Source organism: Spinacia oleracea, chromosome 5 (assembly GCF_020520425.1).
Source record: "Spinacia oleracea cultivar Varoflay chromosome 5, BTI_SOV_V1, whole genome shotgun sequence".
Taxonomy (NCBI): domain Eukaryota; kingdom Viridiplantae; phylum Streptophyta; class Magnoliopsida; order Caryophyllales; family Amaranthaceae; genus Spinacia; species Spinacia oleracea.
In genome coordinates, this window is record NC_079491.1 from 21,694,903 (window position 1) to 21,839,081 (window position 144,179).

Genomic DNA, 144,179 nt, shown 5'->3' on the forward strand with positions numbered 1-144,179 from the left:
TAACGACTAATTAATGTGCATTGATATTCCTCTATTTTTTTATTTAAACAAGAAAAGTTACGTTTATTTATAATGTTTTCGCTCTTATCAAAATTCTGATATTGGAAAAATGAAAAAAAAAAATTAATGTCTCAATAGAAAAGTGTGATAGATTAAATGACTCAATAAATTAAATTGGTTAAAATAATCATTTGACACAAATTTGGGTAGAATATTAAAACATTTATGTGATAATATAAAAGGAAATGTAAAGAACATTTGAGACACCCAAAAAGAAAAACGTAAAAAACAAAAACAAACAGATGGAGTATTCAATAATTTCTCATGAAACATTCTTACGAATTTCTTTGTCTTTTTTAATAACTAATTGTTGGACGGCACGCTAGCGCACGCCGGACCCCAAGTTATCAAAATCTTTATCGTGAAATGATGATTGATGTAGTTTGTGAAATTATCATTTGTTTTTGCCAAAAAAAAAATGTTTACAAGTTATTCTAAGTATGTTCCTCAAATTAATCCTCATACTTGATCTTGATAGTTGTTTAGCCACGAGCACCCCCAAGGTAGTAAAATTGAATTAATAAAGTCAATGATATTTATTTTAGCTAAAGTATCTAAATTAAGATTGATTAATTGTTTTTTTTTTTTTGAACAAAAAATCATTTTGCCTTATTGTTACTCTTGTTCGCAAGTAAAACATTCTATTTAAATACATTTTTAATATATTGCTTATGTTTGATATTGATTATAAATCCGAACTATTAATTATTATAACCATTCCAAAAAAAGAACGAGGTAGAAGGAATTTGTCAATCTTTGAAGAGGAATTAAAAAAAAAAAAAACTTTTCTCACAAATCAATCCAAAACTACAACATCCACATGGAAATACATCTTTACATTATCAAGAAAATCATCTAATTCTCAGGGGCACAATTTTTTGCAGCACCTTAGCATCTAGCATTTCACATCAGATTCACCAAAGGGAGTCTCAATTAAAGACTCAATTGTGTCCAATTTAGCAGTCTCTTTAACTACAACTACAAGAACCTCAAGTTCTCCCTCCTTCAAGAGCTGAAATATGAAATGAGATTTCACAAGTCAATTAAGCATGAACTTAGAAGTCATTGTCACCGCCAATAATAAATTAGTAGCAAACTCACTGTTGTTGAATCAATCAACACTCTGACCTTAAGATTTGCATGATCGAAACAACGAACATGCAGTTTGTATAATGTTATAGGGGTAATCCTATACTGCATGTTCCGGTGTTGTAAAGATGGAAACAATGGGCTTCGAATGAAGGCCCTTTTGTATGTGTTGAAGATCTTGCTTGTTTGAATGAGTAGAGTCCGAATTCACCTGCACAAGAGCAAAGTCACTAGCCTCGGGGGTGTTTCCGAGGAAAGCCCCTCCGATGCCTAAGTAAGAACGATGCTCGGATTCTAGAGAGAAGTTCTCTAGAAGAGTAGTCTTAAGGCGATAAATTGGACGTACCTTGAGGTGTGAGCCTTGGCGGCCTATTTATAGTGTTTGCATAGTAAATGCCCATAGGTCATTTATTGCTTTTGGGCCTTGGGCCTTGATAGATGGCTGACTAGCCATTGGTAGGTTTGATGCTGTTTGTTTAGAGCCATTGGGCTTTGGACTTAGTGGCCCAATTGAGAATCAATTGGGAGCCCAAACAACATGCCCCCCAGACCCGGTCCATTTAGAATTAAATGGGTGGGTTTCCAGCTGTCAGAAGTCCGAAAGTTCCCTCTCTTTTTCGAAAAGGGATGATTTGCATTGATGACAAGTGTTGGGAGTTGTATTGTGTCGTGGAGATCGTGGGTTGAGGAAGTTGATGCGCCCCTTTTCTTTTCTATAAATATGGGGTGCATTGCTCTTTTCGAACTTTTTACTCCTTCTTTCAAACCCATTCTCTCTCTAAATTCCGGCGATCGCAGTGCAATTTGTTTCTTCAGATCTACGAAATTCGGCCAACTTTAGACTTCGGGAACTTGTGTTGTTCGTTTTATCGGCGAATTCCGCTTCGGAAAAAGGTAATTTGTTTTTGAATTCTCCTCTTTTTCTTCGTTTTTCCTTCTACCCCTCAATCTCAACCCTAGACCGAGAATTCGCGGCCATGGCAAAGAATAGGGGCAAAAGCAAGTTCGTCGTTGGCTCCTCTAGTGAAAGGGAGAACGTGCCTTCGGGAAGGTTACCGAAAACTTCGAGGGGTCGGCCTTCGGAGAGGCCGGTGGAGAGGCGTTCGACTGGTTGGGATGCTTCCAAAGATGATGTTGTTGGCGGGTCTAGCGTGTCTGAACGCGCAACTTCTGGTAAGAAAGCTGGTTCTTCGGGTGTGCGCCGCTCTTACCCTGAGTTTCCAGTTCATTGGACTGAAGCTGATCCGCAGGGCAAGTATGCCCCGATTCTGCATGAGACCACTAAGATCGATGGTCCTTTGGAAAAATCGGTCAGTGGTGACTGGTTGGTGGAGGCGAAGCTGGAGAATTACCATCGGAGGGCCGAAGAGTTATACGGAATCCAGCACGCCTTGGGGTACTGGTGCGAGCTTCCCGACCAGGAGCGTCCTCGGGTGACTCATCCGCCGAGGGGGTTCATCTCTGTGTATACTCATCATTTGGAGAACGGTCTCCGCTTTCCTTTGGATCCCTTCATTTCCGAGCTCCTGGTGTCGTACAACATCAGTTTGGCCCAACTTACCCCCAAATCTATGAGGCACATCATCGGATTTAGATGGGTGTGCGATTTTATTAACTTTCCCTGTTCTGTTGCCGTGTTTCGGGATCTGCACGATCTGTCTTTCAACCACGCTTCCAAGGGGGATGGGTATGGTTGGTGGACCATCATCAACAAAAGGTCCCGAAGGAAGGGGGAGCCGAACTACATTACGGCCTACCCTTACCTCAGCTCTGATCATAATTGGAAGACGGAGTGGTTGTTCGTTCGTGTGCCGACAGATCCGAAGCATCCGCATTTTTACCGCCCTCCGAAGTGGTTTGTGACTCCTGATCCTGATATGCGAAGCGTGGCTGCTCCGGATCGGAACCATCACCACTACGTGGATCTCCTCCAGTGGTTTTTGGCTCGGGAGGACAACTACAAACTGCCGTCCAACTGGCTCCCGAACCTCAACTATATCCTGCGGGAGGACATTCTTGCTGTTGCCGGTCTCAGCAGGATTTTTGACAGGGGTAGGTGTCTTTCGGCTGGGACCGTGCTTTAGTAAGTTTGTCTTCCTCCTTTTTGTCTCGTTTTATTGACTTTGTTTTGTGCTTTGTTTCTGCAGAGTACGGCTTTAGCTGCGTTGATCCTGTGGTCTTGGGCATTTCTTTGGATCTGAAGACCATTCACGACTCGGCTCCTGATTACAAGTTCGGAAAAGAGAATCCTCGTAATCCTCGCTTGAAGGATTACGTGTTGTCTCCGTCGGGTGTCGCTCGGATATCTGAAGTTCGAGCTGATCCGTGGGATTCTGCCTCTTCTCCCGAAGCTGTTCCAGTGAAGGTCGTGCTCCCTGATTTGAGGACAACCTCGGATCCGGTGAGTGTTTTTATATCTCGAAGTCTTTTGTTTGTCTTTCTTTCTGGTTGGCCGTCGGCTAACGTCTTGGTCCTGGACCATCTTTTTAGGGTCCTGGGACTGACGCTGTGCCGCGTGCCGTTCCTTCGGTTTCATCTCCGGCTCGGATAGATATCTCTTTATCTAGGAACCGGGTACTTCACGGTTTTATCTTTATTCCTTCCTTTGTCTTCTTTTACATTTATTGACCCTTGGTCTCCTCTGTTTAGGATCAGCGCAAAAGGAAGGGCAGCACTCTTTTGAGGCCTTCTGCGCATCCGAAGAAAGCGAAAGCTTCTCAGTCTTCGGAGAAGGTATTTGTTCTGACTTGGAGCTCTTTTTTTTTTTTGTAGTCCGTTCTCTCCTTTTCTGAAACTGACCTTTGAGCGTTTGCCCTGTAGGAAGCGGTTTCGGAAGTCATGCCTCCTCCCAAGAATCTCCTTCACTTCATGCCCTTGCCAGGGCAGAAGTTGAAGAGTGTGGTGGTTGCGGAACTGCCGCCCGTGGACCAACCGTTGGCTGAGGAAGATACCATCCCCTCTCCGCTGAAGCCGTCTGCTGCTTTAGGGATCGAGATCCAGGATATAACCAAGGTGATGGAGGCGATTGAAGCCGACCTTGTTCCTGGCTCGGATGTCCCTATTGTGGCCGAGCAGAAGGAGGAATCTGCTGACGTTTCTCTCGAAAGGGAGAAAAGTCCAGATAAGGAGATGGTGGATCTCACCGAAGCTCACATGGAGGTTCCCGAAGCTGAGAAGGAGGTCCCTTCTGCTGAGGAGGAGCAACCCGAACAGGGTCTGACGAGGAAGAGGCGCCACTCGACCTTGGGCTCTACTTCGACCTCGGCCCTGGATAGACTGATCCACGCTGACCCTTGCTCGGATGTTCCGCTGAAAAGGATCCCCGAGGAGGTAAGGGAGGCGATGGCTCGCTATGCTAGAGCTCCGGTTTTGGGGGAGAACCCCATGGCTCATGTGGGATCTTTGGTGGGACCCGAAGCTGCACGGGAGAATCTTCTTCGGGCCAACCCGCAGTGGAGGGTTCCTGGAGCTGAGGAGAGGAACCCAGCTATGATGGCTCAATACTATCTGAATGAGGTAAGTGTTGGATTTTCAATTTTTTGAGTTTCGTTTGTTCTTTCTCATCTTTTTCTCATCTACTTTTCCTCATCTTTTTCTTCTTTCCCTAGGCTGTTTTCTGGTCCTCGTTCGCTTCCGAGTGTAGCTCGGTTGAGGAGAGACAACTGAGGAGATATCAGGAGGCTTATGCTCGTGATATCCCTATTTTGGACCAGAAGGCTGGGCAGCTCTTCGCCGAGCTGGTGGAGGTCAAGCAACTGTACCTTCAGTACAGTCGTGAGGCTAGGGAGTCGGCTGAGCGGATCGGGGCCGAAGTTGGGAAGCTCACTTTCCAAGTCGAGGAGGATGCTGAAAAGATAGCTTCCTTCGACAAGGAGAGGAAAGAAATGGCCGCCAAGTTTGCGAGCGAACTTGAAGAAAAAGACAGTCTTCTCAAGGAGATGACGTCTAAATTTGAGGCGGCCATTAAGCAGAGCCAGGAAGCGGAGGCGAGGCTTCAGCAGTTTATCAAGCATCGGGAGATTGTTCAGAATCAAGCTGACAAGGTGCCCGTTCTCCAGCTGAAGATCCGAGAGAAGGACGCGGCCATCCGGAAGTTGGAGCAAGAGAGAGTTGACCTCTACACTGCTGATCAGTGTAGAGAGCAATACTGGAATGGCATCCTGGGCGCTCGGCGCATGTTTGCGAAGCACATGCCTCATTTCCCTTGGAATGAGAAGGTTCCGCTCTGGATGAGGGCCCAGGATCACTTGGTGGAGTGCCAGGCCGATCGAGACGAAGCTGAAGCTGAACGTCAAGCTGCTCTTGCAGAGGCTCGGGCCCAGAAGGCGTCTTCCGAAGGTGACACTACTGCTGGGGGTTCTTCGAAGGACGCTCCCCTAGGGGCTGCTCCCGAGACCCCCAAGAGTTAGGGATTCGGGCAGTCGTCTTCTTCAGAGTCGGTCGGTTCCAGTTGAGGACTTCCGAACATGTGCTTGCCTTTCCCCCCTTTTGCCTCGGCGCTGCGTTGTACTCATTTCTTTTTGTTTTCTTTAGTACTTCGGTAGGCCGGTATTGTCTGTTGATGGCTGCCGATTTTAACTGTTTCATTTTGTTTTCAATTTTTGAGGTTTTCAATGTATTTGTACTCCCCCCAAATATTGAATAAAAAATGAATGTTTGTTACTTGGCTGCTTCTTTTCAACTTGTACTTTCGCAATTTTAGGTCCTTAAATCCGTAGATTTCTCGAGCTCCTCTTTCTGTAGACTTGCTAAAAACCTTTTGATCTTGCGAGCTCTTTAAATCCGTAGATCTGTTAAGAGACTTTTTAACTTTGCGAGTTCTTCAAATCCGTAGATCTGCTAAGAGACTCTTTGATTTTGTGAGTTCTTCAAATCCGTAGATCTGCTAAGAGACTCTTTAGTTTTGCGAGTTCTTCAAATCCGTAGATCTGCTAAGAGACTCTTTAGTTTTGCGAGTTCTTCAAATCCGTAGATCTGCTAAGAGACTCTTTAGTTTCCAGACTCTTCAAATCCGTCGATCTGCTCAGAGGTTTGGATTGTTCTTCCGATCCCTTGTGGTTCGGAAACCTGGGCAAGGAGATCGCTAGTCTGCCTCTTAGTTATGCCTTCGGCGATCCGTGGATCTGAGCCGGAGTTTTATAACTTGATTCGAGCGACTGTTTGTTGCGAACAAATTTTATTAGGGTACCGCGAATCCGAGGATTCTGGACGATTCCCTGAAGTGTATGATTTGGTCATTTCTTGCATTTTATCAAGGAATGGGCAAAGTCAATCCTGTTTTTAGTCTCGGATTGATCAGATCCGAGGCTGCATGTATATATAAAAGGACAATAAATATAGAGATAGGTTTAATGAAACTCATGGTGCCAATGGCTTTCCTCTTCTCATTAAACAACTTACTTGGTTTACAGACAGAGATCATACAAAATATTTCTTGAGAACATCGGTATTCCAATGGTTCTTCAAAATTGTTCCATCTAACTGTTTCAGCATAAACGCGCCTGGCCTTTTTTCGGAATGGATGATGTATGGTCCTTCCCAAGTGGCTGAGAGTTTGCCATGGATCCGTCCTTTCTGAACCGAGGCGGCGTTTCTGAGTACTAGATCACCGACTTTTAGGGGTCTGGCGTTGACTCTTCGGTTGTAATGCTTGTTGACCCTCTGCAAATAGGCTGCGTTGAGTGTCCTTGCATCGTTCCGAGCTTCGTCCAGTAGATCGAGAGCTTCGGATAGAAGTTGGTTGTTGCTTTCTCCTTGGAGCCCATCATACCTGTTGTATGCCTGGATCCTCAGGCTTTCTGTTCCGATTTCCACAGGGATTACAGCTTCGGATCCGTATACAAGGTGGAACGGTGTTTGCCCGGTAGCTTCTTTCTCAGTGGTCCGAAGGGACCATAGCGTTCCGGGTAGCTCTTCTAACCATTTGTTTTTGTCATCCTCGACTCTTTTCTTGAGTGCATTGAGGATGAGTTTGTTAGCAGCTTCGGCTTGTTCGTTGCTTTGTGGGTGACAGACTGCCGAGTAAGCTAGGTGTATGCCGAACTGTTTGCACCACTTTTGCAATGGGGTGTTGTCGAACTGTTTCCCGTGGTCGAAGACCATCAGTCTTGGTATGCCGAACCTTGTGATGATGTTCTGCCATATGAACTTGCGGACCTGAGGTTCGGTGATGGAGGAGACAGCTTCGGCTTCGATCCATTTGCTAAAATAGTCGACTCCTACAATCAACCACTTCTTCTGGTTCGTCGCTGAGGGGAAGGGACCAATGATGTCTAACCCCCACTGTGCGAATGGTAAGGGATACAGTGTTGATTGTAGGGTTTGAGCTGGTTGATGGATGGCTGGTGCGAACTTTTGGCATTTCTCGCATTTCCTTGCCATCTGCTTTGCCTCGGAAACCATAGTGGGCCACCAGTACCCAGCCCGAAGGGCTTTATGTGCCAATGTCCTACCTCCGACGTGATTTCCGCATATCCCGAGGTGGATTTCCCTTAGGATGTAGTCAGCGTCTGTTGGACCCACACATTTTAGCAGCGGAGCAGAGAATGATTTCCTCATGAGTTCTCCTTCGGCGCTGATGATGAACCATTTGTTGAATCTTTTCAGTTTTCTCGCTTGCATCTTATCTTCGGGAAGTTCTCCCCTTTCTTTGTATGCAACTACTGCGTCCATCCAGCTGGGTTCGGTACGTAAGCTGCATACTGTGGTGGGTAGCAAGTCAATGCTTCTCTCTTGGTGAACTTCCACGTGGACCGACCTGTTTAGGTCGATGAGTGTTGAGCTTGCGAGTTTTGACAGTGCGTCTGCTTGCGTGTTTTGTCCTCGGGGAATGAGAATGACTTCAAAGGATCTTAACTTTGACGTTAAGGACTTAATTTTTGCTAAGTAAGCTGTCATGCTGGGCCATTTGGCCTCATACTCCCCTCGGATCTGGTTGGCTACAAGCTGGGAGTCAGTTTTGAGGCGAACATGCTCGGCTTCCAGGGATAAGCAAAGTTCTATCCCTGCGATTGCGGCCTCATACTCGGCCTCGTTGTTAGTTGCTTTGAAGCCGAACTTCAATGCATACTCTATGCTTTTCCCCGTCGGGGGAATTAGTACAACTCCTGCTCCTGAGCCGTTTACTGTGGAAGATCCGTCAGTGAAGACCTCCCAAGTGCTTTTCGTGTCATCCAGCATTTCTTGGTATGAGCATTCGGCCAAGAAGTCGGCCAACGCTTGTGCTTTGATTGCTGTCCTCGGCTGATATTTGATGCCGAACTCTGATAATTCGAAGGCCCAGGCAGCCAATCTTCCTGACCTCTCTATTTTGTCGAGTACTTTCTCGAGCGGTTGGTCAGTTAGCACTGTGATCTGGTGGGAGTCGAAGTATGGCCTCAGTTTTCGTGCAGCTACCACTACTGCATATGCGACTTTCTCGATGAGCGGGTACCGGGTTTCGGCCCCTGTGAGTGTTCGGCTGGTGAAGTAGATTGGCTGTTGCTTCTTTTCTTCTTCTCGAAGAAGCACTGCGCTGACGGTTCCAGGGCTAACTGCGACATATAGGTACAGGGTTTCCCCCTCCTTTGGTCTGGCCAGTGTCGGCAGTTGAGCTAGGTGGGCTCTGAGTTGCTGAAAAGCTTCTTTTTGCTCCTGTTCCCATATCAGTTCGGGATCCACTTTCCTCGGGACCCCCTTTTTCTTGACTGGTTCTGCTTCTCCCCCGGGGAGGTTCTTTGGTTTCAGTGCTTTGAAGAAGGGGGCTCCCTTGTCCGAGGCTTTTGATATGAACCTTGTCAGTGCGGCTAACCTGCCGGTTAGCCTCTGCACATCTCTCTTGGTCTTCGGCTCGGGTAAATCCAATGCCGCTTGGACTTTGTCTGGGTTCGCATCAATTCCTCTTTCGCTCACCATGAATCCGAGGAACTTCCCTGACTTCACCCCGAAGACGCACTTTTTTGGGTTCAGCTTCATGCTGTATTTCCGCAGATTTCCGAAGGTCTCTGCCAAATCTTTGACATGGTCTTCCTCCTTGATGCTTTTTACGATGGAGTCATCCACATAGACCTCCACATTCCTCCCTTTCTGGTCGGCGAAGACGTGATCAACTAGCCTCTGGTAGGTGGCTCCGGCATTTTTCAAGCCGAAAGGCATCATTTTGTAGTTGAACACTCCTGCGCTTGTGATGAACGCTGTCTTTGCCCTGTCATCGGGGTGCATGAATACTTGGTGGTAGCCTGAAAAGGCATCCATGAAGCTGAGCAGTGCATGGCCGCTGGTGGAGTCAACCAATTGATCTATCCTTGGCAGGGGATAGCAGTCTTTGGGGCAGGCTCGGTTCAGATCTGTGAAATCTACGCACATTCGCCATGAGCCGTTCGCTTTTTTGACCATCACCACGTTGGCCAGCCACTTCGGATACATGCATGGTTCGATGAATCCGGCCTCTTGCAACTTTTTTACCTCCTCGGCGATGGCTTTGTTTTTCTCCGAGGAGTAATTTCTCTTTTTTTGCTTTATTGGCCGAGCTTCAGCGTTGACATCCAGCTTGTGACAAATCAGCTTCGGATTTATCCCTGGCATATCTGCTGCTGACCATGCAAAGATGTCTTTGTGATCCCTGAGTAGTCGGATCAAATCGATTCGGAGCCCCGAGCTTAGGCCTTTGCCTATTCGGACGCTCCTGTCTGAATCCTCTTCGAGGAAGATATCCTCCATTTCTTGATCCGGTTCGGGAGATAGGGTTTCGGGGCGGGCATCAACTTCTGCGGGAGACAAGCTGCTCGTGCTTGCTCTTCTCCTTTTTGCCTCGCTTTCCTCTCCCGTAGCTCCTTTTTCTTCCTCGGGGCCGTCCCCTAGTTTGGGCTTTCGGACAGCAGTGTGGCAGGTTCTTCTCGCCACTTCTTGATCACCTCTGATTCGTTCGGCGAATCCTGCATCCGAGACGTATATCATCAGCTGATGGTATGTGGAGGGGACTGCTTGCATCTTGTGAATCATGGTTCTTCCCATGATCACGTTGTATACGGAGTCGCAGTCCATCACCAGAAATTCGTCCCGAAGGGTTTTTGCTGCTTGGCCTTCACCCACCGTGACTGGCAGGGTGATTTTTCCTCGAGGGATAGCTGCGGATCCGTTGAATCCGATCAGAGGATAACTGACTTTCGTCAGTGCTTCCTCTGGTTCTTCGAGGATCAGCTGCTCGAAGCAGTTTCGGAAGATGATATTGACGGCACTTCCTCCGTCGACTAACACTCGATGTACGTTGTGGTTATTGAGGTCCATGGAAATGACTAGTGGATCGTCATGTTTGTACTGGACTCCGAAGCAATCATCAGCAGTGAAGGTCATGTTCGGGGGATGTGGCTGGTTGTCTCCCACCGCGCTGAAGTTGACCCGATGGGAGAGGGCTCTTAGGTGTTTCTTGCTGGCCTGGCCAGACTTCTGTCCCCCGAACACCACTAGGATGTCGTTTTTCTTGTGTCCCGTTGCTTCGTAGACCCTCTTCTGGGGTTGCTCATGTTGTTTGCCACTGGCGGCTTTTTCTTTTTCCTCCCTTCGGTCTAACAAGTACTGTTTCAGGTAGCCTCGACGAACGAGGTCCTCAATGTTGTCTTTCAGCGAGTTGCATTCCTCGGTGTGGTGACCGAAGTCATCATGAAACTCGCACCACTTGTTCTTGTTTCTCCGAGCTGGGTTGGACTTGAGCTTCCCCGGTAGTTTCCACTTTTCATCATTTCTATTGAGGCTAAAGATCTCTTTTCGGGGCAGAGCTAGTGGAGTGTAGTTAGTGTATTTGGGTTGAAGTTCACCCCTTCTCCCGTCTTTCTTCGGGCTCATCTCTCTAGCTCCTACTTTCTCCTTCCCCTTCCTTGAGCTGCCCTCGGGCTTGCTCTGGGTATTCTTTGTGTCTCTCGGATCCGACGATCCTTTCAATCTTGCAGCGGCCTTGTTGAACTCTTCGGTTCTGATGAACGCATCGGCCATTTGGAGCACGTCAGCTATTCTGGAGGGGTTCTTCATTGAGAGTTCGTCACGGAACTTCCCTTCCTGGAGCGCGTGCTTCAAAGCGAAGATGGCCACGTCTGGCTGCAAGTTTGGTATGTTTGTTGATTCCTTCATGAATCTGGCCATGAATTCTCTTAGACTTTCGTCTCTTTCTTGTTGGATTGAGGTCAGTTCTGCTGTGGTTCGCTCGGGGCGATTGTTGCTCACGAACTGTGTGCAGAATCTCTTTTTCAGCTTTTTCCAGCTCTTGATCGATCCCTTCGGCAGCGATCTGAACCACTCTCCCGCCACTCCGGTTAGCGTGGTTGGGAAATATTTACACCAACATGCTTCGGAGTAGGGACTCAAGAACACTTGCTGCTCGTAGGAGATGACATGATCCCTCGGATCTGTGATTCCGCTGTAGGTTAGGTGCGCTGGCAGTCTTACCTTCGGTATTTCTTCCATGATCAGCTCGTCCGAGAAAGGGGATGACGTGGGAGTCATGATTCTTTTCCCGAGTCTAGCCCTGATGCCTTCGTTTGCCGAGGTTCTGTGATTAGAACGTTCGGGCGTACGATGGGGGCTAGGGGTTCGATCATGCCTCCTGTCTCTTCTTCTTTCTCGGCTACTGACCTCGGGTCGTTCGCCAGATCTGCTTGACTCACCTACCCCGAGTCTCGTATGGATCGAAGGTCTTAACCTTGAGTGGACCGAGGGCCTCAACCTGCTGAGCACCGAGCTTCGGATCCGAGTGTTACGAGTAGTCGATTCGCTTTGGAGAGCTGTTGGAGTAGGCGATGGTCTCGCAAACCAATCTGGTTGCTGTTGTGCCCTTTTTTGGGTGTCCCACGTGCTTTCCATCCACCTCGATGTCAAGTGTGTACCTGTCAAGGGAAGGAGTTCTCGTTCGGGTCTGGACACTTCTACACTGGGTGGCTCGTTCAGCCTTCGCCTGGTCCTCCTCTCTTCTCTGCGGTCCTTTGCCAATCCTTGCTGCTTCTCATTGAAGAGGAAGTTTTGCATGATGGTCATGGCCGCAGTGAGCTCTTCCCTAGTTGGAATCGGAGGTCCTGCGTTTGCGGCGGTCGTAGCTCTGCTTGGCTGTGACCTCGCCATCGATTGAGGGTGCTCCTCTTGGTCAGATTCTGAATCTGACCGCACCATCATATCGTCGTCATTGTTGTTAACAACATCATTAACCATTTTCGCGGAAAGAGGTGATTGATGTCTTTCAAAGGCTTTGAAGTGTTCTTCCCCACAGACGGCGCCAAATTGTTCCGGTGTTGTAAAGATGGAAACAATGGGCTTCGAATGAAGGCCCTTTTGTATGTGTTGAAGATCTTGCTTGTTTGAATGAGTAGAGTCCGAATTCACCTGCACAAGAGCAAAGTCACTAGCCTCGGGGGTGTTTCCGAGGAAAGCCCCTCCGATGCCTAAGTAAGAACGATGCTCGGATTCTAGAGAGAAGTTCTCTAGAAGAGTAGTCTTAAGGCGATAAATTGGACGTACCTTGAGGTGTGAGCCTTGGCGGCCTATTTATAGTGTTTGCATAGTAAATGCCCATAGGTCATTTATTGCTTTTGGGCCTTGGGCCTTGATAGATGGCTGACTAGCCATTGGTAGGTTTGATGCTGTTTGTTTAGAGCCATTGGGCTTTGGACTTAGTGGCCCAATTGAGAATCAATTGGGAGCCCAAACACTGCATATTGTACAAATAAAATGAAAAAAATAAACAGGATTGTAATAATACAGTTACTAATGGTTCTTCAAAGCTATATTCTCAAGTGGAAGTTAACATAAATTAAGAGAACGACTCAAAAAGCATTTTAATACAATTAACCCTTACAATCTAACATCAAGCAGGTCACACACGATAAAACGTGATACTGTGTGTTGACCCTGAAGTTTTGATGATGACAAAGCAAACTCCTGACTATTGGTTAAGTTATGTTGCATAATAGGTTCCGAGATCCTTAGAGAGATAATGCTAAGTTAGGGAGATCCTGAGTTGGATAAACTAAGCAAAGTGGAATATATGCAAGTCACTTGATCCATGTCAGACACTACGTTGAATAATTAATCATCTAGCAAGTTTACAAGGCGAGATCCTTAGGCGAGTTCCTAAGGCGAGATCCTCATATATTATGTGGATCCTCGATGTTCCAAAGAAGGAACAAATTGGGAAGACTTCGAGTGAAGCTTCTAAAGGTGCAACATGAAGATTACAACATATGAGTTTATGTTTAGGATTTATGTAAGTATTTAATATTGTTTATACGTAATTTGGAACGAAAGGAACCTAAGTATTTTGGTACGTTTTAAATTGAAATATATTAACTGTAATTATAAAAGAGTTTTAAGTTGGAAAATCTTTGTTAATAAATAAAATGAATTTAATTAATAAATGTAAACATAGGATTCTGTTTTCATTCTCCTTGTTTCTCAAGCAAAAGATTTTCCATGATACTCAAAACTCTCCCACGTATTTCTGTTTAAACGTGCAAGTAGTGTTTTGGTTTGGTCTCCCTGTTTCTCTCCAACTATGCCCATGTTACTGAGCAGTAACAGTTAGTGGATAGTTGAGGAGAACATGGGTATCCAACCCTAAGTAAAACTCCTCTATAAAAGGAGAAGAGTTCTGGCTTTTCAAAACACAACTGATTTCTACAAAATCTATCTTAAAGAGCTTAAACGTTTTAAAAGAATCAGTTTGCAAAATAGAGTGTTCCTTGAGTTCCTTATTGCTATAAGCTTTATTATGTACTAGAATCTATCTATCATATTGTATTTTGGGTTTAAGGGTTGAGTGATCCTTAAGTGACTTAGAGTTAAGTCAAAGAGAGAAAGAGCGACTTAGAGTTTAGTCAAAGAGAGAAAGAGTGACTTAGAGTTAAGTCAAAGAGAAAAGGAGCGACTTAGAGTTAAGGTAGAGAGAGAAAGAGTAGCACAGTAATCGAAGGGGATTGCTGTGGGGAACTCATGTTCGAGAGGAACTCGAGTTAAAGAGTGTATTTGTAATAGAGCTATTGCATTAATACAAAAGAGTAGTGAGGTTCTTCTTGATTAGGGTCAAGAAGGTTCCTCCGTTTTATATCTTTCTTCGCTCATTGTTCTCAGTCTCTTTATTGTTTAAATTCCGCAAGAAACTTACCCAAGTTCCCAAGAAACAATTCACCCCCCTCTTGTCAAGTGTTCCTACTGAACTATCACTGTGTTACACATTTCTAAGTATCAAATACATAAAACAAAAAATAAACAACTAATCATGTAGCACGCTTACGGTTAAATTGCTATTATACATACTAAAATGGATAGTAACTTACTCATGCGCGGAGAAACTACATGCACAAAATTAATATATTAGAATTTTTGTTTCCACATCATCGAAATCCAAAAACAGAGAGCAAATATATTGAGAAAAAGGATATGAAATTACTAACGTCCAAACCCGTGAGGTATTGACTAAGAATGACATTATACTAATAACCACCTTGCCGGTGTATCTAGCATTCTCAATGGTCGTCTTCAATAACTAAAAAGAGCTTCCTTGTTCTCCTATGAAAGTGTGAGTTCAAAGGAGACACGTGGATGAGCCTTACAAACTCATACACAAACATACAGCCACAAAGTCCTAACTCTAGCAATCCAATTGAATATAAATGCACAGTACGTCTCAATTCCTGATCCTGTACATGATCGATACCAAGATGAAGTATATTTCCTGACCACTCTGCGTTCGATGGATAAATCATCTCAGAGTTCACACAATCAAAAAAATGAGTGACACCTTTCACTTTTTCAGAACCTACTATCATATAATTAACTTTCTGTACTTCTGAAGGCACTAAAATAAAAAAAATTCTCTACTCACAGGCAAGGCTTTTATGTATTCCAAAATTAGCTTGAAACTTATTGGATCTTGCTTCATCCCAATAGGTCCTTCAACAGGTCTCTGCACTAAGATCCATGATGAAAAAATTAGCATGACAGCGTAACATGTAATATGGAGTATAATGAACTCAGGTTGTATTTTGCATAAACTGCTCTTATAAAGTACATGTAGGTGTCAAATCTATACTAATATATTAAAAGGCGTTGCGAAAAAAGTTTATGTGCCATGTACAACTCTCCTATTTACGCCATGTCATTCACTCATTAAGGTTATATGATGTTATTGACAACCAAAAATCAATACAATAAGGTTCGAACACAAGACCTCACGTTTGGAGTATAATTCTCATTACCATCTTAACCAACCATTAATTGTTGTTTATCCATGCACATTAATTTATAAACACATGTTAACATGAAGTCTAAAACAACTAAATCTTTATGTTACCTTTTATTTTTTATGGAATATATTGGAATAAAAAATAGCAATTAAAATATTGGGAGAATAATGAATTAAACATGATATATATCATAAGTCTCATAAGCATCAACTATATAAATGCCATGCATATATCTTACTAACTTGAAGAACGTAGTTCCATTAGAACATAAATTAAACGAATTGTAAGATGATCTAACTGAAAAATTATTTGGCATGATAAATGAAAGTAACGTACATGTGTAATTGATGAACTCAATGAATCTTTTCACTTTTATGGACTAAATGCATTTTGGTCAAATATTGAGTTGAAAAAGATCGAATCTCCAATTTTAGTTATTCAAAGTAGAACCGGGGCATCGCCCGGGCCACACACTAGTTAAGTGTTAGAAGGTGTTGATGCTACAAAAACAAACTGCTTTTTCTAAGGAAATCACTTATAAACAACTTAATAGTGTATGTATGTGTACCATATTTTGTATATGGCCAAAGAAATTAGTACAAAAAACACTTAGAATCAACGTAACGTTCACTAAAGGAAGATGTTTGATAAGGCAACAATTAATACTTGTAATACTACAAATTCATGCTTAATTAGCCAGATGAAGACGTGTAAATAGCTAATTAGGTGTTTGTGGGATCTGAGTGGATCCTCAAATGTTGTAAGATGTTTTGGTTCTTTGCATCTTACATATCCATGCAAGAAAAGAGAACATTGGAACTATAAGGATACCTGGTTAAAGTGTGCGCGGGAAATGGATCCATAGATGAATCACCTGGATTCACTGGGCGGAAGGCTGAAAATGGAACTCTAACCTGTAAAACAATAAGAGAAAAGTAGGTTTTCAGATATACATTAGCCCTTAATTGATAAATATTAAGAGGATTATATCAATTATAGATTATGTATCCTGTAAAAGCCTGAATTTGTATTTGTATTAAGCCACTCAATCAATTTGTTATTTCAAGGAATAAGGGGAAAAAGTAATGAAAAAAAATACATTACTTGCCTATGAAAAAAGAAAAAATCAGTTTATTACAGCAAATAACGAAAGAATATGACAATATATTCTGAAAAAGTTATTGTACAATTCCGTCTCCTATATTTAACAATTTCATCTTTTTTTAGAAATTATTGCTAGATAGAATATAGATATTGTCGCGATTAAAGCGAAAATTAGAACAAACTTATCTGATTCGATGAACTGAACGAAGAACAATTGTTGCGTCGTGGACACCCACTGTCCTAAAAGACGATTCCGCGCTACCTCCCGGTGCAGTAGAACAGAATGCGGTCGCCCTTCAGGATTAGCGCAACTCCGACGTTGTGTGCACTCACAAAGCCGGATGGAGTCAGAACGTATGCCCAAAACCGAGAGCAATTTTGTGTGAGAGTAAGAATGTGTTTTCGTATTTTGTGTGTATGATTTTCTGTGAGAAGGGAACTGAAACTCTGATTTAAATAATTAGAAGAAAAGCATTGCAACAGACAAAAAGGCTGAGGGAATGAATGTTGCAACAGCCAGAAAACGGTCAAAAACATTGATCATAGTAACGGACGTAATTAATGGCATTTAATCCAACGGTTACGTAATCAATACAGATTCCCGTAACAGTGACTTGCGCAAACCGGTCCAGTTACCAAAAAGAACAGGGTTGACCCACAAAACCCACCCCACGCCCGCGAACCGCATTCCCAAGTACCAAGTACCAAGTACCAAGTACCAAGTACCAAGTACCAAGTACCAAGTACCAAGTACCAAGTACCAAGTACCAAGGCCCAAGTACCAAGGCCCAAGGCCCACGGCCCAAGGCCCACGGCCCACGGCCCACGGCCCGCGGCCCGCGCCCGGCCCGGCGCGCGCGCGCGTGTGTGTGATGTGTCCACCCATACCATTCTCACACTTTCTTAAACAAGAGTTACACTCATTCCCCAATTAATAAACAAGAGGAATATGAAGAGTTTTTCCAATGTGGGACTCTTGAATTTTCACTCACCCTTTTTTCCTTTGTGTTTCCCAATGAGAATTTCCAACAATCCCCCACAGGTTCGAATATGCGGAAAAGAAAGAAAAGAAAGGAGAAGGATATTGGTTTTGGGCAAACAAAACAATTGAATAGGTGTCAATGTCTTTCGACTTGAATTAACACTTAGTGACATTTAAGCTATGATCTCTTTCCTACCAAGTGACTTTCGTATTGAACTTGATAGGGAGATAGAAACCCGTCACTTAAAGCACGCAACTGAATATGTATGACATTCTGACTCCGCGAATAAAGTGACGCCTTATACTGGCCATACGTCCGACCTGGATATGCTCATAGGTGCTCTAGAGAATAGCCCACATCGCAATTCTCATAGGAAGCGGCCACACTTCCACACCTACGTAGGTGAATCCCATCAAGTGTGAGCTACATTCACACCACCAAACATATGGTATGGGTTCATTAAGAGCCGTATGCTCAACCTCTTTCCTATTGTAGCAAGCACATTATAACATCTAGGGGATGGACAAAAAATAAAATTTTGTGCTTCCGAATTATAACAATAATGTCGTCCTTTGAACTCTGTGAGTAGGAGTTCATTATTTTACAATTCATTCAACGGGCTTCAGGCCCATCCCTTCCGATGTTTCCAAAACTAGTTTTCTACATAGGCCTTTCGTTAACGGATCCGCAATGTTCATTTCAGACTTTACATAGTCTAGTGATATCACCCCACTTGACAACAATTCTTTGATGGCCTTGTGCCTCAAACGAATGTGCCTTTTCTTCCCATTGTAGGCATGGTTGTTTGCCACAGCAATAGCCGCTTGCGAATCACAATGAAGTGCAACTGAAGGAGCTGGCTTCCCCCACAGCGGAATATCTGCAAGCACATTTCTCAACCATTCTGCCTCATGACCTGCCAATTCAAGAGCAATAAACTCAGATTCCATAGTAGACATAGCAGTACAAGATTGTTTACAAGATTTCCAAGACACAGCTCCACCCCCTAGGGTGAAAACATAACCACTGGTAGAGTTAATTTCATCATTGCCAGAAACCCAGTTAGCATCACAATAGCCTTCCAAAACTCCTGGAAACTTGGAGTAGTGCAAACTCCAATCCATGGTACCCTTAAGGTACCTGAGCAATCTCTTCAAAGCATCCCAATGTTCATGACTTGGGTTATGAGTATACCTGCTTAATCTACTCACAGAATAAGCAATGTCAGGTCTAGTGTAGTTCATCAGAAACATAACACTACCAATAATCTTAGCATATTCAGATTGGCTAACAGGATCACCATTATTTTTCCTTAAGTGGATGCTTGGATCATAGGGAGTCCTAACTGGATCGACGTCAAAAGAGTTAAATTTTTTAAGTAACTTTTCAACATAGTGAGCTTGGCTAAGACAAATGCCATTTGGAGTTCTCTTGATTTTCACTCCTAAAATCACATCTGCCTCACCCATATCTTTCATTTCAAACTTAGAACTTAGAAAACTTTTTGTCTCATTTACTCGATCCAAATTAGTCCCAAAAATTAACATATCATCCACATAAAGACAAATAATCACACAACCATCAGAATCATGCTTAGAGTAAACACAAGAATCACCTTCATTTACATGGAACCCATTACCTGTCATAGTCTTGTCAAATTTGTCATGCCATTGCTTTGGAGCTTGCTTAAGCCCATACAAGGACTTGACTAATTTACAAACCTTATTCTCTTGACCAGGAACAACAAACCCTTCCGGTTGAACCATGTAAATTTCCTCATCCAAATCACCATTTAAAAATGCAGTTTTAACATCCATTTGATGCACAACAAGATCATGAATGCAAGCAAGAGCAATCAAAGTTCTAATAGTAGCAATTTTAGTGACAGGAGAATAAGTATCAAAATAATCAATACCATGCCTTTGGGTGAATCCCCTTACCACAATTCTAGCCTTATACTTGTCAATGGATCCAGTGGATTTCAATTTTTTCCTAAAGATCCATTTACAAGTAATGGGCTTGCAACCCCTAGGCAGATCAACCAACTCCCAAGTATTGTTACTTAGGATTGACTGAAGTTCACTATCTATTGCCTCTTTCCAAAACACTGCATCAACAGATTTCATAGCCTCTTCATAGGTCCTAGGATCATCTTCCAAAATAAAGACATAAACAAAGTCATCATCAATCAAGTAAGGTTCAGTTAAGAAAGCAGTAATAAAATCATCACCATAACTGGTTTCCTTTCTTGCCCTCTTGCTCCTCCTTGGCTCCAATTCAGAATTCACATCAGAGGTGGGAGGAGCAACAACAGGCATACTAGAAGAAGTGCTAGAAGAAGGCACATCATTGATACAAGATATTTTCAAAGGAAATACTGTTTCAAAAAACTCGGCATCTCTTGCCTCAATGATGTTACCACCTGCATAAGAATTGTTAGCACCTTTAACAAGAAAACGATATGCAGCACTTTGGTAAGCATAACCAATAAAAATACAATCAACCGTTTTAGGACCAATCTTGTCCCTTTTGAAGCTGGGTATAGCCACCTTTGCTAGACACCCCCACACTTTCAAATAACTTAGGTTAGGTGCACGACCCTTCCATATTTCGTATGGAGTCTTGTCTAGCTTCTTGTGAGGTACCCTGTTTAAAACATGACAAGCAGATAATATAGCTTCCCCCCACATGTTATCAGAAAACCCAGAACTAATAAGCATAGAATTCATCATGTTCTTCAATGTTCTGTTCTTCCTTTCAGCAATCCCGTTCTGCTCGGGTGTGTAGGGAGCCGTTGTCTCATGAATGATCCCATTCTGCTCACAAAATGCCTTAAGAGTGTTAGGGTCATATTCACCACCCCTATCACTCCTAAGTCTCTTGATCTTCCTATCAAGTTGGTTCTCCACTTCGGCCTTGTATTTGAGGAACATTTCCTCAGCCTCATCTTTTGACCTGAGAAGATAAACCATGGTGAATCTTGAGCAGTCATCAACAAAAGTAATATAATACCTTTTACCACCCCTGCTCTCATAATTTTTAAAATCCCCCAAGTCACTATGAACAAGCTCTAGTACTTTAGTTTGTCTATCTATTGATTTAAATGGCTTCTTTGCAAACTTGGCCTCAACACATACTTCACATTTTGCAAAATCAGTTTTAGAAAAACTGGGAATCAAGTTAAGTTGTTTAAGCCTTTTAATTGAAGCAATGTTAAGATGACCCAACCTTGCATGCCATAAATCAATAGACTCAGCAATATAAACAGAAGAAGTACTAGCATTCTTATTCATAATTTCAAGTTTGACATCAAGAGTAAATAAACCCCCATTACAGAAACCCTTTCCCACAAACTCCCCATTATGAGTAATAACAAGCCTATCAGAATCAAATGAAAGCTTCAATCCAGCCTTAATTAGCAAGCTACCAGAAATCAGGTTCCTACGCATTTCTGGAACATGCAACACATTGGTAAGAGTAATAAGTTTTCCAGAGGTAAGAGTGAGAACGATCTTCCCTTTGCCTTGAACAGTTGCAGAAGCTGAATTACCCATGAAGACATTTTCACCATCAGTTTTTTCGTAGGTAGTGAACATGTCTTTGTTGGTGCAGATATGTCTCGTTGCTCCAGTATCAACGATCCATTCAGCAACATTACCTGTCAAGTTAGCTTCTGAAACAACAGCAACAAAATGGTTAGGATTAGAAACTTCATTAGCTTCAGCAAGGTTGGCTTGGTTCTGATCCGACTTCTTCTTGGATCTGCAATCTACAGACTTGTGACCAGTTTTCCCACATTCAAAACACTTGCCCTTGAACTTATACTTCATTGGTTTCCCTTGAGGCTTGAAAGGACTTCCCTTTCCCTTAAACTTTTCAGAATATGCATGAGGCTTAGGTTCTACAAGGTTAGCCTTAGCAGACCCGGAAAACACAGATTGACCCTTATCCTTAATACGATTTTCCTCCTCAATTTTCAGGTGACCTACAAGCTCCTCTAAGGTAAGGTCCTTTTTCTTATGCATTAACTGATTACGAAAATCTTTCCAAGAGGGTGGGAGTTTCTCAATTAAAACTATAGCAAGGGTAATATCACAAATACTCAAACCCTCGGCAGCCATAGCAATGCAAATATTTTCATAAGCATGAATCTGATCAATAATTGGTTTATCATCTTGGACTTGGAAAGCTAACCACTTACTGACACAATAACGCTTAGTACCAGCATCATCAGTTCCATATTTCTTTTCTAATGCATCCCAAATATCCCTAGCATGATTAAACCCCATATAGATATCAAGCAATGTATTCGACATATGATGCAGCAACATGCCCTTACATGTCCTATCATCTTTAGCAAATTTCAACTCAAAAGCATGCAATTCAGTTTCATCATCAGGTTCGACAACATCATCAAGCACATAAGCAATCTCAATTTGTTCTAAATAGAATCGCATCCTAACAGCCCAACGTTTATAATTCTTTCCATCAAGAGGTTCTAACTTAGACATATCAGGAATCATGAATTTGGAAGTCAAAGCCATAAGAATCGTCTTTTAGATTGTCGCGATTAAAGCGAAAATTAGAACAAACTTATCTGATTCGATGAACTGAACGAAGAACAATTGTTGCGTCGTGGACACCCACTGTCCTAAAAGACGATTCCGCGCTACCTCCCGGTGCAGTAGAACAGAATGCGGTCGCCCTCCAGGATTAGCGCAACTCCGACGTTGTGTGCACTCACAAAGCCGGATGGAGTCAGAACGTATGCCCAAAACCGAGAGCAATTTTGTGTGAGAGTAAGAATGTGTTTTCGTATTTTGTGTGTATGATTTTCTGTGAGAAGGGAACTGAAACTCTGATTTAAATAATTAGAAGAAAAGCATTGCAACAGACAAAAACGGCTGAGGGAATGAATGTTGCAACAGCCAGAAAACGGTCAAAAACATTGATCATAGTAACGGACGTAATTAATGGCATTTAATCCAACGGTTACGTAATCAATACAGATTCCCGTAACAGTGACTTGCGCAAACCGGTCCAGTTACCAAAAAGAACAGGGTTGACCCACAAAACCCACCCCACGAACCGCATTCCCAAGTACCAAGTACCAAGTACCAAGTACCAAGTACCAAGTACCAAGGCCCAAGTACCAAGGCCCAAGGCCCACGGCCCAAGGCCCACGGCCCACGGCCCACGGCCCGCGGCCCGCGCCCGGCCCGGCGCGCGCGCGCGTGTGTGTGATGTGTCCACCCATACCATTCTCACACTTTCTTAAACAAGAGTTACACTCATTCCCCAATTAATAAACAAGAGGAATATGAAGAGTTTTTCCAATGTGGGACTCTTGAATTTTCACTCACCCTTTTTTCCTTTGTGTTTCCCAATGAGAATTTCCAACAATCCCCCACAGGTTCGAATATGCGGAAAAGAAAGAAAAGAAAGGAGAAGGATATTGGTTTTGGGCAAACAAAACAATTGAATAGGTGTCAATGTCTTTCGACTTGAATTAACACTTAGTGACATTTAAGCTATGATCTCTTTCCTACCAAGTGACTTTCGTATTGAACTTGATAGGGAGATAGAAACCCGTCACTTAAAGCACGCAACTGAATATGTATGACATTCTGACTCCGCGAATAAAGTGACGCCTTATACTGGCCATACGTCCGACCTGGATATGCTCATAGGTGCTCTAGAGAATAGCCCACATCGCAATTCTCATAGGAAGCGGCCACACTTCCACACCTATGTAGGTGAATCCCATCAAGTGTGAGCTACATTCACACCACCAAACATATGGTATGGGTTCATTAAGAGCCGTATGCTCAACCTCTTTCCTATTGTAGCAAGCACATTATAACATCTAGGGGATGGACAAAAAATAAAATTTTGTGCTTCCGAATTATAACAATAATGTCGTCCTTTGAACTCTGTGAGTAGGAGTTCATTATTTTACAATTCATTCAACGGGCTTCAGGCCCATCCCTTCCGATGTTTCCAAAACTAGTTTTCTACATAGGCCTTTCGTTAACGGATCCGCAATGTTCATTTCAGACTTTACATAGTCTAGTGATATCACCCCACTTGACAACAATTCTTTGATGGCCTTGTGCCTCAAACGAATGTGCCTTTTCTTCCCATTGTAGGCATGGTTGTTTGCCACAGCAATAGCCGCTTGCGAATCACAATGAAGTGCAACTGAAGGAGCTGGCTTCCCCCACAGCGGAATATCTGCAAGCACATTTCTCAACCATTCTGCCTCATGACCTGCCAATTCAAGAGCAATAAACTCAGATTCCATAGTAGACATAGCAGTACAAGATTGTTTACAAGATTTCCAAGACACAGCTCCACCCCCTAGGGTGAAAACATAACCACTGGTAGAGTTAATTTCATCATTGCCCGAAACCCAGTTAGCATCACAATAGCCTTCCAAAACTCCTGGAAACTTGGAGTAGTGCAAACTCCAATCCATGGTACCCTTAAGGTACCTGAGCAATCTCTTCAAAGCATCCCAATGTTCATGACTTGGGTTATGAGTATACCTGCTTAATCTACTCACAGAATAAGCAATGTCAGGTCTAGTGTAGTTCATCAGAAACATAACACTACCAATAACCTTAGCATATTCAGATTGGCTAACAGGATCACCATTATTTTTCCTTAAGTGGATGCTTGGATCATAGGGAGTCCTAACTGGATCGACGTCAAAAGAGTTAAATTTTTTAAGTAACTTTTCAACATAGTGAGCTTGGCTAAGACAAATGCCATTTGGAGTTCTCTTGATTTTCACTCCTAAAATCACATCTGCCTCACCCATATCTTTCATTTCAAACTTAGAACTTAGAAAACTTTTTGTCTCATTTACTCGATCCAAATTAGTCCCAAAAATTAACATATCATCCACATAAAGACAAATAATCACACAACCATCAGAATCATGCTTAGAGTAAACACAAGAATCACCTTCATTTACATGGAACCCATTACCTGTCATAGTCTTGTCAAATTTGTCATGCCATTTCTTTGGAGCTTGCTTAAGCCCATACAAGGACTTGACTAATTTACAAACCTTATTCTCTTGACCAGGAACAACAAACCCTTCCGGTTGAACCATGTAAATTTCCTCATCCAAATCACCATTTAAAAATGCAGTTTTAACATCCATTTGATGCACAACAAGATCATGAATGCAAGCAAGAGCAATCAAAGTTCTAATAGTAGCAATTTTAGTGACAGGAGAATAAGTATCAAAATAATCAATACCATGCCTTTGGGTGAATCCCCTTACCACAATTCTAGCCTTATACTTGTCAATGGATCCAGTGGATTTCAATTTTTTCCTAAAGATCCATTTACAAGTAATGGGCTTGCAACCCCTAGGCAGATCAACCAACTCCCAAGTATTGTTACTTAGGATTGACTGAAGTTCACTATCTATTGCCTCTTTCCAAAACACTGCATCAACAGATTTCATAGCCTCTTCATAGGTCCTAGGATCATCTTCCAAAATAAAGACATAAACAAAGTCATCATCAATCAAGTAAGGTTCAGTTAAGAAAGCAGTAATAAAATCATCACCATAACTGGTTTCCTTTCTTGCCCTCTTGCTCCTCCTTGGCTCCAATTCAGAATTCACATCAGAGGTGGGAGGAGCAACAACAGGCATACTAGAAGAAGTGCTAGAAGAAGGCACATCATTGATACAAGATATTTTCAAAGGAAATACTGTTTCAAAAAACTCGGCATCTCTTGCCTCAATGATGTTACCACCTGCATAAGAATTGTTAGCACCTTTAACAAGAAAACGATATGCAGCACTTTGGTAAGCATAACCAATAAAAATACAATCAACCGTTTTAGGACCAATCTTGTCCCTTTTGAAGCTGGGTATAGCCACCTTTGCTAGACACCCCCACACTTTCAAATAACTTAGGTTAGGTGCACGACCCTTCCATATTTCGTATGGAGTCTTGTCTAGCTTCTTGTGAGGTACCCTGTTTAAAACATGACAAGCAGATAATATAGCTTCCCCCCACATGTTATCAGAAAACCCAGAACTAATAAGCATAGAATTCATCATGTTCTTCAATGTTCTGTTCTTCCTTTCAGCAATCCCGTTCTGCTCGGGTGTGTAGGGAGCCGTTGTCTCATGAATGATCCCATTCTGCTCACAAAATGCCTTAAGAGTGTTAGGGTCATATTCACCACCCCTATCACTCCTAAGTCTCTTGATCTTCCTATCAAGTTGGTTCTCCACTTCGGCCTTGTATTTGAGGAACATTTCCTCAGCCTCATCTTTTGACCTGAGAAGATAAACCATGGTGAATCTTGAGCAGTCATCAACAAAAGTAATATAATACCTTTTACCACCCCTGCTCTCATAATTTTTAAAATCCCCCAAGTCACTATGAACAAGCTCTAGTACTTTAGTTTGTCTATCTATTGATTTAAATGGCTTCTTTGCAAACTTGGCCTCAACACATACTTCACATTTTGCAAAATCAGTTTTAGAAAAACTGGGAATCAAGTTAAGTTGTTTAAGCCTTTTAATTGAAGCAATGTTAAGATGACCCAACCTTGCATGCCATAAATCAATAGACTCAGCAATATAAACAGAAGAAGTACTAGCATTCTTATTCATAATTTCAAGTTTGACATCAAGAGTAAATAAACCCCCATTACAGAAACCCTTTCCCACAAACTCCCCATTATGAGTAATAACAAGCCTATCAGAATCAAATGAAAGCTTCAATCCAGCCTTAATTAGCAAGCTACCAGAAATCAGGTTCCTACGCATTTCTGGAACATGCAACACATTGGTAAGAGTAATAAGTTTTCCAGAGGTAAGAGTGAGAACGATCTTCCCTTTGCCTTGAACAGTTGCAGAAGCTGAATTACCCATGAAGACATTTTCACCATCAGTTTTTTCGTAGGTAGTGAACATGTCTTTGTTGGTGCAGATATGTCTCGTTGCTCCAGTATCAACGATCCATTCAGCAACATTACCTGTCAAGTTAGCTTCTGAAACAACAGCAACAAAATGGTTAGGATTAGAAACTTCATTAGCTTCAGCAAGGTTGGCTTGGTTCTGATCCGACTTCTTCTTGGATCTGCAATCTACAGACTTGTGACCAGTTTTCCCACATTCAAAACACTTGCCCTTGAACTTATACTTCATTGGTTTCCCTTGAGGCTTGAAAGGACTTCCCTTTCCCTTAAACTTTTCAGAATATGCATGAGGCTTAGGTTCTACAAGGTTAGCCTTAGCAGACCCGGAAAACACAGATTGACCCTTATCCTTAATACGATTTTCCTCCTCAATTTTCAGGTGACCTACAAGCTCCTCTAAGGTAAGGTCCTTTTTCTTATGCATTAACTGATTACGAAAATCTTTCCAAGAGGGTGGGAGTTTCTCAATTAAAACTATAGCAAGGGTAATATCACAAATACTCAAACCCTCGGCAGCCATAGCAATGCAAATATTTTCATAAGCATGAATCTGATCAATAATTGGTTTATCATCTTGGACTTGGAAAGCTAACCACTTACTGACACAATAACGCTTAGTACCAGCATCATCAGTTCCATATTTCTTTTCTAATGCATCCCAAATATCCCTAGCATGATTAAACCCCATATAGATATCAAGCAATGTATTCGACATATGATGCAGCAACATGCCCTTACATGTCCTATCATCTTTAGCAAATTTCAACTCAAAAGCATGCAATTCAGTTTCATCATCAGGTTCGACAACATCATCAAGCACATAAGCAATCTCAATTTGTTCTAAATAGAATCGCATCCTAACAGCCCAACGTTTATAATTCTTTCCATCAAGAGGTTCTAACTTAGACATATCAGGAATCATGAATTTGGAAGTCAAAGCCATAAGAATCGTCTTTTAGATTGTCGCGATTAAAGCGAAAATTAGAACAAACTTATCTGATTCGATGAACTGAACGAAGAACAATTGTTGCGTCGTGGACACCCACTGTCCTAAAAGACGATTCCGCGCTACCTCCCGGTGCAGTAGAACAGAATGCGGTCGCCCTCCAGGATTAGCGCAACTCCGACGTTGTGTGCACTCACAAAGCCGGATGGAGTCAGAACGTATGCCCAAAACCGAGAGCAATTTTGTGTGAGAGTAAGAATGTGTTTTCGTATTTTGTGTGTATGATTTTCTGTGAGAAGGGAACTGAAACTCTGATTTAAATAATTAGAAGAAAAGCATTGCAACAGACAAAAACGGCTGAGGGAATGAATGTTGCAACAGCCAGAAAACGGTCAAAAACATTGATCATAGTAACGGACGTAATTAATGGCATTTAATCCAACGGTTACGTAATCAATACAGATTCCCGTAACAGTGACTTGCGCAAACCGGTCCAGTTACCAAAAAGAACAGGGTTGACCCACAAAACCCACCCCACGCCCGCGAACCGCATTCCCAAGTACCAAGTACCAAGTACCAAGTACCAAGTACCAAGTACCAAGGCCCAAGTACCAAGTACCAAGGCCCACGGCCCACGGCCCACGGCCCGCGCCCGGCCCGGCGCGCGCGCGCGTGTGTGTGATGTGTCCACCCATACCATTCTCACACTTTCTTAAACAAGAGTTACACTCATTCCCCAATTAATAAACAAGAGGAATATGAAGAGTTTTTCCAATGTGGGACTCTTGAATTTTCACTCACCCTTTTTTCCTTTGTGTTTCCCAATGAGAATTTCCAACAGATATGTCGTACTATAAACACTTGCGTCCAGTTTTTTTTTTGCAAGTTTTCTACACTTCGTCATTGCAACCGATAACCACCACTAAATAACAAAAGATAAGGTAGGTTTTGCATCGTCCCATTACACAAAAAACTTATTTAAACTGACACTTTATGAATTGTTATTATGAGATAGTACAATTTCATATTAACAATTATGATGTTCGATTTTTAATTATGCAGGTTTTAAGCTTTTAAGTTCATCGTCGCATACAATAACCACCGACATTTAACTTTAGGCTTTCCTCGAGAGAGTTATTAAATCGGGTCTTATAATTAGGATAGATATTTAAAGTTTTATTTCTTATTTTCAAACTTTAATATTAATGTTAGTGCGTTCTTATTTTCACTAAATATTTCGTTACTACGATATTAGTCGTGATTCTAACTTCTAAGTTCTTCAATAAATTTTTTTTGAATACTTTCTTTACAATAATGTTGCGTGAAAATTGTTACCTTAAGGACATTAATTTTCTATCACCGCAATTAAATTTATTCAACTACATAACTTATTTTTGTGTGATATATATATTCATATATTGTGTAATTTGTTACAGGGTGACGGAGTATCCTTATGCTTTTATTTTCTAGCGGTGTACCACAATATGATGTACGATCTCAATTGATTCGTAATTGCGATGTTTTCAATTACACTAATCGAGGAACAACTAAGCAAATTTGGTAAATGCTTTTTTCGATGTCGAAGTAAGTGTTTACATTTAGTCAATTTATATTATGTTATTTTTCCATAACATAACCTTTTTCCTAACAGTTTTTTGGTAGGGTGAGGCAATAAGAGCGTACAATGCACTTTTTTCTCGCCTCATGTTGAAAACTTCATCGAAAGGTTTCAAGAGGGATTCATTTATGTACATAAAATTTTGTCTTTAGGTGAACGAACTTTGTAAACTATTTTTCTTGCTTATTATTATTTGTGGTGATTAATTGTAATAACGCAATTTTAATTTGTGTAACAATGCATGGACCAGGTCCACGCTATTATTAGTGTGGACCATGATATTTTAGGTAATTTTCAGCTTTTAAAGATGACATGTACAAGCAATGTTCACGTGATCCAAAAAATCAGCGGCCTATATAGTAACTCTTACGTTGATATAGTTTACTTATATGCAATATAGTTACTCTACTAGTCATACAGTAAATATTAACAATATAATTATTAATATATGCGACATAGTTACTGCAAAAATCATATATTAACTGTTAAGTTGATATAGTAGTACTTGTATGTAATATAATTACTCTAATTGTCATACAATAACTTTTAAATGTCACTTTGATAAGAATTCAATTACTTAATAATGTATACACAAAGATATTGACTGTTTTATATCATATAGTAAATATTTCTATCGTATAGAAATAGTTACTCTTATATATCATATAGTAACTCTTTCTATTCTATAGTTACTATTATATATATTATATATCATATACGTAGTATATAGTTAATGTTATCAAAAAGAGTAACTATATCAAAATTAAGAGTAATTAAATATTCTTTCCTGCAGCAAAAAGAGTAAATTATAAAAATTATATGTTCAATAAAATAACTATATCTTCAAAATAGTAACTGTGAAAATAATAATACTTCCTCTGTTCTTATTTACATGACACAATGGGGTTTTGGACACTATTCACACAAACACCTTTGACTTCCTTTTGTGGTTTATACATAAGAAAAAACATAGTCGTGTGAGGTCTTATTAGATTCGTATCAGTAAATATTACTTAAATATCAACTTTTTATAATTTTTTCCGATACACAATAACAGATGTTAATGTTTGAAATCGTGCATTGGCAAACGTGCCTAAATAATTGTGTCATTTAAAAAAGAACAGAGGAAGTAATAATATAACATTTTCGATAAGAATAACTATTCCATCCAAAGAGTAACTATATCATATAAAAATTAAATATAGAACAATTATTATATTATAAAATAAACAATGTGATATAAATGCTTTAGAGGCCATATAGTAACTTTTTCTATTATATAGTTACTATTATATATCATATTACTGAAATAAAAAAGAGTAAGTAAATCAAAAGTAAAAGTAATTAGAACTCTTGAACAGTAATTAAGAAAAACATTAATTACATGGTTAGTTGTTTTTAACTACGACATTCTAATTATTTGCATCTATTAAATAAATCACATTAAACTCAAATGTTTTTTGAACTAAAAAATACTAATCGTCGCGTCCATGTCCATTCTTTCCACAAGCATGTCCTCTCATTCCACATCCGGGTCCTCTCCTTCCTCTACCACGTCCTTGGTTTTCATTGTTGTCAGAATTTTCTTCTTCTTCTTCTTCTTCCCCTGTTGCTTTTGTTTTCCTTGCAGAAGTTATTCTTCGCACGACTTCAATTCTAGATGAATCATCTTTGTATTTCTGAATTAATAATATATAAACTAAGTTAATAATTTAACATTTAAGTGTGAATAGTAACTATGTAAAACATATAGTTTCTATTATGCATCATACAATAACTCTTAATGATGGTAAGATATTCACATAAATGCAGATATAGTTATTGTTATAGTCATATAGTTACTGTCATAATATATAGTCACTCTTATTACTAATAACATAGAGACAAAAAAAAAACACAAAAAGAACAAAATGATAACATAGTAACTATTAAAAACATATATTTACTATTATACATGATATAATATATTTTAATATTAATGATAGTCATATATTAGCAGAGTTGCATATATAGTTATGATCATATAGTTAATGTGATCATAACATAGTAACTCTTATTAATTAATAATAACATAGAGGACAACAAAGAACATAAAAATAACATTATAATATACATAATAACTATATCAAACATATAGTACCTATATAAAACATACAAATACTGTTGAAGAAAATAAACATATGGTAACAAATCATGATAAAATAAACATAGCACCTATTTCAAAAATATAGTAACTATATAAAACATATAGTAACTATATAAACATATAGTAACTATATAAACATATAGGGACTATTATTATAATATAGTAACTATTGTACTGTAACACCCCGACCTCTAAATCACCTATTAAGGCGTACTTAGCAGCGGAATTAACCTAATTCGGTAGGGACATTACCTGCCGTAACTCCCTCTTGGGAATTACAAGGCAACCATCAATCATAAGCTATTAAACTCCAAAATTAACATAATAATCCTTTTTAATTCCTAAATAAAAGTACGTAACTTAATCAAGAATCTTTACTTAAACTTGTTACAACTTAACATTAACTTAGGTAAACATAGCTATAGTGAAGTCCTCGCCACTACTCGTTTCCGTGGTCCCCAGCAGTACCTAAAACAGAAAACAAAACGGTGAGCCGAAGACTCGGTAACGAGTTACCCTAGCATCGTAACATCATTTCAATTCATTTTATTTAATAACACAGGGAGAATAGAATATAGTAAAACATTTAATAAATCATCATTTCAAAAGCATCATTTCGAAACATCATTTCAGTAATATCATTTCAGGAACATTATTTCAGGAACATCATTTCAGGAACATTATTTCTTTAACCTTTTTCCTTTTAACAGTATTATTCTGGTCGTCATGACTTTACAGGAAAACATGGTAGGACGTCTCCTACGAACAGGGGAAGCCAGTGCTTCATAACAGGGGGAGCCAGTGCTCCATATCAGGGGAAGCCAGTGCTTCTTATCAGGGGGAATCTTGGTTCCATATCAGGGGAAGCCAGTGCTTCTTATCAGGGGGAACCTTGGTTCCATATCAGGGGAAGCCAGTGCTTCTTATCAGGGGGAACCTTGGTTCCATATCAGGGGAAGCCAGTGCTTCTTATCAGGGGGAGCCTGGGCTCCATATCAGGGGAACTTGACTAGTTCTTGCACTTTCCTTTATCATGTTTACATTTCTTTTAATGGGACATTAATCAGGAAAATCTCATTCATTCAGGATAGTTCAATAAAATCATTAAATCTCGTTATTTCATAAAATCATTTCTTTTAGGAATAATAATTCGTTAACTCAATATTTTGCATAAAGCTGCATTATCATAAAATAATTCAATCAAATCATGCTTGTAATCCCGCAAATCATAAAATATCATTATAAAACATCAATCATTCATAACATCATTCATAAATACATTTCGAAGGGATTGCGGGTACTAGCAATAACCGTTACCTCAACCGTAGTTTTTTTTTTATACTTCCTGTCTGATGGATCGTCCTTCCTGAGCCCCGAGTCCAATTTCTTTCAAAATATCGAATTATTGAATTAGTATTAAATTGACAAATAATCTAAAATCGATATTTTATAAATATAAGTTTATAAATAATGAATTTATAAATAACGTATTTTAATAAAAATATAATTTCATAATTTAATGAAAATATTATTAATCGACATTTTAATCAAAAATATATATATTTCATAAATCGATTTACATTATTTAAATTTCATAAATTAACGAAAATATTATTTACATCAAAATTTCAGTCAAATTTTTTTTTTTAAAATCATCATTTAAAAATCCATTTTATTTAATTTCAATGCTTAAGTAATCATTTATTTTCATAAAACATCATCATTAGTGAGTAAAGCAACAAAACAAACTCAATTGATATTGGGCCAAAATGAGATGTGGGCTTACTTTGAGTAATAAAAGGAACAAAATTCCAATACTGGAACTCGTTCCTTTGGGAAACAGGGGCACGAAGTAGGGGAAACAGGGGAGGGGCACGAGGGAGGAGAGGGGAAGGAAGAGGGCGGCGGCCGGTGGCCGGTGGTGCGCCGACAGGAGGGCTTCGCAGCGCAGCAGCACAGTGGTGTTGTACGTGCGGCGGTGGTTTGCGGGAGGAGGGAGGAGCTGGGCGCAGTTTTGAGAGAGGAAGGCAGGGGAGATGCGAGTGAGGAGGAGAGAGAGGTGAGGGTTGCTGGGTGGTGGTCGGCTGAAGGTGGCCGACACCTGGGTAGAACGGTGGTGCAAGAAAGCGCAAGTCAGGCGACGGTGAGGGTGGTTCACGGCGGCAGAATTAACGAAGGAGAGGGGAAAGGCGCGAGCAGAGGAGAGGAAACAGGGGAGTGCGAAGAGGGAAAAGCAAGGGAGGGGGAGGTACGGTGGCGGTCGAGTGGTGCTGAGGTGGTTGAGGAGGTGTTGATCGGTGGGGATAATGGTGGTGGCGGTGGTTTCAGTGGCAGAAGCCACTGATGGTGGTGGTGATTCGCACAAGCAGGGAAACAAAAGGGGAATAAATTTGGTTTTTGATTTATTTGATTTTTGGTTGAGAAACAAGATGGCAATTTGTGTCTGATTATAAAACTAAGAAGAGTGAAGAAGAAGGATCACCCCTTGGGGAGCAAGTAATGAACCAAGACTGATTTGAGGGAAGGGGAGTAAAAACATACGTGGAATGGAGGAAGGAGATGAGAAATGGAATTTTTCTCTTCAAGGGCATTTTAGTAATTTTTCTTAGTTAGGCAAATTTCTGAAAATTTGGTGCTATTTTAGGAAATTAATTAGAATAGTAATGTTTAATTAAAATCAAGTTTTCAAATAATTCTTTATAAAAATATTGTTAACGGAAAATAAATTTAGTTTTCGAATAAAATAAGAACGTTTCGAAATTATTAGGGATCCGAAAATAATTAAGATTTAAAAACTTCATTAAGCTCGTAAATGTAAAAAATAAATTATATAATCTGAAAAATAAATCGTGTAACAATATTAAAATTCCAAACGAAATAAAGCTTCGTTAAAAAAAAAGTTTGAAATTAGGATTTAAAATGAATTTAAGCTAAATAAAAATAATTAAGCCTAATTAACCGAGTTTTAAAAATTCGGGGTATTACATGTACACATATAGTAACCATTATAATCATATAGCCACTATCTAAGAAGCGAACAAAAACATACTCTAAATAACATAGTACATAATGTAATCGTATAGTAACTATTATTTATCAAAAAGTCACTATAAACTGTTCATAACATAATAACTATCTTAAACACATAGTTACTGTTTTAAACTTCTAATAACTTTCTAAAAAATATAGTAACTATTTTAAACCCATAGTTATTGTTTTAAAGTTATAGTAACTTTTGAAAAAATATAGTTACTCTAAAAACTACTACTAACATAAACACAACGAATATTCCAGTGACTATTAAAAACACTATTTCGCAACCAGGGCCGGCTCCGACGATTTGGTGGCCCTGTGCTAAGCTTATCCGGAGTTCATATGAGGCCCTTAAAAAAATATCAATCATTTTAGAATAAAAACCATCCCTATTTCCCGGATCAAATATGTCTAGTTGTCTAAGTCTCTACTATGTAAACATTTCCAGATTGGTTCGTAGCGTTTTCTTGCCTCACATTATCATCCACATTATTCTCACCATCATTACTTTCATTTTTAAGGTCCATTTTAACAAAATTGTCATTATCAGTAGGATTATACGATCTGATTCATTATTTCATGAATTCCATCTCCACCAACATTATTCTTTTCGACTTTTCGTTTAAAAGCACATCACTAGACACTAGCATCATGTTCATCATTATATTAGCACAATTATCGATCATTTTAAGTTTCTACATTCTCCTCTATACCACCACTATTATTTTCATTCTCCACAGGTGGTTCGATGGTTCCCTAATTACCAAACTTATCAAGAGCTCCCCTTAGAGACAAATTTAAGTCTTCCATTCCTTTTTACCATTTATGTTTTTCAGAACCAGATTGGAGGCATAATTGATAATTCAATAAATGAAAAATTAAATACAATAAATACAATAAATACAATAACAAATACTATATTTCAACATTTGAGAAATCAAACAAGAATTTAAAATTATAGCGATAAATCATAACAAATATAGATACAACCTGGATTGATTGCTTGTCAACCGAAGAAAGAGAAGAAATTGATTGCTTCCAAAAACTAACTGCCGACTTCCCCTTTGAATTGAAAAAAATCGAAACTGTACATTTTTTTTTGAGGACGAAATTGTAGATCTGATACTTGAGGAAATTAAGAGACTTAATGTAACGCCCCGACCTCTAATTCAATAATTAACACATAATTAGAAGCGGAATTATCCTAATTGGTCGGGACATTACCTGCCGTAACTTCCTTTTCGGAAATTACAAGGCAAACATCAATCATAAGCCTTTAAATACTCCAAATTATATATAATAATCCTTTATATTACCAAAATGAAAGTACATAACTTACTAAAAGTCTTTAATTAAAACTTATTAAACTATTAGAACCGTAAACATAAACTAGGTGGATAATATTAAAGTGAAACTCCTCGCCACTACTCGTGTCCATCTTTCCCCGCAGTACCTAAAACGGAAAACAAAACGGTGAGCCGAAGACTCAGTAACGAACTATTCTAGCAGCGTAAATTCATTTCAATTCATTTTATTTAATAACACAGGGAGAATAGAAAAAGTAAAACATTTAATAAAACATCATATTCAATTCATTCATAAACTTTGCAATTTAACATGCTAGTTGTCGGCAAGTACGAACCGTGAAGGAATTCTCCACTGGGCCTGGGCCCATAAGAGCCTGGGCTCATCGTAACATGGGGCCTGGGCCTTGAGCCTGGGCTCATAAACCATGGGAGCCTGGGCTCGTAATCCATGGGTGGACAGGTGTCCGTGGTGCATGCATGACCGATAGATAGGAAGATGGTAGTTTATATACCGCCAGACAAACCAGGTCTTTCACTTTCATTTATCATGTTGTATGTAATTTTACCAAGCCTTGGCTTGTATTTCAATTCGAAATAACATAACTCATTTTATATCATAAAACATCATTTAGATCCTGGGATCCATAAAACATTATTTCATTCAATGCATCATATAAACATCATTTTATGAGAAAACTCAATCAAATCATATTATAAAGAATAATTCAAACAAATCATAATTCGTTCCCACAATCCATAAAACATGCCAAAACATTTAATTCATAAATCCAATCATAACGTCATAATTTCATAAATCATATTTATAAGGGGATTGCAGGTACTAGCAATAGCCGTTACCTCACTTCCACGACTTTGCTAAGGATTTTCGTTGGTTCGTTCGTCCTGAGCTCCGAGTCCAATTTCTTTAAAAATATTAAATAATTGAATTAGTACCAAAATGATAAATAATCTAACTTAATAATTTCGAAACTTTATAATTAACCAATTTTCTAATAATAATGTTTAAAAAAAATATATATATATATAATTTCATAGTTTTAAATGAAAATATAATAAAACGCCAATTTTAGTGAAGAATATAATTAATTGAAATTTCAATCGAAATATATATATTTTCCTTAATTAATTTACACAAAAATCTTATTTAAATTTTGTCCTTGATTAATCCATTTAGTAACTTATTTTAGTTAGATCGATAATATAATTTAAAATCAATATTTTATAAAATCATAAATTTTATAAGTAATGAATTTTATAAATAACGAGTTTTAATATAAATAACGGATTTTTAATAAAATTATACTTTCGGAATTTAACGAAAATGTTATTATTAATCGAATTTTCAGTCGAAATACATATATATTTTATAATTGATTTTCAAGTAAATAATATTAAAAATTCCGTTTTTTGTTAATTCAGACTAAGTAATTTATTTTAGTAAGATCGATATTTGATAATTAAACCTGAAAATAATAACAATTTATTAGTAAATAATTATATCATAAAAATTATTAAAACATAAATATTGCTAAATTTAAAATCTGAAAATTCAGATTGGGTCTTACCAAAGGACCAAATGGTTAGTTGGCCCAATTTAATATGGGTTTGAGGGAGGATAAGAATCAGGTTTCAAAAAGGAAACTGATTCCCCTTTTTTTTTTGAATAGGGCACGAACAGGGGAAGGGGAACGAAGGAAGCAGAGGAGGAGGGGAGGGGATGCACGACACAGGGGAGCACGGCATAGGGAAGGAGAGGGAGGTGGCTAGCTGGGCGACGTGGTCTGACGCGACGGTGATGGTGGGCGGTGGTTCGCGGCGGTGGTGCAGCGTGCGAGAGGATGAGGGAGTGCGAAAATGAAGGGGAAGCAGGAGAGTTTGTGGGTGGCGTCGGGTGGTGCTGGGAATCGCCGGCAAGAGTGGGGGAAAGGGGTTGAGCAGGTGAGGGGATTGGGTTGGTGTGGTGGCTGCGCGCTGGTGGCGCACCGAAGGAGAGAAAAGAGAGGGAGCAGGGGCGTGCGAAGGAGGAGAGCAGGGGAGGAGATGGGGTATGCGGTGGTCGACGGTGGGTGGTCGGGTGGTGGTCGAATGGTTGGGGTGGTGTTGATGGTTGTTGGACGGTGGTAGTAGTGGTGGTAGTCAGCCAGTGATGGTGGTTGTGGGTGGTGGTTCGAACCGAGAAGGAAAACAAGGAAGGAATGTTTTGTTTTTCTACTTAATTGATTGATTTTGGGTGAAGAACAAATTGGCAATTGTCTTGTTATAAACTGAGAAGGGTGAAGAAGAAGATTCAGCCTTTGGGGATCAAGCAATTGAACCAAGACTGAATTGAGAGGAAAAGGGGAAACAAGGAAAATGCTCCTTGTTTGTACGTGGGAAGCAAGGGAAGAGAAGAAAAATGGAATCTTGCTATTCCAAAGGCATTTTTATTTTATTAATTTTTTTTTTAAATTCACAATATTAGGTTAAAAATTCAGAAATTATTGCAACTTTCAGAAATTTATAAAAATAGAAAAGTTTAAATAAATAAATTCGTATAAAAGTGTCGTTAACGAAAAGTAAATAAATTTTCGTTCATAATTTTATCGTTTAAAATAAATCGTAAAAAAATGATTAAAATAACGAAATTCGATTATGCGTAATTTAATTAAAACGAAATCAAGTTAATAAATATTTTTAATTTAATAAATCGAATTTAAAATTTCGGGATATTACATCCTTACCCCCTTAGAAAAAGTTTCGTCCTCGAAACTGGAGCTCAGTAGAACTAGCCATTCATAGAAATCATACAATTCATACTTATTCGTTCTATTAACTATACAAACATGACAGAATAACATTATAACATAATCATTCAAATAACATATTAAAATTCATACATCTTATCGTTTCTAAACGAATAATTGGGGATATTTCGCTCTCATTTGCGCTTCGACTTCCCATGTAGCTTCAGATGTCAAGTGATTGGCCCACAAGACTTTAACCATTGGAATTACTTTGCTTCTAAGTCGTTTCTCTCTTCGTTCTAGAACTTCAATTGGTTCCTCCTCGTAAGTCAAATCGTTTCGCAACATCAAGGGTTCATGCGTAATCACATGGCTAGGGTCAGGAACATATTTTCTTAACATCGACACGTGGAACACATTATGCACTTTTTCCAAGTCGGTTGGTAAAGCTAGTCGATATGCTACTGCACCTACTCTTTCTAGTATCTCATATGGCCCGATGTATCTTGGGCTCAACTTTCCCGTTTGACCAAATCTCATTATTCCTTTCGTTGGCGAAATTTTCAAGAACACGTGATCTCCAACCTCAAACTCTAGTGGTCTTCTTCGTTGGTCGGCATAACTCTTTTGCCTACTTTGTGCTGCCATCATTCTTGATTGGATTAAACGAATCTTGTCAGTAGTTTCTTGAATCAATTCTGGTCCTATAACACGTGCTTCATCGATATCACTCCAACATAATGGTGTTCGACATTTCCTTCCATAAAGTGCTTCGTAAGGTGCCATACCAATGGTGGCCTGATAACTGTTGTTGTACGAAAATTCAACCATAGGTAGAAACTTCTCCCAGGTTCCTTGAAAATCCAAAATACATGCTCTCAACATATCCTCGACAATTTGATTGGTACGTTTTGTTTGTCCATCAGTCGTTGGGTGAAATGCGGTACTGAAGTTAAGTTTCGTCCCCAGAGCTTTCTGCAATTCTTTCCAATAGGTTGATTGATACCTCGTATCACGATCAGAAACGATCGAACTAGGCACTCCATGCAACCGCACAATGGTGTTCACATATAGTTCAGCAAGTTGATCTAAACTCGAATGGTTCTTCATGGCTAAGAAATGCGCTGACTTTGTTAATCGATCAACAATGACCCAAATAGCATTCATTCCCTTGGTTGATCTTGGTAAACCTATGATAAAATCCATTGAAACTGAATCCCATTTCCATTCTGGCACATCCAGAGGTTGCAAAAAACCTGCTGGTCTTTGATGCTCGATCTTGATTCTCTGACATGTCAAACATTTAGCCACATACTCTGCCACTTCTTGCTTCATGTTGCTCCACCAATACACTTGCCTTAAATCCTTATACATCTTATTTCCTCCAGGGTGAATCGAGTATGGTGAACTATGAGCTTTTTCTAAGATTCTCTTTTTCAACTTCTCATCATTAGGCACACATAATCTTCCCTGAAACCTTAACGTGCCATCCTCTTGAATGACAAAACCAGGTGACTTCCCCTCCACTTCACTCCTTATTCTTTCTAATTGCAAGTCCTTACATTGCGCTTCCTTAATCTCATCAATCAAAGTTGGCTTCATTACCAACACATTCAAGCAAGCATTTCCTTTGATAAACTCAATTTCCATCTTTTGTAGATCATCTCGGTTGACTCGGGAGAAAGTTAGGATAGAATTTAGGTGAGACTTCCGACTTAATGCATCTGCAACAACGTTAGCCTTTCCGGGATGATATTGAATATCAAGATCGTAATCTTTAAGAAGTTCTAACCACCTACGTTGCCTCATATTGAGTTCTTTTTGGGTGAAAATATACTTAAGACTCTTATGGTCGGTGAAAATTTGACACGATACTCCATACAAATAATGTCTCCAAATCTTAAGGGCGAAAACAACAATTGCAAGTTCGAGGTCATGGGTAGGGTAATTTTGTTCATGGACTTTGAGTTGGCGTGAAGCATAAGCTATAACTTTTCCGTTTTGCATCAAGACACATCCTAACCCATTCTTGGAAGCATCACTATAGATTACAAATCCGTCGGTTCCAGATGGAAGGGTAAGAATAGGGGCAGTGGTGAGACGTTTCTTAAGTTCTTGAAATGCACATTCACAATCATCATTCCACACAAATTTGGTATTCTTTCTAACTAATCGGGTTATGGGTAAGGCAACCTTAGAAAAATCTTGAACGAATCTTCGATAATATCCAGCTAAACCCATAATACTCCGTACTTCGGGTACATTAGTTGGTCTGGACCATTCCACAATTGCTTTTATTTTCTCAGGATCAACAGATACACCTTTCTCAGAGATAATATGACCTAAAAATGATATTTCCTTAAGCCATAATTCACATTTTGACAACTTAGCATAAAACTGGTTTTCAATCAACATATCTAACACTTTTCTCAGATGCTCCTCGTGCTCCTCATTACTCCTAGAATATACCAAAATATCATCAATGAAAACAACTACAAACTTATCAAGGCATGGTTTAAAAATACGGTTCATCAAATCCATAAATACAGCTGGCGCATTGGTTAACCCAAAAGGCATCACAACAAACTCATAGTGACCATATCTAGTTCTAAAGGCTGTCTTTGGAATATACTCAGGTTTAATTCGAAGTTGATGGTAACCTGACCTCAAATCAATCTTAGAAAACACTTTTGCACCTCGAAGTTGGTCAAACAAATCATCAATACGGGGTAAAGGATACTTATTCTTAATGGTAATCTTGTTTAACTCTCGATAATCTATGCATAACCTCATAGTTCCGTCCTTTTTCTTCACAAACAAGACAGGGGCTCCCCAAGGTGAAACACTAGGTCGAATATATCCTTTTTCAAGTAACTCATCTAATTGTTTCTTTAATTCTTGTAACTCAGCTGGTGCCATTCTATATGGTGCCTTAGAAATAGGGGTGGATCCCGGAATTAATTCAATGCTGAAATCTAATTCTCTTGGTGGGGGAAGACTAGGTATTTCTTCTGGAAAAACATGTGGGTACTCACAAACAACATGTATGTCGGTAATGGAAGGTCCAGAGGTATTTAAGTCAATAACACTACACAGATAACCAGATAAACCACTCTCAATCATTTTACGTGCTCTCAAAGCATGGACAATTTGAATCGTTGGTTTTCTTACTAACTTATGGAATGAAACTCTATCTCCATCTAGCATTTTAAGGGTCACACTTTGCCTCGAACAATTAAGGTTAGCTTCATACTTAGTCAACCAATTCATTCCCAAGATTACATCAAATTCAGATAGGTCAAAAGCTATTAAGTCTGCTCGAAACTCAACTTTCTTTATTATAATAGGGCAATCCTTATACATGGTTCTACATTTCACAATTTCTCCACTAGGAAGGGAAACACTCATAGCATGAAAGTCACAACATGGTTTCAAATTTAAATACTTTGCAAACAATGGAGAAATAAAGGAATGTGAAGCTCCAGAATCAAAAAGAACATGAGCTGGTAAAGAATGGATAGAGAAGGTACCGGTGATAACATTATCATTCTCATCTGCCTCATCCTTTCTCATCACAAAAACTCTTCCAGCTGGCGGTGGTCGGGGTGGGTTGCGGTTTGAACCTCCTGTGTTGATGTTGATCCGACTACGATCGTTGTTAGTTAAAACTGGTCCTCTCGTGGTTGGGGTTACCTGCTTCGGACAATCTCTGATGTAATGATCATGGCTCCCACATCGAAAACAAGTGTTCGATCCTACACGGCATTCACTCTCGATGTGGCCTCTTCTCCCGAATTTGGCACATTCTTGCGCCCTATTATTCTGGTTTCCACGATAACCTTGTCCTTTGTTTCCAACATCGTTCCTCCTTTGGTTTCCCTGATAGCCTTGGTTAGGCTTCTTTGCTCCTCCTTGACTCTGGTTTTCATTTCTTCTTTTATACCCAACATTCTTCGCTTCTCGAAGCAGTACCACTCTCTCTACATTAGCTGCAATATCAACCATATCCTGGTATGAAGTAAACCTCTTAGTGGACAACCTATCCTGGTACTTAAGGTGCAAACTTTGCTCGAAACGGTTCATCCTGGACTGCTCTGTCGACACCAAGTCTGGTGCAAACCTTGACAACTCCATAAACTTATTTGCATATTCCAACACGCTCATTGTTCCTTGTTGCAAGTGTAGAAATTCATCTTCTTTTTGTTTCCTCAAGGATGGTGGATAAAACTTGTCTCTCATTAACTTTTGTAGCTCATTCCAACCAAATCCAGACCCATTCTTTCGTTCCTTGTTAACTTTCCACCATAATCCTGCTTGACCCGTCAAGTAGAACACTGCGAAATCAACTCTCCATTTCTCAGGGCATTGCAGGGTTTCAAACAACTGATCAATGCGACCTATCCAATCCTCGAACTCAACTGGATCGGGCTTGCCATCATAGGACGGTGGGTTGAGTGACGAAAAGTTCTTGAACATCGTTGCGCTCTCGTTCCCACTAACATCTTTCTTTTTTCCGAGAATCATGGACTAATTCGGCCAACATTGCACTCACATTTTCCAATCGTTCCATCCTTTCCTCATGGCCATTAACATGGACATACTCCTCGTGAGTAATGTCGTTATCATCGTGAACATGATGCTCGTTGCGAGCTCCGTTGGTAACATCGTTGATAGCATCAATGGTCGACATTCTGCATTACATATCTTATCAGATTGAAGCAAAATAATAATATAAAATAAACCCTTTGATCCCGTTCCTACACTCACACTCATATTCATTTTAACTTAGCAAGATTTTAGAACATTCTTTTTAACTCATTCCTTAAAATTCTTTACTTAAAGCCTAATGAATTCTATTCGTGCGAAAACCCGTAAGGTTTAGCACTTATGGTCCAGAACCTTTGCTCTGATACCAAACTGTAACGCCCCGACCTCTAATTCAATAATTAACACATAATTAGCAGCGGAATTATCCTAATTGGTCGGGACATTACCTGCCGTAACTTCCTTTTCGGAAATTACAAGGCAAACATCAATCATAAGCCTTTAAATACTCCAAATTATATATAATAATCCTTTATATTACCAAAATGAAAGTACATAACTTACTAAAAGTCTTTAATTAAAACTTATTAAACTATTAGAACCGTAAACATAAACTAGGTGGATAATATTAAAGTGAAACTCCTCGCCACTACTCGTGTCCATCTTTCCCCGCAGTACCTAAAACGGAAAACAAAACGGTGAGCCGAAGACTCAGTAACGAACTATTCTAGCAGCGTAAATTCATTTCAATTCATTTTATTTAATAACACAGGGAGAATAGAATAAGTAAAACATTTAATAAAACATCATATTCAATTCATTCATAAACTTTGCAATTTAACATGCTAGTTGTCGGCAAGTACGAACCGTGAAGGAATTCTCCACTGGGCCCGGGCCCATAAGAGCCTGGGCTCATCGTAACATGGGGCCTGGGCCCTGAGCCTGGGCTCATAAACCATGGGAGCCTGGGCTCGTAATCTATGGGTGGACAGGTGTCCGTGGTGCATGCATGACCGATAGATAGGAAGATGGTAGTTTCACTAGTAGAAAAAACCCCTGTTGCAGCCCCCTTGTTGCAGCGTACAAGTATAAATACGCTTCAACAACCAGTCGGTCAACGCGGGTCAAACCCTTTAAAGGGTTATCGCAGCGTACATTTTAGTTGTTCGCAACAAATGCGTTTGTTGCAGCGTACAAAATAAAAGCCCGCAGCAACAACCCGAAGTTATTGCAGCGTACATGTTAATGCCCGCTGCAACAAGTCCGCGTTTCAAATTAAAATTTTTACTTTCCTAGTTGCAACGTACAAACCGCGCTCAATCTCTGTTCCTTCTCTGCTATAGCTCCAAGCCTTTTCCCTTAAACAAATATCCAAGGTCGCCGTCGAACTCAGCCCTGCGTCGCCGTCGAACCCAAGAGTTGCTCAGCCCTGCGTCGCTGTCTTGGTTCCGTTGGTTGCTCATCTCCCCGTCGCGTCGTGGTTCAGCCCTGCGTCGCTGTCTTGGTTCCGTGGTTCCGTGGTTCAGCCCTGCGTCGCTGTCTTGGTTCCGTGGTTCAGCATCTCCCCGTCGCGTCGTGGTTCCGGTGGTTGCTCGGCGTCGTGGTTCCGGTGGTATGGTGTGTTCAATTTTTATTTTCGTTTTTTATTTTCGTTTTCAGATTAGGGTTCAATTTTAGTTTTTGATTTTCGATTTGATTATTGTTTTTGATTTTCGTTTTTGATTTTCGTTTTGATTTTCGTTTTAATTTTCGTTTTTGAAACTTAACGACCCAACGAAGTAAATGGGGATTGCTATGTTTCCGAGTATAGATCTATTTCTTTAAAAAGCACACAGCCACTATTTAAGCTTGCTCATAACAAGTAATGGGGAATGGCCTAAGGGCTGTTGCTGACTGCTACTCACCCCTTCAGACTGTTGTTTGGATGTTATTTTGCTGATTTCCAAGAGGCTTTTGGATTACCTTTTTTTTTTTAATTTTTTTAATTTATTTTACGGAGTATGCTCAAAGTGTTGAATACATCACTTAGATCAGTAGTATCAGGCCCTTCAAAAACATCAGTATTCACCCGTCTTCTTGGTAGAGTTGGGAAGGGGAACTCTTCATTTGCAGGACCTTACAAAATAATCTCTGTTATCCAACCATCTGGGTTAAAATTCTGTTTTAAGATCTCAAACCTTTGTGTACAGACGATATGGGATGGCTGCTTGACTCAAGTTTACCTCAAGTCAGTTGTGAGTCAAAACCATTAAGTGGTCGTTGTAAACCCAAGACCTTCAGGAAATCACTGGCCTTTGTCCACACTGATTTAGACTATTTAGTATTTACACTGAAAAAGAAGAGTTGAACATTTTCAAGGCTCTCACATATGCGCATGAACTAGCTCTTGTACCTCTCAAAACCTTCCTCTAAGAAACTTTAGCATACGAGCCACACAAACATCATATATAAACTTGAAAGAAATAAGTAGTGTGATGCAGAACATCGTGCCCATTACCAACTGAACTCGTCAAATCTCAGCAATTAAAGATTATTTTTAACTGTAAGTCTGCTATCTTCTGAGCCCCACTTTTTATCAGCTTATTGGCTGCTGCTTTGTGGGTGCGACATTCCGGCCACCTGCCACTTTAGGATAGCTTTTAAATCCTGGAATACTAGAGCCTTGTTTGGAGTAAAGGAAGTTCCTAGAGTATTTTTCAACCTCCTCCATTATTAGGCAAAAGAGATATCTGATTCCAATAGGTTTAAAGGATAAATAACACCACATTTTTGCCGACTGAAGCCTATCAGCATATATGAAAGGCTTCTTACAGCCCAGGTTACAGGATTTTATTCTGGCATTACCCTTCTTCCTTCCCCGAGGTTACGTAAGCACTTAGTTCCGCACTTGAATGCTGCGTTAATGCCAATAACTTGAATAATGTGATTGCTACGTGGTGATGTGGTAGATAGTTAATTTCCTGTTACATGCATTCTATGAGAAATATCTGAATTTGGCCCTCGAACTATTTTCGTTTGATTTTCGTTTTGATTTTCGTTTTGATTTTCGTTTTGATTTTCGTTTTGATTTTCGTTTTTATTTTGATTTTTTTGGCTGTTTTTCAATTATTTCTTTAATTTGCAGTTAATTGTGAAGATGGGTAGATACGCATATGGTTGAAGAGAGGGGCGATGATCGTACTGCCAGCATAATCTATCATCGTGCTTGTTCGAATTTCAACAATTGCATAAGGTATTGATATATCTAATTATCTTCATAAAATTTCTCTTTTCCTCTTTTGAAAGTTGAAATCAATAGTACAGTAAGTGCATATCATTTTTACGATAAATAAAATTTGGATAAGTATAGTAAGTGTAATAATAAAACGTGTACATTAGTATTCTATGCTTAAGTATCCATTCCGTTTTACTTATTAGGACTGTTTTTGGACTTCTAATATCACTTCAGTGAAGCATTGATAAACTTAAATGATGTAACCAAAGATTTGCGGAACTTCTTAATGATTTTGTGACTTCTTAATATATGTGTTTATGTGTGGAACCTTTTGTTGTTGTTATTAGTAATGAGTCGTCGTTGGATGTATGGTGACCATACTACGGCAGAATACTTGAGTGGGGTCGCAGAGTTCATTAGATGTGCTTTAGCACACCAACAGAGTACAAAAGCCGAAAAAATCTATTGTCCCTGCCGTGATTGTAACAATATCAAGCGGTTAGGTGACATTGATGAAATTGAGGATCATTTATTTCGCCGTGGGTTTAAGCAAGATTACCATGTTTGGTTTTGGCATGGTGAAACAATACCTGATCGTCCAAGTTCTAGTGTCCATGAATTTGATGTTCAGAGTAATGAGAGTGATGATGATATTTATGAGAATAATGAGACGGATGATGATGAGGAAGAAGATGATGAAATAAATGAGATGATGGATGGGCTGAAAGATCACTTGGACGAACGACCTCAGATGTTCGAACAAGTATCAAAGGCTGCTGAAACTCCATTGTATCCCGGTTGTACAAAATTCAGCAAGTTGGAATGTGTGTCAATACTTTATAACCTCAAATGTAAAGGTGGTTGGAGAGATGAACACTTTGACACCTTATTGGAGTGGGTAGGTGAATTTTTGCCGGAAGGGAATGATATCCCCACCTCTACCTATTATGCCAGGAAATTGATGTGTCCCTTAGGCTTAGAGGTCGACAAGATAGATGCTTGCCCAAATGATTGTATGCTTTACAGAAAAGAGCATGAACATTTGGATGAGTGTCCAACATGCGGCGCATCTCGTTACAAACGCAAAGGGGCAAATTCAGCTAAGAGGGGCCCGCCTGCTAAGTCTTTGTGGTATCTTCCAATCATACCTAGGTTTGAGCGTATGTTTTCATTGAAGAAACAAGCAAAAAACTTAAGGTGGCATGCGGAAGTGAGGAAGAAAGATGGACTCCTTCGACATCCTGCAGATTCTGTTCAATGGAGAAATATTGATAAGAAATATCCTGAATTTGGTAAGGAGGTTAGAAATCTAAGGCTTGCTTTATGTGCAGATGGTGTGAATCCATATGGAACTCTAAGCAGTCAACATAGCACATGGCCGGTTCTTCTAGCAATTTATAATCTTCCTCCATGGCTGTGTATGAAGCGGAAGCATATCATGTTATCACTCCTCATCTCGGGGCCTAAGCAACCTGGAAATGACATAGATGTGTACCTGGCTCCACTCATAGATGATTTGAAATTATTGTGGAATGAAGGTGTTTCAATGTTCGATGCACACACCAATTCAAGCTTTACATTGCGAGTTATGGTTTTTTGTACCATAAATGATTTTCCGGCATATGGAAACTTGTCTGGATACAAAACCAAAGGAGAACAAGCATGCCCTATATGTGAAGAGGACATGAAGCCCACATGGTTGCATAATTTCAAGAAAAATGTTTACCCAGATTTCAGGAAGCACCTCAGTCGATATCACCCTTATCGTAAGAAGAAGAAAGAATTCAATGGGTTCACCGAGGAAAGAGTAGCTCGTATGCCTTTGACAGGATCATAGGTTTATGAACGAATAAAAAATGTTGAAACCAAATACGGCAAGTGCTACAAGTCCAAGTCTAAAAAGGGTGTTTTGTGGAAGAAAGTATCTCCATTATGGGATCTTCCCTACTGGAGAGATTTGTCGGTTAGGCATTGTCTCGATGTAATGCACATTGAGAAAAATGTGTGCGATGCTATCATTGGGACTTTGCTAAACATGCCTGGAAAGACTAAGGACAATGAGAATGTGCGGAAAGATATGAAAAAGAGGAATATTCGACCAGATTTGTGGCCTGTTGAAAAATCTGGTGCGGGTGGTACTAAGACTTATCTGCCTCCAGGGTGTTACACAATGTCAAGAAAGGAGAAGAAGCAGTTTTGTGAGTGCTTACATGGAATTAAGGTTCCCTCGGGATATTCGTCGAATGTAAAGCGCCTAGTATCTCTCTCGGACCTTAGGTTGGTTGGTATGAAGTCTCATGATTGCCATGTAATGATTAATGTGTTTTTGCCAATTGCACTTCGTGGGATATTGCCGAAACACGTGAGACATGTTATAACAAAACTTTGTGTGTTTTTCAATTCTATATGTGCTAAAGTGATTGATCCGGAGAAATTAGATTCTTTGCACAATGATATTGTTGAAACTTTGTGTCGATTTGAAATGTACTTTCCACCATCTTTCTTTGATATTATGGTGCACTTAATTGTCCATTTAGTTCGAGAAATCAAGTTATGTGGTCCGGTGTTCTTAAGATGGATGTATCCTTTTGAGAGATTTTTTGGGCATTTAAAGGACAAAACAAAGAATCGGGCAAGGCCGGAGGGTAGTATCATTCGGGGAGTCCTTGAGGAAGAGATATCTCAATATGTAGCTGAATTCTTAACAAGGCTTGAGCAAATAGGTCTTCCAAAATCTCGTCATGCAGGGAGGCTTGAAGGGCATGGGGTAATTGGTAAAAATGTGATCTCGCCTCCATCTGAAAGGAAGAATAAGGCACATCTTTGTGTGTTGCAGCATCTTACCGAGGTCAATCCTTACATAGATAAGCATTTGCTAGAATTGCAACAAAAGAATCCTAAGTTGAAGGAAAGAGCGTTGATGCAAGAACATAATCGCACATTTGTTGATTGGTTTAAGAAGGAAGTAGCCGAGGAAATGAAAAAAAATCTAGATGTTTCTGAAATGGTCCAGTGGTTAGCTCGAGGTCCTCGACTATGTGTTCTGTCTTATGAAGGGTATGATATCAATGGGTTCACATTCTACACTAGAAGACAAGATGAAAAGAGTGTGGTGCAGAATAGTGGAGTGAAGCATGTTGCAGCATCTAGGGTCTATGCAAGCGCCAAGGATAGAAGACCGGTTGATGCGACACAATCATATTATGGTGTTATCGAAGAAATATGGGAGCTTGATTACAACAAATTTACGATCCCTGTATTCCGGTGCAAGTGGGCCAACAACCATAATGGGGTGAAACAAGATGAAATTTTTCCTGGTTTAACATTGGTTAACTTTGATCGATTAAGTGATAGTGACGAGCCATTCATTCTAGCATCACAAGCTAAGCAAATTTTCTATGTGGTAGACAATGTTGATCCTATATGGCGTGCAGTTGCCCAAGGCAAGAGAAATATTCTGGGTATTGATGATGTTGTGGATGAAGATGAGTATGACAAGTACGATGAAACACCCCTGTTACCAACGGCTGTTCAACCGTTACCGGAGGAGGAAGATGCAAATAATACTAATCATATGCGTACAGATCATAGGGAAGGAATTTGGGTTATAAACCATAAATGAATAAGATGAGTTGGCTTCTGGGAATAGGTAATTCTAGCTAACTGAATATCAGATTAAATGTATCTTTTCTAGCATTTAGGAAGGTGTAGTTTGTACTTCCACATCTTTAATTCTTATTTTATACTTCCATTGTGTTCATGATTATACTTTTCTAGCTTTCTTTAATTCTTACTGTACTTCCACATCTTACTTTTGTTCCTGACCAAAGTTTTCTAACTTTCTGTGCAGATGACTTGAGATCCCCGAGTCAGAAATTTTCAGAAGCTTTCGGTGATTTGTGTCTTTTCAGAAGTTCTCAGAATCGGAAAATAAAGCACGTATTTACTTTTGGTGAGTTGTGCGTTTTCTCCTAGTGTTGCGCTAATTAACATGTCTCCTAATCTTGAGCTGGAATGACCTAAATCAAAACGAGCGGGCTTAAATTGACCTTAGTTGAATAAATTGACCTAAATTGACCTTAGTTGACTAAATTAGCATAAATATGAACCATAACTACCAAACAAGTCTCAAATGGCATAAATTGATTGGATTGAGTCTAGGTAAGTTAAAACTAATCATATTAATCATTTAAAAGGATTAAAATGAGTGTTTAGGTTCTTTAGTTCAAAGTTGGGAGCGGAAATGTCATTTTAGCTCTATATATGACATATAACGACCCAACGAGCCATAAATGTGCATGAATAGGTTCGAATGAGTTTTAGAAACTTAAAACTATGCATATTAGTCATGTAATAAGAATAAAATGAGTCATTAGGTTCTTTAGTTCAAAGTTGGGAGCGAAAATGTCATTTTAGCTCTATATATGACCTATAACGACCCAACGAGCCATAAATGTGCATAAATAGGTTGGAATGAGTTTTAGAAACTTAAAACTATGCATATTAGTCATGTAATAAGATTAAAATGAGTGTTTAGGTTCTTTAGTTCAAAGTTGGGAGCGAAAATGTCATTTTAGCTCTATATATGACCTATAACGACCCAACGAGCCTTAAATGTGCATAAATAGGTTGGAATGAGTTTTAGAAACTTAAAACTATGCATATTAGTCATGTAATAGGATTAAAATGAGTGTTTAGGTTCTTTAGTTCAAAGTTGGGAGCGGAAATGTCATTTTAGCTCTATATATGACCTATAACGACCCAACGAGCCTTAAATGTGCATAAATAGGTTGGAATGAGTTTTAGAAACTTAAAACTATGCATATTAGTCATGTAATAGGATTAAAATGAGTGTTTAGGTTCTTTAGTTCAAAGTTGGGAGCGGAAATGTCATTTTAGCTCTATATATGACCTATAACGACCCAACGAGCCTTAAATGTGCATAAATAGGTTGGAATGAGTTTTAGAAACTTAAAACTATGCATATTAGTCATGTAATAGGATTAAAATGAGTGTTTAGGTTCTTTAGTTCAAAGTTGGGAGCGGAAATGTCATTTTAGCTCTATATATGACCTATAACGACCCAACGAGCCTTAAATGTGCATAAATAGGTTGGAATGAGTTTTAGAAACTTAAAACTATGCATATTAGTCATGTAATAGGATTAAAATGAGTGTTTAGGTTTGTTAGTTCAAAGTTGGGAGCGAAAATGTCTTATTTTAGCATAAATATGAACCATAACGACCAAACAAGTCTCAAATGGCATAAATTGATTGGATTGAGTCTAGGAAAGTTAAAACTAATCATATTAATCATTTAAAAGGATTAAAATGAGTGTTTAGGTTTGTTAGTTCAAAGTTGGGAGCGAAAGTGTCATATTAGCCTAAAAATGAGTTCTTAGGTTCTTTAGTTCATAGTTGGGAGCAAAAATGCCTCATTTTATCATAAATATGAACCACAACGACCAAACAAGTCTCTAATGTGAATAAATAGATTGGATCGAGTCTTGGAAAGTTAAAATTAATCATATTAATCATTTAAAAGGTTAAAATGAGTCCTTATGTTCGTTAGTTCATAGCTGGGAGCGAAAATGCCTCATTTTAGCATAAGTGGTGTTTTCTAGACTTATCTCATATGAGTATATGATTTCATGATATAAGAGAAGTGAGATTGTCAGATTTCCTCATTAAGTTTCTTAATCATTGTTGCTTGAGTTTAAGTGAAACTCAATTACATAATTTCATTTTACGATCTAACTTACATACTACTCCGTACTATACTAGATTAATAGAATTTGTTTATAGAATGAGTTAGCTGCCCTGCATTCTCATATTGCCTCAACAAACACACCAAGAATGACAAAGAACATTGCATATCAGATCAGCACAGATCAATGCAGATCAGATGAGGGTAGCACTGATCTGTGTTGATCTGTTCTGCACTGATCTGTGCTGATCTGATCTGCACAGATCAGTGCAGATCAGATCAGCACTGATCTGTGCTGATCTGTTCTGCAGATTTGATCAGTGCAGAACAGATCAGCACAGATCAGTGCTGATCTGATCTGCACTGATTTGTGCAGATCAGATCAGCACAGATCAGTGCAGAACAGATCAGCACAGATCAGTGCTGATCTGATCAGCACTGATCTATGCTGATCAGATCTGCACAGATCAGTGCATTCCACATATATAATTTTTCATGCTTGTTGGCTTGTTGCTGCTATAGAGTTCAAATTCTTTGATATGATTTGATTCTTTGAAGGCCGGAGCATGTGTCAACTTAGTATTCTATTAATTGTTCAATTACATTGTAAAGCGATGTTTTGGTCCCTAACAAAAAGCGGAGAGGAATAAAAAGAGGGAAAAGGGGTGAAATGGATCAAGGAAGGGATGTGAAGGTTGGTTTTTCTGGTGATGTATCCATGGTGGGTGGAAGTGAGAGTTGCTTTAGTGGTGACTAGTGAGGTGACGGTGATAGTGGTGGTGAGGTGATGGTGGGGTGGGGTGGATTGATTTGGGATGATGGTGGTGACCATTGAGTCATTGACCAATGAGAGACTGATAGAAATTTGGGGGAATCCAAGTCCAGGGGGAAGTCTGGGGAATCATAATACGAATTAAAGGACTTGGGTGAATTGATTCAGCAAAGTTGGAGAAGGGAAAGAGTATTATTTTTGAGGTGACTGTCCCCCTTTGCTTACCTGGTTTGTGGTTTTCCTCAACCAAACAGCCCCTAAATTTCTTTCTCTCTATGCTGTTCTTATTGATTTTCCATTATGTTGAGCTTTGACATATTTACACTTAAATTTCTCGTTCATTCTTCAATTAGTGCCATCTCTTTTGCATGATCCCCTTTGCACAAACTAGAGACTTAAAATTGGTGGGGAGTGGTACTGTTAGTTGCTGTTGTTTCAAAATTGACCTTGATTTATCTCTTCTGACTGCCATAAAACTAGCATCTGCAAATCCTTGATGAAATTTTATTAACCAAATATTTGGTTAAAATAGTGTCAATTGTTCCTCTATGGTTTCACTTTAAAAAAATGGACTTACCTGACTACCTGTCTCTGGCAATCAACATAGCCATTAGTTTATTCCAGCCCAAGTTTCCTCTGTCAAATAATTGTCAAAGATGTAACTCATTTACCAGTAAACACGAGTTTAAGCAGCAACTCCACAGCAATAAGCAAGATACAATTGTGTATGCTTATATTGTAGACTGCTATCCTTTTTATGACCCCTACAAACCTTTTTATTCTATGTGGATTGTTTATCTAGTATAACCTGTTTACAACTGGACATCGAATGTATTCATTTTTTTTTTCTTGACTTCAATCTTTTTCAGACCTTGGAGCTAATGCCTTCTGAACGAATTCGACTAGCAATTAATTTTTAATGATCTTGGATGATGTGATGAAGATTAGTACTCCCACAATTTTTTTGGTTTTTTTCAACTGAATGAGACTAAATTTTCTTGGAGGGTATCTCATGTGATATTCTGAAGGAAATTTGATCAAGCATGTGTTCGTTTTTGTTATACCATTTGGGAACATGGCGATGCCTGTAAAACTTTTTCTGCCCCGTGCTAACCATCCTCAATTCTGAAACTGGATATTTTGCTGAGGGAATATTCGATCTTTTACACTCAAACATAAACGTCGTTTCGCCTTGTTCTGGAACTTCACTGCCCCCTGCTTTCCTCCAGAAGATTCTGTGCTCTACCATTCTTGTCTACAACCCTTTCCTTGTAAGTTGTAAGTAGACCTGTTCATTGGGCCGTGTTAGGGCCGGGCTGGGGCGAAGTTAAATAAGTTGCACCGGGCCAGGTCATATTAACAATCTTAATGATCCGGGTCGAAATTAAATGGATTGGGCTGGCCTGGCCCAGATTACAACCTGTAAGTAACCTCCTGGACTGCTAATGTGAACTTTAGTGTTGTATCCATTCTTTGCTCAGTAAAAATAGGAGCACTATATAGGCTCTATAATGCAAGAGCATTATAAGCTATATACACTAGATTTACTTAGAAAGCTTTGAAGTCTTCATAATACTTGACCGGACTATTAGTTAAATTCTGGTATATGGTCTTCCTCCGTACAATATTCTTGCTAGCATTGTTAACTACTTCAGCAGCAATTAAACCTGCTTACTGATGACTATTTGGTTTATTATGTCTTTATCCTGTACAACACTACTAAAATATTTATGAGTCAGTTCACAATGCTTTTTGGGTATTTTTAACCATTATTTTGTTACCAGTAACCCCTTTCTTCTCTGTATATGGAGGGTTGATATTCTGAGTGCAGATCTGATCAGCACTGATCTGTGCTGATCTGTGTTGATCTGATCAGTGCAGATCAGTGCTGATCTGATCTGCACTGATCAGTGCTGATCTGATCTGTGATATCTGCACTGATCTGATATCCTTCTGTATGCTAGAGCACTGATTTGCTGCTGCGCGCACATTTTGTAACCACTCTTCTGTATGTTTTACTTGATGCAGGAACAACATAGGTACGATGAATGAAAACCAAATTGTTGTTAGGCATGAATCAGAAGGTGGCAAGACTCCCACAACGGGTGACGAATCACAAGATGTTAGTACGATTACAAAGACCATTAAAGGCCGTGGTCCGTCAAAAGGTGTTAAAGTCGCTAAGCCTATGTTCCTTGAGTATAATGTATATAATGTCCCCGATGGACAATGGTCTCATGAATACGGGAAGCAAGTTGGGAGTGTGCTACTAGAATTAATATTAACGTCCCATTATATCCAAAGGTAGATGAGCAAATCAAGAAGGGGTTTTGGGAGGAGACTAAGGTAAGCATTGGATATTAACTTGATTTGTATATTTTAGGGATTATTTAATTTGATTTAAATACTATGTTTATAATCTAACTTTTTTTAATTATTAACAGCTTATGTTCCACATTACTGATGATTCTAATCATTCGAGGGAGAAATATTTTCATTCTTGTGTGGCGAAACGATTTAGTTGTTTCAAGAGCAAGTTGGTGCGCCGATGGATAACTATGAAGGAAAAGAAGCCAAAAAATCAAACAAACAAGATGCCTTGGGATGTCTACAACCATATCACAGAGGATGATTGGAAGACTTTTGTTAAACATTATTTCCTGCCAGAGTCATTGGTAATGATAATATTTCTTTAACTTGTCCTTAAAGAGTTTTTCATGTAGCAAACTGACATTGGTTCTAGGACAAAAAGTTATCAGAAAAAACATTTATTTCCATCTTTTTATGTTGTCTTTGACAGCTTCGTAGTGAAAAGGCGAGGAAAAGTGCATCATGCAACAAGAACCCACATCGCACCGGCCAAAAGGGTTATAATAGAAAGCGACTAGATTGGATAAAGGATGGACGACTTCCACCAGATGCAGCTTTACCTATCTCGAGTAGCTCCTCGGTGAACTCATCAGTGACCTCAAATGTTAATAGAGTTAGAAAATACAGATCAAAGGAGTGGATTTTGGCCCATCAAGTACAAAATAAAGAGGGAAAGTGGGAAATTGACCCGAACGATACAGAAGTTGTTGAAATCGCAACAAAAGCTGTAAGTAGCGATAATTAATTAATATTTACTTGTTTGTATTAGAGAATATAAAGTAATTTTACTTTCCTAATTGGCAGTTAGAGTACATCGCAGAAGAGGAAAAAGGAAATCTTTCTTTCGAACAGGGTGAGGATGCCCTCACTAAAGCTATAGGGAAAAAAGATCATCGTGGGCGTGTCAAGGGAACAGGTGGCATGGTTGGTATCAAAAAGGCTTTCGGTCCGTGTATTCGACATAGTAGAAGTGACCATGGTGAAGCTTCATCAGAAAATTACGAATCAATCAGAGCTTCTGTGAAAAAGGAGTTTGAAGGTGAATTAGAGAAAAGGGTAGAGAAAAGGGTGGCAGAGGCCCTCCAAAAGCAACTAAGCACCTTGTTAAAAACAGGACAACTAAACTCCATTTCTACCCCGATACCTGATGACCTCCACTTAAATGATTCTGCCAGAGTTGACCTTGATGTTAGTGCTACAAGAACCACTCGTCACATCTTAGTGCCGCAACCACGCGAGCTAAAGGTACGACGTAGTCACTCTTTTTTAACATAGTTGCTTGATCCTTTTATGTTTTTAGTTGACATTTACTTAATAATCTGTATCACTTACAAAGTTGCATTGAAACCTTTGTTTATGAAGGAAAGGACTCCATGTCGTCTTGCCCTTGAGGAGAAAGTTTCAGGCAACAACATTGTCGTGGCGGATGGTATGGTACAACCCTCAGATGGTGCATTGCCCCAACATTTTACATCGATGAAGCCTGGTCACTATAAAGTCCAAGTTGATTTTGTTTACGACGGACATGTTGATGATATTCTTCCGGTACCTACGGGAGATGGTTTCACTAACTTAGGCGGTGCTCTGGGTAGTTTTGTGCAATGGCCCATACACTTAGTGATTTTCGAAGACGGCGAGGTATATATGTTTTATTGTTTAGAATGTATATGTTCACGCAAGCACATTCGACATCTTACCTACTCTTGTTTTTGTTGAATTTTAAAGGATTGTATTTCACCTCCTAAAAAGAAGTCCAAGTCTAATGTTTCTAAAGAGAGGGATGGTAGCTCCAAGAAAAAGACAACGGTGTTAGCGGCCCAAAAGAAGACAACAGACTTACCATCCAAGGTAAACCCTTTAAAACTCATTCGAACCTAAAATGACATTTTCGCTCCCAACTTTGAACTAAAGAACCTAAACACTCATTTTAATCTTATTACATGACTAATATGCATAGTTTTAAGTTTCTAAAACTCATTCGAACCTATTCATGCACATTTAAGGCTCGTTGGGTCGTTATATGTCATATATAGAGCTAAAATGACATTTTCGCTCCCAACTTTGAACTAAAGAACCTAAGGACTCATTTGATTCTTATTACACGACTAATATGCATAGTTTTAAGTTTCTAAAACTCATTCGAACCTAATTATGCACATTTAAGGCTCGTTGGGTCGTTATAGGTCATATATTGAGCTAAAATGACATTTTCGCTCCCAAATTTGAACTAAAGAACCTAAGGACTCATTTGATTTTTATTACATGACTAATATGCATAGTTTTAAGTTTCTAAAACTCATTCGAACCTATTTATGCACATTTAAGGCTCGTTGGGTCGTTATAGGTCATATATTGAGCTAAAATGACATTTTCGCTCCCAAATTTGAACTAAAGAACCTAAGGACTCATTTGATTCTTATTACACGACTAATATGCATAGTTTTAAGTTTCTAAAACTCATTCGAACCTAATTATGCACATTTAAGGCTCGTTGGGTCGTTATAGGTCATATATTGAGCTAAAATGACATTTTCGCTCCCAACTTTGAACTAAAGAACCTAAACACTCATTTTAATCTTATTACATGACTAATATGCATATTTTTAAGTTTCTAAAACTCATTCGAACCTAATTATGCACATTTAAGGCTCGTTGGGTCGTTATAGGTCATATATTGAGCTAAAATGACATTTTCGCTCCCAAATTTGAACTAAAGAACCTAAGGACTCATTTGATTCTTATTACACGACTAATATGCATAGTTTTAAGTTTCTAAAACTCATTCGAACCTATTTATGCACATTTAAGGCTCGTTGGGTCGTTATAGGTCATATATTGAGCTAAAATGACATTTTCGCTCCCAAATTTGAACTAAAGAACCTAAGGACTCATTTGATTCTTATTACACGACTAATATGCATAGTTTTAAGTTTCTAAAACTCATTCGAACCTAATTATGCACATTTAAGGCTCGTTGGGTCGTTATAGGTCATATATTGAGCTAAAATGACATTTTCGCTCCCAACTTTGAACTAAAGAACCTAAACACTCATTTTAATCTTATTACATGACTAATATGCATAGTTTTAAGTTTCTAAAACTCATTCGAACCTAATTATGCACATTTAAGGCTCGTTGGGTCGTTATAGGTCATATATTGAGCTAAAATGACATTTTCGCTCCCAAATTTGAACTAAAGAACATAAGGACTCATTTGATTCTTATTACACGACTAATATGCATAGTTTTTAGTTTCTAAAACTCATTCGAACCTATTTATGCACATTTAAGGCTCGTTGGGTCGTTATAGGTCATATATTGAGCTAAAATGACATTTTCGCTCCCAACTTTGAACTAAAGAACCTAAGGACTCATTTGATTCTTATTACACGACTAATATGCATAGTTTTAAGTTTCTAAAACTCATTCGAACCTAATTATGCACATTTAAGGCTCGTTGGGTCGTTATAGGTCATATATTGAGCTAAAATGGCATTTTCGCTCCCAAATTTGAACTAAAGAACCTAAGGACTCATTTGATTCTTATTACATGACTAATATGCATAGTTTTAAGTTTCTAAAACTCATTCGAACCTATTTATGCACATTTAAGGCTCGTTGGGTCGTTATAGGTCATATATTGAGCTAAAATGACATTTTCGCTCCCAAATTTGAACTAAAGAACCTAAGGACTCATTTGATTCTTATTACATGACTAATGTTAATTGACTATTGTTATAGGAATTTTCGCATCCAAAGAAGTCGAATTCTAAGCCTAAGTCCAACTTAGAGGTCGTGGGTAGTTGTGATCGTAAAACACAAGAATCAACCACCAAAAGCAAGAAAGCGGGACTTGTACACGATGCAATTCAAGGTCTTGGCCCGTCATGCAAATACTTGCAGTTTATCATGACTTCGGCGCCTGATGATATATATGATAATACTACCATCCCATTGGCGGCCTCAGTTTGGCACTCGGATTTTGATCAAGAAACATACATAACTGCGTCTGATATAGGAGAGTTCCTTCGCGGGGCGTGCTTAAACATTTCAGCGATCCAAGTCTACATATTGTAATTAAATGTTTTATTGTTATTAATATAACTATTATTTCTTTGAAGTTTTTTCTCTTTATCGATCTTAATAGTGTAATCTTGTTTATTTTGTAGGTGTTTATTGCACGATCATGCCAAATCATTTGAAATGTCTCGGATTTCGTTCATTTTTCCCGAGATTATGTCAAGCACTAGAATCAAGGCCGACCCTGGAGCGCCAACAATGTATTTGAAAAACATTTTCCAAGCTGAAATTGAAAAGGAGAAGATGGGTAATCCTAACCTAACTAATTGGTTTTTAATCCCATATAATCAAGAGTAAGTGTGTTATATTATATAAGTTTCATATAAAATATTAATTATTATTGTTATTAAATATTTAATATATCATTTATAAATTATACAGAAATCATTGGAATTTATACGTGATGGACCTACGTAGAGGTTATGTATATATTTTCGATTCTGCTAGAGATCCACGTCGAACAGATTATGCATGGGGAATCTTGAGTTTGTAAGTTCTTTTGCTTACAAATTACATTAGTCTTTAAGAAACCTAAGCCAAAATCATATTCATGAGTACCCATGTTTCGTTAATTTTCTAGGGCATACCAAGTGTACAAGTGCAATGGTGGGCATTGTCCGAATAAAACGAGTTTTAAGTCGTGTAAACCCATTCATATAGAGGTATAACATGTTTCTTAATTAGCTTTTTGCTTTGTTTTTATTAATTATTGGCCTTGCAAGATAAAGTATTATGTTTCTTAATCAGTGTGCTCAACAAATCGGCGGAACTGAGTGTGGCTATTACGTTATGAAGTTCATGTTAGAGATAGTCACGTTACAACATGACTATGAAGGCCGGCTAGATGAGGTAATTAAGTAACTAATTGATTCGTATTCTAGACTATTAATACATTGTCATTGGTTGCTTGAATGTTAAAATGTGACATTTCATTTGCATTTAATCGATCTAATGCTCCATCAATTTTTTGTTTTTGTAAGGTCTATACTCCGAGGACTGCGCCTTATGCTAGTGAGGAAATTGATGTGGTTCGTGAGCAATGGGCGAAGTTTTTTACCACCAAGTATTTATTATTGACCTGATGGCGCTTGATTGTGTTGGTTTAGATGTTATAGAACAATCTTTTATGTTAAAATGTATGCGTACGTTGAAATTGGAACGTAAATATATTTAAATGTATCGGTATGTGCACTTTTGGTTTTGGGATATATACAAAACTCCAGTTGTTGTTTTTATATTTGTTATACAGGTTGCGTTATTCTATTATTGTTTTGACAGGTTTCTATATTTGGTGCAAGGCACTCTAGGTATCCCTAAACAAAATTAGAATTTTCCCGCCAAAAGTGCTTTTTTGCAGCGTACATATATGTTGTACGCTGCAACAAGGGAAAAAAATTTCGCAAAAATTCAGACTTGTTGCAGCGTACAAATAAATGTACGCTGCAAAAAATTGAGTAATTCAGACTTGTTGCAGCGTACAAATAAATGTACGCTGCAAAAAGTTGAGTCTGTTGCAGCGGGCTTTTATATGTACGCTGCAACAAGTCCAAAATTTTGCCAATTTTTTGGCACTTGTTGCAGCGTACATCTAAAAGCCCGCTGCAACAAATCACTTTTTGCAGCGAACTTGTACGCTGCAACAAGTTCAGACTTGTTGCAGGCCCCCCAGTTGCAGCATACGATGTACGCTGCAACAGGGGTCAAAAGCCCGCTGCAATAAGGGTTTTTTCTACTAGTGTTTATATACCGCCAGACAAACCAGGTCTTTCACTTTCATTTATCATGTTGTATGTAATTTTACCAAGCCTTGGCTTGTATTTCAATTCGAAATAACATAACTCATTTTATATCATAAAACATCATTTAGATAATGGGATCCATAAAACATCATTTCATTCAATGCATCATATAAACATCATTTATGAGAAAACTCAATCAAATCATATTATAAAGAATAATTCAAACAAATCATAATTCATTCCCACAATCCATAAAACATGCCAAAACATTTAATTCATAAATCCAATCATAACGTCATAATTTCATAAATCATATTTATAAGGGATTGCGGGTACTAGCAATAGCCGTTACCTCACTTCCACGACTTTGCTAAGGATTTTCGTTGGTTCGTTTGTCCTGAGCTCCGAGTCCAATTTCTTTAAAAATATTAAATAATTGAATTAGTACCAAAATGATAAATAATCTAACTTAATAATTTCGAAACTTTATAATTAACCAATTTTCTAATAATAATGTTAAAAAAAATATATATATAATTTCATAGTTTTAAATGAAAATATAATAAAACGCCAATTTTAGTGAAGAATATAATTAATTGAAATTTCAATCGAAATATATATATTTTCCTTAATTAATTTACACAAAAATCTTATTTAAATTTTGTCCTTGATAAATCCATTTAGTAACTTATTTTAGTTAGATCGATAATATAATTTAAAATCAATATTTTATAAAATCATAAATTTTATAAGTAATGAATTTTATAAATAACGAGTTTTAATATAAATAACGGATTTTTAATAAAATTATACTTTCGGAATTTAACGAAAATGTTACTATCAATCGAATTTTCAGTCGAAATACATATATATTTTATAATTGATTTTCAAGTAAATAATATTAAAAATTCCGTTTTTTGTTAATTCAGACTAAGTAATTTATTTTAGTAAGATCGATATTTGATAATTAAACCTGAAAATAATAACAATTTATTAGTAAATAATTATATCATAAAAATTATTAAAACATAAATATTGCTAAATTTAAAATCTGAAAATTCAGATTGGGTCTTACCAAAGGCCCAAATGGTTAGTTGGCCCAATTTAATATGGGTTTGAGGGAGGATAAGAATCAGGTTTCAAAAAGGAAACTGATTCCCCCTTTTTTTTGAATGGGGCACGAACAGGGGAAGGGGAACGAAGGAAGCAGAGGAGGAGGGGAGGGGATGCACGACACAGGGGAGCACGGCACAGGGAAGGAGAGGGAGGTGGCTAGCTGGGCGACGTGGTCTGACGCGACGGTGATGGTGGGCGGTGGTTCGCGGCGGTGGTGCAGCGTGAGAGAGGAGGGGGGAGTGCGAAAATGAAGGGGAAGCAGGGGAGTTTGTGGGTGGCGTCAGGTGGTGCTGGGAATCGCCGGCAAGAGTGGGGGAAAGGGGTTGAGCAGGTGAGGGGATTGGGTTGGTGTGGTGGTTGCGCGCTGGTGGCGCACCGAAGGAGAGAAAAGAGAGGGAGCAGGGGCGTGCGAAGGAGGAGAGCAGGGGAGGAGATGGGGTATGCGGTGGTCGACGGTGGGTGGTCGGGTGGTGGTCGAATGGTTGGGGTGGTGTTGATGGTTGTTGGACGGTGGTAGTAGTGGTGGTAGTCAGCCAGTGATGGTGGTTGTGGGTGGTGGTTCGAACCGAGAAGGAAAACAAGGAAGGAATGTTTTGTTTTTCTGCTTAATTGATTGATTTTGGGTGAAGAACAAATTGGCAATTGTCTTGTTATAAACTGAGAAGGGTGAAGAAGAAGATTCAGCCCTTGGGGATCAAGCAATTGAACCAAGACTGAATTGAGAGGAAAAGGGGAAACAAGGAAAATGCTCCTTGTTTGTACGTGGGAAGCAAGGGAAGAGAAGAAAAATGGAATCTTGCTATTCCAAAGGCATTTTTATTTTATTATTATTTTTTTTTTAAAATTCACAATATTAGGTTAAAAATTCAGAAATTATTGCAACTTTCAGAAATTTATAAAAATAGAAAAGTTTAAATAAATAAATTCGTATAAAAGTGTCGTTAACGAAAAGTAAATAAATTTTCGTTCATAATTTTATCGTTTAAAATAAATCGTAAAAAAAATGATTAAAATAACGAAATTCGATTATTCGTAATTTAATTAAAACGAAATCAAGTTAATAAATATTTTTAATTTAATAAATTGAATTTAAAATTTCGGGGTATTACACTTAATTGACTAATTTTTGGAAATAAAACCATGGGAAGGAGAGAGAATTTGAAGAGTTATTTTGGGGTTTGCACATTTGACTGTTTCAATTGAACACGGGGAAGGGAAGAAGATGGGTAATTTTTTTATTTTTTTTAAGGTTTAATCCAACTGTCATAATTTTTTTGGGCCCCCAAATTTTGGGGCCCTGTGCTATAGCTCCGACGAGACCGCCCAAGGGTCGGGCCTGTTCGCAACATAATAAAGGTAATTATATCATTTATATACTAACTATGTGAAACACTAACCCTAATTTCAATAATACAACAAACATTTCAAATCACTCAACAAAATAATAACTATTGTACACATATAGTAACTATTGTACCTATATAGTAACCATTAAAATAATATAGTAACTATTGTACACATATAGTAACCATTAAAATTACATAGTACCTCTTTAAACCATATAGTTACTGTATTACTCATATAGTTACTGTTTAAAATCGTGAAGTCACTGATCGAATTCGCGAAGTGAAAACATTATTTCGGCAAAACACAAACATTAATTTCTCCAAAACAACAAATATTTTCAATTTTAAATAAAAATACACTTAAAATTCTTTAAAAAACAACAACCCGAGATGTGATCTCTAAAAATTATTGCGAAGATTTGTAGACGAGCGCAAATTCTTCGATTCGGTTTCGGCAACGACGAACCTCCTTCTTGATCTACTACTTCCTCCAGTTTTTCCTCATCTAATAGATCAAATTATAAGAATTATAAGATAATTACGAAGAAAATCGAACAAAACCTAGAAATTTGGGCTAAATTATGAAAAGCATAGAGAGAAAATGAAGAGAGAGGAAATGAACAGAATGCAAATCTGAAATTTTGAAAAATAAAAAAGTTTAAAACGTATATAAAGTGGGTTAGACACAAATCGCATTGAAACTCTACAAAACACATAGTAACTCTTTAAAACATATAGTTACTGTAATACGCATATAGTTACTATTTAAAATCACAAAGTAACTGTCACGTGACGTACAATTACACATATTGTCCATACAAATTACTCTGTTGCCCTGGTCCACGCTAAGTTAGCGTGGACCAGGTTTATATTAGTGTAAATAAGTATAATTTCACACACATCGCGTGCATATAAGACTAGTAAGTAATTATGGTACGCTGCGTGTGGACCCTACTGCACGATCATAGAGATAGTTTCACCCTTTTCACGGAAAATGATAAATCTAAGGAAGAATTTCACTCATTCCAAAAAAATCAACTTTAAAAAATGTGAATTTCCTTGAAATAAGTAAAACTAGATTTTAGCCCGTGCGATGCACAGATTCTATTAAATTGTTGTGTTTAAATAAAAATCCTATGTATATACCACTTTTATATATTAGATTAGATTAGTTTTTAATTTTGCATTGAATTTCATTTTAGATTTTTTTTAATTATGAGAGTGTCGTTTGTTTTTTGATGAAATTGTATATGTGTAATATTAATAACTAATTAATAAAAAATGTCTACGTGACATTCAATCATTTCTTTACGTGGAACTCGACTTTTTTTAATTCTAAATTAATTTTGAAATCTTATTTTTCATTGGCCAAAACCATTAGACTTTTCTACGTGGTGCTCTAATATTGGATTAATGTTTGATTTTAAATTGAATTTTATTTATTTTATTTTAGATTATTGTTTGATTTTTGATGAATTTTATTTTAGATTTTTTTTAATTATTAAAGTGTTTGATTTTAGACGGAGATGTATATATTAGTAATTAATTAATTAATTAATTAATTAATTAAAATATCTACCTGGCACCTAATTAATTATCTACGTGGAAATCGATTATTTTTTAATTATTAGAGTGTTTGATTTTCGATGGAGTTGTATGTATTAGTAATTAATTAATTAAAATATCTACGTGACACCTAATTAATTATCTACGTGTCACTTGATTTTTTAATTCAAAAAGAAATTAGAAATCTTATTTTTCATTTGCCGAAACCATTAGTAATCCTAGGTAGCGCTCAAATATTTCAGCAAATATTCCTCCATTGGCCGAAGCCATTAGATTTTTCTACGTGGCGCTTTAATATTGGATTAATGTTTGATTTTCAATTGAATTTTATTTATTTTATTTTAGATTATTGTTTGATTTTGGATGAATTTTATTTTAGATTTATTTTTTAATTATTAGAGTGTTTGATTTTAGATGGAGTTGTATATATTAGTAATGAATTAATTAATTAATTAATTAAAATATGTATGTGGAACCTAATTAATTATCTACGTGGCAATCGATTATTTTTTAATTATTAGAGTGTTAGATTTTCGATGGAGTTGTATATATTAATAATTAATTAATTAAAATATCTACGTGACACCTAATTAATTATCTACGTGGCATTTGCTTTTTTTAATTCAAAAAGAAATTAAAAATCTTATTTTTCAATGGCTGAAACCATTAGTAATCCTAGGTGACGTTCTAATCTTTCAGCAAATATACCTCCTTTATATCTGTAATATTAGATTTTCCTTGAATTTATCACTTCCCTTTCACACCAGACGCGGAGAACCCGTGGACATCCAGTTCTCCGGCTATTGTCATCACCTGACTCATTTCCTTCCCTCCTAAGCAAAAAAAACATTTCTAAGATTTATACATAAAATCGTCTTCTCTTCTAATTAAAATTTCTCCACTTCTTTCTTGTTCAAACGAAGTTTCCCCTTAAAAACAAACGAAGCTTCCACCAAGCCTCAATTACAAACTCTCAGGCGGTCAACAGAATTTTGTCCTCATCAATTTGATTTCCGTGCAAATGGATCAACAAACCATCCAGCAACCGTTGCTTCTAGGTATAATTGCAAAACCAATTTACTCTAATTTTAATTTCTGCTTCCGTTAGTTTTAAATTGTCATTGAATTTCGAAATTTGTTGGTTAAATTGGGTTTGAAGTAGTATTATTTTGATCAATGTTCCTGTTTGATTGGATTTGAGAAATTGTTTGTTGAAATGGGTTAGAAGTAGTATTCTGATGAATGTGTTTGTTTGATTGAATTTTGAATTTTGTTTGTTAATTTCGGTTAGAAATATTATTCTGATAATGTTCTTGTTTGATTAGAGAGAGAGAAAAGTGAAGCAGGGGATGGGGAGAATCGAAAATGGAGTTCTTATGAATACATGGGAAGTACAGGTGCAGCAATTCCCACAGCATCAATTGCTGGTGCTGAGCTAAGTGTGGAGGAGATTCGGAGGGCGGCTTCGTTTTCGGACTCCCATTACCCACCTTCCCTCCATGCACCATTGATCGCTTCTCCGGATTCCTACTCTTATTCTAGTGGTATGCTAATTTCTAATTACATCTTATCAACTGCCTCTGCATTTATGTTTTGTAAATCTTTGTTTTATCATTTTTGAATGATCATTGTGTTTTGATGAAACTGCTTCCGTTCACGATTAGTTGTCACATTATCCTAATCCCGAAATGAAGGATAAGACTTGAAAGTTGTGTCATTTGCTCCAATAAACCTAAATGGTACCCCCTTCGTCCAGAATGAGTAGTCCCAAACACTATTGTAGGATGTGTCATGTGTGCGAAATAGTAATGATTTATGACTACTATCCCAGTTATGCTACTATACTTGATCACTGAGAGCCTCTATGAGGGGTTAGGACTTAGGAGTTGGGAAAATGTGAAGCTACAATTAATTCTGGACGGACGAAGCATATCTATATTTTGGGCTGGGTACTTGAAGTTTTCAAATTTAATACGGTATTAAATTTTGGATTAGGTACCCGATCCAAACATAATAATTGATTGAGTTACTGTACTTTTTAGATTGGATATTAGACTGACGTGTAGTCTACCTTTAGGGCATGTTTGGATTGGGGTAGTGGACTAAAAGGATAATAAAAGTTAAACCACCTTCATAAAAGGAAAATGAAGGTAAATCAAGGCTCCGTTTATTTTGATAGAAAACACCTTCCCAAAAAATGATTTTTCCATTTTCCTTTTTTTGTTTTGTTAAGGGTGAAAAACAATTTTTCCAAAGGTGGAAAACAACTTTGTCTAGGGAAAAACCAACTTTCCTTTTAAATAGAAGGAATGTCACATTTTCCACTGTAATCCCGTGCATTTCCTTTTCTCTCCTTTCATTTCCACTTCTATGTTCTTTATCTTTATAATTTTTCTTGTAAGGAAACAGACAAAGGAAAACTATTTTCCCTTAATGTTTTCCCTCAATAATGTTTTCCGTTAAAAGAAACGGGGCCTAAGTTGGTTGCAAGGAAGGTGGTGTGGTGGTGTTATGATGATAAGTGGTGGTGTTGTAAGGAGAAGGGAGAAAGGCGGAAGCTATTACCCAAATGACGGTAATAATCACCCTAGTGGGATGGTTGGTAACAATTAACCCCATAATGAGGCTAATTATTTCCCCCTTCATTTTCTTTTCTTCTTACCAACACTAGCTTATTCTCTTTACCACCACTCCACCCCCTTGTCATCATTTCTTATTATCATAATTTTTTTGCTTTGAATTTTGTTACCCTTTTTAATGTATTATCCTCAATCCAAGAATGGCCTTAATTTGACATTGTACGGTCGTGAGCAATAGTTGTAGGACTTGTGGCTTTACATGACTCATTGGTGTGCCTTTTTGAAGTAGAAATTGGAAACTCGGGCTCAAATATACATTGGCTAAGGGATTGTTTTAAGCATAACATGCTTGACTTTTAACTTAATTAAAAGATACTTGAAGAGTTGTCTTAGCTGAATGATAGTTCAGTAGGAACACTTGACAAGAGGGGGGGTGAATTGTTTCTTGGGAACTTGGGTAAGTTTCTTGCGGAATTTAAACAATAAAGAGACGAGTTCCCCACAGCAATCCCCTTCGATTACTGTGCTACTCTTTCTTTCTCTGACTTAACTCTAAGTCGCTCCTTTTCTCTTTGACTTAACTCTAAGTCACTGTTTCTCTCTTTGACTAAACTCTTAGTCGCTCTTTCTCTCTTTGACTTAACTCTAAGTCACTCAAGGATCACTCAATCCTTAAACCCAAAATACAATATGATAGATAGATTCTAGTACGTAATAAAGCTTATAATAATAAGGAACTCAAGGAACACTCTATTTTGCAAACTGATTCTTTTAAAACGTTTAAGCTCTTTAAGATAGATTTTGTAGAAATCAGTTGTATTTTGAAAAGCCAAAACTCTTCTCCTTTTATAGGAGAGTTTTACCTAAGGTTGGGTACCCATGTTCTCCTCAACTACCCACTAACTGTTACTGCTCAGTAACATGAGTAACATGGGCATAGTTGGAGAGAAACAGGGGAGACCAAATCAAAACACTAAATGCACGTTTAAACAGAAATACGTGGGAGAGTTTTAAGGATCATGGAAAATCTTTTGCTTGAGAAACAAGGAGAATGAAAACAGAATCCTATGTTTACATTTATTAGTTAAATTCATTTTATTTATTAACAAAGATTTTCCAACTTAAAACTCTTTTATAATTACAGTTAATATATTTCAGTTTAAAACGTACCAAAATACTTAGGTTCCTTTTGTTCCAAATTACGTATAAACAATATTAAATACTTACATAGATCCTAAACATAAACTCATATGTTGTAGTCTTCATGTTGCACCTTTAGAAGCTTCACTCGAAGTCTTCCCAATTTGTTCCTTCTCTGGAACATCGAGGATCCACATAATATATGAGGATCTCGCCTTAGGAACTCGCCTAAGGATCTCGCCTTTGTAAACTTGCTTAATGATTATATCTTCAATGTAGTGTCTGACATGGATCAATTACTTGTTTATATTCCACGTTGCTTAGTTTATCCAACTCAGGATCTCCTTAACTTAGCATTATCCCTCTAAGGATCTCGGAACCTATTATGCAACATAACATAACCAATTGTCAGGAGTTTGCTTTGTCATCATCAAAACTTTAGGCCCTATTTGGTTCAATATTAGTAAAGGAAGGGAAGAGAAGAGAAAGGAAGGGAAGAGAAAGGAAGAGAAAGGAAAGGAAATAAAATATATTTTCCCATGTTTGGTACGATGAATGAAAATGATAGGAATCCCATGTTTGGTACAACATTAGTAAAGGAAGAAAAGGGAAAAGAAAAAACATGCGTTTAAGCTTTAATATTTTGTTTGACAGATTTAATTTTTTCTTTCCTTTCAAATTCCTCCAATTTTGAGAGGAAAGGAAAGTGAAACTTTTATACAGTGAGCTTTCCTTCCAATTCCCTTCATTTCCTTTCACTTCCCATATAATTTTTTGAACCAAATATAAGAAACGTTATTTTTCCTTCCCTTTCTTTTCTTTTCCTTCCAATTCCTCCCAACCAAATAAAGCCTTAGGGTCAACACTGAATTATGTCACCAAGTGTTTTTGAGTGTTTGACCAAAAGATGATTTTTCACTTCTATTGAATAAAACATTAACTGGAGCATGATATAAATTAAGAGCAGGTTATGGCACACGCTGGTTTCTAAGAATTCTAAGAACCCAGCTATCTCTCTTTGGAAATCACTTCGTTGGGCAATCATAACTTGCCGGATTTAAGTTTTATTGATTAAAATATGAGGAAAGAAATGAAACACAACCTCTATATATGACAAGGATGCTTAAATCTTATACACGAATACTAAGCCTCTTAAACAAGAAAAACCCCTTTCAAGTGAAAGGTAAAAACTTGCAAGCAAACTCTAGGAAAGAAAAACAGCAGCCTGGTGTTGTAGTCTAACGACTCTAGCCCAAGGTCGCACGTACCCACACCATTCAAAACCCAAGGTCCTTTTATTCCCTGGCAAAGGTAAAAACTTGGAAGAAAAATCTAGGAAAGTGATTTAGGTATTGCAGTCCATCCCAAGATGGCACGTAGCCAACACCATTCAAAGCCCAAGGTTCATTATTCCTTATCCAAGTAGCGTATGGGTTTCAAACATCACGTGGCCAATGATTCTTCAAGGTTGATTGTTTGAGCCCAAATTTGCATTCCCATGATAAGCTTGTGACCCTACCTTGCTTTTGACAACTCAAATTGAAGCCCAAGTGATCCAATATTTTCTCCAAACTCTCATCAAACTGTTTCATAGAGTGTTCATTGGTATGTTCCTTTGGTACTTAGTAACGGCCGAGCTGGCATGGAGACAAAGGCAGACACGAGTAGGTACAATATGGACATCAGATGATTAGTTTAGCTTTGTTGTTATCAACCTTGTTATTTCTGTGAGCTTCAAAATTAGTTCACTATGAAATCAGTCATATCCATACAGAAGTGTTATGTTTATGAAATATAAGCCTCTTTCTCATTCTCTGTCTAGTTGACAGTAGTGCCTTTGTGGTGATTTTGGGTGGAAGTGCAGGAAATTTTCATTTTCTGGAATAGTCTTTCCTAGATAGTCTTTAGTCATCTAATATGTTACCCCCTCTCCTGTATGGCTAACCTACACCAACGAATTGTTTTGCTTCATTTACATTGTAGTTTTGTTTTTTCTCTCTCTATGTAACCTTTTATACTTCAATGTCTCTTTAAGCTTGCTCTTAAGGCTTTGTTACAAGTCTGCAACTTGTACTCTCTTGGCAGAGGAAATATCTAACTAGTTACAGCGCCTGCCTTTCTAGTAATCAGTACTTGTGCACCATCAAGGCAGCACATGAAGCATGTGATGTAGAGCTTAATGTAGGTGACAATGTGCGAGGAGCTTGGTTCATAGATTATTGTATATGCAGGGAACTGATTTTGGGTACATAAGTTTAGAACATCAGCAAGAATTCTATAGGCAAAGCCAGTATGTTTGATGCTCAAGTCTAAATTATCTTAATTTGTTTGAAGGCAATGCCATTTACATATAAGGAAACTGATTTTTAAAGCATAAAGGCTAGGCTATTAGCACCTAAGAAATTAACAAATACAGCTAGATAAGAAAATCAATAATCAAAATCATATTCTCTCAAAAACTAGTGTTATAGAGCAAAACTCTAAGTTAGCATAAAATAGAATCCTACAAAAACTAGTGTTATAACCACTTAGAAAAATCAAGTCTATCTAAGTTATACTTATTACGTCTTAGAGAGTAACTAGGATATACTTGGATTACAGGAAAAGATAACCTTGAGAAAACTAAATTGCCTTGGTGCAAATGTTCATGCATGCAAACCAGCTTCTTAGTATCAGGAATATTGATAAGATGGACCAAGGCAATTTGACTCACTACACTCCAAAAAATACTTTACTGCTCTTGCTTGTAAATCTTCAGGCAAAAACATGAAATTGAATGCTCAATCAATAGCAAACATATGTCCGTTAAGCTTGATGGCTACTTGGCTCCTTGAAACTGACTGAACCAGCTGTTATTTTTCTTTTACACTAATTGTTATTCTCCCCCCCCCCCCCCCCCCCACACACACACACACAAGGTAATTAGCCTTATTTTTTTTAGCTCTCTGTCTTTTGTAAATCCTACCAATCATCTAAAATAAGTCATAAGTTTGGACTAGATTTTTCACAATGCTCACTTACTTTTCTTCCTTGTCTGAGACCTTGATTTCAAGCACTAGCATCAGTCTGGCATTAATGGTAATAGCAGAGCCGCAGAGGTTTACTACTTGTTTTAACTGTTTCTGAGGTGTGGTTTGTGCCATTAAATGTCTTCATCATCCCTATAAATAACATCAAGCTTAGATTTGTTCTCCTGTGTCATGCTGTCCAGCCAGGAAAGTTTTTTGATTTGTAAAGCAGGGAAGTTGCTGAACTCATAAAGCCAAAAGTCAGCAAACTCAACTTTGTTTAGTCCACTGATCAAATTGGTAATGATTAGAGTTGGGAAATTAGGGCCAGCATGGGTGGACCAGGTGGTAAGTTAGCGTCTGTAATAAACATAACACTCGCGTAAGGGGTTCTAGTTTAGCTGAAGGGAATTTCTTAAGCTGTAAAGGTGATGCTTAGTTCCGATGATCAATTTTTCTATGGATTCAGTATTTTCAGAACTGGACTGATCTTCGATGTTTACTTGTATCATTAAGTTTTATATTCTAGAGATGAATTAGCATCTGGAATTGTGACCATTCATATAGTTCTGATTCTCCATATTCCATAAGCTATTTTTTTCAAACTGTAAAGACATCACTGAAATCTGTTGGTTGTATCAGCTGATTTAAGAACTTTTAGAAATGGCCTGACCTTGGTGTTCTCATTGCGTCACCCAGCTTTGTATTGTACTTGTAAATTTTTTTACTCAACATAGAGACGTTCATCAATTTTCCTGAGAAGTGAACTTTAATGACTACAGAGTTTCTGAAGAAACTTGAGATATAAGCTCTAATCGACTGCAGGAGAGAGTGATTCGCTGGGAATTTGGATAGTCTTTCCATGGTCGATCTGATTAACTATTATCGGGTTGTGCCATTCTCATTCACTAATATGCTGGTAAAAAAACAAAAGAAAATTCATCATACTTGCTTTGGTTAGAAATGCAAAAGGAATACCTGAAAATATAATTCTTGTATGTGGGGTGGAGAAATGACATACACACCCTTCATTAAATGAGAGGATAGTAGAATGACCAAGTTCTAGGGGCATAAAATCATCAACCTGTGCAGCAAAGTCACCGTTTTGTCCCGCTAATAAGATTTTATGAGAGTTGGTTGTCTCGGTGCCTGGTGCTTGACCACCAGAGTCTCCATGTTCCCACTTTCTGGAAAAACTGTATTAGAAGATCTGTGAAAAGTCACAACATTCTGTCTCTATTTGAAGTTTGAAGTTATGTAATTTATTGTTGTTTTTGACTTTTTTGTTTAATTTTCTTTGTAACTTATGTGTGCTTCGGTGTTCTGTTTATCTTTCTCACTGTCATTCTTTGAAGTAATTTTGCTTTTGATCTTCATTCTTTGTAAATTACATGTGCTTTTGGGCTTGGTTTCTTAAATGCAAATATTAACTTCTCGTTCCAGAGCAAGCTATTGAACAACCAAGTGGATATGGAAGAGATTTTGGCAGAGATGTGAATGTGTTCCAAAGGTATGTATGCAGCTGGAGTTCTTAAAGGTCTTTTTACACATATTTGTGCAAAGCATGAATTTGCTTATGAAGGGTACATTAGATGTAGGATTTTAAAAAGGAAAATTTGGTAATATTAATCCAATCTTTGGCCGATTTTCTTTATTAAGTCCACCTATGACATATTTTTTAATAATCCCACCTTTATTGCCCAACAGATCATAAACCTATTGTAGGCGGTAATCTATCTCTACGTGGTAGTACTCTCTCTCTCTCTTCTCCCTCGATATATTCAGTCATCATCATCAATTCATCACCATCTCGTTGACTTTCGTCACTTAAGTCCAATAAAAGTCGTTGGGTAGTAAAGGTGGGATTATTAAAAAAATATGTCTTAGGTGGGATTAATAAAAGAAAATCGGCCAAAGGTTGGATTAATAATTTAATATTACCAAATTTTCCTTTTAAAAAAGGCTTCAGTTTAAAGACCCTTACAATTCAATCTGTACGAGGGCATAACTGATATAGACAGAAGTTTAACCCATCTTGTGGTGCATACTTTCCTTGAAGAGGATAATCAGCTGCAAATAACATCTGATAAAGATGTTCTCATCTTTTTGATCCGTTCATCAAGCTCTATTTGGCGCTTTAGTGTAGTTGAACACTTGAACTACAAATGGTAACGGGAAAAGAAAGGGGCAAACGTATATTATTAGGGATAAAGTCAAGGGAGGAGAGTAAATAGAAGGGAAGGGGGGGGGGGTAAGGTAGAAAGAAACTGAGGGACAAGAAATGAGAATCAGAAACTTTGGGAGGAAGGATGGCTTCTCAATACAAAACCCTGTTAAGTTCATTCAAATCAGGAGTTTAAATGTGGGACTTGGCATATAGTGGAGAAGGGAAAATATACATTCTTGATCAAATTAATAAAAATAGACTTGTTGACTGACAAAAACCCTTAAATACATCTACATGACGTAATTATAAAGATATATCCTTAAGTTGCAATTTCCATGTAATTTTCACCATTTTAGGAGTTATGTAATAGCAATGAAAAGAGTGACCTTATCAGCTTATTGATGATTTGTAATTACAAATAACATAGTCGAGGTGACCAAAGAGTAAATAACAGCCATGGGTAGTTACTAACTACAATAATGATGTCGTAGTGGCACATGCATAAAAGTAGGGTACAAGGAGACATAAGATGCGCATCCTTTAGATTTCTATTCTTAGAGAGAAAGGGGGAGGGGGGAGGGGGGGGGGGGGGACGACCTGATGCCTAAGAGCCTTTATTGATTCATATTAAGGGCCATATCCTCTGTGAGCTTCATCAAGGGAAAATCATGCCTTACAATCTCCTTACATTTCTTTTCTTGAGTCCACTCCTTTTAGGGTCTTCTATATCCTGTTGTCGAACTCCTAATTGGTTGTTTGGGTGCCTTCTTTAACTATGATATTTCTGGTATCCGAGTCTTGTTTCTCGCTTTAGGATCTACACAAAATTGAACCTCTCTTGAATGGTTGTAAATCCAATGAGTCATATTCATCCTCCCGATCTCCCATCATAATCTTCAAGGTTGAGCTCACTATATTAGCCAGAATTCTGATACATAAAGGATACCTGGCTCAATTAATACCCACCCAAAATATACTGGTGCTGAGGCATTTCCCTAGTGAACTAGGGTTCTCAGCTTTGTACTATCTGAAACTAGAACATATATGTTCTAAGTGTACTGTTTCGATTAAGTCAGAATTGTAACTGCGTCAATAAGCTATTGAATATGAAATATATTATTCAGTAGTTGTAGTTTATATAATGTTTGGTTTTCTGCTCATTGTGCATTTAAGAATATCTTGCTGCTGAAAATCTGCTCAAAGCCTAGTGGTAATGAGAAACTTATTTAGTTGTCTTTGCAATTGAAAATATTGATATTTGTTGAGGCTTATGTGGCTGATTTTTCTGCACAGACAAGTATTGGATGAAGTAGAGATACGAGAGTTGCTCATTGATCATGTTGGTCATCGCTGTTGCTGGGGAAGTCGTCCTGCTCGATCATGGAAGATACAGATGGTAGAGGACTGCAATGTATATGTAGGGACTTTGGATACTTTTGTAGAAGAGAGGGAAGTCGTTAACGAACGTATCCCCTATCGTGGTGAAAATATTAAAGGAAAAAATAGTGGCCCTGAACTTGGAGTCTGGGAATTGGACCTGAGGTCTCAGTTCCCTGTTCTATTCACCCCGGAGAAAGAAACAAAAATTAAAGTTCCACATTCAGAAGCCATCGAGAAGTGCCCTGGTATATGTCCACCTTTTTTTGGAGATCATAACAAAAAATTAAATGATCATAGCATAAATTAAAATGATGAATGACACTAAGTGATCATACAATAAATTATCTTGCAGGTTGTGACGGTCGAGGAGATACACCTTGTCCAACATGCAATGCCAATCAAGAACCTGGTTATTACAAAGAAAATCAGATGACCCCATGCCCTTCCTGTCATGGAAGGGGTTTAATTGCTCATAGAGACGGGTCTGACACAATGTAAGCGTTATAAAATTGCTTTTCAAAGATAATAATCATTTTGATGAAAAATAATCTTTATTAGTTTTATCTGCGTACTGGTTTTATTCACACATGCATGCCAATTGTACAGTTGCTTGCAATGCAACGGAAAGGGAAATATTCCTTGTGCTACTTGCAGTTCTCGTGGATTGATAAAATGCAATATATGTCAAGGTGGCGGCTCTCTTCTTGCTCGCAATATTGCAACCATCAAATGGTAAGAGTTGCATTTTGTTATACTGTGGGATATGTTACCAATCTTTATTAGTTATTCTCTCTCTGTATTCCCATATTAATCTGTTCCACAAGTTTCTTATCTATTTGAGGAGTTTTTTTTTTCTTTTTTTCTTTTTGTGACACTGCTCTTGAAGAATTGGAGAAGCTTATAAATAGTTATTTACAAGTCTACAACTATGTTTGATAAATCCCATCCAATTACTGTAGCAATACAGTAGTTGACATATGAATAATATTACCAATTTAAAAGAAAATAAAGATAACAATTAGACTTCCGAATAAGAGTTTTCTATCTGATATTCTATTACTTTATACTAAAATAGACACCAGGAACGACACGTGTCACTTCCTGGTGCAAAATTTTCCCGCCAAAATCCATTTTCCTAAAAAGTGTATCTTTCTTATTTTATTTTTATTCTCTAGTACAGAAAAAAAATAGACAATTTATGTATAGAAAAAAAAAAAATTAGTTTATAAATCATGGTAATAATAGATACCACGTAATAATAATTTTGCTAAATATTTGTTGGTAATATTTTAGTCAAACCGGTACATTAATAATGGAAAATAAATTAACTCAATATTTTGGTCAATTTACATATTACACATATAAAATACGCATAATAGATGAATAAATTAAATGAATATGTTCAAAATTTAATAATTATGCAGTAGTTTGTGGGATATTCAGTTAAATATTTTGTAAAAAAGTTTATCAAAATCCGTGCGTACACGGGATCTAATCTAGTTGCTTCTCTATTTCTCTGTTTTCCACTTCTGTTTTATTTATTTTTCCCCTTGTTTTTCTCGCTGAAGCAATATTCTTTCTTTGGCTCTCATTTGTGAGAGCATCAATCTTGAATCTGTCCTGGAATTGAGCAACATACTGTGCAGTTGGTATCTCCTGTCCAATATTTATAATTAACAGTAACAAACTGTAAACCGCTGGAAGTGAAGTTGATGTATGTGAAATTCTTGAACGACCAATATGGTTAGGTTAAGCGTTGCCGGTCGTAGTTTTGACTAGCTCTTTCATTTAAGTTTCTGATTTCTGACTGGGTAGGGGATTTTACCATCTTTTTTCTTTTAATTCTATGGTATCACATTTTTATTCATTTCCGATGGCTTTCATTTATATGGAGATCAGCTACCACTCTTATCGACCTTTGTAGGTGGTTTTAGAATAATTGTGACAAGCACAACTGCACAAGATGCAACTATGTGTGTTTCAATCAAGTGGCCAAGTTTTCTGCGGCTAGTTTATCTCAAGGTTACCTGTTTAAGAAAAGGACTGTAAACATGCTAGTTGATGTAAAGAAGAATATTTTTTTGGCCTGTTTATCTGATAAAGGGTAGAAGTTCTTTCCAGGTAAAATCATAACAAGTGGAAGCATCCAAAAATTGAAAATAATTGAAGTGCTAATCTGTGAAATTTGCTTTGGAATGTGAAATGCCTCCTCTTTGAAGAACTACTCTTGCATTATTCTCCTCTTTCTAACATAAAGAAATAGTATATGTATGTGTATGTGTTTTGAATGAATAATGATGTAAATTGTTTGTACACTTTCTTCTACAGGAAGACACTTTCAACTCGAAAAGTAAGCGCAACAAAAGGAGCAGCCTCAGTTCCTGATGATGTGTTCCACAGAGCTAAAGGAGAGCAACTATGCAATATGCAAGCTTATCAATGTAGTCCAGCTTTTTTTGCGGATTCCTACTTTCTAAACAAATTTTCATCTGAAGTTATTGCAGATAGGGCTCCTGTTCCGCCTACTGCTAAGGTCATTTGTGAACGGCATACTATATCTGTTGTACCAGTTACGCGTATCACCATGTCTCATTCTAGCCGCACCTTCAGTTTCTATATTATTGGTTTCAGCAGAGAAGTTTATCTGAAGGATAGCTATCCTGCCCAATTCTGCTGGGGCCTGTGCCCATGCTTGGAGTGGCTTCACATTTAGTTGCTGTTATCGTCCAAGAAGTCCTCCTCGGCGTCATTTAGAGGATGTGGAATTTACTGATTCGTGCCAATTATTCATTATTTATTCCAGCTGTATGTACAAGCTCTTTCTGTTTCCAAATAAATCGCATAACGAAAGCTGTGTGTTATTCATCTGTTTGTAACTTTTTGCACAATGTGTGTATAATTTGTTTGAGAAGTGCTACTGTATTTGATACTTGTAAAATATATTTTGTGGACTTTCTATTGTATAGAATCGTGCATTTTTTTGGGTCAACTAGGTAACATACTTCAAGTTCAGTACTTCAAGATGACAAGTATTAAAACGTTGTGTACAAAATGGATAAGTACCAAATTTTCCTGTATATTATTGAAATATCCAACTTTTTATTATTGTTGTTGTTGTTGCTGCTGCTGCTGTTGTTTTGATAGTAAAATCAATTCATTAATTAAAAGTCATATATTTATAATAGATATCGAATTTAGCAATTAATACATACTCCGTAACAACTTGAACTAAAAAGAGGTATTTCTTTTCTAAAACTACGAACCTTGGGAAGATATTGGGTTGTGGGATAATGTTGCACTGTAGGCTATCTCTCTTCCATATTATTAGAATATACAATATTTTTTTAAGATATGGTCTAACGATATGTTGTAGCCGTATGAACGATTTCATTTGATTCATCTAAGTCAACTTGAAAATTTGATGACCGTTACACTCTCGTGTAATTCTTTACCAACGAACCAAATTTATGATGATATTTCACTGAAACTATATTAAATCCAAAGTAATTAACTAATCCCACCGTAAAGAAACTTACTACTCCGTACATTCTAACACCGTAGTTTCATTGAATTTAATGACAAAACATGAAATAAAAAAATTAAAGTGAAATTTGGCTATTTCAACCAAGGAAACCTTGAGATATGTAATTCCTAGAGAGAAAAAAGAGGGAGAAGAGCGGCTAGGGTTTTTTAGGTAAGATGTAGGTCATGTTTGGTTAGGAGTTACGGAGTATTAGTTGTTAGCTGGTTTGACTATCTTGTTGAATTAGCTGCTTGTGTAAGAGTATTTGGTAAAATACATGTTAATTGTTACTCCCTCCGTCTCTTTTTGTTTTTTACGTTTGATATTTTTCACGCGTTTTAACGATTAATTAATTTGCATCGAGATTCCTCAATTTTTTTTATTTAAACAAGATAAAGTACGTTTATTTATAATGTTTTCACTTTTATCAAAATTCTAATATTGAAAAATGAGAAAAATTTAATGTCCCAATGGAAAAGTGTGAGATATTAAATGACCCAATGAATTTAATTGGCTAAAATAATAATTTGACACAAATTTTGATAGACTACTAAGTCATTTATGTGATAATATAAAAGGAAATGTAAAGAACATTTTGAAATACCAAAAAAGGAAAACTTAAAAAACAAAAAGAGACGGAGGGAGTAGTTGTTTAATATGTAAAATGACCATTAAGGACATTGTCATATTTTATTGTTGGATACTTTATTTCTTTTCAATGTTACACATATACTCCCTCCCTCCCTCCCTCCCTCCCTCCCTCCCTTTTTATTCTTTACATTTTGTATCATGTATGCCATTTAACAACTAACTAATGTTGATAAAGATTCTTCATTTTCTTTAATTTAAACAATGCAACTTAAGTTTATTGACAATGTTTTCACTTTTATCCAAAATATGACATTGGGAAAGTGTGAGAAATTTTGATGTCTCAATAAGAAAGTGTTAATTTATTTTTTTTATTTTTTTTGAGGGGAGGAAAGTGTAAAAGGTTTAGTGCACCAAATGATTTTAGTTAATTAAAATAATTAATTGCACGATTTTTGACAGAATATTAAGGACATTTATGTTACAATGTAAGAGGAAAACATATCAAATGTAAAGATAAAAAAAATGAGACACGCAAAACGGAATACGTAAAGAATAAAAAAGGACGGATTAGTATTATAAGAAAATCAACTCAACTTCTTCATCTTTGTATCGGTCAACATGTAACTCTTGAAAAACATGTGGGGAGTAATATGGTTTCTTATAAAAAATGAAGTTATGTGTCTGAGATTACCTAGTTATAAAAATATGTTAAAAAGTACTTCGTCTGTCCCTTTTTGTTTGTCTCATTTGTCATTTTAATCAATTTTCAAAAGATTGCTCTGTTACGATAAATGCTTATGGAAAACACAACTTTACTATCACATAAAATACATTTGGTCCCGCTATTTTTATCTCTTCCAACTTTTACTCAATCAATTTTTAATACTCTTTCACAGGGCAAACAATTATAAACGAAAAAGTATGCAAGTTTTGGTAGCGACTATGGAGTGGTAATATAAAAAAAATAGGTCGGTAAAAAAAATTGGACGACATAGCGCGCCTAAATGAAAGAGTAGTAAAAGTAAAAAGGGAAACACAGAAAACGATCCGTTCCGTTACAAGGACAAGACGAGCAACAAAAGAGTGAATCCGTCCTTTTCAATTTTCCAAGTGTGAAAGAGAAAGAGAAAGAGAAAGAGAAAGAGAAAGAGAGCGTCGTATGCTTAAATCGACTGCGCGTAAAGAATTTAAAGCAACACCCCAAAAAGCAAACCGATACAGACAAATTGCGAGGCTGACGGAAATTAAAGAAAAAATAAGGCTATGTCTATGTGAGATAGAGACTGAAAAAGGCTTTACCATCAAATTATAAAACCAAAAAGAAAAAGTAAATAACCCCACCTCAAATATCAAAAATCCATCTCCCCAGGTGTGAGTGTGTGACTACACAAAACTAAATTTAAATTATAAACAAAACAAAACAAAACAAAACAAATTATAATTCCATCGTTTTCCCGTTGCTTTGCTCTTTCCTGTCCGTTGGAACACTCCACCTCAACTACACCACCTCTGCTGTGCTTACTACTCTCTTTTCTCTCTCCCTTTTTTGTCAAAAATTATGCACCAGTAATATCAGTAGCAGTAGTAATCTTTCAAGGGAGAAAGGGGGAGGGGGAAATTCAGTTGGGCATGAATCCTGAGCAATTACCGCCGCCACCACAACCACCGCTTCCCCATTTGAAATCCACTAGCTGTGACCGTCACCCTGATGAGCAGTTCACTGGATTCTGCCCTTCTTGTCTTTGTGAACGTTTAGCGGTTCTAGATAAATCGTCCTCTACTACCGTCACTTCCGGCCGTAAATCCGCTTCATCTGCTCTTAAATCATTGTTTAAGCCTGGCAGTAGTAACAACAACGACAGCGGTGGTGGGCCCGCGTTACGAGGTAGGCCGAGTTCGACCTCTTTTTTGCCGGAACTCCGACGAACGAAGTCGTTTTCCGGGGGAAAGAACGAGGGGGGTTTCCTTGGATTCTCCGGCGCTTTCGAACCGCAGCGAAAGTCTTGCGACGTTCGTGGGAGGAGCACTCTTTTCTCTCTCTTCTCACAGGAGCAGCGCTGTGCACAACAAATCCACCATCCTGTAATTAATGAGCCTTCGACTTCTTCAGCGGTGATTGAATTGAAGGCTGGAGAGTTGGGCGTCGGCGATCACGTGGTAGGCGAGGCGGCCGAGGAAGAATTTCATGAGGGCATTGATAATGGGGATGAAATCCAGGTTATAGAGGAGGAAATTGTTGAGTGCAATGATGATAATAATAATTACAATAGTGTGGATAATAAGGTGAGAAACTCGTCGGGTGAGCAGGCGGTGGGTCGAATTTCGCAACGGGAGACGGTTGATTTGAAGCCAATGAAAGACCATATTGATCTAGATTCGCAGAATAAGAAGGTGGGTAACAAGGATTCCAAAGGAAGTTTTTGGTCTGCGGCCTCGGTTTTTAGCAAAAAATTGAGGGCGTGGACTAGGAAGAACAATAATCAGAAGATTAAAAAGCATATGGGTGGGTCTCATACTGTACAAGTGACTGGTAAAAAGAGTAATGCCGGCCGGAATTACAGGGATACTCAATCTGAAATTGCTGATTATGGGTTTGGGAGGAGATCTTGTGATACTGATCCTAGGTTTTCTCTTGATGCTGGGAGGTTTTCCGTTGATGCCGCTACGGCAGGGAGGTATTCAGTTGATGCTGGGAGGATGTCATTTGATGATCCCAGGTGTTCTTTTGATGAGCCTAGAGCTTCTTGGGATGGTTATTTGATTGGTAGGAATTTTCCGAGGATGATACCGCCTATGGTTTCAGTAGTGGAGGATGCTCCACCACCTCCAGTGGCGGTGTTGAGGAAAGATGCTCAAATTCCGGTGGAGGAACCAAGGAGGAGTTCGGTTTCAATTAACGGGGATGATCCTTTTCCTGGTGGTGCTTCCCAGACTAAAGATTATTACTCGGATTCATCGTCCAGGAGGAGAAAGAGTCTTGACAGGTCTAGCTCCATTCGGAAGACTGCAGCTGCTGTGGTTGCTGAAATGGATGAGATGAAGAATGAGTGTGGTGTCAAGATCTCACCTCCTTGTGCAGACTATTTAAATGGTACCAAAGTTGTTGCTGGTATTGGTATTGGTATTGGTGGTGGTGGTGGTGGTGGTGGTGGTGGTGATAGGGATTTTAGGGGGTTGGATATGTTGAACTCTAATTCTAATACTAATTCGCTTAGAGATGATTATTCAGAGAGCTTTGATATGGGATATAGGGATAATGCTTCAGTGATAGGTAGTAACTGTGACAGAAAAGGATCAAAGAAGTCTAGTAGATGGAGGGCATGGAACATTTGGGGTTTAATTTATCGGCGAGGTAATACGAAAGGTGACGATGAAGATAGATACAGTAGGTCAATACCAAATGGGGTAGAGCGGTCATACTCGGAGTCTTGGCAAGGTGATCCAAGAGGAGGTTTTAGTAGAAACATGTTTCGAAGTAATAGCAGTGTGAGTTGGAGGAACTCATATAACGTAGGGGGTGCAGCAACAGGATCATTTGGAAGTAGTAGTAGCATGAAGAAGGCGGGTGGTGGTGGTGGTGGTGGTGGTGGTGGTGGTACAAAGAAAAAGGAAGAGTTTGTATTAGAGAGGAATCGGAGTGCAAGATACTCTCCGAGTCATAATAGTACTCATACTACTGATAACAATGGGATGTTACGGTTCTATTTGACACCAATGAGAGGTAGCCGAAGGGGAAGCTCAGGGAAACCGAAACCAGCTTATTCACATTCCTTCGCAAGGAGTGTGTTACGATTCTATTAACTTTGATCATTCTGAATTCTGATGGGTTTCTATTGATTGATTCATGTCTAATATAGTTTCTCTGTTTCCTTTTATGGTTAATATTATAAAAGCACCCTTGCATTTAAGGTTTCATGTTTCATCAGAAATCTCTTTCTTTGATCAATGACCAAAACTGGGTTGTACATTGTTTTAGTTTTAATTTTCCCCTGTTTTAACCACAGTAGCAGGAATCAGGAATGTATACTGAAAAAGTGGCTTCCTGAATCACTCTAATCTTATAATAAACATTCCTCAGACTCTCAGAGGAAGTTTAATTCTGTCTGTCTTTTCTCATGATTTTTTTCTGCTGCTTCCATTCAAGAACCTATCTATTCTCTGATGCTGATGACAAATTCCACTGTCCTTTTGTTGCACTGTCTTGCAACTACTTCTTTTATTATCGACTGTATCTTAATTTACTTAAGCTTGTTTGTTTACTTATTCATTCATACTACAGATTTGTATTCTATAGATTTGTATTAGAGTTATTCATTCATACTACAGATTTGTATTCTATAAATCTCTCTGATAGTTAGAACTGCGAATTATTAGTCCGTGTTTGGAATGGATCTATAGATCTCTGTTGGAATTGATGATGATGTAATTAAGGTAGGTAAGGTAAGAGATGAAGCTACTACATACACTGATACACCCGTGTCTTCAGAACAGTTATTTGGAGAAATATTGGTACAAAGATCTTACCATACAGTATCATACAGGGGCCAGGAGGAAGAGCCACTTATGTGGTTCCTAAATCATGAGCATGGAGGAATATATTTTCGTTGTCTTTATTACTTTTTTATATTAATAACATTTTCTACTCGTACTTCCTCTATTCCCTACCAATAACGTGCCAACTAAATCCCGTACTAAAACAATTCACTAAAGTTAATCCGGATGGACAGAAGCGCGCAATTTACAAATTTAAATAATGCAAGGTGTCTATTGTCCGCACGTAGAATATAAACAACTACTGTATTTACTACTTTGTACTTTGGTGTTCATCTTCGTAAATTAGATTATGGACACATTTGCACCGAATTCATCTTAGACAACTTTAGACACAGATAGACGAATGATGTTCACACGGAAAGAGGTTGATTGCCCAAATCCCGTGGGAGAAAATGGGGATCAAACTAAACCAAACAACAATGATTAAATCCTAAATGAGTGGTGCTTTAGCCTATTGGGAAATTAAAAATAATTGATTGTCTTAAGCTGAATAATGTTTTTGAGATGATTTCTTTGTCCCTTTTTCTTTGTGGGTTAAAAATAAAAGGGGGGGGGGTTAGTGATCAACCAGAAAAATTTGCCTCAAAAGTCAAAAAGTGGGGGGAGAAACAACTCAAAAACATGCTCTTTCATGGGTTGGATAAAAAAGAAAAAATTTAAAGAGGAACAAAAGAAAAAAAAGAAAAGAGATAAAGACTAAAGAGGGCTCGTTAATCGATGGGCATCTACACACTAGACCTTTTTTTTTTGGTTCATCAAGTTTTATGGAACGAATTTACAAAAATACTGTAATATCCTTTATGAAAACAAATGTTAGTATATAATATATTGTTAACTTCATCTTAATCTATATTTTTAAAATATTAATATTTTTACAAGTTTTTATAATATGTAGTTAAAAATATTGGTGGTCAAAGATGTGCATTGGCAAGCGTGTCCAGTCGAAACGGTGCGAGTATTAAGGGACGGAGGGAGTAGGTTTTAATTACTTTTTAGGTGGTAAAAACACAAGTTTCATTTTTTTAGGTGGTAAAAAACAAATTTTTGATTTTTCTAGGTGGTAAAAAGTAATTTATTTATAGGAAATTAGTTTCTTAATTAAATTTATGGAAATTTAACTTGTTTGGTTAATAATGTGGTAAGTTTTACTTTCCTAAAGGGGACTAAGTAAGCAAATTCCTCCATTTGGTGGGAATTCGAAATTCCTATAAAGTTTCACTTTTCCATTTTACCAAAATTTGGTCAACCAAACAACTCACATAATTTGCACTTCTTAGTAATTCTATATTCAATCTTTTTGTATGTCAACCAAACAACAGTACAACACCCATACATTTACTTTATTCGCAGTTCACACACCGGATACTATTAATTGATCACCTGTTGTGAACTTGTGATTATATATCATATGTGTCGGAGAAATATAATCATGTGAGATATTGTTAGATTTGATTCAACAATATATCATTTCAATCATGTGTTAAGAATTGAGATCTTCTAAAGTTTTTAAATAACTCTAATAAATAGAGTTGTTGAAATCTCAGTCGTCTATTGATACAAATGATCGACATACATCCATATCCTCAATTATGGATATTAATGGTAAAAATTGTGTGTTTAGAATCATTCAAACTCTTCAAAAGTTTCAATGTTTATAAAACGGAATAGGCGTATAAATAGCCTGTATACTAATATATATTTTTTTTCCATAATTATTTACAATTAACGGTGCTTTAGGAAGACATAAAATAGTTGTTTTCTACAAAATTACACAACATATCATGTTATAATGTATTTTTACAAAATAATTTATGAGTTTTTTTTAATTGTATGCAAGTGAATCATAACTCACACAAGTACAATACTAATTATAAATATAAGAGTGACATCTGAGTGAGACATATCATACACAGACTCTAAGTCTCTTAACTATTCTTTATTCTTTTCATGTGGGACTTGAGTTGTCATCCCAACAATTCTCCCCTCAAACCAGGGACCACAAACACGTGTCCTCCCCTCCAGTGAAACATCTTGTGTCTTCTATAACTAGGTAGAATTTCGATACAAGTACCACACAGATCTTATTGTCGCGGGGGCACAACGAGGGTTCTCCCACACACTGCAAATGCAGCTGACTACCCATGGTCTAGCTCCAGAACTTTGGGCTCTAATACCAGTTGTTGGGCCAGAACGTTTAACTTGTTGAATTATCTTCCTAAAAAAAAAAAAGTTCCTGAGATAATAATTGTCCCACACCCTCTCTCATTCAATTAAAAAAACACCCCACTAAGTCCTACCACATCTACTTTTTCAATAAAATAATAATTGATAACCAAAGAACCACTTATCACCTAAAACTTTGTGCAAAGTTAAGTGTAACAACTAATCTGGGACGGGGGGAGTATTAGTTATTACTAATTATAAATTACAAATTATTAATTGTTAATTATTAAATACTAATTATTAATTATCAATTATCAATTATTAATTATTAATATTATTGTTCTTATTATAATTATATAATAATAACAATAATAATAAATTAATTAAAAAGGTCTGGCCTGGTCTGATCTGGTCTGGTCTGGTCTGGTCTGAATGTTGCTGGTCTGGTGTGGTCTGGTCTGATCTGGTCTGATTTAATAAGGTTTGATCCAATAAGTAACAATGACAAGGTGAAGAGAACATGACCTAAGGCTCCATTTGGTAGGGCGTAAAACGTTTTCATGGAAAACGATTTTTCCCTTTTCAATCATTTTACGTTGTTTGGTTGAGTAAGGGATGAAAAACCATTTTCCATGACTCCCTCAAAGGTGGAAAACCCTTTTCCATTTGAAAGTGAGGGAAACCATTTTTCTTTCTTTCCTCCTTAGCTCCCTCTCCTTTCTTCCTCTTAATCTTCACCATCTTCTCTCATTTTCCTTTAAGCTACCAAACAAAGGAAAACTAGTTTGAAATTGTGTTTTCCTTTAAAAAATGTTTTCCATGAAAAATTATTTTACAATGAAAACGTTTTACACTCTACCAAACGGAGCCTAAGTGGGAAAAGAATTGAATTGAATGAGACATAATAAGGGCTAATTCCTCAACGTTCATGCACTTATGGTGTGTATGAATGGTGATGGTTTGGTTCCCCTGTAAATATAATCCGAGCATGATCAATCACTCTCTTTTTACTTAGCCGTCCATCCCCTTATCAATTTAGGCATGTGAAAGCCCACAATTTGTGTAAGTATTGTCGGACTAGTGTACAATCCTTAATCATTTACGGCCAATTCCAACTTTTGTTTTTTTCACTATTTCAAGTAAATAGTACCTCCTCCGTAAAAACAACAACAACAACATTATCATTCTCTCCTACCACTACCACGAGACAAATAACAACAACCTTTTGCACTATTTTCTTGCTTCCGTCTCATATTACTATCTTATCGACATAGTTTAAGGTTAGACAAGGTATTGCACGAGTCACATGATCGTCTTAGAACTGTTAAAAATAGGGGTGTGCAAAAATTGGTCCGGACCGAAAAAATGGACTGGACAAGACCGACCCAGATCGGACCGGACTGGACCGAAGGCAATTTTTCCGGTCTTCGGGTCGAGAAATTTCAATTTCCGGTCTTCGGTCCGGTACGGTCTGGTTCAAAACCCGATTTTGGACCGGATCGATTTTTCCTTAATAAAATATAATAGAACCTATTTAAAAAAATTATTCTCTCCTTTAATATGTTGTAAATAGTACTATATTGTGGTAAATTTTATTTTAGCTTTCAAAAAAAGTCTTAAACAATTAGTTTTTTATATATATTTTTTCTTTTTTACCATAATTTTTATAAAAAATAAAAATATACTTCGTATAGAAATAGGTCTAAAATCGGTCCAACCCGGTCCGGTCCGGGTTTTGGACCGATTTTTCCGGTCCGGTCCGGGTTCGGTCCAAGCATAATCGGTCCGGTCTTTGGGTCTTGAATTATCAAAATTTCGATAATCTTTTGCATGGATAATTATTGGATTTTGTATCGGATTGACCACGAGAACACTTTAAGACATTAAAGTCATGTCATAAGCAGTTCTCATTAATGGTGATTAGAACCATTCCTCAGAACATGAGTGATTATGATTGCTCGTTTGAGAATTAGTTCGCTCTAATGCTCGCAAAACGTCGCACCGTAAAAGTGAAGGAAATGTGTCATTCACCCAAGGTGCATTAAGTCTAATACCAAAGTTCGGATTAATTACGAACAATTAATTCAGTAATATCAAGTTATCGGAACAGCTAGCTGGAGCAATGCTTCCGATCAGTGAGTTCTAATCTATGTTAAGCTCACAGCTTACTCTTGACTGAACCTATAAGGTCACACCAATGACATGTAACAGATCACCGGATTAAATGAATCGGAAATTCATTTAATAGCTTTTCGGGAATTAGTTTGGAAACACATAATATACAGTACGACCTTGCATCGGAATCGTATATCGTATCACGAATATTCGTAAGCTGGGCGAAACGAATAATCGTATTGTACAACGGTAATTCGTCGTGTACGATACGATAAATAATAGCCGTAATACGTTCGTCGCGAATACGAGCCGCAACGTAGCTGCCGAACCGTCGAGCCAAGCGTGCATGCGCACAAGGCCTAACGAGCCAGCAAGCTCGCGCAGCAAGCAAGCCATCCCACGGCACAAGTGTGCGCGCACAATGGGGCAGCAGCAAGCAGCGAGCAAGCAAGCGAGACCCGCGACCCATTGCTGCTGCTCGCGCGCTATGGGCTTCGGCCTGCAGTGGGCTTGCGCTTGTGTGGCTTGCGGTGTGTGTGTGTGTGGCCGGTCAAGGCTGAAGGAAATAGTGCCCTTGGTCCAAGTATGCATATAATATTAAGTCTAATAAATGCGGTTCAGTATTAATTGACAAGTTAATAATTCAGTGAGATCAAGTGAGCTGAATGCCTAGCTAGAGGCCGCTTCAGTTCAAGTGGAATTAATGATATTAATCCACAGCTTACTCTTGACTGAACCCGTAGGGTCACACAAATAGTACGTAAACGGATCAAGTATTTAATGGCATTAAATACTCCATCTATGGATATTCGGAATCGACGGATCTTGGTTTCAGTGGGAGCTGAGATCGTCATAAGCAAGAAATGAATACTCCGGAAACGATGATATTGCCGGAAACGGAAATATGGATCGTATCGGAAATATAAATATTATCCAATTCGTAGATGTTGCCGGAAACGGAAACATGGTACGTATCGGAAAATATTAATGGAAATGGAAATATTGCCGGAATCAGAAATATTGTCGGAAACGGAAATATTGTCAGAATCGGAAATATTATCGGAATCGGAAAATAATTCCGGAAACGGAAATATTAAATATTTGTTCGAAACGTAAATTAATTCCGGAATCGGAAATATTAAGTATTGGTCGTATCGGAAATAAATTCCGGAACCGGGAATTTAATCGGAAGCGCATCGTACGAATTAGCATCGGACGAGGCTTGCCAGACGAAGGCCCAACACGAAGCCAGGCCCGCTGTAACACCCTAATAATTCCTTGCTTTTATAAACCCATTTTCCAACTTAAAATGAAGGAATTACTAAAGCATTACCGCCACCGTGATAACGGCTAAGACTATTACCAGAATTACGCAGCGGAATTTAATGTCAACTAACTTTTAAAAACATAATAAATTTAATGTTGAGGCCTCCTACAATTTGGAACCATAATGGCCCAAAACCCAAAGTATAAGTAATTCAAATATTTCAAACATAATTAAAATAAAGTTAAACAAAATAGTTTCGAGGAACGAAAACATGCAACTCTCTCAATCATCCCAAGCCACATGATTTCGTTCGTACTTGACCTACCAACCTGCTATATTAATCTACTCCCCAACAATGCAAGTGCAAATGATGGATCATCATAGGGTCATTAAGGCAAAGGCCATAACCGGAAACACACAAAGCACGCAGTCAGCAAAAGCTGAGTACTTACAAGAATAGAGTAATGAAACTAATCATGCATCACTCACTAAATACTAATCAACATGCAAAAGCCATATAATAACAATTCAAACAATCATGAGATACAAGACTCGACTCTTGACTCGACTCTTGACTCACAATTTAATTAGAATAAGCTTCGAACGGGCCAAAAGAATAATCCACAAAGGGAAAAAAGGTGATGGGAGCCAACCAAACACCAAATATAATAATAATAAAATCGGGCCATACCGAGTGTCGGGCCATACCGACAGAATTCCTGCGCATAATATAAATGAAACAACGTCTTGTATCATTAGTAGGAGTACGAGCTTTCCGGCAAGACTCCCCCCATTGTTCATACTCAAGGTATATACGTTCCAAGAGTTTTGAAGCTTGTTCCGGTTGCACTTTACGTTTATTAATATTTTAATAAAGGCGAACTCAAGACTCGACAACATGCATACATACAATTAATAAACGACAACCAAAACAATCTTATTTTAATGATTTAAGGCTTGTGATCAACCAAGCAAGACACTTGTGATATTACTACCATGTTCCTCCTCACCAAAGTGAGACTCCACATCATGCATATTAACATGAGGGTTGTGCCCTTGCACGACAAATCCTAATTCATTTCATACATAATATTCCCAATTGAACCCTACATGTGCGGTGGCTTACGTGAGCTAACCCTTCACATGTGGTAAAATAAATAGTACAACGAGGTACAAATAAATGGCTCAAAGTATGCTAGACATCCCGTACAATAGCATACAATTAATTAATCCATCCCTTGCATGTGAATTGAACCATACATGCATAAATATTGAACAACATGATTGACAATGAAATCCATACTCATAATAATTTTAACATGCTTGTTCAACAATTAATTCAATAAATCCAACATCACAAAACACATGCTCGTTCACCAAAATAAACATGATTTCACATAATGTAATTCACATCATCAACAATCATGTAATGTCATTTACAAAAAGGTGTGGTCGCCCTAGACTTGTACGTACCTTGAATACCTAAGCGTAGGGGCCACTTTGCAATAACGAGCACTCAACTAGAAATCACCTCCTATCATCAAAATAATGAAACTTAAATTATTTCCATGTTCATTAAATTTTCAGCAACTTTATAAAATTTAAAACTCCCTTTAGACTTTAAAATTCAATCGTTTTTCAATAATAAAGTCGTCTCAATTTGCAAAATCAATCCCTAGTACAAAAACCTACTTTTTCCGCCTTTAAAATCAATAAAAATCAACACTTTAAACCTTTATTCAAATCTGAAAATATAATTGATTATCATAATTAAAATCATCACCTAATTATGCTATTCAATTGACTCATTAGGTCTAGGTTAAAACCCTAACTTGAAAATCCCAATAACACTAGTTTAATGTCATAAAAATCCATGCTTTATTAAATAAACAAATCTGAAAATTCATACTTTAATAATTAAAACAAACCTAATGAATCACAACACACAATTCCTCAAACCACGGTATTCATAACCGGTTCCCAGCATTTTAATTTCTCAAAACAATATTAATATAATAATTTAAAATACGGAATTTAAATAGAATAGGTAAGGAAGAAGAGAATTATACCAATCCGGCCTATAGCACGGAACAATCACGAATTAGGGTGATTGGGCGAAAAATTGAACAAGAACGAACACGAACAACACACACACACACACACGCACCAACCGTGTGTGGGTGTGCGCGCAACGACGAGGGATGAGGCACAGGCGCGCGCTGCGCGAGGGAGAGGCAGCAGGGGCGCGCGAGCAAGAGAGAGCAAGGGGCGCGCTGGTGCGCGAGGAAGAGAGGGCAAGGGGTGCGCTGGGCGCGAGGAGAGGGAGAGGGGTGTGCGAGTGTGCGGGGCGTGAGGCCGAGGCACGAGAGCACGAGCAGTGTGCGGGGCGTGAGGCCGAGCGCACGAAGGGCACGAGCACGGGTGTGCGTGCGTGCGGACGAGAGAAGAGAGGGAGAGGAGTGAGGTGCAAGAAATCAAAAAGGGGCTTTATGAAATTTTGGGGGTTTATTTAATGATGGGGAGTCCTATTTATAGGCTCCCTAATCCCTTGATGGGCTAGGCTTAGGATATTTGAGTTGGGCTTAGGAATTAAATGAATTGGGCTAGCTTAGGATTTAAATGAAACTGTTTGGATTGGGCTTGATTAATAAAACAAACCGGACTTTTATTTAAAACCCGAAGCTTTTAAAAATCATTTGCAACTCATTTAATTTCCCGACTCAAGAATTAAATTCGTTTCGTAATTAATTAAAATAATAAATATTCTAATTAATTAAAATACATTAAATACATTTAAATATTATTTAAATGCTAATAAATCGTAAAATGCTTTATAAATATAATAAAATATATTTATAAATATTATAAAAATACGAGGTATTACAGTCTACCCTCCTTAAAAGAAGTTTCGTCCAGAAACTTGGGTTCGGAAATCCAAAAATTCAACTCAACTTGAGACTTTCTGAGACTTTTCAATACGTTCATTTACAAAAGTTTTAAGTTGCTGTACTCTTTACATGATTAAACAGGACAATAATAAGTGCAAATTCAATAGAAAGCACTAAATTAAGTATAAAATAGGGGAAAACAAGGTAAAAAGCGCGAAATTCTACCACACTCTACCCCCTTAAAAGACACGAGTTACGACCCCGTAACTCAACTAACCTCGGGAAAAAGCTCGGGATATTTCTTTCTCATTTCGTCCTCCGCTTCCCAAGTGGCTTCCTCAGATTCTTGATTAGACCACAACACTTTGACAATTTTCACATCTTTAGTACGCGTACTACGCACTTTGCTATCAAGGATTTTGACAGGTCTTTCCTCAAAGGTTAGACTTTGGTCTAATTCTATGGTCTCCGGTTGCAACACATGCGATTTATCCGGGATATATTTCCTTAACTGAGATATGTGGAACACATTATGCACTCTATGCAAGTCCATAGGCAAGGCTAGTCTATAAGCTACCTTTCCGATTCTTTCTAAGATCTCATATGGGCCTATGTACTTAGGGCTTAACTTCCCTTTCTTCCCAAATCTCATGACACCTTTCATTGGTGACACTTTGAGCAACACTTTATCACCTATGTTGAACTCTTCGTCCCTACGTTTTAAGTCTGCATAACTCTTTTGGCGATCCTGCGCCGCTTGAATCTTTGATTGGATGGTTCGTATTTGGTTCATGGTGTCCTCTATCATTTGAGGTCCCAACACTACGGTTTCACTAATATCGTTCCAACAAAGTGGACTTCTACACTTTCGTCCATACAAAGCCTCAAATGGTGCCATTCCAATGCTAGCATGATAGCTATTGTTATAGGAAAACTCAATCAAATCTAGGCTATCTTCCCAACTTCCTTGGAAATCAATAACGCATGCCCGAAGCATGTCCTCCAGGGTTTGGATAGTCCTTTCAGTTTGGCCATCCGTGGCTGGGTGGAAGGCTGTACTCATTTTCAATGTCGTACCAAAGCTCTTCTGCACACTTTTCCAGAAATTCGAAAGAAACCTTGAATCTCTATCTGATACGATATCCTTAGGAACTCCATGTAACCTCACAACATTCTTAATGTAGGCTTTAGCAAGTTGTTCCATTTTCCAGGTTTCCTTCATTGGTATAAACACTGCTGACTTGGTCAACCTATCTACCACGACCCAAATTCCAGTCTTTGACTTAGGTAAACAAGTGACAAAGTCCATAGAAATACAGTCCCATTTCCAGCTTGGAATCTCTAAAGGTTGGACCTTCCCTTAAGGTCTCCTATGCTCAATTTTAACCTTCTGACAAGTCAAACATCTAGCCACAAATTCAACCACTTCGTTCTTCATCCTTGGCCACCAATAGACCTTTTTCAAGTTCTTATACAACTTGTCACCCCCTGGGTGCACAGAATATGGTGTATTATGCCCTTCTTTCATCAATCTCTCTTTCAGTTCTCCACACTTTTGAGGCACACACCACCTGCCTTTGTACCTCAAGCTTCCATCATCATGCATTCGGAAATCTACCTCCTTACCTTGCGAAATCTTTTCCTTGATTCGCTCCAACTTCACATCACCAGCTTGATTCTCTCTAATCTCATCAAATATTGACGGTTGGATGGTTAAGGCATTCATTATTCCCACAAGGCTTTCACCACCTATTATTTCAAGGTTCAAACGCTGCATGTCCTTACACAACTCGTTAGCAACTACTAACGCATTGACACTATGACTTGATTTCCTACTCAAGGCATCCGCAACTACATTGGCTTTTCCCTCATGGTACTGGATATCCAAATCATAGTCCTTAATTAACTCCAACCACCTTCGTTGGCGCATATTCAAATCCTTCTGTGTGAAGATGTACTTCAAACTCTTGTGGTCCGTAAATATCCTACACTTCACACCATACAGGTAGTGTCTCCATATCTTCAAAGCAAATACTATAGCCGCTAGCTCTAAATCATGGGTAGGGTAATTGGATTCATATGGCTTCAATTTCCTTGATGCATACGCAATAACTTTCCCGTTTTGCATCAATACACACCCCAAACCATTCTTAGAGGCATCACTATACACATCGTATGCACCACTCTCATCTGGTAAGGTTAACACTGGCGCGGTTGTCAATTGCGTCTTTAAGGCTTGGAATGCTTCCTCACACTGGTCACTCCATTCAAACTTGGTTTCCTTCTTCATCAAGGTAGTCATGGGCTTGGCTATCCTAGATAAGTCTTGAACAAATCGTCTATAGTAGCCAGCTAATCCCAGAAAACTACGAATGTCAGTCACACTCTTGGGTGTAGGCCATTCACTAACAGCTTTAATCTTAGCAGGGTCAACTGCCACTCCTTCTTTAGATATAAAGTGTCCCAAAAATGCAACTCTTTCCAACCAAAACTCACACTTTGAGAATTTGGCATATAACTGGTTATCTCTCAAGGTACTCAACACCGATCTCAAGGGTTCCGCATGATCTTCTTCACTCTTCGAATACACTAGGATGTCATCTATGAAAACCACTACGAACTTGTCCAAATAGGCATGGAATACACGGTTCATTAAGTCCATAAATATTGCAGGGGCATTGGTTAACCCAAAAGGCATAACAGTGAACTCATAATGTCCGTATCTAGTTCTGAATGCGGTCTTTGGTATGTCATGGTCAGTGATTCTCAATTGATGATAACCCGAACGCAAATCGATCTTTGAAAAGATTCCTGCTCCTTTTAGTTGGTCAAATAGGTCTTCTATCCTAGGTAATGGATATTTGTTCTTGATTGTGACCTTATTGAGCTCCCTGTAGTCTATACAAAGCCTCATACTTCCATCCTTTTTCTTCACAAACAACACTGGTGCTCCCCAAGGCGATGCACTTGGCCTAATATAGCCTTTCTCCAATAGATCCTCTAGTAGGCCTTTTAACTCATTCATTTCTGCTGGAGCCATTCTATAAGGTGCTTTTGAAATAGGGGCGGTTCCAGGCACTAAATCTATGGTAAAGTCAATAGGTCGATTGGGAGGCATCCCCGGGATCTCTTCTGGAAATACATCAAGGAATTCATTGACTACTGCAATATCCTCAGGCTGATCCTTGATCACATGCTCTAATTCCTTACATTACATAAGAAAGATGGGTTCCCTTTACCGACTAGCTTCACGAGTTCCATTGCCGTGATGATTCCTATGTTCTTAGGCTTACCAAAACGACGATATGACACTACTTTGCCTAGGCTAGACCTCAAGTGAACCTTCTGCTTCTCACAATCTATTTTGGCTTTGAACTTGGCCAACCAATCCATTCCTAGAATTACATCTAGCTCTCCTAACTCGAATTCGATTAGGTTAGATAAGAATACGGTCTTGGCTATGGTCATAGGCACATCTCTATGGATTTTGGTACACTTCACTATACTACCAGTAGGTATGACTATAGGTACTTCAATCGATTCAGGCTCTTTCAACCCTAATTCCCCCAAAGCATCTACTGATATAAAAGAATAAGTCGCACCAGAATGAAATAGAACTTTAACTGAAACGAAATTAATAGAAAAAGTACCCGCTATGACGTCAGAGGAAGTCTCCGCTTCTTGCCTAGATATCACATTCAACTTTCCTTGGGCAACTCCTTTGTTATAGCCACCTCCATTGGTGTTCCCATTGTTGTTTCGATTCCCATTCTGCTGTTGGTTCCCTCCAGGCTTTCCATGGTTCTGGTGATTGCCATTGTTACCACTTTGGTAGTTCCTTTGATTTCCACCTCCATTTCCCCCGTTCCGGTTCTGATTATTCCGGTTATTGCCTTGGTGGTTACCTTGGTTAGGCTTTCCATTCTTAGAATAGCACTCATACTCCCTATAGCCTAACTTCTGACATAATCTACAAGTCACCAAGTTCCCATCACAATCCTTTCCAGGGTGATTCATGTTACAGCGCCTACATTCGTAGGTCCGTACTCCATTCCTTCCAAACTGATTTCCAACACCTTGGTTGTTGCGATTACCACCATTGTTAGCCCTAAACTGGAAATTCCCATTTCCTTTGTGCTTCTTAAAATTCCCCTGATTCTGATGGTTATTTCCTTGATTTGAGCTTCCACCATCCTTTCTCTTTTCAGCACTACCATTCTTCCTTTGCTGTAGCCCATATAGGTGAGCAGCTTTTCCGTACAGGGTGTCTAATGAGGTAAAGGTCTCTCCAGACAACAACAGCTGTAAGTCCATGGTCAAACCATTCTCAAATCTTTGAGCCCTGAGCTCTTCCGTTGCTCCACTTCAGGTGCAAACCTAGACAACTCTATAAACTTAGAATAGTATTCCGTCACAGACAGACCTCCCATTTTGAGTTCAATGAACTCTTGCGCCTTTTGCTTCTTCAGGTAGGGTGGGTAAAACTTGTCCCTTAGTGCAGTTTTGAATGCTTCCCATCCAAAGTTAGGTGTGGCTCTAAGGGTATTTTCACATCGTTTCCACCACAGATCAGCTTCACCTCTCAGGTAGTACACAGCACTATTCACCCTAAGGTTTTCGGGGCAATTCACAGCTACAATGAGTTTATCAAACTCTCTCAACCAGTTCTCCAACACACTTGGTTCAATCTCTCCGCTATGGAGTGGGGGCTTGCTTTGAGCTATTTTCTTAAACATTTCCCCAGCCGGGTCATGCATTGGGTTTGCTCTGGTTTGAGCTAGGTCACGAACTACCTCAGCTAGTTGTCTAACCACTTCAGAAATCTCTTGGCTAGCCATATCCCTTCTCCTGAATAAATAAAAGGCTAGCTTTAATATTGGTTGGACACGACATTACTAAGGTACTGGTTCTACAACGAACCTACTCACAACAAGAACACACACTTAGGCGCCACCTAGGGGAAGAGTTGGTGCCACTTTCGCGCCTTCTCACCCCACTATTCGATGCAAGTAAATTTAGATGGTTGCTACTAAACCACCTTGCACATAAGAATTTCATTGAAGAAATAACAAATAATCCCTTTGCGATACCCACACGACTTAGAATTGAGAATTAAACTTAAAGGATAACGAAAAGGAAATTCTATTCTTTTATTAAAACTCCAACGAATAAGTCTTACATCCACTAATGCCATAACATTTATTCTCCAACTATAATAGACTAAAACCATAAATAGTAGCTTTGCCACTTTATTACTTCAATCGAAAAGAAAGAAACAAAAGAAATAAAACTAAGGATTACATTTCTCTAGAGACTAACGTCATCACGACGATCATTTCTTTCCTTGTATTGCTCTGGAGTAAAGTCTTGATCATTAGGATCATCCAAGTCCTCTTCCGGATCCGAGTCTTCATCCATAGCCTCATCGTTTTGCTGTGGCTCACTATCAACCACATTATTCTCTTCAAGCTCATCTTCAGATCCACTGGATATCTCAATGGTTGGTTCAGGAACTATAGGGTTAGGATTCTCAATCTCTACCACATCATCATCACTATCCTCCTCAACATCACTAACTTGCTCATCATGGATCATATCATCCTCACCATCACTTTCTATTCCTCCATAGCCCATACCTAAACCCGCAGAATACTTTCCATCCTCATAGCTATTTTCCGCAATCTCTAGTATAGTAGCAAGAACCTCAGAATCATACTTCCACCTAGCATCACTAGTCCCATATTTGTACCAATTAGGGGTACCATCACTATAATGCATGTCACTGAACCTATTCTTGAGGTCTATGTAAGGGTTCTTATGGGGTAAACAATGTATAATCATACTAGCCATCATATCTTTGTGCCTAAGGTGGGGCATATCCTTGGTCGAAGCCAAATAGTCACAAGCAAACACGATCTTCTGAACATACGTGCGAGGAGTCTCATTATCCATCTTCTCTAAGTATCCTAAACTGGTGAACTTAGAAGGTAGCATCCTTAATTCCTGAAAATTCACAACTCAAAAGTCTTACTAACGCGTTTCCATAGAAATTCCAACCCCAAAAGGATACAATAAATAGTTCGTGAAGCCATACAATTTCAATGCACAAATATATGCTCAAAATGAAATATGATGCAATTAATCACATAAAGCAAGATAAAACATGGTTAAAACATATACATGGCACTTAATAATCACATTGTCACATAATATGCATTCTTAGACTAATATGCCCTTCTTAGTCTACCCATTTCTCACTTGAAAATAATATTAATTTTCGAAATTAATTGAGAAATAACTCCTAACTTAGTTGAAATTATTTAAATTAAAATCGAAAATTAATAAAAATTATCGATTAATTAAATAAATAAATGGATAATTTTCGGATAAAAATAAAATAAAAGAAATCCGAAATTTTTTAAATGTAAATTCGAAAGAAAAAAATATATTCGAATAAAATAAATAGAATAATGAATAATTAAAATAATTCGGATAATTAAATAAATTAATTTCCGAAATTAAGAAATAAATTCGAATTTAATTCGAAATTTTCGAATAAAAAAAAAAAGATTCGGAAAGATTAATTAAATTAAATGATAATCCAAACTTTTCAACTTATTTCAAACGACCCAAAATAATTGGTATTTGACCTTTAAAATATTGAGTACTCAAAATAATACGTTTTGACTTTAGGAAAGTAATTTTCGAAAATCCTAAAGTTCCGCAATCGTAGTTTAAGGATTTACCACTTTGCACTATTAATTAATGCAAAGCAGCTCTCAAACTAGAGCTCTGATACCACTTTGTAACACCTTAATCATTTCTTGCTTTTATAAAACCATTTTCCAACTTAAAATGAAGGAATTACTAAAGCATTACCGCCACCGTGATAACGGCTAAGGCTATTACCAGAATTACGCTGCGGAATTTAATGTCAACTAACTTTTAAAAACATAATAAATTTAATGTTGAGGCCTCCTACAATTTGGAACCATAATGGCCCAAAACCCAAATTATAAGTAATTCAAATATTTCAAACATAATTAAAATAAAGTTAAACAAAATAGTTTCGAGGAACGAAAACATGCAACTCTCTCAATCATCCCAAGCCACATGATTTCGATCGTACTTGACCTACCAACCTGCTATATTAATCTACTCCCCAACAATGCAAGTGCAAATGATGGATCATCATAGGGTCATTAAGGCAAAGGCCATGACCGGAAACACACAAAGCACGTAGTCAGCAAAAGCTGAGTACTTACAAGCATAGAGTAATGAAACTAATCATGCATCACTCACTAAATACTAATCAACATGCAAAAGCCATATAATAACAATTCAAACAATCATGAGATACAAGACTCGACTCTTGACTCGACTCTTGACTCACAATTTAATTAGAATAAGCTTCGAACGGGCCAAAAGAATAATCCACAAAGGGAAAAAAGGTGATGGGAGCCAACCAAACACCAAATATAATAATAATAAAATCGGGCCATACCGAGTGTCGGGCCATACCGACGGAATTCCTGCGCATAATATAAATGAAACAACGTCTTGTATCATTAGTAGGAGTACGAGCTTTCCGGCAAGACTCCCCCCATTGTTCATACTCAAGGTATATACGTTCCAAGAGTTTTGAAGCTTGTTCCGGTTGCACTTTACGTTTATTAATATTTTAATAAAGGCGAACTCAAGACTCGACAACATGCATACATACAATTAATAAACGACAACCAAAACAATCTTATTTTAATGCTTTAAGACTTGTGATCAACCAAGCAAGACACTTGTGATATTACTACCATGTTCCTCCTCACAAAAGTGAGACTCCACATCATGCATATTAACATGAGGGTTGTGCCCTTGCACGACAAATCCTAATTCATTTCATACATAATATTCCCAACTGAACCCTACATGTGCGGTGGCTTAAGTGAGCTAACCCTTCACATGTGGTAAAATAAATAGTACAACGAGGTACAAATAAATGGCTCAAAGTATGCTAGACATCCCGTACAATAGCATACAATTAATTAATCCATCCCTTGCATGTGAATTGAACCATACATGCATAAATATTGAACATGATTGACAATGAAATCCATACTCATAATAATTTCAACATGCTTGTTCAACAATTAATTCAATAAATCCAACATCACAAAACACATGCTCGTTCACCAACATAAACATGATTTCACATAATGTAATTCACATCATCAACAATCATGTAATGTCATTGACAAAAAGGTGTGGTCGCCCTAGACTTGTACGTACCTTGAATACCTAAGCGTAGGGGCCACTTTGCAATAACGAGCACTCAACAAGAAATCACCTCCTATCATCAAAATAATGAAACTTAAATTATTTCCATGTTCATTAAATTTCCAGCAACTTTATAAAATTTAAAACTCCCTTTAGACTTTAGAATTCAATCGTTATTCAATAATAAAGTCGTCTCAATTTGCAAAATCAATCCCTAGTACAAAAACCTACTTTTTCCGCCTTTAAAATCAATAAAAATCAACACTTTAAACCTTTATTCAAATCTGAAAATATAATTGATTATCATAATTAAAATCATCACCTAATTATGCTATTCAATTGACTCATTAGGTCTAGGTTAAAACCCTAACTTGAAAATCCCAATAACACTAGTTTAATGTCATAAAAATCCATGGTTTATTAAATAAACAAATCTGAAAATTCATACTTTAATAATTAAAACAAACCTAATGAATCACAACACACAATTCCTCAAACCACGGTATTCATAACCGGTTCCCAGCATTTTAATTTCTCAAAACAATATTAATATAATAATTTAAAATACGGAATTTAAATAGAATAGGTAAGGAAGAAGAGAATTATACCAATCCGGCCTATAGCACGGAACAATCACGAATTAGGGTGATTGGGCGAAAAATTGAACAAGAACGAACACGAACAACACACACACACACGCACCAACCGTGTGTGGGTGTGCGCGCAGCGACGAGGGATGAGGCACAGGCACGCGCTGCGCGAGGGAGAGGCAGCAGGGGCGCGCTGATGTGCGCGAGCAAGAGAGAGCAAGGGGCGCGCTGGTGCGCGAGGAAGAGAGGGCAAGGGGCGCGCTGGGCGCGAGGAGAGGGAGAGGGGCGTGCGAGTGTGCGGGGCGTGAGGCCGAGGCACGAGAGCACGAGCAGTGTGCGGGGCGTGAGGCCGAGCGCACGAAGGGCACGAGCACGGGTGTGCGTGCGTGCGGACGAGAGAAGAGAGGGAGAGGAGTGAGGTGCAAGAAATCAAAAAGGGGCTTTATGAAATTTTGGGGGTTTATTTAATGATGGGGAGTCCTATTTATAGGCTCCCTAATCCCTTGATGGGCTAGGCTTAGGATATTTGAGTTGGGCGTAGGAATTAAATGAATTGGGCTAGCTTAGGATTTAAATGAAACTGTTTGGATTGGGCTTGATTAATAAAACAAACTGGACTTTTATTTAAAACCCGAAGCTTTTAAAAATCATTTGCAACTCATTTAATTTCCCGACTCAAGAATTAAATTCGTTTCGTAATTAATTAAAATAATAAATATTCTAATTAATTAAAATACATTAAATACATTTAAATATTATTTAAATGCTAATAAATCGTAAAATGCTTTATAAATATAATAAAATATATTTATAAATATTATAAAAATACGAGGTATTACACCCGCACCCAGCAAGCCAAGCGCCCAACACGAAGGCCACAGCCTCGCCAGGCCCAACGCAAGGCCAGGCCCGGCAAGGTCGTAGGCGCGCGCGCTGGAGCGTATGCTCGTGGGCTGCGAGGCAGCTCCCACTCGTGTGGGCCGCAAGGCCTTCGCGGGTGCGTGCGTCCCTCGTGGTTGTGCGACACTCGTGTTCGTAACGAATCCTAATCCTATCGGAATTTGTGCAATGATTAAATCCTAATCCTAAAAGATTAAATTTATTATTTAGAGTTCAAATAGGATTCTAATTAATAAATCCATATCCTAGTAGGATTATAATTCCTTTCCATAAACTCTATAAATATAGGCCTAGGGTCACATATTTAACAGACGATTATTGAAGTATTCAAGGTAAGATTTTTAAGCATAAATCAGCCAAACACTTGCACCCAAATAGCCGAAAATCTAAGGAACCTTAAGGGCGATTCTAGTTGGTCAAGCTTAAGGCGGATCCGGACGTGCTGTGGACTATCTACGGAGGGACAACACTTGGAGTCCTAAAGACTTGTTCTTGTTCGGTTCGGGCGCAGCTGGGAGGGCACGCTACAAAGTGTATGCATCTGAATTATGCTAAATGATTATGTGTTAATAATATGTTTCCTGGCTTTATGGTTTTCCGCATGATTTATGTTTATTCATATGTATCATAACCTAACAGTGGTATCACGAGCCTCTTATTATTTTCATAATCTAAATTGCATGAACATGGTTAAATTTTACAAATTTGCAAAGAATTAAAGGGGTGATTAATTTTCGTAATTAATTGCAAATTGCGTTTATTTAATTATATGTACGCAGTTTTTCGGCAGTTTCTTCGTTACTCATCCAAATCGAGTGATTTTTGTGTCAATTCCGCATGTAAAAGGCATTCTAAAATTTTGACAAAAGTAGTATTTTTCGGCCGAACCCAGAATTCCCAAATTCCAAGCCTAACTATGACTTTTCGGAGGTTTTAGTTTTTCGAACGCAAAAGTTTGTAAATTTAAGATATTAAATTGAATATTTGCGATTCTTGTTGATAAATCTTGAGTTTTTGATTGACCTACAGTATATGTTTAACAATTATGAATGCCTAGACTTGTTAATTATACAACCTAATTTGTAATTATGATTAATTTGTTGAAATTCGAATAATTTAGAATTGATTTGATTTTCATGATTAATTAATAATTTAATTAGGTACCAATGATTAAAATCCACCATAAAAATTGTTAATTTATGTTAAATTTTAAATTTTTATGACCTAGATTTGAATCCATGTTAATCGGAAATTAACTAATTAATAAATTTTCGATTTTTCGCCCTAAAATTATGAAATTAATATGAGTTATTAATTTGTCATTAATTTTAAATTAAATTTTTTTAATTTTTATGCAATTCACTCATAAAACTTGCACGCACAAAGCAATGGACGCTACGTGCGGGCATGCGACGACGAGCAAGGGAGCTCGTCGCCCATGCGGTACGATACAACGAGCAAGATCCATGGCACACGAGCACAAGGCAGCACGCTGCCCTGTGTCGAGTGCTGTGCGCATATGGGCGAGTGGGCAAGGGCGAAGGGCCAAGGCGCAAGCCTTCGGGCAGACGCGTGTGGGCAGCGAGCGTGCTGCGCCACAGCGCGCGCTGCCACGCCCAGCATGCAAGCAGACGCGAGGCAAGCAGGCGCGACAAGCGAGCGGGCGCGCGCAGCGTGGCCTGCACTGCTGCGTTGCGTGTGGCCTGCTTGCGTATTGCTATACGAACAGTCGAGGGGCGCTAAGCCTCGTGCACTCGATGGGGCTTGGGCGCAAGCCCAAGTGCCTCGTCGTGTGACGATTGAGTCGTTCTTAAATTTAATATTGAATTTTCAGTTCGGAAACGTTTTAATTAATTTTTAAATTAATAATTTAAATTGTTTTCTCGGGTTTTAATTTTGAATATTATAATTACTATAAATTCTATTTATACTAATTATTTTACTAAAATTATACCTTGAATTAATTTAAATTCATTTAATTCAACTGAAAATAAATTAAATAAAATGGATTCAATTATAAATTTATATGAGCTTTAAATTTTAATTAAATTTGTATGTTTCCAGTTAGACTAGAAATACATTTTTATGTTTAAAATTAGTAAAGCATATGAATTTATTGGTTTAAGTGGGAGCAATTTTAGTCATAAACTCTTGATTAGGTCTACAAATCCTTTAAGGTTAAACAACTTGATTAGAATTAATAAGGACTGAATAATTAGTAGATTATTGGTGCCCTTAATTAATTGCTGCAAATATTTATGTGATGCATAACGTGTTTTACTAACCAGCTATGTGGGCCATTCATGATAATGAATGGGTGAATGGTATATATTGTATATGTACTGTTTTGCAGGTTATGAAGTGACTAGTATGGCCTAGACCTGATCAAGATGAGCCCGACCCGTCGGCCCGAAATTTTTGCGGGTTTGGGCAGAATTTTCCGGCCCGATTTCAGGGCCCAGCCCGAAAATTTTATTTTTATGGGCGGGTTTGGGAAACACAAAAATATACTTTTTAGTTATAAATTTGGCCCGGCCCGAAAATGGCCCGAAAAGCCCGGTAGGCCCGGCTCGAAAATAACGGGTTTGGGCACAAAATTTTGGCCCGAATCTTGGCCCGGCCCGACATAGCGGGCTGATTTTTTACGCTCAAGCCCGGCCCGGCCTGCCATTTGATCAGGTCTAGTATGGCCCAAATAGGATAGAAAATATGGTCTGCGTACCATTAATTTGAATGTAATTGGTCTAAAGCACCAAATTTGTTTTCAATTAAAATATGGTCTGCGTACCATCAAATAGTTGTAATTAGTTTAATTATAGCTTATCCTATTTGAAGAAAATGGCGCCTCCCACGGAGATTTTCAAGACGGACTTTGAAGTTGAAGCTTCAAGATGAAGTCGGGCCATACTAGATCACATTTATCTTATGCATGTTTTAAGTTATTTATTGCTTTTAAATATGCATGAGATCGAAGCTTGATTATGTTGCATGATTGAGGATTTTAGTTCACTTAAAATCTAACCAACATAGTAAGAGACTTAAGTTCCAAGCTTAAAAATTGAGTTAAAAGGTGCCATGCCAAAATAACACTTACTTGGATATCCTTTTTTCATCGATCTTAGTAATAGTTTTCCGCTATAGCGAGGTGTTACTTATCGATACTAAAGGGGTAAGGTACACAAATAATTGTGAGTACATGTTAGTTTTGGTGAAACTCAACGATATAAGTAAGGAGTCCTTTTATGTCGTGGAAAAATCGATAGGTTTACCTAATAAGTTCTTAGACGTACCTATCAACCAAGAATAGTTTCTAGACTATTAGCAAAAGGCTTTTGCTTACCTAAAAGATTTTAGAATTGAGTCTAAATACATAATGTGCTTAATTCTTCAATGGTTTTTAGGATCTTGGAATCATTTTATTCACACCTGCCGGAACACATAACTTGAATAAAATGCTTAATGAACATTGAATTATGCATGTATGCTAGAATTTAAGTTTATTAAGAGAAACTGTGAATGATTATTTATTTGTTTATTCTTTTCAATTGTAGTTTTTATTATGGCAAACAACAATTCATTCAACATTCGATCAATTCTCGAAAAGGAGAAGTTGAGCTGGAAAAACTTCCTTGACTGGCAAAGGAACTTGCAAATAGTTCTTATGCAGGAACAAAAGGAGTATGTCCTGGAAGAGGCGATGCCCGAAGCCGCAGGCGAAGGGGTCACTCAGGCAGCCCTCAGTCGTTGGATTGATGCCAACAAGGATGTGAAGTGTCTAATGCTTGCAACCATGAGTGCAGATCTACAGAAAACGTTCATCAACTCAGATGCTTTCACGATCATCAGTGAGTTAAAGAACATGTTCCAAGATTTGGCTCGAGTCGAAAGATTCGAGACTCATAGGCAAATTCTTGAGACCAAGCTTAAGAAAGGCGAGCCCGTAAGTCCACATGTTCTCAAAATGATTGGACTCATTGAGAATATGAGTCGGCTGGATCAACAATTCTCTCAGGAAATGGCTGTAGACACCATCCTCCATTCTCTTCATAACGGGTATGATCAGTTCAAACTGAACTACAGTATGAATAGTCTGGAAAAAACGCTCACTGAGCTTCACGGTATGCTGAAGACCGCTGAAAAGACGCTCAAAAGTGATAAGCAAGATGTGCTTATGGTGCGTGGGGGCAAGTTCAAGAAATCTGGAAAGAAGAGGAATGTTAAGAAAGGTGGCAACAAGGCCAGCCCAACTAAGAAAACTGGCGCCAAGTCTGAAAAGAGGAAGGTCAGTCAACCCACTTCTGAATCCGAATGCTTCTACTGCAAGAAGAAGGGGCATTGGAAGAGAGATTGCTTGAAGCTAAAGGAAGATCAGAAGAACGGAACAGTCGTTCCATCTTCAGGTATTTTCGTTATAGACTGTACACTTGTTAATTCAACTTCTTGGGTATTAGATACAGGTTGTGGCTCACACTTATGTTCCAATTCAGAGGGACTAAGAAGAAGTAGAAAGTTAAGCAAGGGTGAAGTCGACCTACGAGTGGGAAATGGAGCACGGATTGCTGCATTAGCTGTAGGAACTTATTATTTGCGTTGCCCTCTGGGCTAGTTTTGGAACTGGAAGAATGTTTCCATGTTCCAAGTCTTACTAAAAACATCATTTCTGTTTCTTGCTTAGATGCTAAGGGATTTTCCTTTTTAATAAAAGACAATAGTTGTTCGTTTTATTTTAAAGAGATGTTTTATGGATCTGCTAGATTAGTCAATGGACTTTATTTATTAGATCACGACAAACAAGTTTATAACATAAATACCAAAAAGGCCATAAAGGATGATTCAGATCTCACCTATCTGTGGCATTGTCGATTAGGCCATATTAACTTGAAACGCATGGAAAGACTTCAAAAGGAAGGAATTCTAAAACTATTTGACTTAGAGGATTATGGTAAGTGCGAATCATGTTTACTTGGCAAAATGACAAAGCAACCTTTCTCTAAAGTTGGACAAAGAGCAACTGAACTATTGGGTTTAATCCATACAGATGTATGTGGACCAATGAGTACAAATGCTAGGGGTGGTTTCAGCTACTTTATCACTTTCACTGATGACTTCAGTAGATATGGTTATGTCTACCTAATGAAGCATAAGTCTGAATCCTTTGACAAATTCAAGGAATTTCAGAGTGAAGTAGAGAATCAATTAGGCAAGAAGATTAAGGCACTGCGGTCTGATAGAGGCGGTGAATATCTGAGCTATGAATTTGATGACCATATGAAAGAATGTGGAATTCTATCAGAATTGACTCCTCCTGGAACACCACAATGGAACGGTGTGTCGGAACGGAAGAACAGAACCTTGCTAGACATGGTTAGATCAATGATGGGTCAGGCCGAACTTCCAATAGAATTTTGGGGACATGCACTAAATACAGCCACACTCACTATAAATAGAGCTCTATCTAAAGCTGTTGAAAAGACTCCATATGAGTTATGGTTTGGAAAGCCTCCAAAAGTGTCTTTTCTTAAGATTTGGGGATGTGAAGTATACGTCAAACGATTAATATCAGACAAACTTCATCCAAAATCTGACAAATGTATCCTTGTGGGCTATCCAAAGGAAACAAAGGGGTATTACTTCTACAATACATCTGAGAACAAAGTGTTTGTTGCTCGAGATGGTATCTTTTTGGAAAAGGATCACATTTCCAAAATGACAAGTGGGAGAAAAGTAGACCTCGAAGAAATTCAAGTCGAACAATAAACTCTAGAGAATTCTCAAGATGACATTCAAGATGAAACTCAGAGATCTTTAGAAGTTTCTGGTGAGAATCATGGACAATCTAGAGATGTAACCCTGCGTAGATCGCAGAGATATAGATCTCAACCGGAAAGGTACTTAGGTAATTTGACGAACGAGAGCTATGACGTTCTATTACTTGAAAGTGATGAACCTGCGACTTACAAACAAGCTATGACGAGCCCTAGCTCCAAGCAATGGCAAGAAGCCATGCAATCTGAATTAGACTCCATGTCTGAAAACCAAGTATGGGATTTGGTCGATTTTCCAGATGGCTACCAAGCCATTGGAAGCAAATGGGTTTTTAAACTGAAAAAGGACAAGGATGGGAAACTTGAAGTTTTCAAAGCTAGATTGGTTGCAAAAGGTTACAGGCAAGTCCACGGTGTGGATTATGATGAAACCTTTTTCGCCAGTTGCAATGCTAAAGTCTATTCGGATAATGTGAGCAATCGCTGCATATTACGATTACGAAATATGGCAGATGGATGTCAAAACCGCTTTCTTAAATGGTGTTTTAACAGAAACTGTGTTTATGACACAGCCTGAAGGTTTTGAGGATCCAAAGAATGCTAAAAAGGTATGCAAGCTAAAGAAATAAATCTACGGATTGAAGCAAGCATCCAGGAGCTGGAATATACGTTTTGATGAAGCAGTCAGTGACTTTGGTTTCATCAAGAACGCAGACGAATCTTGTGTATACAAGAAGGTCAGTGGGAGCAAAATTGCTTTTCTAGTATTATATGTCGACCACATATTACTTATCGGAAACGACATTCCTATGTTGAACTCTTTCAAGATTTGGCTTGGGAAATGTTTTTCGATGAAGGATCTAGGAGAAGCACAGTACATATTGGGCATCAAGATTTACAGAGATAGATCTAAAAGGATGATTGGACTTAGTCAAAGCACTTATATCAATAAGGTGCTTGATAGGTTCAAGATGGCAGACTCCAAGCGAGGCTACCTACCCATGTCTCATGGAATGACTCTAAGCAAGACTCAGTGCCCAAAACACTTGATGAGCGTAGACTAATGAATGGGATTCCGTATGCATCATTGATTGGTTCAATAATGTATGCTATGATATGTACACGCCCGGATGTTGCGTACGCACTCAGTGCTACGAGCAGATACCAGTCAGACCCAGGAGAGGCACATTGGACTGCTGCCAAGAATATTCTGAAGTGCCAGAAAAGGCACAAAGATGACTTCCTGGTCTATGGTGGAGATGATGAATTAATTGTTAAAGTCTATACGGACGCAAGTTTCCAAACCGACAAAGATGATTTCAGATCACAGTCTGGGTTTGTCTTCTGCCTCAACGGAGGTGCAGTAAGCTGGAAAAGTGCTAAGCAAAGCACCATTGCGGATTCTACAACTGAAGCGGAGTACATTGCTGCACATGAAGCAGCAAAGGAAGCTATATGGCTAAGGAAGTTCATAGGTGAACTTGGTGTAGTCCCCTCCATCAAAGGACCAATAGCCCTGTATTGTGATAATAATAGAGCTATTGCACAGGCAAAGGATCCTAGACACCACCAAAGAGTCAAGCATGTACTTAGTAGATTTCACCTTCTACGAGAGTTCGTTGAAAGAAAAGAAGTCGAGATAAGCAAGATTGGAACTGATGACAACATATCAGATCCATTGACTAAACCTCTGCCGCAGGCAAAGCACAACTCGCACACTGCAGCTATGGGAATCAAGCATATTGGAGAATGGCTTTGATGTCTTTATTTGATGTTTTAAAGTTTTAGAGTTTAATACTTTGTAAAACATTATTGGTTAATCATTCATAATAAATGAATAGAATTCATTTTTCCATTTAATTTGTGGTTTATTAAATGATGAGTCCCTTCAATTTGACAAAATATTCAAGATAGACTGTCAGGACCAGTCATGTGACTAAGAAACGTCTATCAAGTGAACTTGAATGTCAAAAGTTGAAAATGGTCCCTGGTCGGAGTTTTCTATAAAATTGGACGCATAGAAAACGTTAGACGACTAGAATGCAAGATGACTAGTAGTTCTGTTCTTGAACTATGTGGACATGGCAATGTCATAATAATTTGCATAGATACTTTCTTTGGGAAGACTAGTATCGGACAGACCTACTAAACTTTACTGTAAGAGATGAAAATCTGTCATAAGTAAATTTCATTAAAATTATTAGACACTAAATCCTCAATACCTGAGTGATTTGAGATTACTTGTTTGAGAACTGGTTACTTTGACGTTGACCAACCGTCGCACCGTAAAAGGAGGCTATAAAGGCAACGCTCAAGTAATCACCTATTAAACGAAGTCTAATCTCAAGATCGCAAGATTGGGATTGTCCTCCCATAAATCGGGATGAGATGCTTAAAAGATGTACAAGGCCACTCGGAGAGCTAGAAACTGTAAAATGCATGGCCGTGCTCGGATGAATCATAGGCTATGATTATCTGTTTATTTGATCAGTTGAACTCTGAAACCGAGAAACACCTCTGGTCATAATAAGGATGACAACTCTTACCTTATGTGTAATCCGCCATAATTTTATACATTTTATTAATATATTTTAACGTATTGTTAATTATATTTAAATAGAATTTACGAATTTTAGAAATAAATATGTAATTAACGAATATTTACTTTTATACTTTTAAATATTTCAACGGTTTATGAAATTAAAATAATTTTAGAATTTGATGTTGAAAAGAATTTGAATTACGAAAACATGATTGAAATTAGAAAACAATCTTAAGCGGTGTTGAATTCAAATACCAAACTTAATTCTAATCCTAGCCCAAGTTAGCAAAGCCCAAAATAAGTAAACCCACATCCCTTACCCATATTTCAAATTCATGTAAAACTCTCAATCCTCTCCTCTCCTTCACGTGAAAAGAAAAGCAGAAAAACCCTCAAACCCTCTTCAAGAATTCACGTGAACTCTCACACCTTAGTGCTCTCCTTGTCGCCGCCGTCCAGCCACCCACGTCGGACCACCGTCGCTGCAGTCCCTCGCCACCACCGGCATCGCCATCCGGTAAACTTCCTCTCCCTTCTCACCTTCTTTCTCTTTCGTTTTCCTTGCTCTCCTCCTCACTGACTTTCTATTTTGCGAAGCACCACCTGTGCACGCAGCCACCAATACCTTGCCGCTCTGCCGCCTAGTTCCAGCCACCACCTACTCGCGCCGCCGGTCCTTCCCCCTGCCCGGTAATCACTCCTCCTTTCCTCCCTCTTTCGTTTTTCTTTACTGTTTCATTTTCGTGCTCCTCCTCACTTCGTATCCCTCATGTTTTCGGCAGCAACCACCACGCACCCCGGTCGCACCATTGTTTCTTCGCTGCCGCACATGTGCTCCGCCGGCCAACCTCTTCTTTTCCCCGTTTTGGTGAATCCCTTAAAAACCTTATGTGAATTAAATGTTTTAAATTATGTTTAAATTATGTAATTTATGTTTCATTGAATTAAATGTACAGTTTTTATTAGTCAATTATGAATTCCAGATTTATATATTTTACATAATTGAATTATTAAATTTCAGATTTACATAATTTGATTGAAACGAGAATTTGAATTATTTAAAGCGTGAATTTTAAGGTTTTAATATTTTAAATTCATGGTAGAATGATTATAAGTTATTAAAGTTATTGTTTTTATGATTTTAAGCATATTAATTATGGCTTGGTGAAGTTTTAAACAATTTTATATTGCTAGAATTTCAAAAAGGATGCTTTATTGAAGTTGATGATAATTGGTGGTCATTAGTGAAGTAATCACTATGCTTGGAGATTAAGTAGTCAATTTTTGATATTGAGAAAGGACCTAATTATGTTTAGGAAGCGTTTGAAGCACCCTAATGTTGCTGAAAATTCAATGTGAATTGATATGAGTCTATATTGGTTGTTGTTAGGTGGAGAATTCTCCGTTGGCGATTTTTGAATTATTAAAGTAGTCTTGCAGTTTGTTTACACAAGGTACGTACATACCTGTGTGCTTGGAATGTGTGCTAATTGTTGAAACCATGTTGAATTTGTTGGTGAACTTGGTTGTGTTGAGATTGTTGTTGAACTTGGTTATGTTGATATTATTGACGAACTTGGTTGTGTTGAAATTGCATGTTTAGTACCGTTGGACGGACATATTGAACTTATATGGCATTATGAGAATTGTAACATGTTAGTATGGATGATTGATACAAACATGTTGGTTGGGAACGCTAGATTATTCTATATATGTTGGTTGTTGTTCCCTTTTTAGCTTTTCACTACTTTATGAGGGCGGTGGACCTTGTTTAGTAAGTTGAAACTTTATACCCATATACAGGGGTTGATCATGGTTAAAGAAAGGTTGGATAAATTGGAATGAATCTTGATTGATGCCTTTGTGATCACTTACTTAATTCCAAGATAAAAACAGTTGTGAACAAATGTGGATTGCATGCCTTATGTGATTGTTGAGTCATAACAGAGTCTCAATTTGTAAATCATGTAAAGTGAAACTGAGTAGCAATAGCTTTAGACCGTGCACGTCTAAAGTGACGGACAAACAGGAGTTGGGGTTCATGGTGGTAGCCCATGGCCTTTTCTGGGACCGGATTGATCACCGTGTTCTATTTTTATTCAAATGTTCCTCGATATAGCAGGTCTCAGAGGTTACGGAGTCGCGCCCGTACCTCGTGTTCCTTAGTGAAGACTGCCGGACGGACAACTCGGTCCATTGTCTATTTCAACTAAAATAATATTATTGCTAAAAGTCTAGCCTAGTCTAGTCTGGTCAAGTATGGTCGTCAAACTATCATGTTTTGTCTGCCCTTGTTTGTGTTCATTAGTATCATGTTAGGGTTGTTCGTTTAATAGAATCATGTTAGGATTGTTATTGTTTAGTATGTAGTACTCAGCTTTGCTGATTACGTGCTTTTGCTTGTGCATGTTGATCATGGCTATGCCTTATTGATCCTGTGATGACCCAATCTTTGGTGAGCAGTTTCTAAGGATCAATAAGCATTGTCCATCTGCAGGTTTGAAGATGTTGCATCATTGGGATCGGGAATAGAGAGCTTGTATTTAGTTTTGATTTGCTAAGTTGACTTGGGTTTGTTTAATTGGACTTTAAACTTGTCATACTATTTATATTTCCTTATTTTCGTTGGTTGATTTTTGGGACTAAACCTGTAATCGATTATTTATAAACCTAAAGTTAGTTTTATGTTTTCCGCTGCAAAATTCTGAATAAGACGTTACGTTTTCACACGGGCGATAATGCCTTGATAATTCTCTACGTTTTATATTAAAAGGTTATTTTAGAAAAGAGAGAATTGTCGGGGTGTTACATTATGTTCAAGAGCAAGCCTCAAGCGACAAAAGAATTAGGTAATGCACACTTGTCCCTAAGGAAAAATGGGAGACTGAAGGAAATAGTGCCCTTGGTCCAAGTATGCATATAAAGTTTAATAAATGCGGTTCAGTATTAATTGACAAGTTAATAATTCAGTGAGATCAAGTGAGCTGAATGCCTAGCTAGAGGCCGCTTCAGTTCAAGTGGAATTAATGATATTAATCCACAGCTTACTCTTGACTGAACCCGTAGGGTCACACAAATAGTACGTAAACGGATCAAGTATTTAATGGCATTAAATACTCCATCTATGGATATTCGGAATCGACGGATCTTGGTTTCAGTGGGAGCTGAGATCGTCATAAGCAAGAAATGAATACTCCGGAAACGATGATATTGCCGGAAACGGAAATATGGATCGTATCGGAAATATAAATATTATCCAAGTCGTAGATGTTGCCGGAAACGGAAACATTGTACGTATCGGAAAATATTAATGGAAATGGAAATATTGCCGGAATCAGAAATATTGCCGGAAACGGAAATATTGTCAGAATCAGAAATATTATCGGAATCAGAAAATAATTCCGGAAACGGAAATATTAAATATTTGTTCGAAACGTAAATTAATTCCGGAATAGGAAATATTAAGTATTGGTCGTATCGGAAATAAATTCCGGAACCGGAAATTTAATCGGAAGCGCATCGTACGAATTAGCATCGGACGAGGCTTGCCAGACGAAGGTCCAACACGAAGCCAGGCCCGCACCCAGCAAGCCAAGCGCCCAACACGAAGGCCACAGCCTCGCCAGGCCCAGCGTAAGGCCAGGCCCGGCAAGGCCGTAGGCGCGCGCGCTGGAGCGTATGCTCGTGGGCTGCGAGGCAGCGCCCACTCGTGTGGGCCGCAAGGCCTTCGCGGGTGCGTGCGTCCCTCGTGGTCGTGCGACACTCGTGTTCGTAACGAATCCTAATCCTATCGAAATTTGTGCAATGATTAAATCCTAATCCTAATAGATTAAATTTATTATTTAGAGTTCAAATAGGATTCTAATTAATAAATCCATATCCTAGTAGGATTATAATTCCTTTCCATAAACTCTATAAATATAGGCCTATGGTCACATATTTAACAGACGATTATTGAAGTATTCAAGGTAAGATTTTTAAGCATAAATCAGCCAAACACTTGCACCCAAATAGCCGAAAATCTAAGGAACCTTAAGGGCGATTCTAGTTGGTCAAGCTTAAGGCGGATCCGGACGTGCTATGGACTATCTACGGAGGGACAACACTTGGAGTCCTAAAGACTTGTTCTTGTTTTGTTCGGGCGCAGCTAGGGAGGGCACGCTACAAAGTGTATGCATCTGAATTATGCTAAATGATTATGTGTTAATAATATGTTTCCTGGCTTTATGGTTTTTCCGCATGATTTATGTTTATTCATATGTATCATAACCTAACAAAGGCCTTGTGTCTTGGCCGGTTACACAAATATAACCTTAGGGATATATTCCACACACCAATCAGTTTTTCAACAACCCTAAACCTAATTCTAAAATTACGTTGTTTTCAGTTTTGCTCTCTACTCAAAACTGTTCTTCCCGAAAAAGAAAACACTCTTGAATATTGTCTAAGCTACGATTATCAAGATGGATCTGAACGTGGTGGTGAACCAAATAAAGGAACGACAATTGGAGTTCTTTGTTCGTGTTCGTCGATACTAAACTCGGGGAAAACACGCTTCGAATGTAAGTACGCTTAATCTATGCTTTATACATAGGGATGTCAGTGGGGCGGGGTTTCGCGGGAGACCTACCCCGCATCCTGTCCAAGTAGGCGGGGATGGAGGTAGGTTTGGCGGGTGATGGGGCGGGGATGGGTATAAAAATCGTACCCGTCATGGGTGGTAGGGCGGGTGTGGATTTTTTGTTGAACCCGCCCCATCCCCGCCCGCCCCGCCCCATCCCCTCTCACCCCGCTTCATACCCGCCATGGGTGATGGGGTGAGCTTGGATGTATTTGCATGTTTAGCAAATAACATGAATTTATGTGAGATTTTTTAGTTTTTTTTTTGGATTTTTTTTGTTATGACAAGTATTTTTTTTCCGACATATGTTACTTTAGTCATAAGGTAATTTTTTCAAAATTTAACTTTCATTAATCCGTATATATGGAAAATGTTTGCTAAATAAGAAAAATTAGACGGGTATTGACGCGGGTATGGGGCGGGGATAAGATGGGGATGGATACCTAGTTGGGTGGTGGGGCGGGGATGGATTTTAGTTTATACCCGTTGGGGCAGGGATGGGGATGGATTTTGTATCCGCCATGGGTAATGGGGCGGGGATGGGGATGAAAATTTTAGGTGGGGATGGGGATGGAGGGACCTACATCCGCATCTGCCCCGCCCCATTGACATCCCTATTTATACATGTTTCCTGACTTTGGGGATGTTCCGCACATGTTATATGTTTTAACTGTATTCCCCTACAGTGGTATCATGAGCCTTATGTATTCAAAGCATTTTTTAGCATGATTATTTGTTTTTGTATGCTGTCGAATGTTTTTGATTTTTTGTTGAATTTTTTCGAATTATTATGGATTATTGGATGAATCGTATAATAAGTTCGGAATTCAAAAAGTTTCGAAATTTCAATTTTTCTGACCTTAATATGATTGAAAACGATTTTCTAAGATCAACTAATGAGAACGGAATTGCAAAAACAGGCCTCGAAGTACGAGTTCTTGGGCGTTTTTGTTAATTAACGAATTAAATTAACAAATTCAGAAAGTTTTTCAATTAATTGGTCGACCTAAACTACTCGGAATCGATTGAAATTTTGACCTAATGTTGTTGGGTATATTTTAAAATCATGGTAAAATTTTAGGCCATAAATATTAAGTATAAACCCTAATTTCACTTTCCCCAAATTCGTAAATTTTAGATCGCTAATTGATTTTTTAATAATTTAGATCTGGAAGTTTGGTTAATTGGGAAAGGGAATATAATTTCATGTTAAGTGGCAGATTTTATAAATTATTGGATTAAAATTTTGATTAGATTCATTAATTTTAATCAACACTTAAACCAAATTGGTAAAAATCTGAAATTTAAATGTTTAGAACGATTTAAAGTTTTAGATTCGATTATCAAAACATTCAAATTATTTGTTGACATTGTTCTTTCGTTAAAATTTGAATATAGTTATCCTAGATGTAATAAATTTTGCAAAATCGGATTGTTGTAAAAATTAATTAAATCGTAAAGTTGTTATTTTTCGAAATTAAATTGTTAATTCTGTGAAAAATAACTAAATGCAAATATGTTCGTGAAATTGACTTTTTTTTAATTAGTTGTTTCGTTAGCACGAACCAAAGGCACGAACAAAAGGGGTGTGTGGTGCGTGTGGCTCGTCGTAGCCATGCGGGTTGCCTCCCTGTAGCCTAGGCACAGCAACGCGAGCAGCAGCAAGCGAGATGTGTGCCGCGCGCGCTGGCCAAGTGAGCGAGCAAGGCAGGCAAGCCTTGGCTTGCGAGCAAGCAAGGGGCAAGGTTGCCTTGCCTTGCTCGCATCGTCGAGCATCACAACAACGAGCACAGCATGCCACGAAGCAGCGATGGGCTGCGGCAGTGTGTGCGATGGCTTTCGGGGCATGGGCGACGAGCTCATAGCCTCGTAGGCCACACAACACATGGCAGTGCTGGGCTGGGCGTAAGCTTAGCCCGCATTGCACAATTTTGGCATTTTTTCGTTTCGTTGGGCTTTAATTTTAATATTTGCATTAAAATGGCTAACGGGATAATTAATTAATTATTTTATTTAACTTGGGTCGGGCCGTGAGTTTAATTTAATATTTAAATATTTAATTATCCGGAATAATTAATGGTTTGAGTGGGAGCCGCTTAATGAAATTAAAATGAAATAATTATTTTAATTATTTTCGTAGGTCTCTTTATTTTAATTAAATTAAATTTTAATTAGAATAAATTCTAAGGATTAATAATTTGAAATTGATTAATCTTTTAGGACGCGTTTATGTGAACGTGAATTTTAAATAATTCACGTAAATACTTGCATATTTAATTGGGCCATTCGTTTTAGGATATGAATGGATGAATGCATAGAATATATATATATATATATATATATATATATATATATATATATATATATATATATATATATATATATATATATATATATATATATATATATATTTTATGTAATGCAGGTACTCCAAGTGACTAGTATGGCCAATCTAGGATAGTTAAATACGGTTTGCGAATCGTTTCTTTGAATGTAAAGTTTTAAATATGGTCTGCGTACCATTTAAATTTTGATGTAATTTTATTATTTCAAGTATTTCTAAGTTTAGAACTTTTAGTTAGCATTGAATGAAGATTCAAGACGATGCCAAGCTAACAAGATGGTGAAGAAGATTGGATGCTTCAAGACAAGAGTTTTGGGCCATACTAGTTCACCAATTTATTTTATGCACTACCTATAATGCTTGTATGAAGATATTATGCATGAATGTTGTTTGTATGCTCGATTAGATTTAGTTCACTAAATAATCGAACCAACATAGAAACAACTAGGTCCAAAGTAATATTGAGTTTAAAAATTGCCTTCGAAATCAAGCACTTACAAAAATCTAGGGATCTAAGGTAGTAGGTTTCCGCCAAAGCAAGGTGCTATTTTAGTTGACTTAGATGGTAAGGTATCCCAAAGGAACACGTTGATTATGGTTTTAACTCAAACAACAATGGCATATGTTGTGGCAATGGGATAAATTATGGTATTAATTTATTAACCAAGAGTAATTTGGAGATTACTAGCAATAGGTTTTGCTTACCTAGAATCTTAAAAGACTTAAGACATGCCAAAGATGCTTAAGGATTTAGGACTTTTAGGGTCTTGGAATCGTTTCATTCATTTTTGGACCATGTTTTTTGCTTTTGCATGAATGAAATGTTTAATATCTTTAATGACTGCATGTTAGCATTTATTTTAAAGTTATTAAAGTTATGAATGGTTATTTATTGCAAATTATTTTCAAACGTAGTAATCAAATGGCCACAATCTAAACAACACTCAAAGTAACCGAAATTCTGGATTAAAATTGAACCTATCAAACTTTCTTGATTGGGAGAGGAAGCTTCGGCAAGTCCTCAAACAACATTGAATATGTTGTTGACAATCCCATCCTCAGCTATTACTCAAAGGATATGACTCCAGAAAAGCACTGTGCGTGGGCGAACCACATGTCGCTAGTAATGGATCTTATTCTTGGCTCAATCCCCAAGGATTGGAGTGCAAGGTCATTGAATATGAGTCATGGGCAATCCTAAGGCATCTTAAGTATATATGTCGTGGTAGATTCCAACATGGTGGTCAACATATCGACCAAAATGTCTTTGAATTGGTACATTCATTTGGGGATCTAAAGCTTAATGCTCCACTGGGTTGTTGCTTTGACGTCAAAAGACAAAAGGCAAGGGAAAGGGTCATTGATATTAAAATGACAGAAGGAACACTAATTAAAGCGCATACAAAGAAAATGGTTGGGCTTCTCAACCGCCTTGAGCTACTTGGTGAGCCATTCTCAGATTCTGCAGTTGCGGGAATACTTTTGAATTCTCTTCACCCTGGTTATAAGAAATTCAAGCTACTCTATTTCTCCAAGAAAAGGGAAATCATTGTTTGTGAGCTAATAAATTTGTTTAATCACTATGAATTGGACTTTGTAAGTGATAAGCAAGCGTCACTAAAAGTAAAAAGTAATAAAATCAAGAAAAAGGTTCTGGGGAAGCTCCAAAGCAAGGGTGCATCTCCATCTACTCTAGGAGGGCAAGTGGCCCCCTCCAAGAGGAAAATGAAGAGGGATCGTTCTCCATCTACATCGCAATGCTTCAATTGTAATGAAATTGGTCATTAGAAACGAAATTTCCCTAAACTAAAGGAAGAGAAGAAGGACGAAAACGTTGCTTCTCCTTCAGGTATGTATGTTATACATTGTAATCTTGCTAATTCTACTTCTTGGGTATTAGATACTGGTTGTGGCTCACACTTATGTTCCAATTCGCAGGGACTAAGGAGAAGTAGAAAGCTTGATAAAGGCGAGATGGATCTACGCGTGGGAAATGGAGCACGGATTGCTGCATTAGCCGTGGGATCTTATTTTATTTCTTTGCCTAGTGTTTTTGTTTTGGAACTAGAAAACTGTTACTATGTTCCTAGTATCACCAGAAACATAATTTCCGTTTCAATTTTGGATTCTAAAGGTTTTAGTTTTCAATTTAAAGACAATAGTTGTTCTTTTTCTTTGAATGGAATGTTTTATGGTTCAGCACAACAAGAAAATGGTCTATATGTCTAGATATGAGCAAACACATTTATAACATAAATACTAAAAAGCCTAAAACTGGTGATTCCGATCTCACATATCTGTGGCATTGTCGATTATGCCATATAAACACAAAACGCATGGAATTACTTCAACGAAAGGGAATTCTAGAATCATTCGACTTAGAGAAGATTGATCAATGCGAATCTTGTTTACTTGGCAAAATGACAAAGAGACCTTTCTCAAAGGTGGGAGAAAGAGCAAGCGAACTACTAGGGCTAATACATACGGACGTATGTGGGCCTATTAGTACGAAAGCTAGAGGTGATTTCAGCTATTTCATAACGTTTACGGACGATTTCAGTAGCTATGGCTATATTTACTTAATGAAACACAAGTCTGAATCGTTTGAGAAATTCCGAGAATTTCAAAATGAATTAGAGAATCAACATGGCAAGAAAATCAAAGCTCTAAGATCAGATCGAGGAGGTGAATATCTTAGCCACGAGTTTGATGACCATCTAAAGGAATGCGGTATTCTTTCCGGGTTGACTGCTCCGGGGACACCTCAATGGAATGGAGTGTCGGAACGGAGAAACAGGACCTTACTCGATATGGTCAGGTCAATGATGGGTCAAGCCGAACTTCCTATACAATTTTGGGGACATGCGTTGCAAACAGCATCACTCACACTGAATCGTGCTCCGTCAAAAGCTGTCGAAAAGACTCCATACGAATTATGGACCGGGAAACTTCCAAAGTTGTCTTTTCTAAAGATTTGGGCTTGCGAAGCATATGTCAAGCGATTAATTTTGGACAAGCTCGAACCAAAATCCGACAAATGTTTCTTCGTTGGGTATCCAAAAGAAACAAAGGGGTATTACTTCTACGACAAGTCAGAGAACAAAGTATTTGTTGCTCGTGACGATGTCTTTTCGGAAAGAAATCATATTTCCAAATTGACAAGTGGGAGAATAATAGACCTCGAAGAGATTCAAGACGAACAACAAACCAAGAAATCTTTAGAAGAAGTTCAAGGTGAAGAACCTCCAAGGCCTTTAAAAGAGCCAGTGGGAGTAGTTCCTCAAGACGTTGTTGCCCCTCGTAGGTCACATAGAACCAAGGTTCAGCCGGACAGATGGACAGGCGTCCTCTTGACTGAAAACTTAGATGTTCTCATATTAGATAGTGATGAACCTATGAATTACAAGAAAGCTATGACGAGCCCAAGCTCCACTAAATGGTTAGAGGCCATGAAATCAGAGATAGACTCCATGTCTGGAAATCAAGTCTGGGATTTGGTAGATTTGCCGGATGGGTTTACACCTATCGGATGCAAATGGGTCTTCAAATTGAAGAAAACAAAGATGGAATTGTATACATATACAAGGCTAGATTGGTAGCAAAAGGTTACAGGCAACTTCGCGGCATTGACTACGATGAAACATTTTCTCCAGTCGCTATGCTTAAGTCTATTCGGATAATCCGTGCGATTGCTGCGTTTCATGATTATGAAATATGGTAAATGGATGTCAAAACTGCCTTCTTGAATGGTGTTTTTGAAGAGACTGTGTTTATGACACAACCGGGGGGTTTTGTCGATCAAAAGAATCAAGGAAAGGTATGCAAGCTTAAGAAATCCATTTATGGATTAAAGTAGGCATCAAGGAGCAGGAATAAACGATTTGATGAAGCAGTCAATAAGTTTGCCTTCATCAAGAATCAGGACGAATCTTGTGTATACAAGAAGGTTAGTGGGAGTAAAATTGCATTCCTAGTCTTGTATGTAGATTACATACTACTTATTGGAAACAACATTCCTATGTTGGAGTCTGTAAAGACTTGGCTTGGAAAGTGTTTCTCAATGAAGGACTTAGGAGAGGCACAATACATATTGGGCATCAAGATCTATAGGGATAGATCTAGGAGGATAATTGGACTAATCCATAGCACTTACATTGACAAAGTGCTAGCTAGGTTCAATATGATGGAATCCAAGAGAGTGAAGGAAATAATGCCCTTGGTCCAAGTATGCATTCTATGTTAAGTCTAATAAATGCGGTTCAGTATTAATTAACAAGTTAATAATTCAGTGAGATCAAGTGAGCTGAATGCCTAGCTAGAGGCCGCTTCAGTTCAAGTGGAATTAATGATATTAATCCACAGCTTACTCTTGACTGAACCCGTAGGGTCACACAAATAGTACGTAAACGGATCAAGTATTTAATGGCATTAAATACTCCATCTATGAATATTCGGAACCGACGGATCTTGGTTTCAGTGGGAGCTAAGATCGTCACAGGCAAGAAATGAATACTCCGGAAACGATGATATTGCCGGAAACGGAAATATGGATCGTATCGGAAATATGAATATTATCCAAGTCGTAGATGTTGCCGGAAACGGAAACATGGTACGTATCGGAAAATATTATTGGAAATGGAAATATTACCAGAATCGGAAATATTGCCGGAAACGGAAATATTGACAGAATCGGAAATATTACCGGAATCGGAAAATAATTCCGGAAACGGAAATATTAAATATTTGTTCGAAACGGAAATTAATTCCGGAATCGGAAATATTAAATATTGTTCGTATCGGAAATAAATTCCGGAACTGGAAATTTAATCGGAAGCGTATCGTACGAATTAGCATCGGACGAGGCCTGCCGGACGAAGGCCCAGCACGAAGCCGGGCCATCGCCCAGCAAGCACGCGCGCCACAAGCCCAGGCAAGGCAGCGCCCAGGCCTACCGCAAGGCAGGCCCAGCGCGCGCCAAGGCCACGGATGCGTGGGCCGCGCTGCGTGGGCTGCTGCTCGCACGCGCATGGGCAGCCCTTGTGGCTGCCGTGTGTGTGTGAGTTTGTGCTCATGCGTGATTCCTAAATCTACAAGAGTTAGTGTATGATTAAATTCCTATTCCTAATTGGATAAATTAATTAAATAGAATTCATGTAGGATTCTAATTTCAATTAATTCGTATCCTACTAGGATTACGATTCCTTTTCCATAACTCTATAAATAAAGGCCTAGGGGTCATTATTTATACACAAGTTTTAAGTATTCAAAACTAAGATTTTTAAGCAGAAAAATCAGCCAATATTCTTGCCTACCTAACCGAAAATATTAGAACCTTAAGGGCGATTCTAGTTGGTCAATCTTAAGGCGGATCCGGACGTGCTGTGGACTATCTACGGAGGGACGACACTTGGAGTCCTAAAGACTTGTTCTTGTTCGGTTCGGGCGCAGCTAGGGAAGGCACGCAACAAAGAGTATGCATCTAAACTATGCTAAATGATTATGTGTAAATAATATGTTTCCTGGCTTTATGGTTTTTCCGCATGATTTATGAACTGTCATATGAATCATAACCTTACAGTGGTATCACGAGCCCCTTATTATTTTCATAATCTAAATTGCATGAACATGGTTAAATATTACAAATTTGCAAGAATTAAAAGGGGTGATTAATTTTCGTAATTGTTAATTAATTGCAAATTGCGTTTATTTAATTATACGTACGCAGTTTTTCGGCAGTTTCTTCGTTACTCATCCGAATTGAGTGATTTTTGTGTCAATTCCGCATGTAAAAGGCATTCTAAAAATTTTGACAAAAATAGTACTTTTCTGCCGAACCCAGAATTCTCAAATTCGAAGCCTAACTATGACTTTTCGAAGGTTTTAGTTTTTCAAATGCAAAATTTCGTAAATTTAAGATGTTAAATTAAATATTTGCGATTCTTGTTGATAAATCTTGAATTTTTGATTGACCTACTGCATATGTTTAACAAGTTTGAATGCCTAGTCTTGTTAATTATGCAATCTAATTATTAATTATGATTAATTTGTTGAAAATTAGAATAATTTAGAATTAATTTGATTTTCATAATTAATTGTAATTTAATTAGAAACCTATGATTAAAAACCACCATAAAAATTGTAAATTTACGATAAATTTTAAATTTTTATGACCTAAACTTGAATCCATATCAATCGGAAATCAATTGGATAATAAATTTTCGATTTTTCGCCCTAAAATTATGAAATTAATATTATTTATTAATTTGTCATTAATTTTAAATATAAATTTTAAATTTTATGCGATTCGTTCATATAACTTGCACGCACGAAGCAATGGACGCTTCGTGTTACCCTTAAGGGGTGTTGTATAATGCGGGCATGCGACGACGAGCAAGGGAGCTCGTCGCCCGTGCGGCACGAATGCAATGAGCAAGGGCGTAGTGCACGAGCACAAGGCAGCAGCCCTGCCTTGTGTCGTGTGCCACGAGCTATGAACGAATGGGCATGGGCGAAGAGCGAGCCAAGGCAGTCGCGTGTGGGCAGCAAGCGAGCTGCGCCACAACGCGCGCTGCCTCGCACAAGAGCGCGCAGCCTCGCGCGCAGCGAGCGCAAGCTCGCGTGCCACGAGCGCTGCGCCCAGCATTACTCGCGCGCACAGCGAGCGATGTCGCGCGCCCAGCGAGCGATGTCGCGCCCCAGCGAGCGATGGCTCGCGCGCACAGCGAGCGATGTCGCGCGCCCAGCGAGCGATGGCTCGCGCGCCCAGCGAGCGATGTCGCGCGCCCAGCGAGCGATGTCGCGCGCCCAGCGAGCGATGGCTCGCGCGCCCAGCGAGCGATGTCGCGCGCCCAGCGAGCGATGTCGCGCGCGCGCACTGCGAGCGATAGCTCGCGTGCGATGAGCGCTGGCGCGCGCAGCGAGCACCAATGCGTGCGGAGGCTTGCGATAGGGAAGCAGCAGCTATGCGACGAGCGCATGGGCTGTGCGCACATGGCCAGCAATGGCTGTGTGCGTACGGCCCATGGGCGTGCAACGCGTAGGGTGTTTGCGTTACGATTAGATCGTTTTGAATGTTTAATTTGAAAATTTCAGTTCACGTAATTTTAATTAATTTTAAAATTAATAATTTGAATTATTTTCTTGGATTTTAATTTTGAATATTATAATTATAATAAATGTTATTTATTCTAATTATTTTACTAAAATTAAAATCATGAATTAATTTAAATACGACTGAAATTAAATTAAATTTTTGGATTCAATTATAAATTGATATGAGCTTTAAATTTTAATTAAATTTGTATGTTTCCGGTTGGACTAGAAATACATTTTTATGTTTAAAATTGGTAAAGCATATGAATTTATTGGTTTAAGTGGGAGCGCTTTTTAGTCATAAACTCTTGATTAGGTCTACAAATCCTTAAGGTTAAAACAACTTGATTAGAATTAATAAGGACTGAATAATTGGTAGATTATTGGTGCCCTTGATTAATTGCTGCAAATGTTTACGTGGTGCATAATGTGTTTTACTAACCAGCTATGTGGGCCATTCATGATAATGAATGGGTGAATGGTATATATTGTATATGTACTGTTTTGCAGGTTATGAAGTGACTAGTATGGCCCAAATAGGATAGAAAATATGGTCTGCGTACCATTAATTTGAATGTAATTGGTCTAAAGTACCAAAGTTATTTTTCAATTCAAATATGGTCTGCGAACCATCAAATAGTTGTAATTAGTTATAGCTTATCCTATTTGAAGAAAATGGTGCCTCCCACGGAGATTTTCAAGACGGACTTTGAAGTTAAAGCTTCAAGATGAAGTCGGGCCATACTAGATCACAAATATCTTATGCATGTTTTAAGTTATTTATTGCTTTTAAATATGTCTTAAAATGCATGAGATCAAAAGCTTGATTATGTTGCATGATTAAGGATTTTAGTTCACTTAAAATCTAACCAACATAGTAAGAGCTTTAAGTTCCAAACTTAAAAATTGAGTTAAAAGGTGCCATGCCAAAATATACACTTGCTTGGATATCCTTTACATCAATCTAGTAATAGTTTTCGCTCAGCGAGGTGTTACTTATTGGTCCTAAAGGGGCAAGGTACACAAATAATTGTGAGTACATGTTAGTTTTGGTGAAACTCAACGATATAAGTAAGGAGTCCTTTTATGTCGTGGCAAAATCGATAGGTTTACCTAATAAGTTCTTAGACGTACCTATCAACCAAGAGTAGTTTCTAGACTATTAGCAAAAGGCTTTTGCTTACCTAAGATGTTTTAGGATTAAGTCGACAAACTGTGCTTAGTTTTTCAATGATTTTAGGATCTTGGAATCATTTTATTCACACCTGCCGGAACAATAAAATCGAATAAAATGCTAATAACTTGTTTGAATTGCATGGTTGCTTTAATTTCAAGTTATTATTCATGATAAATGTTTAGACTTTGCATGCTTCAATGTATGTTTTAATTATTGTTTATAATTAAATATCTTGCACTGCAATAAATCCTTTTAGAAAGGTAACAGTAAATTTCCTCGATTGGTAGTGAATCCAAGAACGATTCACGGAAAAGAGAGAAAGTGAGCAATTTAAAATGTACGTTTCTTATATCGACTTTTATGGTTGTTTTCGAATATCAAAATCGAATGGCAAACCAATTGGTGCTTGTGAATTCAAAATACACTGTAGTTTTGAAATCATGAAGCATTGAGTTTAATACGCTCAGCTTTACCAATGGTTAACAACCTAATATCTTTGTCCATTTAATTCTCGAATGAGTCTAGTCCCTAGACATTCGAATAGATCGATGCTTAGAGAACTTTAGAAGCTTCTGGTAAGATCATCTAGTTGAAACAAAATATTCAACATAAATTAAAATGGTAAAGAACCTTGTTGGTGACATTAGACATGTCTAACAAAGTATAAAAGTCAACACTAAAGAATTCAATTCTTAAGACTATAAGAAAGGGTACAAGAAATAGGAAAACGAGGAACAAATGAAAGGAATTTACGATTCCGTTTCTACCTATAAGTTTATGTTTAAAGAGAAGTGACCTAGCAATCAAACTTCCTTGGTATCATATACCGCTTGAGGTTCTTACTTCGGTAATAACTCAAACAATGGAAGCTAGGATACACTAATGACCTACAAGTGGGAAATGAAGCATGGCAATGCTACATTAGTTGTAGGGTCATCTAGTTTGTTTTAAGTCCTTTCAAAGGCTGGAACTTAATGGCTATTTTGTTCCATAATCAACATACCTAAATTTCTGTTTTCAAACACAGAAAGACTCACATTCAAGAAAAACAAAAACAATGTTTGTTTGTTTATTTGAATGAAATGGTCAATTACAGATTGAGTCAATATGCTTGATTAAAACAAACAACTCTTTAAAGAACTTTACTAGGTTCAAATCAACTTCTTGATTTGAGTTCCACTAATCTTTGGCATTGTTGCTTAGACCATATCAACAAGTTAACATTAAAAAGCTCTATTTTGATGGACTTTTGAAAGTTGGTTGATTTCTAGATCAACTTAAGACAAGCTAGTCTTACTTGTTGAAAGTAACAAGGAATATGAACTATTGTTAGAACGCCTAGACGATAGAATTCAAAGCTAAAGAAAGGTTTTATGACTTTATTATTTCACATGGATTTGAGTGAATATAGGTTTATTTACTCAAATGTGATATAAGTTGAATCTGTTTGGCTAGTTCAAGGATTCAGAGGTATAAAATCCACTTGGCAAGAAATCATAAAGATCTAGGTTAGATCATGTTGATGATTACTTGAGACCAAATATGATCATCAATGATTGTGTGTTGTAATTTCACAATCTAGGTCCATAAGATATGGCATATCTTAGTTGGAATAATCGAAGTCAATTAGTACTTGATTCGATCAATGATGAATCATAAAGACTTTTCCTATAATTTCTAAAACAAAATGCTCAACTACCACCAAACTAAATTCGTCAAAGCTATAGAAAAGAAATTTCAGAATATCTTTTCGATAATATATATCTAGAGAGTTGCTAAATTCAGTGGGAGCTTAGTGTTTGTTATTCGACAAACTAAGGCCCAAATATAGATATATGTTTCATTGTGATTTATTCAAATGAGACACAAGGGTATTATTTCTACCACGAATTTTTGAGAACATAATGTTTGTTTGCTCGAAATAATGTCCTTTTGGAGATTCGTTTCCAAAATGACAAGTGGGAGAAAATAGACCTCGAAAGTCTTCGAGGCGAACAACAAACATAAACGGACATTCCGGAGGCTTTTCGAAGTGCTTCAGAAAATCCGAACTTATTCTTTAAGGACTTTAGAAGTGGCTTTAAAGAATAGATATCTCTTAGAAGACTTTACAAGTGCTTCAAGGAGAACAGAATATTCAAAGGACTTTCAAGTGGCTATTGATATTCTATTGTTTGATGTTCTATACCCAAGTAGGCATAGAATTCAAGTCACTGAAACTATGAGATTCTTCTATTAGATAGTAAAGAAACATAGAGATCAGGTCAATGAAACTATGAGATTCTTCTATTAAATAGTGAAGAAACCTACAACTTGCAGTCAAACTATTATCATGTAGATTAATGAGTTTGTGACTTGTAAGAAAGCTATGACGAAACCTAGATTCCCTAAAATGGTTAGAGGCCATATATAGACTCAAATGTTTTAAATGGTTAGAGGCCATAAAACATACTCAATGTTTTGATGACAAAATTGAAATTTTGTTGATTTGCAAGAATGGGTTCACACCTATTGGTTGCAAGTTTGTTTTAAGGATAAAAACCATCAAACATGGAATTGTGTTCACACACAAAGCTAGATTAGTTGCTAAAGGTTACAAGCAAATTCATGGTGTAAATTGTGTTGAAACCTCATGCATAATCATAATGCTCAAGTCTATAATTCAAGCAATGATTGCATATTGGTACATATAGCAATTGGATGACAAAACGTATTCCTCAATCAAATGTTGGAATAAACTATGTACATGGTATGTCATAGGATTTTTGGATCCAAATAAATGCTTGAAAGAGAAAGCTAGCTTATAAAATCTAAGTACAGATTTAAGCAAGCAATTGGGAATTTGAACTGTATTTTAAGTGAAGCTAATAAGCATTTTAGTTTCATAAAATATACATGATTCTTATACATATATAAGAAGTTTAGTGGGAGTACATAAAAACTTAATTGGTCCTATGTGTATCACACACATATCTCTCTATTGTAAAATAACATTCAAATGCTAATGACTTAGATTTGAGATTATTCATCAATGATGGACCATGGCGAAACTTAGTACATACTGGGTATTAAGATCTATTTACAAAGATCTTATGATATTGTTTTGGATTAAGTAATGGCATTTACTAAATCAAACACGAAAGTCTCCATCGGAGATATTCGACCCATGTGAATAAATCTAAGTAAAGGATGTTTGAACTATGTATAAGCATTTACTAAGTTAAACATCAAAGGATCTAAATAAGATTCTTAACCTATATTATATGTCAAAGAATTTAGCTGAATTTAGTATCTACTGAAACTAGATAAGCTAAAGTTACATGAATAGAATTCAATTGGGAATTATTCTGCAAAAGAATTTATCATGTATGATATAATATGAGGATCGCCAAAAACGTATCGTATGACTTTAGGCATGACGAACATATACCAATCTCTATTGATCTAAGTGAAGATCAACTAGATTGAGATCAAGAATACTTATGGTACTTGAAAAGGTACATAGGAATAGTTCTTGATTCAAGGAAATAAAGATATGCTAAATATTGATGCTACACGCATAAACACTGGCAAAGGATCAAGCAAAGACCCTTTGGAGTTAACCATTGACAAGGGCGAGCTAAAGAGCATCGTGTTTCGAAATGGCAACATGGATTGGAGACCATGAGTTGTTGCGTGGGAAATTAAATATGTTCAAAGATATAGCTGGAAAGTCTTCCACATATCTGTGAACTGCTTGGATAAGCAAATCCAAACAAAGCATCACTAGCAACCTAAACAGTTGAAGTAAAAGTACTTATTGCCTAAGAAGCAATAAAACAGAGTTGTTTATATTAATGAGTTCTTCATTGAACTTGGGTGGATCACATGTCTGCTAACTTGATGATTCTTCATTGCAAAATGCGTAGAACCACTATCGAAGTAAGAAAGACTAGATCACATAATAAACAAACTCAAAAGATCTTATCATCATATCTCGAAGAACATTCGATGAAAAGGATATTAAGATTGGCAAAGCATGATAACTAAACCTATGCAACAAGTGAGAAGCAACACTCACGTTGTAGCACTGGAAATCAAACATAGCTTTGAATTCCATGAAATGTTTTAAAGATGGGTTAGAGGCCCATGGTTGTAAAACATTGGGGTTGAACATTTATCATATATGAAATGTGTTTTCATATTCCATTTAATCTTGGTTTAGTATTAAATGATGAGTCCCTTCAATTTGACAATATATTCAAGATAGACTGTCAGGACCAGTCCTGTGACTAAGAAATGTCTATCAAGTGAACTTGAATGTCAAAGGTTGAAAAAAAAATGGTCCCTAGTCGGAGTTTTCTATAAAATTGGACGCATAGAAAACGTTAGACGATTAGAATGCAAGATGACTAGTAGTTCTGTTTCTTGAACTATGTGGACATGGCAATGTCATAATCATTTGCATAGATACTTACTTTGGGAAGACTAGTATCGGACAAGACCTATGAAACTTTACTGTAAGAGATGAAAATCTGTCATGAGTAAATTTCATTAAAATTATTAGACACTAAATCCTCAATACCTGAGTGATTTGAGATTACTTGTTTGAGAACTGGTTGCTTTGACGTTGACCAACCGTCGCACCGTAAAAGGAGGCTATAAAGGCAACGCTCAGGTAATCACCTATCAAACGAAGTCTAATCTCAAGATCGCAAGATTGGGATTGTCCTCCCATAAATCGGGATGAGATGCTTAAAAGTTGTACAAGGCCACTCGGAGAGCTAGAAACTGTGAAATGCATGGCCGTGCTCGGATGAATCATAGGCTATGATTATCTGTTTATTTGATCAGTTGAACTCTGAAACCGAGGAACACCTCTGGACATAATAAGGATGACAACTCTTACCTTATGTTCAAGAGCAAGCATCGAGCGACAAAGGAATTAGGAAATGCACACTTGTCCCTAAGGACAAGTGGGAGACTGAAGGAAATAATGCCCTTGGTCCAAGTATGCATTCTATGTTAAGTCTAATAAATGCGGTTCAGTATTAATTAACAAGTTAATAATTCAGTGAGATCAAGTGAGCTGAATGCCTAGCTAGAGGCCGCTTCAGTTCAAGTGGAATTAATGATATTAATCCACAGCTTACTCTTGACTGAACCCGTAGGGTCACACAAATAGTACGTAAACGGATCAAGTATTTAATGGCATTAAATACTCCATCTATGAATATTCGGAACCGACGGATCTTGGTTTCAGTGGGAGCTAAGATCGTCACAGGCAAGAAATGAATACTCCGGAAACGATGATATTGCCGGAAACGGAAATATGGATCGTATCGGAAATATGAATATTATCCAAGTCGTAGATGTTGCCGGAAACGGAAACATGGTACGTATCGGAAAATATTATTGGAAATGGAAATATTACCAGAATCGGAAATATTGCCGGAAACGGAAATATTGTCAGAATCGGAAATATTACCGGAATCGGAAAATAATTCCGGAAACGGAAATATTAAATATTTGTTCGAAACGGAAATTAATTCCGGAATCGGAAATATTAAATATTGTTCGTATCGGAAATAAATTCCGGAACTGGAAATTTAATCGGAAGCGTATCGTACGAATTAGCATCGGACGAGGCCTGCCGGACGAAGGCCCAGCACGAAGCCGGGCCATCGCCCAGCAAGCACGCGCGCCACAAGCCCAGGCAAGGCAGCGCCCAGGCCTACCGCAAGGCAGGCCCAGCGCGCGCCAAGGCCACGGATGCGTGGGCCGCGCTGCGTGGGCTGCTGCTCGCACGCGCATGGGCAGCCCTTGTGGCTGCTGTGTGTGTGTGAGTTTGTGCTCATGCGTGATTCCTAAATCTACAAGAGTTAGTGTATGATTAAATTCCTATTCCTAATTGGATAAATTAATTAAATAGAATTCATGTAGGATTCTAATTTCAATTAATTCGTATCCTACTAGGATTACGATTCCTTTTCCATAACTCTATAAATAAAGGCCTAGGGGTCATTATTTATACACAAGTTTTAAGTATTCAAAACTAAGATTTTTAAGCAGAAAAATCAGCCAATATTCTTGCCTACCTAACCGAAAATATTAGAACCTTAAGGGCGATTCTAGTTGGTCAATCTTAAGGCGGATCCGGACGTGCTGTGGACTATCTACGGAGGGACGACACTTGGAGTCCTAAAGACTTGTTCTTGTTCGGTTCGGGCGCAGCTAGGGAAGGCACGCAACAAAGAGTATGCATCTAAACTATGCTAAATGATTATGTGTAAATAATATGTTTCCTGGCTTTATGGTTTTTCCGCATGATTTATGAACTGTCATATGAATCATAACCTTACAGAGAGGCCATCTACCCATGACACATGACACATATCTAAGCAAGACTCAGTGTCCCAAGACATCTGATGAGCATAGAAATATGAGTGGAATTCCATACGCTTTGGCTATTGGGTCCATCATGTATGCTATAATTTGTACAAGGCCGGATGTTTCGTTCGCACTCAGTGCAACGAGCAGGTACCAATCAGAACCAGGTGAGGCGCATTGGACTGCTGCCAAGAATATACTAAAGTACCTGAAAAGGACTAAGGATCAGTTTCTGGTCTATGGTGGTACAGATGAGTTGATTGTTAAGGGTTATACGGACGCAAGCTTTCAAACCGACATAGATGATTTCAGATCACAGTCTGGTTTTGTGTTCTGCCTTAATGGCTGAGCAGTAAGCTGGAAAAGTGCTAAGCAAAGCACTATTGTGGATTCTACATATGAAGCCGAGTACATTGCTTCCCCAAAAGCAGCAAAGGAAGCTATTTGGATTCGGAAGTTCATCGAAGAACTTGGGGTTGTCCCCTCCATTAAAGGACCAATGGCTTTGTATTGCGACAATAGTGGAGCTATTGCCCAGGCAAAGGAGCCTAGGAGCCACCAGGAGTCCAAGCACGTACTGCGGTGATTTCATATACTTCGAGAAATTGTTGAAAGGAAAGAAATCGAGATTTGCAAGGTTGGAACTGACGACAACGTCGCGGATCCATTGACTAAACCGTTGCCACAAGTGATGCACAACACACATGTAGCAACCATGGGAATCAAGCATATTGGATAATGGCTTTGATTTTCTAAGTTTTGTTTTAGAACATCTGTTAGATCTGTGTTTAAAACAATTGGTTTAACCATTTCATATTTATGAAATTTTTTATTTCATGTTCATTTAATTTGGTTTAGTATTAAATGATAAGTCCAAGTGATTCAAAACATTCAAATGGGATGTCAAGATGGATTCTTCGACAATGAAACACCCATAAGTGAACTTGAATATTGAAGTCACAAAGGATCCCTAATCCAGGTCATTGAAAGGTGGAAGACCAATGACTAATGAAGATTAGATTTCAAGTAGATTTGTAGTTCGGTTTCTTGAACTAGATTGGCTGGATGTCAGAATCTTTTGCATAGATACTTATTGGATCTTTTATCGGATTGACCATGAGAACACTTTAAGAGATAAAAGTCATGTCATAAGTAGTTCTCATTAATGGTGATTAGAACCATTCCCCAGAACATGAGTGAGCAACGAGACCGCGGCACAAGTGCGCGTGCACAATGGGGCAGCAGCAAGCAGCAAGCAAGCAAGCGAGGCCCGTGGCCCATCGTTGTTGCTCGCGCGCTGTGGGCTTCGGCCTACAGTAGGCTTGCGCGTGTGCGGGTTGTGGTGTGTGTGTGTGTGTGTGGCCGGTCAAGGCCTTGTGTCTTGGCCGGTTACACAAATGTAACCTTAGGGTTATATTCCACAAACCAATCAGTTTTTCCACAACCCTAAACCTAATTCTGAAATTACGTTATTTTCTGTTTTGCTCTCTACTCAACATTGTTCTTCCCGAAAAAGCAAACACTCTTGAATATGGTCTAAGCTACGATTATCAAGACGGATATGAACGTGTCGGTGAACCAAATAGAGGAACGACAATTGGAGTTCGTTGTTCGTGTTTGTTGATACTAAACTCGGGAAAACACGCTTTGAATGTAAGTACGCTTAATCTGTGCTTTATACATGTTTCCTGGCTTTGGGGATGTTCCGCACATGTTATATGTTTTAACTGTATTCCCTTACAAAAAGGAGGCTATAAAAGTAGTTATTCGGCGTACTATGAATCAAAGTGAGTGTTCATAGATTGCAAGAATGGATTGTCCTCCTATCTTTGATAGGATATGGTGTTGTTGTGTAACAAGGCCTCTCGGAGAGTTAGATACTGTGAAAATGCATGACCGTGCTCAGAATGGTTAAAGCTCTGTAAAAGTTTAACAGTGAACTCAGTAATCCGAGAAACACTTCTGGACCTAATAAGGATGGCTTGGATCTTACCTTATGTTCAGCAAGTAACACTAAGCGACAAAGGAATGTGAATGCGCACTTGTCTGAATTACAAGTGGGAGACTAAAGGAAATGTGTCCTTCACCCAAGGTGCATTAAGTCTAATACCAAGGTTCAGATTAACTACAAACAATTAATTCAGTGAGATCAAGTGATCGGAACAACTAGCTGGAGAAATGCTTCCGATCAGTGAGTTCTAATCTATATTAGGCTCACAACTTACTCTTGACTGGACATATAAGGTCACACCAATGGCATGTAACAGATCACCGGATTAAATGAATCAGAAATTCATTTAATAGCTTTTCGGGAATTAGTTCGGAAAAACATAATATACGATATGACGTTGGATCGGAATCGTATATCGTATCGCAAATATTCGTAAGCTAGGCGAAACGAATAATCAAATCGTACGACTATGATTCGTCAAGTGCGATACGATAAATAATAGTCGTAAGACGTTGGTAGCGAATACGAGTCGCAACGAAGCTGCCAGCCCATCGAGCCAAGCGCGCATGCGCGCAAGGCCCAACGAGCCAGCAGCTCACGTGCAGCAAGCAGCCAGCCCGCAAGGCTCGGCTTGTGCGCGCATAGAGTGCAACGATGCAGCGAGCAAAGCAGCGAGGCCCACGGCCCACGCCTGTGACGCTCGGCTGCTGTGTGGGCTTCGGTGTGTGAGCATGTGTGGCCGGTTGAGGCCTTGTGCCTTGGCCGGTTAAACTATAACCTAAGGGTTATAATCCACACACTCACACTTATGTTTTTATCAACCCTAACCTAATTCTAAATTAAGTACGTTCATTTTTTGCCTCCGCTTTAAATTGTTCTTTTCGAAAAGTAAACTCTTGAGCATTTTCTAAGTTACGAATCTCAAGAAGGATCTGTTGGGGAATACAGTTAAACATACATAACATGTGCGGAACAATCCCCAATGGCAGGTGATGTGGCCTAAAAGAATGCCACTTGGCTGTACCATTAAAGCCCAGAAAGAAGGCCCAAAAGCCCCCTAGCGGGCAAATCTCAACTTCACAGGGCCAAGGTCCATCAGTGGGTCGTGGGATCCACCTACTCAAGAAGGAGCCCAAGGAATAAGACCCAAACAATTAAGAGGCCCACTTAGTCTAAACCAAGCCTCCAAAAGCTTAGCAGGACACATGTCCTGATCTTGCATAACACCCAATCATGCAGGACCAGTTCCTGAGAAACCCTAGCACTATAAATAGTGCAGATCCCTAGGTAAGAGGGCATTCAATTCATTCCCACCAACCTAAACTTATCTTTGCTCTGCCTTCTCTCTACAAATTACTTATCTCTCTAGCTTATACTTACTTAAGCATCGGAGGGAATATTCCTACGGGAATATTCTTGTTTTACAGGTTGCCAGAAGTTCGTGCCAGGTCATACTTGATACCTCCGAGGAACGCGTGCCACATCAGCACCGTAAAAGATCCGACAACATTTGGTGCCGTCTGTGGGGAGGTACAGTTTCATGGCCGAACTACACTCTGACAGAGAGTACACTGGTGGAGAAGAAGAGAGACGGCACGTTGAAGAAGCCAATCGAATCGCAAATGCAGGGAACACACCGCGACGGATGCAGGCTGAGGTGGTTGTAGAAGAAGAGCCAATAACCGAGGCGTCTCCGCCAGGCGGCCATCTAAGCCCCAGCGTCCGAGACGCCGTGCTAGACGAGAATCTAGATTTGCCAGTCTCGGTGGGCTCCCTACGCGAGATCTTAACAGGATTCCAACAGCAAATGAATCAGACCTTTCGACAACAGATGAGCACTACATTGCAAGATGAAATTAGGAAAAACATGCTAATCTACAGCGCTGAGAGGACGGCTCCACAGAGGCCCCACAGTCTAGGCGTCAATCGGATAAGCAGAATGCCGCTCAGATCCAACGTTTGGAGGGCTTGAGAAGGTTCTCGTCCACAAGCAAGCAGGGGAGTCAGCCCTGTGCCTGAGCGCTCGGGAAACGGCCGTGACCCCCCCCCCCACGTACTTTCTTACCTCGAAGGGACCCGGTCATACGACCATCGTCTAGGGGAAGCCCACCAACCGTCTTACGGCCAGCCTCAAGGCGTCAAGAACATTATGAGGCTGAATCTGAACTATCAGACATCGGGTCCACTCCTGTGATGGAAGATCCGCCATTTTATCCCACTACACGTGGACCAACCCAGATGACGCCCAATAGGGTAAGCATGCGCCCCCGCCTGCTATCCAACCGCCGTGAACCAACTTATCATATTCAGCAAGGGTTCAACAATCTGACGTTAAGGCACATGAGTACCCCTTTCTCTAACGAGATCATGAACGCCCCGAAGGAACCCAAGGTAAAAAATCCTACAATTGAAGCTTATGACGGGACCAAAGATCCCGATATGCACCTTGTCGCATACCGCCATCACATGTACGTTCAGGGAACCAATGAAGCCACTTGGTGCAATACTTCCCAGCTACGCTCAAAGGAGTGGCGCCTAAATGGTTTGAACGGCTGCCCCCAGGATCAATTGCCTCTTTTAACGAACTACAAACTTTGTTCTCTACGAGGTTCATGGCACACAAGGAAGAAAGGAAAACAAGCATGCATTTGGGACGGATCCAACAAGGGAAAGACGAGTCCCTAAGAAGCTACATGAAACGTTTCAATCTAGAGGCTGGACATATCCCAGACTTGCCTGATGGCGTCTCCTTTGATAATTTTATCATAGGATTGAAGAAGGGATCCTTCAAGTTTGATCTGTTAAGAAGAGTGTAAGGACTATGGGCGAGGTCCTGGACGAGGCTGAAGCATTTATCCATGCAACATAAATATGCAGCGTGTCGTAGGAAGGAAGGATTGGAGAAACAACTGACTCCTCCGGGAAGAAGGATAAAGTGGACCGAAAATCCCCACGAGTGAATGGCACATGGGCCCTCTTAAAAGAGCATGATACCAACTCTCCTGGTCACAAGAGAGAACGACCGCAAGAAAGGGAATATTTTGAGTACAACACAGATCTTCTCACCATACTAAAAGACGTGGGGACAAGGTACGACCTTGATCGACCTTTCCCCATGAAATATCCTTCCGAGAGTCGAGACCCCAAATTATATTGCCAGTTCCATGAAGACATAGGACATGAAACCAAGAATTGTAGAAGCTTGAAAAGGGCTTTAGATGGCCTAGCCTCCAAAGGACACCTCAAGAACTACTTACAGAAGAATGCTCATGGCTTTGGAAAAAACCAATACAAAAAGAACAAGTCACCGGCCTCAGCGACTAAGGGACAACACAACGACGGAGGATTTGCAGCCGTCATATCTGGAGGACCGGCCGCTGGAGGACCCACCATGAGAGGACAGAAAGATTATGCTCTCCGCTTAGGACAAGTGCTGCTGTCAGCCAAAGCGCCCATGGAACCATTCCCAAGGATAGAAATATGTGAGTCAGATGGTGGACGGATAGCCACTCCGCATGATGATCCCCTTGTAGTCGAATTCAAGATATCTAACATAAGGGTTAAACGCATACTAATAGACACGGGAAGCTCGTCCGACATAATGAGTCTAGAATGCCTCAATCGCCTAGCACATGACCCCAAAACCATCGAAAGAATTCACTATCCCATCATTGGTTTCGGAGGGAGTATCATTCACCCTGTTGGCGTCATCACTCTGCCGGTTCGAATTGGGGATAGGAAAAATGGGAGAAAGATGGAGGTGGACTTCCTAATTGTTAAAGACTTGACTGCATACAATGTCATCTTGGGACGACCCACCTTAAACAAGATTAAGGCTGTAGTCGTCACCCATCTGATGCTTCTAAAGTTTGTGTGCAATGATGGAGTTATAGGCACCATACATGGAGATCAACAACAGGCTAGGGACTGTTACATGACGACCCTTAACCCGTCAGCATGGAAGCAAGATTCTGCCGAAGTCAGAGGAAAACGAAAGCATGAAGATGAACCTCAAGTCGCCAAAGAAATTAAACCCGTCCAAATAGAAGCGGTCAAAATTGAAGAAAGTGGCTGAAAGTAGAATATCATTAGGTTAACTATTGTACTCAGAGCCCACAAAACGGCCTAGCTATTATACTAGAGCCCACAAAACGGCCTGTAAATGCCCGCCTAAGACGCGGTGAATTTAGCAAGCGATTTAGTAAATGAATACTTATCTGACGAATACAAGTCTCAGTTGAACCTTTAAAAAGGAACACTAAGGGGTGAAGAAACTCTGCAGAAAACAATCCCTAGGCGTCAATATCTACTAAATAAACAATACCCAGTGCTAATAAACACGAAGGGTTTAGACATACCAGTGCTAATAAACACAAAGGGTTTAGACATCTAACAAGACGCCTTCTCTTCGAAAGGCGCCCAAAAAAGAAAGACTCAAACAAGAGCAAACGTTCAGACATAAGACCTCCTCCTTGGATGGCATCTAAAGAGACTAATCGTTTGACGGCTTGAGAAGTGGCCTAGATTAGCGCCTCAAATTAGGCTGATCACCTAAAACACTGAGGTTTCCCGTCCAACAAATGGACCCAAAAAGAATTCCCAAGAAATCAGTAACGGACTTATGGAATTAAAATAAAATAAAGTGCACAACGGCACGAATTGTTTATACATAGCGCTCAAGGCGCAAACAAACCGAATCAAATAAATGCCAAAAGGCACCAAAGCTATTAAAAACGCCCATGGCGTCATTCAAACCAACCAAGAGAAAAGCTGCTCAAGGATGAGGGGCAATAGAACTCCCGTCCTGGACGTCTTAGCCTTCTGGGGAGTTCACCTCGTCTTCCTCCATGTCCTCCTCCCCGTCACTGACGAACTCAGGGGGATCTAAGCCTAGGCGTCTAGCCGTCGAAACGGCTATCTGGTGGGAGATGCGGCGTTTGAACCAGGAAAAGTCTTTCTCGTCCATAGACTGATCCCACGCCTTTTGGGCACTCTCCAAGATGGACTCCTCGCCCAACTTGAAAGAGCTTGCAGCCTCCTTGCGCACGACCTCAATCTTTCCCTGCATGGCCTTGAGCTGACCCTCAAGAACGTTCACCTTGGAAGAGAAATTAGTCACCCGCTCCGAGACGGAAGAATACTCCTTTCTCAGCACGGCCAACCGCTCCTCATGCTCCAGCAACTTCTCTTTATACTTCTCGGCGTCCTCCTCGGCCTTCCTCAGAGCTTCCGTCTTGGATTTGATCTCCTTGTCCGCGTCCAAGTTGATCAATCTGGCCGTCTTCTCAGCATACTGCTCGTGATTCTCGATCTGGTCCTTGTGCTTGAGCATCTCATTATGCATATCAAAACGATAGTTCCTACTCTCGGCACAGCAAATGAAAACCTGCCGAAGACAAAATAGAGTTAAAAAAAAGTACGTACATAATCATAAAATACAGAGATCCAGGAGTAAGTGTCTCACATCAAGGACGAGGAACTGAATGGACCCAAAGAATCCCAAGTCAATCCCGGGGAGTGACCTCACATATTCCTCAGGGATGGCCGCATACACGTCCGCAAGGATCTTATCCTTCGCCTCTGAGCTAAAACCGGCAGAAGGGGGGATGCTCGCCACCTCGGCCCGCCGCATCCGCTTGAACATCTCAACTGAACCAAACGCCAAGATTATCAAACATCATGCAAATACCGACTTGACACGACAGATTTAAAGTACAGAAACACTAACCAATTGGCGAAGCTGCAGGAGAAGTGGAGGCATTATCAGTAGAAGGAGCCTCAGCTTCCTTGCCTTTACCCTTGTCCTCCTTGGACGAGGTGGTGGCGTCCGCAGCCTCAGCCTGTTCGACTGCTGCTTCGTTAGAAGTTGCTCCGGCAGCAAAATCCCTTTCGATGTCCACCTGGGGAGGGACCTCCTTGTGCTCAGGAGGAGGAATGAACGTCTGGGTAAGAAGAACCTCTCCCTCAGCTAGGGGAGCGGACGGTTTTGGCACCGACGGCTTTGTGGCAGCATCGACCGTACCCATCTTCTTAAAGAAGGGCCGTTTTGGCTTAGGAGCCTCCGTCGAAGATGCAGGGCGCTTCTTCGTAGCTGGCAAAGTGGGTTCCTAAAGATGTAGGAAGTCAGCGACCAAAGCATGATCAGAAACGAACAGAGGCAAAAACTTAAAAAATAATAAATAAGAATTACCTACGTCACCAGAGGCACCCTCGCTGGACTTCTTGGAGGAGTCCTTCTTCTTGGCCTCCACGGCCTTGAGAATGTCCTCAGTGTACACCTCGGACAGCCAAGCGGGTACGTCCACTACGCCCTTGTCTTCGGGGGATAGGCGATCCATGGCAGAACCTACAAAGCCAAGGGTTAGTGAAAAAAAATGTTGAGTGAAAATCTATGAGAAACTACCTCTACTCAAATAGGAACAAAGACCAACGGCCGAAAGAAAGACTATATTGGTAAACTGGCCGACATGGGGAAGCCAAGCATTAGGCACCCAGGCATGGCTCTTTGACGACAGCCGATACATCTCGGCCTGGAACAGGGGCTTCACTAGTCCCCACTCTCTGGACGAAAGGCGAGGGTAGGCGTCAGCTTTAGACAAATAGCGGGGCCGACGGTTCCACCTAGAAAGATGTCTAGAAAGAGAGAGGTCTTCCATTCGAACAAAAGACCACTTCTTCCTCCACAAAACCCAACTAGAAGTCTTACCCACCACCGTCTTATATCCCCGACGGCTGTAAAGGGTGAACCACCCCTGGGGGAACGAGAAGAAGGGGCAATGACTACGAGGCGAAGGAAAGCAGGAAAGGAAGGGGTGATGCCGCTCAAAGCACACTTGGCAATAAAACAAAAAACGTTTGCCCAGGAGTTAGGCGTCAATTGAGCAAGGCCAATGTCATACCCCTCCAAAACGTCCATCACAAAGGGGTGCAAAGGAAATCTAAGACCCAACCGAAAGGCAGCAGTATAGACAGCTACCTCTCCCTGAGAGAGTTGGTCCACGAAGTCATGGGGTCGAGGGCTCCTAAGACTAAAACCTGGGGGCAGAAGCAGAAAACGCTCAAAGTCACGTCCCTGCTCCCTCAGGTACCTCAGCCATTTCATGCTGGGAAAGATGTCGGAAGGAAATAGATTGACGTCCTCCTTCCCCCGGACCATAGGAGGAAGGTTTTTTGCAAACTCCTCGTCTGAAGAGCTAGAGGAGTCATCTTCAAAATCCTCGCGTGGAACGCGGGGACGGCAAGCCACATTCTTCCTCCTTCTGGGAGAATGTGTCGTTCTTACGGCCCCGTCTCCTATATTACGGGAGGAACGGACTCCACTCCTACTTCCTTGGGACGAGTTCGAAAAAGGAACCCTATCGTCCCCCTCTCGCGGTGCAGCCCATGCACGCACGTTGGCTGTTTGTCTAATTCGAGCCATGCCGTCCTGCATAAGGGATAGGACGTCTGACTTTAGCAAAAGAAAGAAAGAGATGGGCGTCATAACCCCCAAGACGCCTCCACAGAACACTATAAACAATAAAAAAGAGGGGGCCCATAAGCATACAAAAAACAAAGTTTTGATAGAGAACTTACCAGAAAATGATCAAACCGATGAGAAGTCTTGACAAATCCTCTAAACCCTCAAGAACACTGGACAAAGAATCCAAGAACACTCAAGCGTAAACACAAGCAGTTCTTTGGCAGAACGAAATTTGTTTTCTCTCTCTAGGAAAATTGCTCTGAAGTAACAAAAGAAAAATGAAAGAAGTACTAAAGCTTTTAAAGGAAAATCTAAGCTCCAAAAACCCCTCACACGTGGCACTTCCTCCGATCAAGCAGCCTACCCCACAGGGACAAGGGGCATCCTCCTTGAGGGGCAAATGATGTGGCCTAAAAGAATGCCACTTGGTTGTACCATTAAAGCCCAGAAAGAAGGCCCAAAAGCCCCCTAGCGGGCAAATCTCAACTTCACAGGGCCAAGGTCCATCAGTGGGTCGTGGGATCCACCTACTCAAGAAGGAGCCCAAGGAATAAGGCCCAAACAATTAAGAGGCCCACTTGGTCTAAACCAAGCCTCCAAAAGCTTAGCAGGACACATGTCCTGATCTTGCATAACACCCAATCATGCAGGACCAGTTCCCGAGAAACCCTAGCACTATAAATAGTGCAGATCCCTAGGTAAGAGGGCATTCAATTCATTCCCACCAACCTAAACTTATCTTTGCTCTGCCTTCTCTCTACAAATTACTTATCTCTCTAGCTTATACTTACTTAAGCATCGGAGGGAATATTCCTACGGGAATATTCTTGTTTTGCAGGTTGCCAGAACTTCGTGCCAGGTCATACTTGATACCTCCGAGGAACGCGTGCCACGTCAGCACCGTAAAAGATCCCACAACAGCATGAAACATTTATAAAGCACAGATTAAGAAAACATACATTCGAAGCGTGTTTTCCCGAGTAATCTGTCAACGAACACGAATTAAGAACTCCACTTGTCGTTCCTCTACTTGGTTCACCGACACGTTCAGATCCGTCTTGATAACCGTAGCTTAGACAATCAATCAAGAGTTTTACTTTTCGGGATGAACAGTTTTCATAGAGAGAGAAAACTGAAGAACGTAATATTAGGTTTAGGGTTTTAGAAAACTGATGTTACAATTGTGTTGTGTGTAGTGTAAAAATATAATTAGCCTAATTATATTAATGATGAAAACTGATGTTACAATTGTGTTGCTGTTGCGTGCTCGTGCCACAACGCGGGTTGGCCTGCTCGCCTTACTCGCGAGATCGCTGGCTCGTTGGGCCTTGCGCGCTTGCATGCTTGGCTCAACGGGCCGGCAGCTCCGATGCCCTTCGTATTCGCGACTAATACCTTACGGCTATTATTTATCGTATACGACGAATCACCGTCGTACGATACAATTTGTTCGTTTCGCCCAGCTTACGAATATTCGCGATACGATATACGATTCCGATGCAAGGTCCTATCATATAATACGTTTTCCAAAACTAATTCCCGAAAAGTTATTAAATGAATTTCCGATTCATTTAATCCGATGATCTGTTACATGCCATTGGTGTGACCTTGTAGGTTCAGTCAAGAGTAAGTTATGAGCTTAATATTCATTAGAACTCACTGATCGGAAGCATTGCTCCAGCTAGCTGTTCTGATCACTTGATCTCACTGAATTAATTGTTCGCAATTAATCTGAACCTTGGTTATTAGACTTAATGCACCTTGGGTGAAGGAAATATTTCCTTCAGGATCTGAACGTGCCGGTGAACAAAATAGAGGAACGATGATTAGAGTTCATTGTCCGTGTTCGTGAATCATAAATTAGGGAAAACACGCTTCGATTGTAAGTTTGCTTAATATGTGCTTTATACATGTTTCCTGGCTTTGGAGATTGTTCCGCACATGTTAATATGTTTTAACTGTATTCCCCTACAATATAGTGCACGACACACACACACACACACACACACACACACACACACGAGTGCTTGTGTGTGCGGGTGTGCGACGCAAGCAACAACAAGGCAACGGGAACGAGCTAGGGCTGTGCAAGCAACAAGGGCAGTAGCAAGGCAGAAGGGTGTGCGGTGCGTCGAGCAACAAAGGCATCAGGGGAGTGCGGTGCTCGACAACAACAAGGGCAATAGGGAGCGAGAGAGAGAATGCACGAGTGTGCAGTGTGAGAGAAGCAGCAAGGAGAGGGTGGGGTGCTTGTGTGCGAGGGGCGCATCACGCGGGGCGAGGCACGAGCAAAGGAGGCAGCAGCAAGCAATGTGCTCGGCTGTGCGGTACTATGCGGATGAGAGAAAGGAGTGGGGGAGGGTCGTGTGGTTCAAGGAAAGAAGAGAAAGAAATTAATGTGAGGGTTTTTAATGAAGTGGGGATCTAAACAAAATATGGGGGGTATTTATAGGTTCCCATAATCCCTAGTGGGCTAGGCTTAAGAAATTAGATATTGTGCTTGCTTTGATGGTTGAGTTTGAATTAGGAATCTAAATTAGATTCCTTGATTGGGCTTAGTCATAGAACGAGTTGGACTTAGAATTATTTCAAACCATTAAAAATCGAAACTCAATTAATATATCGACTTCGAATATTAAATTCGTTTCATAATTAATTAAAATAATAAATATTCTAATTAATAAAAATACATTTAAATAGTATTTAAATGCAATTTAAATTCTAAAAATCATAAAAAAATCTTTATAAATATAATAAATTATATTTATAAATACGGAAAAATACGAGTTATTACAACAATCATCACCCTTCATCATCAGTCATCATCGTCAACGATCAATCATTCATCATCATCACCGTCCATCAACACCTGCAATCTTCATCATATCATCTCTAACCATCATCCATCACCGTCGATCAACTATCAATCGAACGGCCCAACACCACCACCGTCACGTGAAATTCATGATCCTTTATTAATAACTACACCCATCCGTGCGGGCGCACCATTTTGTCGTGCAGGCGCACATCTCCGGAAACGTCAATTTTACAACAATCAGAATGTTTTTAACAGGCGATTT

General features: G+C 38.6%; 4 protein-coding genes and 1 long non-coding RNA gene across 5 annotated transcripts; 4 read left to right on the forward strand and 1 right to left on the reverse strand.

Moving 5' to 3' along the window:
* Positions 1–40,638: 40,638 nt before the first annotated feature.
* LOC110781162 (uncharacterized) lies at positions 40,639–42,191 on the reverse strand. The gene is made up of 2 exons (XM_056829432.1): positions 41,880–42,191; positions 40,639–40,644 (listed from the first exon to the last, which is right to left on the reverse strand). The coding sequence occupies exons 1-2, from the start codon at positions 42,189–42,191 to the stop codon at positions 40,639–40,641; spliced, it is 318 nt and encodes a 105-aa protein (XP_056685410.1).
* A 10,799-nt stretch (positions 42,192–52,990) lies between these two features.
* LOC130461357 (uncharacterized) lies at positions 52,991–58,995 on the forward strand. The gene is made up of 9 exons (XM_056829433.1): positions 52,991–53,148; positions 54,452–54,591; positions 54,675–54,769; positions 54,868–55,098; positions 55,224–55,520; positions 55,598–56,038; positions 56,156–56,431; positions 56,519–56,641; positions 58,963–58,995. Exons 1-9 carry the CDS (start codon positions 52,991–52,993, stop codon positions 58,993–58,995), a joined length of 1,794 nt encoding a protein of 597 aa, XP_056685411.1.
* Positions 58,996–59,221: 226 nt separating this feature from the next.
* LOC110779038 (uncharacterized) lies at positions 59,222–60,203 on the forward strand. Its single transcript, XR_008922018.1, has 3 exons — positions 59,222–59,535; positions 59,621–59,722; positions 59,854–60,203. It is a non-coding gene; the product is annotated as an uncharacterized lncRNA (long non-coding RNA).
* Positions 60,204–65,467: 5,264 nt separating this feature from the next.
* Positions 65,468–77,903, forward strand: LOC110798419 (uncharacterized). The gene is made up of 7 exons (XM_022003592.2): positions 65,468–65,698; positions 65,966–66,184; positions 72,811–72,877; positions 74,828–75,159; positions 75,267–75,408; positions 75,521–75,646; positions 77,243–77,903. Exons 1-7 carry the CDS (start codon positions 65,662–65,664, stop codon positions 77,625–77,627), a joined length of 1,308 nt encoding a protein of 435 aa, XP_021859284.2. The 5' UTR covers positions 65,468–65,661; the 3' UTR covers positions 77,628–77,903.
* Positions 77,904–80,263: 2,360 nt separating this feature from the next.
* LOC110798420 (protein OCTOPUS-like) lies at positions 80,264–83,132 on the forward strand. The gene has a single exon (XM_022003593.2). It carries the CDS (start codon positions 80,658–80,660, stop codon positions 82,827–82,829), a length of 2,172 nt encoding a protein of 723 aa, XP_021859285.2. The 5' UTR covers positions 80,264–80,657; the 3' UTR covers positions 82,830–83,132.
* Positions 83,133–144,179: the final 61,047 nt, after the last annotated feature.

Excerpts from the sequence above, each read along its gene's own strand:
- LOC110781162 (XM_056829432.1), bottom strand. The coding sequence starts at position 42,191 with ATGGTTGATATTGCAGCTAATGTAGAGAGAGTGGTACTGCTTCGAGAA.
- LOC130461357 (XM_056829433.1), top strand. The coding sequence starts at position 52,991 with ATGGACTTACCTGACTACCTGTCTCTGGCAATCAACATAGCCATTAGT. Across the intron at positions 55,521-55,597 it reads TTGAAATCGCAACAAAAGCT|TTAGAGTACATCGCAGAAGA; the intron begins GTAAGTAGCGAT and ends CCTAATTGGCAG. Across the intron at positions 56,432-56,518 it reads TGATTTTCGAAGACGGCGAG|GATTGTATTTCACCTCCTAA; the intron begins GTATATATGTTT and ends TGAATTTTAAAG.
- LOC110798419 (XM_022003592.2), top strand. The coding sequence starts at position 65,662 with ATGGATCAACAAACCATCCAGCAACCGTTGCTTCTAG. Across the intron at positions 66,185-72,810 it reads TTCCTACTCTTATTCTAGTG|AGCAAGCTATTGAACAACCA; the intron begins GTATGCTAATTT and ends TTCTCGTTCCAG. Across the intron at positions 75,160-75,266 it reads AGCCATCGAGAAGTGCCCTG|GTTGTGACGGTCGAGGAGAT; the intron begins GTATATGTCCAC and ends ATTATCTTGCAG.
- LOC110798420 (XM_022003593.2), top strand. The coding sequence starts at position 80,658 with ATGAATCCTGAGCAATTACCGCCGCCACCACAACCACCGCTTCCCCAT.